Source organism: Oncorhynchus mykiss, chromosome 5 (genome assembly GCF_057628025.1).
Source record: "Oncorhynchus mykiss isolate SJ-2025 chromosome 5, ASM5762802v1, whole genome shotgun sequence".
NCBI classification, from domain to species: domain Eukaryota; kingdom Metazoa; phylum Chordata; class Actinopteri; order Salmoniformes; family Salmonidae; genus Oncorhynchus; species Oncorhynchus mykiss.
In genome coordinates this window covers 59,192,217-59,336,395 of record NC_143026.1, presented here as the reverse complement: position 1 = coordinate 59,336,395, position 144,179 = coordinate 59,192,217, and the positions used below count along the sequence as shown (strand labels likewise).

Below are 144,179 nucleotides of genomic sequence, written 5' to 3'. Positions count from 1 at the left end.
TTTGTTAGCAATTCTCCTTTGCCAAGATAATCCATCTACCTGACAGGTGTAGCATATCAAGAAGCCGATTAAACGGCATGATCATTACACAGTTGCACCTTGTGCTGGGGACAATAAAAGGCCAGTAATGTGTTGTTTTGTCACACAACACAATGCCACAGATGTTTCAAGTTTTGAGGGAGTGTGTACTTGGCATTCTGACTCTAGGAATCTCCACCAGAGCTGTTGCCAGATAATTTAATGTTCATTTCTCTACCATAGGCCACCTCCAATGTTGTTTTAGAGAAATTGTCAGTATGTCCATCCAGCCTCACGACCACAGACCATGTGTAACCACGCCAGCCCAGGACCTCCACATTCGCCATTTTAACCTGCAGGATTGTCTGAGACCAGCCACCCGGACAGCTGATGAAACTGCGGGTTTGCACAACCAAATAGTTTTTTGCACAAATAGTCAGAAACCATCTCAGGGTAGCTCATCTGCGTGCTCGTCATCCTCACCAGGGTCTTGACCTGACTGCAGTTCGGTGTCATAACCGACTATAGTGGGCAAATGCTCACCTTCGATGGCCACTGGCACGCTGGAGAAGAGTGCTGTTCATGGATGAATCCCAGTTTCAACTGTACCAGGTAGATAGCAGACAGCGTGTAAGGCGTTGTGTGGGTGAGCGGTTTGCTGATGTCAACATTGTGAACAGAGTACCTCATGGTGGCGGTGGGGTTATGGTATGAGCAGGCATAAGCTACGGACAAGGAACACAATTCTATTTTATCGATGGAAATTTGAATGCACAGAGATAACGTGATGAGATCCTGAGACCAATTGTTGTGCCATTCATCCGCCACCATCAGCTCATGTTTCAGCATGATAATGCACGGTCCCATGTCGCAAGGATCTGTACACAATTCCTGGAAGCTGAAAATGTCCCAGTTCTTCCATGGCCTGCATACTCACCAGACATGTCACCCATTGAGCATGTTTGGAATGTTCTGGATCGACGTGTACAACAGCGTGTTCCAGTTCCCACCAATATCTAGCAACTTCGCACAGCCATTGAAGAGGAGTGGGACAACATTCCACAGGCCACAATCAACAGCCTGATAAATTCTATGCAAAGAAGATGTGTCCCGCTGCATAGGGGTCACATAAGATACCGACTGGTTTTCTGATCCACGCCGCTACTTTGTTTTAAAGGTATCTGTGACCAACAGATGCTTATCTGTATTCCTATTCATCCATAGATTAGGGCCTAATGAATTTATTTCAATTGACTGATTTCCTCATATGAACTGTAACTCAGTAACATCTTTGAAATTGTTGCGTTTATATTTTGCCAAACGTACTAGATATTACGAATATGCTAAACATTTGTTACAAATTCTAGCTAGGTGGCTAGCTAACGTTAGCTTTAGGAGTTAGTTTAAGGTTAGGGGAAGGGTTAGCTAAAAGGCTTAAGGTTAGGCTTAAGGCTTCCACATGCTTCCCTGCCGAAACAATTCGTAAGAGTTTGTGCATATATTATGACAACATTTTGAGATGTTTTTGTTTGTTCTGGACTTCGGTGAAGGTTTTTTTACAGCTGTTCTGGCACACAACAGTTTTTCTAGAGGCAAACTGAAGTTCGGAGCCAAAGTCTCCGCCTCTGTCAGTGATTGGTCAGCAGTAGAGATTCTTCAATAAAGTCTTTGTTGTCAATTTTGCTCATTTTCATGAATTTAATTTTTTTGAGAAATACTGCACCAAACAGCTTTATTAAGATGTAAAATTGAGCGACTAAGATCTCCTCGGCAAAACGGCAAAATGAATGACAGATTTTTTTCAGATATCTTAGATAAAATCATACTTTTAGTAAGTGTATACTGGCTATGGCGTCTCAAAATGGACAACCAGTACCGTTTCTGCTTTTGTCTCATTTTTCACGCCAATGTCTTTTAAGGAAGTATTTGAGCACACTCGTTCGTTTCGCCTAGCCGACTTCGGCTAGCCGCCAGCCGAACTGAAGCATGCTGATGCCTTTAGGGGAAGGGTTAGCTGACATGTTAAGCAGTTGCAAAGTAGCTAAAAAGTAGTAAGTAGTTGAAAAATGATTGATTTGACCTATCTGAGCCTTCTTGGTGACATGGAATGAGCTACAGCTAATCAGTATATTATTGAAACACAAGAGGCATCATCCTGAGTTCATACTATTTGTGCCTGTCAGTTGTCATGTTCTTTACATTATTACCTATGACAATGACTGCTTTACACACACACACACACACACACACACACACACACACACACACACACACACACATACACTTCCATCTGTATATTAGATAACGTCAGTGACTTTAGAGCAATGTGAAGCAACGTGACTTTCATGGTAAAATAGCTCTGCAATGATTTCCCTCAAAATTATGCAGATCGGTAACTTCCATAGGGACCATGACATTGCTCATTCACCTTGTTGGTAAGGGACAAGGCCATGTACTTGAGAGCATTTCACCATCTTTCATTCAAAATGTCTCTCAAAAGACGTATGATTTCACAGTGTCATTGGATTTGGTATTGCTATTTCCCTTGGCATGCAAGGGAGGCGACGTGAACATCTTAAAAATCATAGCCAGCTGGAAGATTCCTTTGAGCACTGCAAGCTCGGTACACTTGGGGAGAGCTGTGCCTAAAATCAGAGAGAGCGAGTGAGAGAGAGAGGTGGGAAGTGCAGTCACAGTATCCGTACGCCGATTGAAAACTTGTACTCTTGTCTCATTTTGTATTCCACGGCCCCTTTCCATTTTGCCATCAAAACCAAGATCACAACTCTGGCTAATGGTGCATCCTACAGTATACAACCTCCATCCCTGTCATGGCTTTCAGAGAGAGGCCTGCAGTTTGATCAGCACTACATGAGACGACAGGTGTTTGCCTGGGCACTGGCCGTTTCTTTCTGACCTTTCAGGTCAGCTATTACCCTGCCTGTCATGCTATGCTGGCTCTAATGCACCTGTCCCAGGTTTAAGAGACTGGATGAGTCATAGTCACAGTTTCACAGCACCAGCTGAGCCACCCCAGTCAAGCAGCCTGCCGTAGTATGATGTGTCAGAGTGCTCACTTTGGCAGTTTCAGCTGGAGTCTCTAGCTGTGGTTCTCCTGTGGTTGTTCTCTCACTCTGTCTGTCTCTCTCTCTCTCTCATTTGTCTCGGGGCGCATCCCTTTACTTACTGGCAGTAATCTGAAAGAGCTGGACAGCTGTGTACGCATATGGGCAGTAGGTGTCCTCCATATTGCTTTCACCTATCCTGTGTCTTCATATCCATGCAGATAAAGGAGAGGTGGGAAAGCCGCTTTAGGTTCTCGAAAAACACCTTTAGCTGTATGTCTCCGTGACTTGTCCGTTTGTGTTTGTCTGTTAGTCTTTCTAAGATGTGCAATGTGTTTTAAGTCTTTTGTTGATGTGGTTGTAGGCCACGTGACTGTGTGCACTTGTCTTTCAGCTGTTGATGCGCCTGTCCTGACATGTGCATAGTTACTACGTCAGTGTGTCTGTGAACTATTGAACTTGGCAGACCTGCCCAGTTTCAGACGGCTTACAACACAAGGTACTTTAACAAATTAAAAGGGAGAAAAAAAAATCACACACTGTAAATCTTAGGGTGGGCAGGGAAAAGTGCACACATTTGTCTTGTTTAATGTCTGCCCATTAAAATTGCTTTGGAGGGTTCCTTAACTGACTGTGAAATTATCACTGGGCTGAATGGGGAAAGAGATGGGAGGCAAACACATACACACAGTCCACCCACCTGGACTGTTTTGTACCAAGCCACTTGACTTCCTCAGTTGCACCTTATTATGCCATGATCAGCAGCAGATGAAACCTGTCAGAATTATTCATGACAACAATTTCACGATGCCATGACACACAGCAGTGGACAATCATGGTTAGCCAACGAGCCAACCTCCCAGTAAATCACTGCATGTTCAGGAATTTGCCAGGACTTTGCCATGAACTTCCATTAATATTATCACTGGAGTCATGTTCTGTTAATGAAAGTCCTACGTAGGGGTTATATGAGGTCCTGATGAGTCCCCTTGCTTCACTGGGATCTGAAAGGAAAGGAATAAGTCATGTCATGTCGGGTTTATGACATGGCCTTTTGATGTCTTACTCTGCTTCCAAACCGACTTTGAGAAAAGGAACGATCCCTGTGGAAGGATGTAATGTATTCAATGTCTACACGTCATAGTTTTATGTAGGTCATATACTGCGTTCAGTGTTTTATACAATGTGGTGTTTCACACAATATAAAGGCGACACAAATAGTATTTTAATCCTGTGAAAAGTGGGATTGTGGCATATGGGAATGGCATCACATGCATGGGGCAGAGCTGAGATGGAAATCTCACAGACACAATGAAGTCCCTTTCCCTCGCCTTCTTCAGTCTGCCAATCAGTCTAAAAGCTCTCATTGGTCTGCACTATGGCGCATGTTGTGTAACCCCCCGAAAATTAATGAACATGAGTAACAGAGAAGAACACAATGCCTTAGAAATGGGGGATTGGCCTTCTTCAAGCTCCTTTGAGATGCATATTAGTGCCTAGAGCCGAGTCTACTTTAGATCAGACACTGAGATAGAACTACGGGCTCTGGGAGGGGAATGAGCTGAAAGATGGTCCCTGCTGTTCTGGTGAAGTGTTTGCTTTAACAAGCATGGTGAGGTCTTGCAAACTGAGGTTGTCATACTTTGCTTTCCCGGGCGAGTTCGCCGACTGCACTTGTAATGCAATTGTGTGTATAAAAGAACAGATCATCACTTAAGATGTGAGAGGCAGCCTATTTTGAAGCTTTGACAGTTGAATCAATATCAAACCCCTGTAATCTGTTTTGAAAATTTGCTGTTGTTTGAGTGTGTTTATTAGTAGTGGTATTTCTTATGGCAAGCATATATGATTGTGGATGCTCTTGACTAGAGCTAAACCCCTAATTATTTGCTCAATGAAAATGGTCGCAGTGAGTGTGACAGGCAATTAACGTTGCCAGTTTTATATGTTGGTAATAAATGATTTGGTAATACTGCACAGTGATTACGCTAATACACCCACACAGTAGGTACCAAGTCCTTCTTTTAAGATTAAAATACCAAGCTGTGATGTACCGCTAATGCAAACAGCCTTAAAAGTAATCAAACCATGTTCTCATTTGAGAACTCTCTAGATAGTAACTTTCATGGTGCCTTTTTGCTGCTTCATTCGGTGGATTGATTCTCAGAAATATTCTGCAACTTTCTTGATAATGCTAGAATCTCATTGAATGTTATTTCTCAGTGGTACAGCACTGGGCTTTTTTCACAGTAGGTCATTACATTTAATGAATCATCTGTCCCAGAGAAATGTTTACAGATACGTTTGCGGAAACATGCATATTGGAGAGAAATGGATTTGGCTTGAGGGTTAAAATAGATCTCTTGCTCCAACCCAACATTAGAGGGCAAAGGCACAACTTTCAGAGAGGTTAACTTTCCTCCTTATGCAACTTACTTGAGTATAACATTTAATTAGGATTATCTTGAGTGAGATTCTCGACTGCTTTGTTAAATAGGGGGAAAAGTATGGGTGTGAAAGCTATTTTTTGTCAATGTGTTTCTTTACTACCCAATCCGAGCTTTGCTGTCAACAGCAGAAGCTCGGCTTGCAGTGGTCGAAGTTAAGGCAGGCCCAGTGCATTAGCGGAAAAAGGTCTGAGTCAGTAGACTCCTGAGCACCAAAGATAGAGGCCTGCCTTTCATACTGCAGGTCCAGTTTACTGCTCAAGGGACAAAAGGCAGGGAGCGCAACGATTAAAACTCCCCCTCCCCAAGACTATTCCGCTTGCAGAACTAGACATGAGTCATCATACGCGATTTGATGCTCTAATGCCTAGCAAAGGTTATTAAAGAGAAGGGACCTGGTTTGACACCCCAGATTCTTCTATTCATCTTCAGAGGCGCATTGCTATTTCAGGCAGAATCTGAACTTTGACCTATTTCTGTTTGATTTTTGCCTCACCAATAAGATAAGTTGCTGATAGTACTAAGAGGCTGAACAGACCCTTGATGGGTGTTGGCAAACATGAGAAATGGGATTCAGAATATGCTGACATATACAGTAGCTTCATCTCCCTTTCCTTCAGGAGTAAGCACATAAATACACATACGGTTCCTCATAGAAATCTTTATATTTTTCACTTATATCTCTCTTTTATCTCTCTTCGTCATGCAAACATAGATTCACCTTAATTGCAGACTGTTACTCCACTCAGAGGTGACCATTGCAGCCCTGTCCAAACAGCTCCAGTCTGCTTCACCTAGCTGTGCAGGGAGAGGTGTGAAATACCTGGGGGAGATAACTGGTAATTGCTCACAGGTGGGGGAGAGTGATAGGCAGTGTTAGGATCTGGGTCCAAGGTTACAGACCCAGGGGAGACTGGCTGGGAAAATCAGTTTGCTGCTGGAAGAGGTGTTTGAGGGGCCAAGAAGGGCACTCATCCTTTGCTTCAAATGGAGACCCCCATTACCCCAGGGCAGTAATGGGGACATTGCCCAGCAAAGGGTCCTATACATTAGATGAGATGTCAAACTGAGAAGCGTGATCTCTGATAATCTCATGACATGTGTTGGCATCATGGTGAACTTGCTATCTACAGAAGTTGGAAGTTTACATACACTTAGGTTGGAGTCATTATGACTCATTTTTCAACCACTCCACAAATTTCTTGTTAACAAACTATAGTTTTGGCAAGTCGGTTAGGACATCTACTTGGTGCATGACACAAGTAATTTTTCCAACAATTGTTTACAGACAGATTATTTCACTTATAACTCAATGTATCACAATTCCAGTGGGTCAGAAGTTTACATACACTAAGTTGACTGTGCCTTTAAACAGCTTGGAAAGTTCCAGAAAATGATGTCATGGCTTTAAAAGCTTCTGATAGGCTAATTTACATAATTTGAGTCAATTGGAGGTGTACCTGTGGATGTATTTCAAGGCCTACCTTCAAAGTCAGTGCCTCTTTGATTGACATCATGGGAAAATCAAAATAATTCAGCCAAGACCTCAGAATAAAAATTGTAGACCTCCACGAGTCTGGTTCATCCTTAGGAGCAATTTCCAAACGCCTGAAGGTACCACGTTCATCTGTACAAACAATAGTACGCAAGTTTAAACACCATGGGACCACGCAGCCGTCATAACGCTCAGGAAGGAGACGCGTTCTGTCTACTAGAGAAGAATGTACTTTGGTGTGAAAGTGAGAATCGAACAACAGCAAAGGACCTTGTGAAGATGCTGGAGGAAACGGGTAGAAAAGTATCTATATCCACAATAAAACAAGTCGTATATCGACATAACCTGAAAGGCCGCTCAGCAAGGAAGAAGCCACCGCTCCAAAACCGCCATAAAAAAGCCAGACTACGTTTTGCAACTGCACATGGGGACAAAGATCGTACTTTTTGGAGAAATGTCCTGATGAAACAAAAATTTAACTGTTTGGCCATAATGACCATCGTTATGTTTGGAGGAAAAAGGGGGAGGCTTGCAAGCCGAAGAACACCATCCAACCGTGAAGCACGGGGGTGGCAGCATCATGTTGTGGGGGTGCTTTGCTGCAGGAGGGGCAGGTGTACTTCACAAAATAGATGGCATCACGAGAAAGAACAATTATGTAGATATATTGAAGCAACATCTCAAGACATCAGTCAGGAAGTTAAAGCTTGGTCGCAAATGGGTCTTCCAAATAGACAATGACCCCAAGCATACTTCCAAAGTTGTGGCAAAATGGCTTAAGGACAACAAAGTCAAGGTATTGGAGTGGCCATCACAAAGCCCTTACCTCAGTCCCATAGAACATTTGTGGGCAGAACTGAAAAAGTGCGTGCAAGCAAGGAGGCCTACAAACCTAACTCAGTTACACCAGCTCTGTCAGGAGGAATCGGCCAAAATTCACCCAACTTATTGTGGGAAGCTTGTGGAAGGCTACTCGAAGCGTTTGACCCAAGTTAAACAATTTAAAGGCAATGCTACCAAATACTTATTGAGTGTATGTAAACTTCTGACACACTCGGAATGTGATGAAAGAAATAAAAGCTTAAATAAATCATTCTCTCTATAAAGTGGTGATCCTACCTAAGAGGGAATTTTGACTAGGATTAAAAATTGAGTTTACGTACACCTTAGCCAAATACATTTAAACTTCCGACTCCAACTGTTCGCGTCGTTTCTTGTGTGTTCTAATGGAACTGTGTCCAAATATATTTTATATTTGTCATCCTGATCTCCGGACCTTTTTTGGATTATCATTATATTCATCATTATATCCCAGGTCTGACAGAACCTGTGCAGATGATCTAGGTCCTGCTGTAACTCCTCCTTAGTGGGAGACAGCAGCACCAGGTCATCTGCGTACAGCAGATGCTTAATTTCAGTATTGTGTAGGGTGAGACCAGGTGCTGCAGATTATTCTGTTGTTGCCAATTCATTAATGTAGATGTTAAAAAATGTTGGACTTGTTGAGCAGCCCTGTTTCACTCCACGTCCCTGAGAGAAGTCTGTTTGCTTGTTGCCAATTTTAACCCCACATTTGTTTTTATTGTACATTGATTTAATAACATCATCTATTAGTTTATAATAAAAAAAAGACCTTCATGCCAAATTGAATCAAATGCATTTCACATTCTTAAAATAAAGTGGTGATCCTAACTGACCTCAAACAGGGAATTTTTCTAGGATTAAATGTCAGGAATTGTGAAAAACTGAGTTTAAATGTACTTGGCTAAAGTGTATGTAAACTTCCGACTTCAACTGTATATTCCCCCACAAATTTGCTGCGTGCTGGTGGGTGCTACATATTGGTGACGAATGGATTGAGTTACCTCCACATCAATCAGTTTATGAAAAGCCCTGTGTGAAATGCAATAATACATTGTAATCTTTAAGGAAGGCACTACTTACATTGGATTCGCTAAGTCTATTAGAAGATCCTTTGAAAAAATGTGTAGAAATGACAGTTAGTAACTCAAAAATGCTGCACGCACAAAACAAATATTAGACAGCAAGGCTCTTGATCCAGGATTGGATTCTCTGCTGTTACCAAGCAAAGCTTGATTTTGGAAGAAGCTAACCACTTCGCTAGCTACATATTGAATTTGAATTTCATTTATTTGGGGTAAAAGACATATACAACAAGATGTACAATGTTGACCTAGAGGATATCACTTAAAAGTATTCATTAAAAAGCTTGTTTCCAAAGTGGTCCTCGATATTATTGATTAAAAGGCAAGACAAAATTACAAACAACCATATATACATTCATTTATATTGACGTCCTAAAAAGTGTCTCTCTTCACTGCACTTTACCCTAACCTTAAAAATCAACCATATTAATTCCGACCTTTAAAAAACAATCTATTCATTGCATCATACCTATCATTCAAATATATACACCTGACCAGCGGTAGGGGGCACAAGGGGCAGTGGACGGGTTTCTATTACTTAGACATCCTTGTTTGAATGAAAACCTTTGCCTGCTTTTTAAAGCTATTTCATAGACAAATGTCTGTATAGAGAAACGTGCTCCCTCGCAATACTGTTTACTCTTGGGATTTTACAAGACATAACACTAGCTCTAGACCATATCAATGTGGTTTTTCATATAACCTGGGGCACAATCATTTAAGATGTCAAACATATGATTAAGTTTAAATTGGTCAACTCTGGACTCCAAAGGAAACAAGCCCACCTCCCAGAACTCCTGTACCCCTATGTGGGTCCTAAGGGGCCATAAAGCATATACCTGATAACATTATTTTGCATGACCTGCATTCTAATTTTCTGCTTTTTTGATAGCCCACTATACCAAGCAGAGCAGGCATAATCAAAATTACACAGATTCAAGGTTGAGACAAGCAGTTTTCTTCACTTTGATGTTAAAATATCAATTTGTTCGCCATTTTATAAAGAATTTTAGCAGCAATCAGGTCTCCAGAAAGGGATTGATCTAGGGACACACCAAGATCAGTTACACTTGTTTTAGATTCAATCTCCTTGCCTGCACAGTTTACTCAAGCAATCTATGTTTTGTTCCAAACAAAATCGGTTACATTTTTCCCAAATGTAGCGACAATTTGTTGTCAGTCAACCAATCTCCAACTAAATGTAATTCCTTACTCAGGGTCTCCTTGATGTAAACTGTATCCTTCCCTGATACCAGTATGGCTGAGTCATCAGCATAAAGCAGGAGTTTGCATCTGCCATGTCATAAACGTATATAACAAATAAGAGAGGCCCTAAAATTGATCCCTGCAGTACTCCACAGGACATTTCTTTGGCCTCTGACAGAACATCACAAACCTTACATTCTTGTGTTCTGTTGGTCAGATAAGACCTTAACCAATTCACTGCTACACCATTTAGACCCATGCATTTCAGTTTCATCAGGAGAATATCATGTTCCACAATGTCAAAAGCTTTCTGCAAGTATAACATACCTGAATAGTTCCCCATCTCACTTTCCTGCTTGATGTGGGCAAAAAGGTGGATAATGTCATGTACTGTCATGTTGTCTTGTCTCTGTCCTTTCCCTTCACCCTGTCTCCCTCTGCTGGTCGTGTTAGGTTACCTTTTCTCCCCCGCTTTCCCCCAGCTGTCCCTTGTCTCCTCTAACTACCCATTCACCCCGTTCCCCACCTGTTCCCTTTTTCCCTCTGATTAGGTCCCTATATCTCTCTCTGTTTCTGCTCCTGTCCTTGTCGGATTCTTGTTTGTTTGTGTCATTCATGCCTGAACCAGACTGTCATCATGTTTGCTGTAACCTTGTCCTGTCCTGTCAGAATCTGCCGGTCCATCTGAGCCTACCTATGTTTGGTAATTAAAGAAGCTCTGTTTAAGTTGATTCGCTTTTGGGTCCTCATTCACGCACCGTAACAGAAGAATCCGACCAAGAATGGACCCAGCGACTTCGGATCCTCTCCACTCAGCCGTCGGGATCCAGGGAGCGATGCTAGGCAGACACGAGCAGGAAGTGTCTGCTGCTCGACATGCCGTTGAGACCCTGGCCACCCAAGTCTCCAACCTCACAGAACAGGTTCACCATCTCCGCCTCGATCCACCGGCCACTTCCAGGGCTTTCGAATCTTCGGAGCCCAGAATCAATAACCCGCCGTGTTACTCTGGGGAGCCCACTGAATGCCGCTCGTTCCTCACCCAGTGTGATATTGTGTTTTCTCTCCAGCCCAACACTTACTCCAGGAGCACTGCTCGTGTCGCCTACGTCATATCTCTCCTTATTGGACGGGCTCGTGAGTGGGGCACGGCAATCTGGGAGGCAAGGGCTGAGTGTATTAACCAGTATCAAGACTTTAAGGAGGAGATGATACGGGTTTTTGATCGATCTGTTTTTGGGGAGGAGGCTTCCAGGGCCCTGTCTTCCCTATGTCAAGGCAATCGATCCATAACAGACTACTCTATTGAGTTTCGCACTCTTGCTGTCTCCAGTGGCTGGAACGAGCCGGCCTTGCTCGCTCGTCTTCTGGAGGGTTTCCGCGCAGAGGTAAAGGATGAGATTCTCTCCCGGGAGGTTCCTTCCAGCGTGGATTCCTTGATTGAACTCGCTATTCGCATTGAGCGACGGGTTGATCTTCGTCACCGAGCTCGTGGAAAGGAGCTCGCGCTCTCCGTCGCCTCCCTCTCCGCATCACTACCATCTTCCTCTGCCGGCTCGGGTGCTGAGCCCATGCAGCTGGGAGGTATCCGCATCTCGACTAAGGAGAGGGAACGGAGAATCACCAACCGCCTCTGTCTCTATTGCGGTTCCGCTGGTCATTTTGTCACTTCATGTCCAGTAAAAGGCCAGAGCTCGTCAGTAAGCGGAGGGCTACTGGTGAGCGCTACTACTCCTGTCTCTCCTTCAAGATCCTGCACTACCTTGTCGGTCCATCTACGCTGGACCGGTTCGTCAGCTTCCTGCAGTGCCTTAATAGACTCTGGGGCGGAGGGCTGTTTTATGGACGAGACCTGGGCTCGGGAACATGACATTCCTCTCAGACAGTTAAAGGAGCCCACGGCCTTGTTCGCCCTGGATGGTAGTCCTCTCCCCAGGATTCAGCGTGAGACGCTACCTTTAACCCTCACTGTTTCTGGTAATCATAGTGAAACCATTTCTTTTTTAATTTTTCGTTCACCTTTTACACCTGTTGTTTTGGGCCATCCCTGGCTAGTTTGTCATAATCCTTCCATTAATTGGTCTAGTAATTCTATCCTCTCCTGGAACGTCTCTTGTCATGTGAAATGTTTAATGTCTGCTATCCCTCCTGTTTCCTCTGTCTCTTCTTCACAGGAGGAGCCTGGTGATTTGACAGGGGTGCCGGAGGAATATCACGATCTGCGCACGGTGTTCAGTCGGTCCAGGGCCACCTCTCTTCCTCCACACCGGTCGTATGATTGTAGTATTGATCTCCTTCCGGGAACCACCCCCCCCCGGGGTAGACTATACTCTCTGTCGGCTCCCGAACGTAAGGCTCTCGAAGATTATTTGTCTGTAGCTCTTGACGCCGGTACCATAGTCCCCTCCTCCTCTTCCGCCGGAGCGGGGTTTTTTTTTGTCAAGAAGAAGGACGGGTCTCTGCGCCCCTGCATAGATTATCGAGGGCTGAATGACATAACAGTGAAGAATCGTTATCCGCTTCCTCTTATGTCTTCAGCCTTCGAGATCCTGCAGGGAGCCAGGTTTTTCACTAAGTTGGACCTTCGTAACGCTTACCATCTCGTGCGCATCAGGGAGGGGGACGAGTGGAAGACGGCGTTTAACACTCCGTTAGGGCACTTTGAATACCGGGTTCTTCCTTTCGGCCTCGCTAACGCTCCAGCTGTCTTTCAGGCATTAGTCAATGATGTCCTGAGAGACATGCTGAACATCTTTGTTTTCGTTTACCTTGACGATATCCTGATTTTTTCACCGTCACTCCAGATTCATGTTCAGCACGTTCGACGTGTCCTCCAGCGCCTTTTAGAGAATTGTCTTTTTGTGAAGGCTGAGAAGTGCACGTTTCATGCCTCCTCCGTCACATTTCTCGGTTCTGTTATTTCCGCTGAAGGCATTAAGATGGATCCCGCTAAGGTCCAAGCTGTCATTGATTGGCCCGTCCCTAAGTCACGCGTCGAGCTGCAGCGCTTTCTCGGCTTCGCGAACTTCTATCGTCGTTTCATCCGTAATTTCGGTCAGGTGGCAGCTCCTCTCACAGCCCTTACTTCTGTCAAGACGTGCTTTAAGTGGTCCGTTTCCGCCCAGGGAGCTTTTGATCTCCTCAAGAATCGTTTTACATCCGCTCCTATCCTTGTTACACCTGACGTCTCTAGACAGTTCGTTGTCGAGGTTGACGCGTCAGAGGTGGGAGTGGGAGCCATCCTTTCTCAGCGCTCCCTCTCTGACGACAAGGTCCACCCATGCGCGTATTTTTCTCATCGCCTGTCGCCGTCGGAACGTAACTATGATGTGGGTAACCGCGAACTGCTCGCCATCCGGTTAGCCCTAGGCGAATGGCGACAGTGGTTGGAGGGGGCGACCGTTCCTTTTGTCGTTTGGACTGACCATAGGAACCTTGAGTACATTCGTTCTGCCAAACGACTTAATGCGCGTCAGGCGCGTTGGGCGCTGTTTTTCGCTCGTTTCGAGTTCGTGATTTCTTATCGTCCGGGCTCTAAGAACACCAAGCCTGATGCTTTGTCTCGTCTCTTCAGTTCTTCAGTAGCCTCCACTGACCCCGAGGGGATTCTCCCTGAGGGGCGTGTTGTCGGGTTGACTGTCTGGGGAATTGAGAGGCAGGTAAAGCAAGCACTCTCTCAAACTCCGTCGCCGCGCGCTTGTCCTAGGAACCTTCTTTTCGTTCCCGTTCCTACTCGTCTGGCCGTTCTTCAGTGGGCTCACTCTGCCAAGTTAGCCGGCCACCCTGGCGTTCGGGGTACGCTTGCTTCCATTCGCCAGCGTTTCTGGTGGCCCACCCGGGAGCATGACACGCGTCGTTTCGTGGCTGCTTGTTCGGTCTGCGCGCAGACTAAGTCCGGTAACTCTCCTCCTGCCGGCCGTCTCAGGCCGCTTCCTATTCCCTCTCGACCGTGGTCTCACATCGCCTTAGATTTTGTCACCGGACTGCCTTCGTCAGCGGGGAAGACTGTTATTCTTACGGTTGTCGATAGGTTCTCTAAGGCGGCTCATTTCATTCCCCTTGCTAAGCTTCCTTCTGCTAAAGAGACGGCACAAATCATCATCGAGAATGTTTTCAGAATTCATGGCCTTCCGTCAGACGTCGTTTCGGACAGAGGTCCGCAATTCACGTCTCAATTTTGGAGGGAGTTTTGCCGTTTGATTGGGGCTTCCGTCAGTCTCTCTTCCGGCTTTCACCCCCAGTCTAACGGTCAAGCAGAACGGGCCAATCAGACTATTGGTCGCATCTTACGCAGTCTTTCTTTTCGCAACCCTGCGTCTTGGTCAGAACAGCTCCCCTGGGCAGAATACGCCCACAACTCGCTTCCTTCGTCTGCGACCGGGCTATCTCCTTTTCAGAGTAGCCTCGGGTACCAGCCTCCGTTGTTCTCATCTCAGTTCGCCGAGTCCAGCGTCCCCTCCGCTCAGGCTTTTGTCCAACGTTGCGAGCGCACCTGGAAGAGGGTCAGGTCTGCACTTTGCCGTTATAGGGCGCAGACTGTGAGAGCTGCTAATAAGCGTAGAACGAAGAGCCCTAGATATTGTCGCGGTCAGAGAGTTTGGCTCTCCACTCAGAACCTTCCCCTTAAGACGGCTTCTCGCAAGTTGACCCCGCGGTTCATTGGTCCATTCCGTATCTCTCAGGTCATTAATCCTGTCGCAGTGCGACTTCTTCTTCCGCGATATCTTCGTCGCGTCCACCCGGTCTTCCATGTCTCCTGTGTTAAGCCCGTTCTTCGCGCCCCCGCTCGTCTTCCCCCCCCCCCCCCATCCTTGTCGAGGGCGCACCTATCTACAGGGTCCGTAAAATCTTGGACATGCGTCCTCGGGGCCGTGGTCATCAGTACCTAGTTGACTGGGAGGGGTACGGTCCTGAGGAGAGGAGTTGGGTTCCCTCTCGGGACGTGCTGGACCGTGCGCTGATTGATGATTTCCTCCGTTGCCGCCAGGTTTCCTCCTCGAGTGCGCCAGGAGGCGCTCGGTGAGTGGGGGGGTACTGTCATGTACTGTCATGTTGTCTTGTCTCTGTCCTTTCCCTTCACCCTGTCTCCCTCTGCTGGTCGTGTTAGGTTACCTTTTCTCCCCCGCTTTCCCCCAGCTGTCCCTTGTCTCCTCTAACTACCCATTCACCCCGTTCCCCACCTGTTCCCTTTTTCCCTCTGATTAGGTCCCTATATCTCTCTCTGTTTCTGCTCCTGTCCTTGTCGGATTCTTGTTTGTTTGTGTCATTCATGCCTGAACCAGACTGTCATCATGTTTGCTGTAACCTTGTCCTGTCCTGTCAGAATCTGCCGGTCCATCTGAGCCTACCTATGTTTGGTAATTAAAGAAGCTCTGTTTAAGTTGATTCGCTTTTGGGTCCTCATTCACGCACCGTAACAGATAAGGCAAGTATCAGTGGAATGAGATGTTCTAAAGACAGATTTGAGTTCATGAATACATTTGTGCTCAGTATCCCTCAAGTTGATTAAAAACGAATCTCTCAACAATTTTGGATAAGCTGCTGAGGATCGACACAGGCCTGTAGTTTCAGGAACCACCCTGGCTGTTTTGAGATAATTGGGAAATGTACCACTACTAACAGAAAGGTTAACAATATGCAATATCATTTTAGCAGTGACACAAGCACTATCCTTTATGAATCTTGCAGGAAGGTTATCCAGCCCAGTTGCTTTGTTTGTGCTCGTTAAGCATAGTAGATTGGAGACTTTGTTCTCTGTTCCCATGCACAGCCCAAACAAATAATTTCTGATACCTTTGCTATGGTAAAAGTTGTTAATGAAAGACTGGCCATGGTGTCCAGAGAAGGTTGGTAACTTCTTAACCAGAGATGAGGCTACAGGAGGTAAAAAAAAAAAATAATAATAATATGCAACCTTTGCCTGGTCATAACATAAAACATAATCAATATCCAGGCCAGTACTACAGGATTTTACCTTATAGGGAGTTTTTGAGCCACTGTCCTTTAAAATATTTCACAGTTTACAAGGCTGATGTAAGTTGACATTAACAGTGTCTATGTAATGTTGGGATTTGGCCTTATCCATTTTGTATCTTGCCTGGTTTCTACAGTTAATAAAACCATAATCTTGTTGTAGATGTATCCTTTTAAATTTGGCCAGGTTGCGATCCCTTTTCCTAAGATCTCGGAAGGGATCCATTTTCCTGTTTGATTCAAATTTGTTTCATCGCCAGAAAGTCGAGTGCAGACAGAAACATTTATTTATTAAAGATACCAAAGATACCTGTCCACCCACGACTGCGTGGCCAAACACGACTCCAACACCATCATTAAGTTTACTGACGACACAACAGTGGTAGGCCTGATCACCGTCAATGATGAGTCGGCCTATAGGGAGGAGGTCAGAGAACTGGCAGTGTGGTGCCAGGACAACAAACTCTCCCTCAATGTGGGCAAGACAAAGGAACTGATCGTGGACTACAGGAAAAGGTGGGCGAACAGGCCCCCATTAATATCGATGAGGCTGTAGTGGAGCGGGTTGAGAGTTTCAAGTTCCTTGGTGTCCACATCACCAACGAACTATCATGGTCCAAACCTACCAAGACAGTCGTGAAGAGGGCTCAACAAAACATTTTTCCCCTCAGGAGACTAAAAAGATTTGGCATGGGTCCCCAGATGCTCAAAAGGTTCTACATCTGCACCATCGAGAGCATCCTGACAGGTTGCATCACCACCTGGTATGGCAACTGCTCGGCATCTGACCGTAAGGCGCTGCAGAGAGTAGTGCGAAAGACCCAGTATATCACTGGGGCCAAGCTTCCTGCCATCCAGGACCTAATAGGCGGTGTCAGAGGAAAGCCCATAAAAATGTCAAAGACTCCAGTCACCCAAGTTATAGACTGTTTTCTACCGCATGGCAAGCGGTGCCAGAGAGCCAAGTCTAGAACCAAAAGGCTCCTCAACAGCTTCTACCCCCAAGCCATAAGACTGCTAAACAATTAATAAAATCGCCACCGGATAATTTACATTGACCCCCCCCTCCCTTTTGTACACTGCTGCTCCTCGCAGTTTGTTTGTTATCTATGCATAGTCACTTCGCCCCCACCTACATGTACAGATTTTCTCAACTAGCCTCTACCTCCGCACACTGACTCTGTACCGGTGCCCCCTCTATATAGCCTCGTTATTCTTATTGTGATACTTTTTATTTTAGTCTACTTGGTAAATATCTTCTTAACTCTTCCTGAACTGCACTGTTGATTAAGGGCTTGTAAGTAAGCATTTCACGGTAAATTTCACTTGTTGTATTTGGCGCATGTGACAAATAAAGCTTGATTTGATTTATTCTAAAATATGTTATTTTTTTATCCTCAGAAATCTACACATAACACCCCATGATGACAAAGTTAAAACAGGTTTTTAGACATTTTTGCCAATTTATTAAATATTGAAAAACAAAAATACCTTATTTATATAAGTATTCAGACCCTTTGCTATGAGACACGAAGTTGAGCTCATTGATCCTCCTTAAGATGTTTCTACAACTTGATTGGAAATTCAATTAATTGGACATGGTTTGGAAAGGCACACACCTGTCTATATAAGGTCCCACAATTGACGTGAGGTCGAAGGAATGGTCCGTAGAGCATCAAGACAGGATTGTGTCGAGGCACAGATCTGGGGAAGGGTACCAAAACATTTCTGCAGCATTGAAGGTCCCAAAGGACACAGTAGCCTCCATCATTCTTAAATGGAAGAAGTTAGGAACCAAAAATAATTTTTCTAGTGCTGGCTGCACAAACAAACTGAGCAATCGGGGGAGAAGGTCATTGGTCAGGGAGGTGACCAAGAACACGATGGTCACTCTGACAGAGCTCTAGAGTTCCTCTGTGGAGATGGGAGAACCTTCCAGAAAGACACACATTAAGACACCATTTATGGTAGAGTTGCCAGACGGAAGCCACTCCTCAGTAAAAGGCTCATCTCTGGTCTGATGAAACCAAGATTGAATTATTTGGCCTGAAAGCCAAGTGTCATGTCTGGAAGAAACCTAGCACCATCCCTACGGTTAAGCATGTTGGTGGTAGAATCATGCCGTGGAGATGTTTTTCAGTAGCAGGGACTGGGAGACTAGTCAGGATCGAGGCAAAGATAAATGGAGCAAAGTACATGGAGATCCTTGATGAAACTCTGCTCCAGAGCTCTCAGGACCTCAGACTGGGGCGAAGGTTCAACTTCCAATAGGACCACGACCTTCAGCACATACTCAAGACAGCGCAGGAGTGGCTTTGGGACAAGTCTCTGAATGTCCTTCAGGGGCCCAGCAAGAGCCCGGACTTAAACCTGATAAACCGAACATCTCTGGAGAGACCTGACATTAGCATTTCAGCAATGCTCCCCATCCAACCTGACAGAGCTTGAGAGGATCTGCAGAGAATAATGGGAGAAACTCCCCAAATACAGGTGTGCCAAGCTTGTAGTGTCACACCAAAGAAGACTCAAGACTGTAATTGCTGCCAAAATGTGCTTCAACAAAGTAAAGGGTAAAGGGTCTGAATACTTATATAAATTTAATATTTCCGTTTTTTACGTTTTATAAATTAGCAAACATTTTTAAAAACCTGTTTTTACTTTGTCATTATGGGGTATTGTGTGGAGAATTGAACCCTGTGGCAGAGGTCCGGAGGCCCTCCGATTTGACACACTGAACTCTATCTGAGAAGTAGTTGGTGAACCAGGCGAGGCAGTCATTTGAGAAGCCAAGGCAATTGAGTCTACCGATAAGAATGCGGTGATTGACAGAGTCGAAAGCCTTGGCCAGGTCGATGAAGACGGCTGCACAGTACTGTCTTTTATTGATGGCGGTTATGATATAGTTTAGGACCTTGAGGTGCACCCATGATCAGCTCGGACACCAGATTGCATGTTGAAGAAGGTACGGTGGGATTCGAAATGGTCGTGATCTGTTTGTTAACTTGGCTTTCAAAGATTGTAGAAAGGCAGGGCAGGATGGATATAGGTCTATAACAGTCTGTGTCTAGAGTGTCTCCCCCTTTGAAGAGGGGGATAACCGCGGAAGCTTTCCAATCTTTGGGGATCTCAGATGATACGAAAGAGAGGTTGAATAGGCTAGTAATAGGGTTTATTTAACCAGGTAGGCTAGTTGAGAACAAGTTCTCATTTATAACTGCGACCTGGCCAAGATAAAGCAAAGCAGTGTGACACAAACAACAACACAGAGTTACACATGGAATAAACAAGCATAGAGTCAATAACACAATAAAAAATATTAAATCTACAGTCGTGGCCAAAAGGTTTGAGAATGACACAAATATTAATTTTCACAGAGTCTGCTGCCTCAGTTTGTATGATGGCAATTTGCATATACTCCAGAATGTTATGAAGAGTGATCAGATGAATTGCAATTCATTGCAAAGTCCCTCTTTGCCATGCAAATGAACTGAATCCACAAAAAACATTTCCCCTGCATTTCAGCCCTGCCACAAAAGGACTAGCTGACATCATTTCAGTCATTCTTTCATTAACACAGGTGGGAGTGTTGACAAGGACAAGGCTGGAGATCACTCTGTCATACTGATTGAGTTCGAATAACAGACTGGAAGCTCCAAAAGGAGGGCGGTGCTTGGAATCATTGTTCTTCCTCTGTCAATCATGGTTACCTGCAAGAAACACGTGCCGTCATCATTGCTTTGCACAAAAAGAGCTTCACTGGCAAGAATATTGCTGCCAGTAAGATTGCACCTAAATCAACCATTTATCGGGTCATCAAGAACTTCAAGGAGAGCGGTTCAATTGTTGTGAAGAAGGCTTATAGAATAGAAGTCTCCAGCTTCAGTGATTTTTGCAATTAATTCCAGTCATTGGCAGCAGAGAACTGGAAGGAAAGGCGGTCAAAGGAGGTGTTGGCTTTGGGGATGACCAGTGAGATATACCTGCTGGAGCGCGTGCTACGGGTGGGTGTTGTTATCGTGACCAGTGAGCTGAGATAAGGCGGAGCTTTACCTAGCATAAACTTATAGATGACCTGGAACCAGTGGATCTGGCGACGAATATGTAGCGAGGGCCAGCCGACTAGAGCATACAGGTCGCAGTGGTGGGTGGTATATGGGGCTTTGGTGACAAAACGGATGGCACTGTGATAGACTCCATCCAGTTTGCTGAGTAGAGTATTGGAAGCTATTTTGTAAATGACATCCCCGAAGTCGAGGATCGGTAGGCTACTCAGTTTTACGAGGGTACGTTTGGTGGCGTGAGTGAAGGAGGTTGTGTTGCGAAACAGGAGGCCGATTCTAGATTTAATTTTGGATTGAAGATGTTTAATATGAGTCTGGAAGGAGAGTTTACAGTCTAACCAGACACCTAGGTATTTGTAGTTGTCCACATATTCTAACTCAGAACCGTCCAGAGTAGTGATGCTGGTCAGGCTGGCGGTTGCGGGCAGCAAACGGTTGAAAAGCTGTGTTAACACCGTGTCCAAAGAATGGCCAGAAGTGTACAGAATGGTGTCGTCTGCGTAGAGGTGGATCAGGGAATCACCCGCAGCAAGAGCGACATCGTTGATATATACAGAGAAAAGAGTCGGCCCGAGAATTGAACCCTTTGGTACCCCCATAGAGACTGCCAGAGGTATGGACAATAGGCCCTCCGATTTGACACACTGACCTCTGTCTGAGAAGTAATTGATGAACCAGGCGAGGCAGTCATTTGAGAAACCAAGGCTGTTGAGTCTTCCGATAAGAATGCGGTGATTGACCGAGTCGAAAGCCTTGACCAGGTCAATGAAGACATGCTGTACAATACTGTCTTTTATCGATGGCGGTTATGATATCGTTTAGTACCTTGAGCGTGGCTGAGGGGCACCCGTGACCAGCTCGGAAACCGGATTGCACAGCGGAGAAGGTACGGTGGGATTCAAAATGGTCAGTGATCTGTTTACTAACTTGTCTTTTGAAGACTTTAGAAAGGCAGGGCAGGATGGATATAGGTCTGTAACAGTTTGGGTCTAGAGTTTTCCCCCCTTTGAAGAGGGGGATGACCGCGGCAGCTTTCCAATCTTTGGGGATCTCGGACGATATGAAAGAGAGGTTGAACAGACTGGTAATAGGGGTTGCAACAATGGCAGCGGATAATTTTAGAAAGAGAGCGTCCAGATTGTCTATCCCAGCTGATTTGTACGGGTCCAGGTTTTGCAGCTCTTTCAGAACATCTGCTGTCTGGATTTGGATGAAGGAGAAGCTGGGGAGGCTTGGGAAAGTTGCTGCGGGGGTGCTGTTGGCCGGGGTTGGGGTAGCCAGCAGGATAGCATGGCCAGCCGTAGAGAAATGCTTATTGAAATTCTCGATTAACGTGGATTTATCGGTGTTGACAGTGTTACCTAGCCTCAGTGCAGTGGGCTGCTGGGAGGAGGTGCTCTTATTCTCCATAGACTTTACAGTGTCCCAAAACTTTTTGGAGTTAGAGCTACAGGATGCAAATTTCTGTTTGAAAAAACTAGCCTTTGCTTTCCTGACTGACTGTGTGTGTTGGTTCCTGACTTCCCTGAAAAGTTGCATATCGCAGGGACTATTCAATGCTAGTGTAGTTTCCGTGCTGGTCGAGGGCAGTCAGGTCTGGAGTGAACCAAGGGCTATATCTGTTCTTAGTTCTACGTTTTTTGAAAGGGGCATGCTTATTTAAGGTGGTGAGGAAATTACTTTTAAAGACCAACCAGGCATCCTCGACTGACGGGATGAGGCCAATATCCTTCCAGGATACCCGGACCAGGTTGATTAGAAAGGCCTGCTCGCAGAAGTGTTTTAGGGAGCATTTGACAGTGATGAGGGCTGGTTGTTTGATCGCGGACCCATTACGCACGCAGGCAATGGGGCAGTGATCGCTGAGATCCTGATTGAAGACAGCAGAGGTGTATTTAGAGGGCAAGGTGTGAAGTGCCAGTTTTCAACCCCCCTGTCCTGCTAGGCTCCAGTGGGGGAAGGGAGCCTCCTACAGAAGTTAGAAAGTTACATAGTTTGTGTCTCTGAGGGCTGTGAGATGGTGTGCTAAAGATGTCCACATGCTTCCCAGCCGAAACAGTTTTGAACAGTTTGTGCATATATTATGTAAACATTTGGTGACGTTTTTGTTCATTTTGGACTTCGGGAAGGGTTTTTTCAGAACAAATTAAAATTACATTTTTTATCGAGGCAAGTCGGTAAGCGAGTTGGTAACCGAAGTCTACGCCCCCTTGTCGGTGATTGGTCAACAGTAGGGATTCTTTAATGAAGTGCCTGTGGTCATTCAACGAGAGACGACTCGTCCTAATGCACATTTTGTCACTAAAGAAATGCTGTACCAAACATCCTAGTCAGATGCAAAATTGCGCAACTAAGCAAAATGTACAAAATTAATGACAGATTTCTTGAGTTATTGTTTGATTAATTCTGACTATTTTGAGGAAGTGTATACTGGCTACAATGTCTCAAAATGGACAAACAGTACTATTGCCATTTTTCAAGTATGGGAGTATGTGAGCACAGTTGTTTGGTTCAACCGAACTTAAACATGCGGACACCTTAAGAGTCTCTGGCAGGTAATTTGTAACACTTAAAGACATTCTATTTTTGGTGATTACATTTTATGCACTGCAGTAAGAATATGAATATAGGGCCCATAAAAGTTGTTTGGCTTGTAATAAATCATTAAAACAAAAAAGAGGCAAAACTTGAACTAATTTTAATTAACATGTCAGAGTAAGGGTTATGAGAATGGTACTGAAAGTTCCTTTTTTACTGGGATCAGGGCTTTGAAATCAAGCCTAGTTGTTGTAGATGTGATACTGATCTGAATGCGATCCGGTGTTTGGCAAAAACTCTATACTCCCATTTGTTGTTCTTAGGGCTGTATTATCTCAGATCTAACTAAACAGAGATTCATGGGAGCGGCTTATGCAAATATTCATATAATTTCCCAGGGACGTTCTGGAATAACTAGGGTTGGTTTTGGTTGTTGCTCAAAAATGCAGAGCTTGCTTTTGTTTAGTGAAAGTAGAGGCACTAGAGGCAGACCGTACCCAATCTCTGTATTGTTTGGGCAAGACTGTTGTTGGTCTTTTCCTTGATAACATTTTTTTGTATGGGTTGATACATTTTTCGTAAGTGAAAATTAAGTCAGAAATGTCAAAGTGATTACAAACTTCAGAAGCCTTTTAAACCTCAAATGCACTACAAGTTTTACATTTCCTGCAATTCCCTGAAAGTTATTCTGCAACAGGGTGATCAAATTAAGTTCCGGCACCTGTATAACGCAGTCCAAAACAAGCCTATTTGATTTTCCCATATTCCAATGTTCCCTTTTTAAAATTATTATTATCACAGAGTAAGTTATCACTGTATCGTCTATTAATTTCACAACTTCGCTGAGACAACGCCTCGGTACCATTTCCAAGACAGCATAGATCACAGAGACGCTATTCGATTACAACCACATGAACAAATGCAAGGAAAAAAATGACAGGTCAGACTGTAGAATGACCCCCAATATGGCCTAGTGAGTGAGCATAAACAGTACATTTCCGCTGTGTCGGCTGTCAGGCCCCTCTGTGTTATTTCTGATTCACGGAGCATGGTTATTGACCTATCATTACTCTTAGAAGCCCTCCAGTCTGCTTCAATGCAGAGGAATTCAGATGACTGTTTTTTTAGTTGTTGGATGAAGCAGCACATTGACCGAGAGACCAGACCAGCACTGGGGCTGGATGGAGTGTGCTGGCATCTCACTTCAGAGCTAATCCATTGTCTTCCCCTCTGACTGCAAACAGCGTTTTGGCAGGCACCGCCGCTCCCTGAATTCTGCATTCGGCTCGTTCGCCTGCCAAAGACTCCCCTTCAGCTTTGCCGCTGCACCCATGTTATTATCCAACCTCTAGTTGTGTTGAGCTCTTCCTTGTTCATTTTTTTTTTTGCGACCGCCGTTTTCTAGACACAGCCTCGTTTGCCCTCCCCTTGATTCTAAACAATCCCACTTTTGGTGATTTTATTGCAGAATTTGCTCTGCAACAACCATCCCTGCCAACCCTTGAATTGAATGTCGTCCAGACATTACGAGGTCCAGTGTATTAGCCATATTTGTAATTTGCCATCAATGCTAAAGTGGGGGTCTTCGTAAATGTGACACTTAAGCTTGTACCACTGTATGCTCTCTCAAATAGACGAGGCACTTCAGCCCGGATCTGATTGAGCAAACAAAGAGTGAACTTAACCTGTGTAAACATCTTCGGCAAACAAATCTAGGTTTGGAATGGTCAGTGTACTACCACGACCTGTGGCAGTCATCAGCTCGCTCATGCTACAGCTTAGCAACGAAGGGAACTATATTCTCATGCAATACTTTGATTTCATCAATCCAATTAATTAATTGCTAATCCTGACAGTTCATCCAGCTATTTTGTGCTGGACAGTTCCCAATCTTAAGTGCCAATATCATGTCATGATATTTGACTGTCAATTTGGATACTCCTCGATTAGATTTCAGAAACATTTAATTTAGCAGATAAGGTATGATATTTATATATTCCTGTTGTAAACCTAGTGGTTTTGTAAGAATTCATTACATTGAGTAATTAACAGTATGCGGACTAATTAAAGGACAAAACGCAGCATCATATGATGTAAAATCCATCATACCGGCTGTATTTATGAATTTTGAATCACCTCCTTGATTATCTTCCCTATATCTGTCACTTCCCTTGGTTCTCTCCTTAGGTGTTATTGACTCTGTTTTCATGTCGGTGCGTTGTTTGTGTTACGTGTTTATGGTTTCATTTATTTATTAAAACAGTCTCAGCGCACTCGTTACAACAGCTCAAATAAGCAAAGAGAAACAACAGTCCATCATTACTTTAAGACATGAAGGTCAGACAATACGGAACATTTCAGGAACTTTGAAAGTTTCTTCAAGTGCAGTCGCAAAACCGGTCAAGCGCTATGATGAAACTGGCTCTCATGAAGACCGCCACATGAATGGAAGACCCAGAGTTACCTCTGCTGCAGGGGATAAGTTCATTAGAATTACCAGCCTCAGAAATTGCAACCCAAATAAAGACTTCCTAGAGTTCAAGTAACAAGGGCGGCAGGGTAGCCTAGTGGTTAGAGCATTGGACTAGTGTCCGGAAGATTGCAAGTTCAAATCCCCAAGCTGACAAGGTACAAATCTGTCGTTCTGCCCCTGAACAGGCAGTTAACCCATTGTTCCTAGGCCATCATTGAAAATAAGAATTTGTTCTTAACTGACTTGCCTAGTTAAATAAAGGTGTAAAAAATAAACAGACACATCTCAATATCAGAGGAGACTGTATGAATCAGGCCTTCATGGTTGAATTGATGCAAAGAAACCACTACTAAAGGACAAGAAACATGCGCGATGGACATCCGACCAGTGTAAATTTGTCCTTTAGAGATTTTTGGTTCCAACCGCAGTCTTTGTGAGACGCGGTCTGGGTGAATGAATTATCTCTGCGTGTGTATTTCCCACCGTAAAGCATGGATGAGGTGTTATGGTGTGGGGTGCTTTGCTGGTGACACTGTCTGAGATTTATTTAGAATTCAAGGCACACCTAACCAGCATGGCTATCTGGTTTGGGCTTAGTGAGACTATCATTTATTTTTCAACAGGACAATGACCCAACACACCTCCAGGCTGTGTAAGGGCTATTTAACTAAGAAGGAGAGTGATAGAGTGCTGCATCAGATAACCTGGCCTCCACAATCACCCAACCTCAACCACTTTTAGATGGTTTGGGATGAGTCAGACCGCAGAGTGAAGAAAAAGCAGCCAACAAGTGCTCAGCATATGTAGGAACTCCTTCAAAACTGTTGGAAAAGCATTCCAGGTGAAGCTGGTTGAGAGAATGCCAAGAGTGTGCAAAGCTGTCATCATGGCAAAAGGTGGCTATTTGAAGTATAACATATAAAATTATATCAAATATATTTAGATTTGTTTAAGACTTTTTTTGGTTACTACATGATTCCATATGTGTTATTTCATAGTGTTGATGTCTTCACTATTATTCTACAATGTAGAAAATAGTAAAAAAAAAAAAAAAAAACTTGAATTTGCATTGCACACTCTTGGCATTCTCTCAACCAGCTTCACCTGGAATGCTTTTCCAACAGTCTTGAAGGAGTTCCTACATATGCTGAGCACTTGTTGGCTGCTTTTTCTTCACTCTGCGGTCTGACTCATCCCAAACCATCTAAACGTGGTTGAGGTTGGGTGATTGTGGAGGCCAGGTTATCTGATGCAGCACTCTATCACTAGGTAGGTGTTTTAAAACATTTGACCGGTAGTGTATATATCTTTTCTTAATTATTATTATTTTGTGTACTTTTACCCCTTTTTCGTGATACACAATTATTTACAATGACGACCTACCCCAGCCAAACCATCCCCTAACACGACACGGACAACACTGGGCCAATTGTGCACCTCCCTATGGGACTCCTGATCACAGCTGGGTTATGATACAGCCAGGGATCGAACCCCAGTCTGTAGTGACGCTTCTAGCACTGTGATGCAGTGCCTCAGACCACTGCGCCACTCAGGATCCCAAAATGTGCCATGCAAATGCCAAGCTCTACCAACTGAGCCACAGAAATCAGACATCGAATATCTCTTTAAGAATGGTCAAGTTAATTATGCAGTGGATTATGTATTAAACCACCCAGACACATCAAAGATACAGTCGTACATCTGATTTGAGCCGCAGGACAGAAATGAAACTGCTCAGGGATGTTGCCATGAGGCCATTGGTGATTTTAAAACAGCTACAGAGTTCAATGGCTGTGATGGGAGAAAACTGAGGATGGATCAACAATATTGTAGTGACTCCACAATAATGATCTAAATGACAGAGTGAAAAGAATAATAAAATATAATCCAAATATGCCAAAACATTGTATGCATGGCACTTGTATGCAACAAGGCACTAAAGCAGCAGTTTCCAAACTGGGGTTCGCAACCCCATGTGGGGTCGCCTGATATGAAAATAGGTCGCGGTAGAATTTCCAGAAATCCTGAAAAAAGATATATACAAAAACAAATATAATATTGTCTTTGTATCTCAAAATCCTTGTAATGTGGTTTATCTTAAAAATGTAAATGAAAAATATTATAATCTAAAATATTAAATTAAATCATTCCCACTGAATGGCTTGGCCCACTACGCTATGAAACCACACACTATTGCAGAGACTTTGATATTACCAACCACAATTGATATGGTGAAAACAATGAGTAGGGAAGCAGAGGCACAAACTCACATCAATACCTTTGCTTGATCAGTCCCCTTCTGTACTCCCTGTTCACTCTTGACTGCATGGCCAGGCACGACTCCAAAACCATCATTAAGTTTGCCGATGACACAACATTGGTAGGCCTGATCATCAACAATGACGAGACGGCATATAGGGAGGTCAGAGACCTGGCCGTGTGGTGCCAGCACAACAACCTCTCCCTCAAACGTGATCAAGACAAAGGAGATGATTGTGGATTACAGGAAAAGGAATCCACAATCATTCTCATCGATGGGCTGTAGTGGAGCAGGTTGAGAGCTTCAAATTCCTTGGTGTCCACATCACCAACAAACTAGCATGGTCCATGCACACCAAGACAGTTGTGAAGAGGCCACGACAAAACCTAATCCCCCTAAGGAGACTGAAAATATTTGGCATGGGTCCTCAGATCCTCAAAACTTTCTATAGCTGCACCATCGAGAGCATCCTGACTTGTTGCATCACTGCCTTGTATGGCAACTGCTCGGCCTCCGACCGCAAGGCACTACAGAGGGAAGGGCCTACGGCCCAGTACATCACTGTACTGGACCGTACCAGGCGGTGTCAGAGGAAGGCCCTAACAATTGTCAAAGGCTCTAGCCACCCTAGTCATACATAGACTGTTCTCTCTGCTACAACAATTGAATCAATCTCTTTGAAAGACTTTCTAATTCTCACCTAATCTTCTCTTGAACCCTTTATCATTGAAATCCATCTTACTCCAGCATGGCCATCTGCATTTTACTTGCTCTTTAAAAAAAAAAAAAAAAAGAATGTACTTGAGAATAACAGGAACGTCTAAATTGCGAACAATCCAGCTCCTGACGTCCAACTTTGGCAATCATGTTGTTCTTTTGATTTACTTCTAGAGAACAAGGTAAGTCGTCAGTCACTTCCCCTATTAGTATGAACTGACCCTGTATATAGCTTACTTACATTCTCATGTTCTTTGTATTTCTATTTCTCGTGTTTCTTGCTGTTGTTCTACTTTACTTTATACTACTACTGATATTGAGTACTGCGTTGTTGGGAAAGAGCTTGCAAGAAAGGCATTTCACTGTACTTGTGCAGGTTACATAGGCAATCTCGAAACAAATCAAATGCCATCAGGATGTTCAATCAATCTAACCCGCTGTATGCAATACATAGGTGATTGCAGCTGCGACAGTTCTGATAGCAACACACACAAGTGTTCATGTTAGGTCCCTGGGTACATCATTAACATGGCTTTGATCATGCCTAATTAAGAAATATAACGAGCATGTCACTCCAGTTCAGTCGTATCACTCCAACCATTGCATGAGCACAATTAAAAGTGAACATAAACATAGTTCCCTCATCCAGAGGGAATTCCAAGATTTTGGTAAATGAACATAAATGAGAACCATTTAAAACTCACACTGTACGAAATAAGATAATGATCATACCTTCTTTCTGCTTGTAGCAGAAAAGGTCATGGACAGCAGTTGGGGTATGAACTTGGATTTTGTCTTGGTGTTTCATATTTCTCCCAGGTGAGATCTATGAGACTGGTTGTGAATGACAGCCCTTTGTAGCTCCCCTCAGTGCTTCAGGCCATTCTTCTTTGGTTCCCATCGCCCCTCAGGCCTCTCCATAGAGATAGACCTGTTAAAACCTCTCAGTGAATAAGCTGTCAATCATCGAAGACTTGAATACCTGCAGCCTATGAATGATGTAATAATTATATTCGGTTATCTTTTGCATTTGGGGCTATCCCTAGATGACAGATTTGATGTCCATGCAAATGTGTAATTTAAAACCATTGTCTGTGTTGGCACCATTATTTTTGCCCGGGTACAACAGGTGCAATGTCACTATAATTAATGACTAGCATTTGCATTCGTATTGTTCAGTGCAGACCGTAATGGACACTGGAGTCACAAACGTTCATGAAATAAAGATCTCAACATTTTGTTTCACTATTTGGAGTGGAATTCAAAAAGGCACTCGCACATCTGAGCTCATCTATTTTGGAGCAGACATACAGATGTTGATAGAACCTTAAAACAGACCTGATCATTCCGTCAGCAGTGATTTATATTGGATTTTTTTCATTTGAACTATCCTAAGAGAGTGGGCGACAAAGGACTCACCGTAGTATGGGTAAAGGGACCTACCATGATGATTCTGGTGCTGGGGTTTCAGTGTGGCAGGCCAGGCTGGGGGTTGGAAAAGGGATTGAATACCTGCTCATAAATATCTCGAGGCCATACGTTTCTTTGGTGCGACAGTGTACATTCTGCATCACCGGAGGTACAAACTGATTTGTTTTGACTCCAGCAGTGCTATGCTGTTCTGCACTCTCAATGCTGCCAGCTACAGAAACCCACTGTACTGTTGAACAATGCAGGATGAGGACACTTCAAGCAGACTTGCTGAGTCAGGCCCATGTATAAAGAAGTTGATACTTTCTCTCGATACGCTAACGCAACTATAATTGGTTTTCATTTCCTAAGCCTTGTATTTGTTTCGGCTTACAATGACTATAGCGAAGTGTTTTCTCAGCTACTACAGCAGATAGCTAAATGTTTTTCGTGTTCACATTAAAAGGGTTGTCTACAGGGCTGGGGAGTAACAGTTTGCCAATATGCGTTTGATTGAAGGTTAATGAGTTTCATTCCCCACCACTTACTCATCTCAGCCTCTATCATGCCTTCATACAGTAACAGTTGGCCATGGTGTTATTCAAGGTAAACAGTCAGTTGGCCATGGTGTTATTCAAGGTAAACAGTCAGTTGGCCATGGTGTTATTCAAGGTAAACAGTCAGTTGGCCATGGTGTTATTCAAGGTAAACAGTCAGTTGGCCATGGTGTTATTCAAGGTAAACAGTCAGTTGGCCATGGTGTTATTCAAGGTAAACAGTCAGTTGGCCGTGGTGTTATTCAAGGTAAACAGTCAGTTGGCCGTGGTGTTATTCAAGGTAAACAGTCAGTTGGCCGTGGTGTTATTCAAGGTAAACAGTCAGTTGGCCGTGGTGTTATTCAAGGTAAACAGTCAGTTGGCCATGGTGTTATTCAAGGTAAACAGTCAGTTGGCCGTGGTGTTATTCAAGGTAAACAGTCAGTTGGCCATGGTGTTATTCAAGGTAAACAGTCAGTTGGCCTTGGTGTTATTCAAGGTAAACAGTCAGTTGGCTGTGGTGTTATTCAAGGTAAACAGTCAGTTGGCCATGGTGTTAATTAAGGTAAACAGTCAGTTGGCCATGGTGTTATTCAAGGTAAACAGTCAGTTGGCCGTGGTGTTATTCAAGGTAAACAGTCAGTTGGCCATGGTGTTATTCAAGGTAAACAGTCAGGGGTTTCCTGAGAAGGTGAAGTTAGTGCCGGGGGTTTTCCCCTTCTTCAATTAAGTAGAGGAATACTGGTAAAAAATACAGGGACCAGGTTATTACTCCTTCCAGGCAAATTAGAATGTTGTAGCTTTGATTATGAAGTCAGATATTTCCCTAACATCCTTTTATCTGTCTCATGTTGAGTTTCCTGTTCCCGGTGTTTCCTGTGTTCTAAGAGTTCTATGTTTTATCATGTTTTATTTTCTGTGCCCTATGTGTATTTTCACATTGCATTTTATCTTGTGTTTCAGTAATAGACTTGTCTGCCATGTGGGATAAATAAAGTAGTATGTAGAATTTACTGAGGTTATACTTCTTTGCTTTTGGGTTTGTTTGTTTTGGTTTTGCCGGCACTAAAGTGATGTGGGGATCTGTGGCAGTGGAGTGATTTAGACAGGCGTCTTGAGGTCTGCTAACGAGGCTCTTCAGACGCAGGACCTTTGGTGCCTGGAATTGAGGATTGGTTGTTGGGTTGATGAAGCATGGCAGTTAATTATTCCTCCCTCACTCAGAGCAACCACTTGTGGACATGGAGGAAATGTGCATAATCAAGTTTGACTGATAAGGCTCAGGAGTGATTTGGAAGGAACAGATTGAGAGAAAAGGGAACATCATCTAGTTAAAGTTTGAGCTATTCAAAATGGATCAAACTTGACTTGTCCGTATTTCCTATACAAACCCAACCCTGCCTTTTTTACCTTTTCATCTCCCTCACATAATACTTGAAATATGTTAATCTTTTTTTCACCAGCCCTTTTTTCTTCCGGGGTGTTTTCATTTTCATTATTATGTTTTGGATGAATCTGCTGTAATTTAAAATGTATGTTTTTATTTTTATTTTTTGTAAATGGTATAGTATTTTGTCTTTTTCGTTATGCGTTGGACCCCAGTAAGACTAGCTGTTCGCCATTGGGGTCGGCTAATGGGGATCCTAATAAATCAAATCAAAGGAAACTGATACAGTTGTGTCGGAATCTGAAACATATTGCAGATGATATGGGTTGCAGCCTTGGTTCTATCAAATTTAACAAAAGCATCAGCAAAGTGAGTCATGGCATTAATACATGGCCTAGGTCCTAATTAAATATTTGTGGATTTGCCTTATGCTGCGGTAAAGGCAATCTACAGAGAACTGGAAACGTTGGCCCTCTGGATTTAGTTAACCTTGATTAGCTAAGCCAAATGGAAGTTGTTCATTTATCTTGAATGGATATTATCTGTTTTACAGCCTGCATTGATTTGTTCCAGATTAATCATCCATCTTATACTGTAAAAGGTCATTTGGATGTCATTGGGTCTTGGAGAACCAATTTGCATGCAGCAAAGAGGCAGGAAAGAACTAGTCCAAGTCAACTCAATGATGGCAATCATTATTTTCTCCATATAACATGTTCTCGGGCATCTAGGTGATGTCTTCTGTGGTTTTAGATCAGAGGTCTTAGTTCTGAATAGAGCCACAGTTGATAGCCCCATATGTCATACTTACTTATCAACCTCCTGAAGGCCTCCCACCTGTTTATTAACCTTGCATTTGGACTGAAAGCGATTGCAGTAATTTTGGACCATAAATCAAATCAAATTTGATCTAAAGTGCATTTAAACATCTCAATTCACGTTACAGTGAACCCAACAATAAAAACATGGTCCACTCTTTTCCAACCTATTTGTTTACTCCTTCCAGGGCCGACCCACTGATTAGGCGGCCGCCTATGGCAGCAGATTGACGAGGGCGGGATTTTCTGAGCTAGACTGACCTAAACGCAACTCCAACAACACATAAAACCTCACATAATTCTGCCCCAAAACAATTTCTATCAACCAGTGGCGTATGGGCTTTTTTTAGGTGAGTGCTGATGCCACCTATGATAAGCAGTGCCCACTTTGTCAAAGGCAGAGACCCAAATATTGATATTTTCTCATTCCCAGCGCGCCTCTCCAGGGTGCTGTTGGAGAGACGCATCGCTGCGGCGCGCCACCAACATTCTGTCCCCAAAAATGATCTAGAATAAATCATGTAACAGATGGTAGAAAGAGTATGTGGCTTTTTCTATAGTCTACAGGCTGGAGATAAGATGTATGACAATGTAAAGAGACGGAAATCATGCCGGTTTCTCTGATCAAATAGTCGAACCTAAATGGCGCCCAATCAAATAAAAAATGCTCTTACATGTTAACAACATGTCCTAAAAAGAGGACGGGTTAAAGTCAAATGGACAATATATAATGGATAATCAGGCTACTCACAACTGCTGTCCAGGAGTTTCATCCCGTGGCCTATATTGTCACGATCAAGTGGTTTCGCGTTTGTACCCATACATTTTTTTACAAGCTGAGCATAGGGGAAAGCTATATACACTTCTGCATTTCCCATTGTGTAAAACAATTGCAAATGGTCTCAGGATAACTGGTACCGATAAAGTTGGGTGGCCAAATTGATTAATCACAGGAATCAGGACGAATAAAGCCAATGCAACTGCCTTTTCTTTCCTACCAAACAGTGAGCCTGCCACATGGAGGCCAACATGGTAGGCTACCCCAGTAAGGACGGGCCGACGTATTTTGGCTGTCTTTTTATTCTACGTATAAAAAGATACACATAGGCTATACCTCATTAAGCAGGACCGACACTGACGCCATTCGGACGTCTTTGTTTGGTTCAGATTGTGTCCGGTCTGGACCAACCTTAATTTGGCCCAAACATAGACATCTATAAATGTTGTCTTTTCAACATTCATTCAGAACCCGAAAATGAACCCGATTTCAAGGTCTGAAAAATATTTCCTTTTTCAACTTTCGCTCAGAACTGAAAATGAATTTGATTTCAACAAGACTTCTCTTCACTTTTCATTCAGAACCTAAAGTGTGAATTTTCGACGTCTTTTCAACGTCATTGTACCTACTATGATTATTCTAGTCGGGACCTCAAATTTCGTTGCATGCTGACTCCTTCAGTATGCAAACAGTATCTTCACTGCAGATTGAAACGTTTTGATGAAGACAAGCGTCAAAAGCGCTATTGATCTGTACTCGTTTCTCCCCAAAGTAATGACCAGAGATACTGGATATAATGACGAGACCCTTGTGTCTTCGCCTTTAACAATGGCATTCGTTATCCACAGAGCGGAACAGTGGGCTTGTCAAACTCCTGCCTAGTCCTCTCTTTGGATTGGGGCATACATCTTGTTATTTCAGTACTTTTTTGAATATTCAATGAGTGACGTGCCTGTGTTCAATGGAGAGTGAGATGCTATGCTAGCCTCATGAATATGTATAGACCATCTTGAATTTCAATATGGACAACTCCGATATAAGATGTTTTTTCACAAAGTTTTCGGGATGTCACATGCCTCACACATATCAGTAGTCTCGTAACAACCTAAGCATTACTAAACTTGTATTAGATCAAATAAGCCTCACGTATCAAAATAGCAATTCATTTTTCTCTTGAATAAATTCGACATGCTCTCATTGCCCTCCATACAAAAACTCCTCACTTGCTTAATAATTAATGATCTGCTTAACGTGGGCATATTTTGGGCGGCCAAACCCTCTCGCTTCGCCTCTTGCTCCCTGGTAACGCATGGCATGATTTATGAGGGCTATAGGAGAATCTCAATTTCATACTCCTCATGTCCACTCTCCTTGCCTCTTTCTCAAAGCCCTTTGGAGGAGAAGGTCAGAGGGGAGGAACCTCTGGCTTTTTCATCCAATGGGCTTTGAGAAGGAGGCAAGGAGAAAGAAAAGAGGACATTGTGTAATCACCATATATTTGACCTAGTTCATTATTAGAGAAATCTCAGGCTCTTTGGTGAGCAGAGTATGACAGGGACAGGCTAATCAGAGAGAGGCCCAGAAAGTGTAATTTATTTTGATTGTAGTGTCCCTTGAGAGCAACGACCCTCATTAAGTCTCAGAATTTGGACTCCATTAAGGGCTTATGGGCCTTTTTAGCATTTTTTTTTTAACATTAAAGCTACGAATAACTGAGATTAAATAAACACTGATATCACACAGAGCATTTTAGTATTATCCAGATTGGGCAACATACTACCATCTTTAGTGCCCAGTATTCACCGCCTGTATGCAATGCTCCTTTGGAATGAAGAATACATATGGGGAATTGTTAGCTTAATACTGAAATAGTTTCCCAATATGATTCTAGCCCAAATTACAATGCATTGGGAGGTAATGGAAATGCAAACATAGTGTATTCCAGCTTTTAAAAAAAGCTTCTAACGTTTGTAATTTTCACTTTAAAATGTCAGACTTGATTTCCTAACAAAATATGCATCAACCCCTACAAAAAATGTCCATTATTTATAATCCACACAATAATTCACATTTCCTGTTGCTGCAGGATTATTTTCCTGCTATGAGAAACTGGTCAGATTAAGAGCCTACACCTGTACTAATTCAAAGAGAGAGAATGCCTGATGCTGATGAAGTCGATGTGTTAGACCAGTATACATGCTTGTTTAGCATCCTGTAGGACTACTGTACATTAGGCAAGTCCATTACCCAGCAAGATCAGGATATGTAAACCTAAGGATGTCGAATGGCACTCGAAACATGATCTAAATTGGGGTTTAGGCCTCCTGAGTGGCGCAATGCTTGAGGCATCACTACAGTCCCGGGTTCGATCCCAGACTGTGTCGCAGCCGGCTTCAACCGGGAGACCCATGAGGTGGCACACAATTGACCAAGCGTTGTCCGGGTAGGGGAGGGTTTGGCTAGCCGGGATGTCCTTGTCGCTCTAGCGACTCCTTGTGGTGGGCCGGGCGCATGCACACTGATTTTGGTCGCCAGTTGTATGGTGTTTTCTCCGACACATTGGTGCGGTGGGCTTACGGGTTAAGCAAGCAGTGTGTCAAGAAGCAGTGCGGCTTGGCAGGGTCGTATTTCGGAGGATGCATGCCTCTCAACCTTCACCTCTCCCGAGTCCGTACGGGAGTTGCAGCGATGGGACCAGACTGGAACTACCAATTGGATATCACAAAATTGGGAAGAATATGCCCAAAAACAAAAAAAGGATGTTTAATGGATTTAAAAATAAATCTACATATATGATAATTCGAAACCATCATATACATGACAAGTTTTATGGGACACTCTTACTTAATTCAAATTACAAGCCACATATGCTATAGTATTGTTGAATTATATTTCCATGATCCGTCCATCACAGTGCAGATTAACATAGTACTTCCTTGTCTGTGGGGTACATATGGTGCATACAATCAATGTATCAATATGGCTAATCAATATGCCAGAAATAAGCTAATTTAGTGCAGTGAATCATTACCCATTAGGAATCATAGACAGAGCATAAAAATACTACACTATACTATCGTATAAATACTTTTCTACCCTACTGTAGTATTTACTGTAGTGTTGCAGACATGACTGGAGTATACGGTAGTATTTACAGTGTACTATAGTAAACACTGACTGTAAATATTGTCATAAATAACTGTAGGATATACTATAGTAATTCTTGTGTTTTTGCGGTCTGTAGAATATTGTAGTATTTGCTGTAGTGTTTTTGCAAACATTTCTGTATATTTACTATAGTGTTTTTGTTTTATTATCTTATAAATATCAGTGGTGGCTTTCTCCTTGAGGAAACCTGCTGGACAAAATACTCAAAAGTGCACATTTTCCACAATCTGTAGGTAGATAGGACTGAGGTTCAGAGCTTCTGCATTTTTCTATAAGCTATCGGGAACACAATATATTGTCTATACTTGGCATGTAGGTTTCTCACTTATGGGTGGCACAAATTAGGATATGGGTGGAATGGGAAGGGTATATGCAAATGAAATACTGTAGTATATAATTGAGTATTTACTGTAGTGTTTTTGCGGACATCACTGTAGTATTTACTGTAGTATTTTGCGGTCTGTAGTATACTGTAGTATTTACTGTAGTATTTTAGAGTATACTACAAAATTCTATATTAAGTACTACACATGATCAATGGATTCTGAAGTGTATAGTGTTGTACAGTATACTACAGATTTTCATAGTAAGTACTGTATTATTCTATAGTAAACTGTAGCATTTTTCCATGTGGGTATTGTCTTTTCTTTTCTAGGGGAGTGTAGAATTTACAGACTGGTAGCCACGTGCACTGGAAGCTAAGATAACATGACAGAGGCCTGCCTCTGATACCTTATCTGACCGATTTCAGACTGCCCGGCAGCTCAGATGTGCTTATCATACTTTCCTCCACATAATCCTAACAAATAATTGAGCTCTAGTAGTTCCATGGACACCCAGGCTTGACTAATGAACATGGTGTACCCCCGCTCAGTTAGTAGTGAGGTAATGCTGGCAACCTTATTGTCAGTGTCCTTCTTACCCCACTCCCTCAATCAAACGACGTCTCTGTGTGCACTTATTAATGCCACTTGAAACAGATTGAACGTGAAGTGGCCCACTCAGAGTTTTGGGATGTAATTGGTTGCAGAACTGAGATGGACATGGGAGCTTATGTGCATTTTGAGATGGGTGTGAAATACAAGGCTATCTGAGTTTAAACTGACTCACCTTGATGCGTTTTGGCACACCGACTCCACACCGAAATGACAAAAATGTCAAATGTCAGTTCAATCATTTTTCTTGATTGGAACTCCAAACGATCAATACTTTTGTGGAATTGCTTGACTGTAAAAATAACTCACCAACAGGTAACACCTCTGATATCCTCTGCAGAGGATAATAAGACAGCACAGAGACTCATAGGAAACAGGTTTTGGGGGATGTGTCAACACCTCCAATCCAGTATTTACAACCTGAGAGACAAAAGCCCTGCAATGAGTGTGAGAAGTTCCCTATCATAAAGAGGGACGTTTTGGAAGCCTGTGACTGAACTTTTAAGGTTATGTTGTAAAGCTGTTTAATACCTTTTTCAAATAGCCTCAGAGCAGTGCAGACACCAATTGCAGCAGAGAGTCAACATTGACAAATGAATTGGCCATGCTAGTTGAATGGTACATCGGGTTAACGTAATGGCTGACTGGTGGCTGCCCCCCCCCTCACTTCTGTGTTGCCAGAAGTTCCCCCTCTGCTTCGTGACGGTCAGCCCCACCAAGACTGGCAGAGGGATAGTGTCCTTCTCACTGTCCATCCACCTCCCTCACTCAAATCAAACAGGAAGGAAACTTCAGGGCCAGTCAGTGGCTTCCTGAGAACACAGGGTGAACCAATGAGTGACTGAGTGAGGACCAGATGAGATCTGTCAGGAGTGTCTGTAGCACGCCTGATAAGACTGCCCTGGGTATCTCGCCTTTCACATCACACTCGAAGATGCCTCCGCTCCCAGTGATTCACTCATACCGTCCTGAGTGAATATATAGAAGGAACAGATAGACAATCAATACATCAGCTCTTTTTTCTGTTTACTCTATGTTAAGGCAGGGATTGGTAACACCAAACTTGGATATTCCATCTGTGGATGCTCTACAGACTTTCAGTAACCAGTCAACTATCTACTACCCCTACCCCTAACCCTAACCTAACCCTCAACTTAACTTTTACCCTAACCCTTATTCTTAACCTAACCTTCAACTTAACTTTTACCCTAACCCTTATTCTTAACCTAACCCTAACTGTAACCTTAGATGTGTTGATAGTATGACCATCTGTAGAGCATCTCGGACTATCCAAATAAAGTGGGACCCATTGATTTACTCAACTTAACCTTTATTTCACCTTGAGTTTGACCTTTGATGTACAGTTTGTAGTTATGTTGATGTAGTACAAGGGGCCAAGTGAGATGAAAATGGCTCTTCACAGGATGAGACAAAACAACCTTCTTACCATGCTGCAATTGTTTGATTGAATAGTCATTCTTTTTTTGCTCGGGGTGGCGTGCTGAATTTCTTCAGCCGCCTTAAGAAGAAGAGATGCTGTTGCACTCTCTTGACAACAGTGGTGACGTTGTCAAGTCCTCGGTGATGTGGACACAGAGGAACTTAAAACTGCTGACTCTCTTTACTGCAGTCCCGTTGATGTGGATTGGGGCATGTTCCCTCCTCTGCTTTTTGACGTCAACTATCAACTCCTTTGTTTTGCTGACTTTGAAGGAGACGTTGTTGTCCTGGCAACACAATGCCACTTCCCTTACCTCATCCCTATAGGCTGACTCGCCGTTGTTGGTTATCACAGGCCTACAACCCTGGTGTCGTCAGCAAACTTGATGAGGGAGTTGGTGTCGTGCAAAGCCACGCAGTCGTGAGTGAACAGGGAGTACAGCAGAGGGCTGAGGACACACCCCTGGGGGGGGGGTCACATATGTTAAGAGAGTGTGGAGGAGGTGTTGTTGCCAATTCTCAGAGCCTGTGGTCTGCCCGTCAGGAAGTCCAGGATCCAGTTGCAGACGGTGGTGTCCAAGCCCTGGGCTCTGAGCTTGGTGAAGAGCTTGGAGGAACAATAGTTGTTGAGTGCTGAACTGTAGTCAATGAACAGCATTCTCACATAGGTGCTCCTCTTGTTCAGATGTGTTATGGCTGTGTGAATAGCAATGGAAATAGCATATTGCGAGGATCTATTGGAGAGGTTGGCAAATTGGATTGTGTGCCTGGCCTTGAGTGTGTTCCTGGCCTTGATGTGGGCCATGGCCATCCTCTCGAAGCACTTCAAGATTAAGCAGCACTCAGGTTTTGCTCATTTTATAACATGTCAGGAGGGCCCCTACAAAGCCTTTCATAATCTGGCAACCTGTTTGAGGATAGACTACTTATTTCAGAACTTGAGGTCGACTTGTCCCTTCATTTATTCTGCTTGACATGAAAGGGAGCATTAAACATTTTGGCAAATACGTCAAAATGTATCACCCACAGCTGTCTTAATCCACTTAGATACCCAAATACACCTAGTTTAAAATTACAGTGATACAGATTTGATTTGTTGCTTGACGGATGGCTGTTTGAATCCATACAGACCTCGTCAACGGCTGTCGTCGACATTAACAGCTTTTCTTTACTCGGGAGAAGCTACAGTATTGTAAGCCGCAGATTTTTTCCCTTCATATTTCCCAAGCTGGTACATGGGTCTTACTCTCTGTCTGTGTCAGTGGAGAGAAGGAAAGTGGTTCATTAGCCTGTCATTTAGAATGTATCCTTCAAGGCGTCTCTTCCTTAGTAAAGGCCTATATCTCCGCACCGCGCCGCACGTATAGGGTGCTTAAGCACGGCAGCTCCTTTTTGAGGGATTGAATGTGATCTCCCATCGGGGTGCCTGGAGATGCACAAGGGATGTAAACGCTGTCACCCAGCTAATGCTTTTCAAATGTGCCCAGACTTGACACATGATTAGCCGCCACATCAGCAGTGGCCTACCTACGGTAAACAAAGAATTGTGGGTGTCGTTCAAAAAGGCTGCTAGGGATATAATCCGCCTTGACAAAGGAGTCCTATCAGAGACCGAGGTTAAGTGTAGCAATTAAAGACTGCCGATTGTGATGAAAACCCATGGCTTCTTTCGCCTATGCTGGAGGGGTGATGGGAAACACACCATGGAGGGAGAGAGAGATACGGAGGCCTCTATTCTACCTTTCTTTCACCCAATGGTAATAATGACTGTAAGATCAACCGTGTTTAGGAATCTCCCTCTCTTTTACATTCAGCAGTGATGGGCCATCTTGATTCGTCAGCTTTTGAAGTGTAAGCAGTATCTAATAGTCACAGGGGAATGATCTGCATTGCACTGAGACTGATGTTTGCCCCATGTTTGAGCTTTGCACACTGTTGGCATTCTCTCAACCGGCTTCACGAGGTAGTCACCTGGAATGCATTTCAATTAGAAGGTGTCCCTTGTTAAAACTTAATTTGTGAAATTTCTTTCCTTCTAAATGCGATCTAACCGTGTATATTTATAGACAAAGCTCTAATTCTGAGTAGGCATCCGTCTGCATCCTTAAACTGGGGCGGCAGGTAGCCAAGTGGTTAGGCCAGTAACCAAAACGTTGCTGGATCGAATCCCTGAGCTGACAAGGTAAAAATGTGTCGTTCTGTCCCTGGACAACTGTCAGGTGTTAGTTGTGCAGAGATTCGTGACATATGTTTCCATAGCCGCCGTCTCCTTCTGTGACAGAGGATACATGTGACTCCTGGGAAGTGCTGCTTCTACCAGGAGATATATCGCACAATCCCGCCATCGATGGGGTGGTAGTTGAGTCGACTTCTTTTTACAGAAAGCGAGAGCCAAATCGGCATATTCAGGGGGGATGTGCATAGTGGAGACCTGGTTTGGACTCTCCACCGTAGTTGCCCCTATGGAAACACCTATACACCTCCCTGAACACTGACGTGACCATCCCTTGAGAGCCTTCTGTTGCCACGAAATAGTGGGGTCATGATAAGCCAACCAGGGAAGCCCCAACACCACAGGAAACGCAGGAGAATCGATCAGGAAGAGACTAATTCTCTCCTTATGACCCTGCTGCGTTATCAGACATAATGGAGCTGTGACCTCCCTAATCAGGCCCGACCCTAAAGGACGACTATCTAAGGAATGTACAGTAAAGGGAACATCTACAGGGACAATAGGGATCCCTAAACTAAGAGCAAACGAACGGTCAATAAAATTCCCAGCTGCGCCTGAATCTACTAGCGCCTTATGCTGGGAATGCGGGGCAAACTCAGGGAATTCCATAGATGTGTATAGAAATTCTATACACATGTGCGCAACAGGAAGCTCTGGGTGAGATGGGTGCATACTCACCTGGGATGATCCACCAGTGCCCTGCCTGCTGCCTCGACTTCCTGGGGGACCTCTCCAGCACCGACCAGCAGTGTGTCCTCTGCGGCCACAGGTAGTGCAAGAAACAGCCCCCCCCTCCAGTCACCCTTAGAGCAGCACCTCCGAGCACCACCTCCTATAGGTGTAGGATCGGAGTGCTGGGAGATGGAATGGACGGACCCTGATCCGGACATCCAATGGTGGCCAACAGGTTATCCAGCCGGATAGATAAATCCACCAGCTGGTCGAGGGTAAGGGTGGTGTCCCTGCAGGCCAGCTCCTGACGAACGTCCTCACGTAGACTACAACGGTAATGGTCGATCAGGGCCCTCTCATTCCATCCCGCGCTGGCAGCCAGGGTCCTGAAGTCCAGTGTGAATTCCTGTGCGCTCCTCTTCCCCTGTCTGAGATGGAACAAGCCTCCCCTCAGGTGGATGATCGAAGACCGGCCGAAAGCGACAGGCGACAGGTGAAATCCTCATAGCAGTCTCTTACTTTTTTAGGGATTTTCTTAAAACTGCATTGTTGGTTAAGGGCTTGTAAGTAAGCATTTCACTGTTGTATTCGGCGCATGTGACAAATCAAATTTGATTTGATTGGGTGCAGGTCAGCCACAGCAACCCACGACAACCTGGAGTTTCCTCCAAGATGAATCCATCCCCAGCTCATTTGAAGCTAGTTAATTATTAATTGGTCATTTATCCCGCCGAGGCAATAAATCCTCAGTGAAACGACATGTCATGTGTTATTAATGACAAATGACAGATATTTTTGCCTGGCCCTAGAATTTCAGTACAGGCAAATAAACAGTGGTGCCTGTCGTTGCAATCAACCAATCAGTCAAGTAAATGATAAATCAACTCATGTTTACTTTTTTACTTTTCAACTCATGTTTACTCATCAAGATGTTAATAGTATATGAGATGCTGGGGATGCTTAAGGTTTTTAGAAGTGGTTTGAGCTACCTGGTCTTGATCTGGCAGCTCTGGCCCAAAGGATCCCTTTCTGTAATGGAGTCAAATATGACATATCTTCAATTCCTCCCATTGCCATTCCTGTGGATAGTTAAATAGATCAAATGACCCGATCCCTATAAACCTAATGGTCCTTTTATATGTATGTTTTTACTTTTACAGACTATGTCTGGACAGTGTGCATTTTGCTGGTGGGGAGAATACATTTCCCTCAAAAATGGCTTTTTCACAGCAACTGCCTTTAATTGAAGTGAACGGGGCCCCCTGGCAGAGTCTTCAAAGACTTGTTTAAAGACATCTGCACAAGTGTCATTTTTACTGTCTTCCCTCTTCAGCTTCATGAAGGGAAATGAAGGGAAAGGGGGGCTGATGAAGGGATACAGCCTGGCTGCAATTGTCTTGGCGAGCCAAGGAGGAGCAGACTAATCAGGGGCCCAATTCCCTGAGTGTCAGGAGGAGTTTCCACTCTCAGTCTGTAACGCAGATAGGATTCACAGCTTATCCTCTTTGGTGACTGGAAAACTGACACTGTCTGCTGTGCTAATGACGCTAGCTACCTCGATTATGATGCCAACACACTCCTCTCTCCCTCTGTCTGTCCGACTACTCCCTCTGTCTGTCCGACTACTCCCTCTGTCTGTCCGACTACTCCCTCTGTCTGTCTGACTACAATGAGGAATAACAGATCATTGCTTTAGTAAATACACAGGATTCTGTCGGTGTATTAATACCCCTGAATTTATTCAGAATTAGCCATTCCTACTCATACCAGTGTTTTGTGTTATGTCTTCCAGTAATACAGTCAATACTGTTGTTAAAGGTTAACACTTCTGGAGGTGTCTTGTCATAAAGGCCTCTCCGAGTTGCACACATGTCTGCTTAGACCTACAGTGTATGATGGAAGAATATGTCGAGCCATTCAGAGAGAGACAGGCTATAATTGCCTATGTTAGGATCTTGAGAGGCCATAAGTACCTCACCTGCCAGCAAGAAATCAGCCCCCCCCCCCATTCCTAGGTCTCCTCCTTTGAGCTCCCTGTCTTCCCAGATAAATTCTCTCACTGATGTTTCATCTTGGCAGCCCCTACCCTCCGTTTTCCAATCCCAGTAATCCATGTGTACTGGGATTTGGGCTTTGTGCAAAGTCTGCCTCTGCTTGATCCCATGTGTGAAGTGTCACCATGGAATGGAGAGAGGGATATCCTCTTTTCCCAAGAAAGCTACCTCCATTTTCCACCGTTAAGGCTGTGGGCTTTGTAGCGTAGTGTTCAGAGCGAGTGAAGGCAGGTGTTCATCTCCCGGCTCCGTCAAGGGTTGTTCTTTATTTTTACTATTTTCTACATTGTAGAGTAATAGTGAAGATATCAAAACTATAAAATAACACATATGAAATCATGTAGTAACCAAAAAAGTGTTAAACAAATAAAAATATATTTCAGATTTTAGATTCTTCAAAGTCGCCACCCTTTGCCTTCATGACAGCTTTGCACACTGTTGGCATTCTCTCAACCAGCTTCATGAAGTAGTCACCTGGAATGCATTTCAAGTAACAGGTGTGCCTTGTTAAAAGTTAATTTGTGGAATGTCTTTCCTTCTTAAGGCATTTGAGCCAATCACTTGTGTTGTGACAAGCTACTGGTGGTATACAGAAGATAGCCCTATTTGGTAAAAGACCGTCCATATTATTGGCAAGAACAGCTCAAATAAGCAAAGAGAAATGACAGTCCATCATAACTTTAAGACATGAAGGTCAGTCAATCCGGAAAATGTCAAGAACTTTGAAAGTTTCTTCAAGTGCAGTCGCAAAAACCATCAAGCGCTAGGACCTGCACAGGAAAGGAAGACCCAGAGTTACCTCTGTTGCAGAGGATAAGTTCATTAGAGTTAACTGCACCTCAGATTGCAGCCCAAATAAATGCTTCACAGAGTTCAAGTAACAGACACATCTCAACATCAACTGTTCAGAGGGGACTGCGTGAATCAGGCCTTCATGGTCAAATTGCTGCAAAGAAACCACTACTAAAGGACACCAATAATAAGAAGAGACTGGCTTGGGCCAAGAAACACAAGCAATGGACATTAGACCGGTGGAAATCTGTCCTTTGGTCTGATTTGAAATGTTTGGTTCCAACCGCCATGTCTTTGTGAGACACAGAGTAGGTGAACAGATGATCCCACTGTGAAGCGTGGGGGTGCTTTGCTGGTGACACTGTCTGTGATTTATTTAGAATTCAGGGCACACTTAACCAGCATGGCTACCACAGCATTCTGCAGCGATACGCCGTCCGACCTAGTTTGCTCTTAGCGGGACTATCATTTATTGTCAACAGGACAATGACCCAACACACCTCCAGGCTGTGTTAGGGCTATTTGACCAAGGAGGAGAGTGATGGAGTGCTGCATCAGATGACCTGGCCTCCACAATCACCCGACCTCAACCCAATTGAGATGGTTTAGGATGAGTTGGACCGCAGAGTGAAGGAAAAGCAGCCAACAAGTGCTGAGCATATGTGGGAACTCCTTCAAGACTGTCAGAAAAGCATTCCAGGTGAAGTTGGTTGAGAGAATGCCAAGTGTGCAAAGCTGTCATCAAGGTGGCTACTTTGAAGAATCTCAAATATAAAATATATTTTCATTTGTTTTACACTTTTTTGATTACTACATGACTCCAAATGTTATTTCATAGTTTTGATGTCTTCACTATTATTCTACAATGTAGAAACCCTGCAATGAGTAGGTGTGTCCAAACATTTGACTGGTACTATTCACAAACGTATTGCACTGGGCCTTTACTAGTCCTGTATTACCGGACCGATATAGCCCTATGTAGAGCAGGCATTAAAAAAGAAAATCTGCTTTTCAGCACCCTTCTCCCCAAACTACTTCCCGGGGCTATGCATACTCGTATTTGTAATCCTCTCTGTATATTGACAGTTGATAGTCGGATTGGATGATACTTGTGATCAGAAATATTTGTAACGTTTTAATATGGCTAAGTAGATGTTGGCAAAATAAGTTACCCGGTCTTCCTGCAGGTTTATAGACCAAACAAATTGCAGATTAGGAGCCATGGAGGGTTGTGTGTGAGTGTGTGTCTGTGTCTGTGTCTGAGTGTCCTCAATTTGCAGCAGGTAGACAGGTTCTGCGTTTCATTTTTTCCCCTACCCTCACCCCGCTTGTTAGATATCAGGGTTGGGTAGGTTACTTTCTAAATGTAATCCGTTACTGTTACTAGATACCTGTCCAAAATTGTAATCAGTAACGTGACCTTTGGATTACCCAAACTCTGATTACATTCTGTTACTTTTAGATTACTTTCCCCTTAAGAGGCATTAGAAGAAGACAAAAATGTATGTTACCAATTGAACAACATCTATTGCAGGACAAATCAATGTTAAGGTTTACATAGCTGGCCATATATGGATGTTACATTTTACTTTATGGGTTGGTTATGTAGGCTTCTTCGCTTTCTACACATACAGTGCCTTGCGAAAGTATTCGGCCCCCTTGAACTTTGCGACCTTTTGCCACATTTCAGGCTTCCAACATAAAGATATAAAACTGTATTTTTTTGTGAAGAATCAACAACAAGTGGGACACAATCATGAAGTGGAACGACATTTATTGGATATTTCAAACTTTTTTAACAAATCAAAAACTGAAAAATTGGGCGTGCAAAATTTTTCAGCCCCTTTACTTTCAGTGCAGCAAACTCTCTCCAGAAGTTCAGTGAGGATCTCTGAATGATCCAATGTTGACCTAAATGACTAATGATGATAAATACAATCCACCTGTGTGTAATCAAGTCTCCGTATAAATGCACCTGCACTGTGATAGTCTCAGAGGTCCGTTAAAAGCGCAGAGAGCATCATGAAGAACAAGGAACACACCAGGCAGGTCCGACATACTGTTGTGAAGAAGTTTAAAGCCGGATTTGGATACAACAAGATTTCCCAAGCTTTAAACATCCCAAGGAGCACTGTGCAAGCGATAATATTGAAATGGAAGGAGTATCAGACCACTGCAAATCTACCAAGACCTGGCCGTCCCTCTAAACTTTCAGCTCATACAAGGAGAAGACTGATCAGAGATGCAGCCAAGTGGCCCATGATCACTCTGGATGAACTGCAGAGATCTACAGCTGAGGTGGGAGACTCTGTCCATAGGACAACAATCAGTCTCGTATATTGCACAAATCTGGCCTTTATGGAAGAGTGGCAAGAAGAAAGCCATTTCTTAAAGATATCCATCAAAAGTGTTGTTTAAAGTTTGCCACAAGCCACCTGGGAGACACACCAAACATGTGGAAGAAGGTGCTCTGGTCAGATGAAACCAAAATTGAACTTTTTGGCAACAATGCAAAACGTTATGTTTGGCGTAAAAGCAACACAGCTGAACACACCATCCCCACTGTCAAACATGGTGGTGGCAGCATCATGGTTTGGGCCTGCTTTTCTTCAGCAGGGACAGGGAAGATGGTTAAAATTGATGGGAAGATGGATGGAGCCAAATACAGGACCATTCTGGAAGAAAACCTGATGGAGTCTGCAAAAGACCTGAGACTGGGACGGAGATTTGTCTTCCAACAAGACAATGATCCAAAACATAAAGCAAAATCTACAATGGAATGGTTCAAAAATAAACATATCCAGGTGTTAGAATGGCCAAGTCAAAGTCCAGACCTGAATCCAATCGAGAATCTGTGGAAAGAACTGAAAACTGCTGTTCACAAATGCTCTCTATCCAACCTCACTGAGCTCGAGCTGTTTTGCAAGGAGGAATGGGAAAAAATGTCAGTCTCTCGATGTGCAAAACTGATAGAGACATACCCCAAGCGACTTACAGCTGTAATCGCAGCAAAAGGTGGCGCTACAAAGTATTAACTTAAGGGGGCTGAATAATTTTGCACGCCCAATTTTTCAGTTTTTGATTTGTTAAAAAAGTTTGAAATATCCAATAAATGTCGTTCCACTTCATGATTGTGTCCCACTTGTTGTTGATTCTTCACAAAAAAATACAGTTTTATATCTTTATGTTTGAAGCCTGAAATGTGGCAAAAGGTTGCAAAGTTCAAGGGTTCCGAATACTTTCGCAAGGCACTGTATAATAACACGATTAAATTATATCTTTACATTAAAAACCAAAGTCTATCAATATTCCAGTCATTCCAATAAATGTTATACTCCTTGATCTTCAAGAATAGGACTTGGAAATATGGAAGTATAGTTTAGCCAAATAGTTTTACCTGGGCATAACCACAAAACGAGGACTTTTTAGTCAGCCCTACTCTGTTTTTTATGATTTTGTTGTCATGGAGGACTGATTGGCTCATTGATTTGAGTAGAAATGCTGCACTCATGGAATGTCATACTTTGAGCACTACTGAAAAGTGCTATTTACATGTGAAAAATGAATGCCATATGCTGCATTTGCTATAGGCCTATTGTTTACGCTTTTGTTGGTGACACTTTGATATCTTAATAATATGCAGCTGTATAAAGGGCAAATCCACTGATGAAACAATAACAAAACTGTTTTGGTAAAAAGCTGAGGGATTGGCCTGGAGAAATATAACCACTCTCAGATTATTAGACATACTGTAGCTATGGATGCAAGGACTGACCATCCATGACATCAAAATTATGGTTTTAACCATGTTATGAGGCTATACACTGTTTGTTTACATTTACACTGTTTACAAACATGGAGAAAAACAATCTTATATTTTGGGTTCTCATGGAGTGTGACAGTTGAACTAAGCTCATGGGGCATTTTTAAGTTATATTCTTCAAGAATCAATGGATATAAACTCAGCAAAAAAACAAACAACCTTTTTTCAGGACCCTTTCTTTCAAAGATAACTTCACAGATCTTCATTGTAAAGGGTTTTAACACTGTTTCCCATGCTTGTTCAATGAACCATAAACAATTAATGAACATGCACCTGTGCAACAGTCGTTAAGACACTAACAGCTTAGAGACGGTAGGCAATTAAGGACACTAAAGAAGCCTTTCTACTGACTCTGAAAAATACCAAATGAAAGATGCCCATGATCCCTGCTCATCTGCATGAACGTGCCTTAGGCATGCTGCAAGGAGGCATGAGGACTGCAGTTGTGGCCAAGGCAATAAATTGCAATGTCCGTACTGAGACGACTAAGACAGCGCTACAGGGAGACAGGGCGGACAGCTGATTGTCCTCGCAGTGGCAGACCACGTGTAACAACATCGGTACATCCGAACATCACACCTGCGGGACAGTACAGGATGGCAACAACAACTGCCAGAGTTACACCAGGAACGCACAATCCCTCCATCAATGCTCAGACTGTCCGCAATAGCCTGAGAGAGGCTGAACTGAGGGCTTGTGGGCCTGTTGTAAGGCAGGTCCTCCCCAGACATCACCGGCAACAACATTGCCTATGGGCACAAACCCACCTTCGCTGGACCAGACAGGACTGGCAAAAAGTGCTCTTCACTGATGAGTCGCGGTTTTGTCTCACCAGGGGTGATGGTTGGATTCGCGTTTGTCGTTGAAGGGATGAGCGTTACACAGAGGCCTGTACTCTGGAGCGGGATCAATTTGGAGGTGGAGGGTCTGTCATGGTCTGGGGCGGTGTGTCACAGTATCATCGGACTGAGCTTGTTGTCATTGTAGGCAATCTATGCGTTACAGGGAAGACATCCTTCTCCCTCATGTGGTACCCTTCCTGCAGGCCCATTCTGACATGACCCTCCAGCATGACAATGCCACCAGTCATACTGCTCGTTCTGTGCCTGATTTCCTGCAGGACAGAAATGTCAGTGTTCTGCCATGGCTAGCGAAGAGCCCGGATCTCAATCCCTTTGAGCCTTTCTGGGAGGGCTAGGGCCATTCCTCACAGAAATGTCCGGGAACTTGCACAGGCCTTGGTGGAAGAGTGGGGAAACCACTCACAGCAAGAACTGGCAAATCTAGTGCAGTCCATGAGGAGGAAATGCACTGCAGTACTTAATGCAGCTGGTCGGTCACACCAGATACTGACTGTTGCTTTTGATTTTGACCCCCCTCTTTGCTCAGGGACACATTATTCAATTTATGTTAGTCACATATCTGTGGAACTTGTTCAGTTTATGTCTCAGTTGTTGAATCTTGTTATGTTCATACAAATATTTACACATGTTAAGTTTGCTGAAAATAAACGCAGTTGACAGTGAGGACGTTTCTTTTTTTGCTGAGTTTATATATGTAGTTTATAAATCCAAAAAATGGATGTAGCAACTACAGATTGCCCCTTTAAGTCTATCAAAAGTGTGCAAATTTTAGCATGTGACCATTCGGATTATGATTATTTTTTTTGCAAACATCCTTTCTGAATTTAAAAGTAATCCTTGAAGTAATCATCTATCTTTTCAAAAGTATCTGTAATCTGATTACAATATTTTTGTTGGTAGCGTAACAGATTACAGTTTTTTTGTAATCCCGGATTACATGTAATTACATGTAATCCTTTACTCCCCAACCCTGTTAGATATTATGCACATTGATAGCTTGATAGAAAATGTTCTTGCCATTTGATTTATCATAGTAACAAGCTAACAAGAAGCAGCAGTAGTCTGAATGATTAGACCAAAATAGAGTGGAAGTGATCGGGCGAGTGGACAGAGAAATAATTTACAGCCTGCCTTTCTCTTTACAGACAGGCAAACTAGCCAGTTGAGTTGCACCTCACTTGACTGACTGACTTGAGAAAAATGCGTGCTGGCTCACGAAAATGTATTTTCTTCCGTTCATGGATAATTAAAAAAAATACCTGACCCTAAATTTAACCCTAACCACACTGCTAATCCTAACCTTAAATTAAGATCACATATTTTTGTTTTCATGAATTTTTACGATACAGACAATTTGGATTTTGCCCATTTAGCGAAAATCAGATCTGCATTCAAGGCAACATTTATGACAATAAATGTCAACCTGCGTTATAAACATGTTTAAGAAGAAGGAGGTTACCTTGAGTGCGGGCCTTATTGAGCTGGGCATTCTCACCTTTTATGTATGACATGCTTTGTTTCTTCTCTTCAAGTGAAAGAATGTCACATTTAAATGTTATTTTATTCTGGGAAGGAAATAGGAAACAGCTGTAATATCACTTAGAGTTGACGTATTGGAAGAGTCTACTGTTACGGGAGAAATAAATAAAGGCTTTATTGTGTCTTCTCTGAGCACTTTAAATACATTTGTTTCTCTCTCCGTGAGAGTGCTTTGTACAAAACGAGGTTAGCCAAAAGGTATTCTCTGTGTAATGGTAGGTGATAAACATAATGTTGACAAATGTGTTGTTTTATAATGGTGAAATACGCCACAGCATTAATGTCAGCCTGTAATTGATTTGTTTAATGGTTTGACATCAATATACTCTGTTCAATTGTTCCCCCTCTTACCTCATTCCTGGAACATGCTCTCTTGACAGGATGATTAAATGTTAGATTGAAAACCCCATAAATTCCCATGAATATCACGTTTCAGGTAAGACCCAGATGCAGACAGTGTTGAAGTAACAAAAGTTTATTACTAATACAGGGGCAGGCAAAATGACAGGTCAAGGGCAGGCACAGGTCAGTAATCCAGATAGAGTTCAACAGGTCCAGAACGGCAGGCATGCTCAGGGTCAGAGCAGGCATGGGTCAATAATCCAGTGTGGTTGGCAAGGTACAGAATGGCAGGCAGGCTCAGGCAGAAAGGTCAAAACCGGAAAAAACTAGAAAACAAGAACTAGAATAGACAGGCGCAAAGGGAAACCCGCTGGTAGGTTTCGAGAAAACAAAACAAACTGGCAACAGACAAACAGAGTACTGTATAATGGGGAAGATTGTCGACACCTGGTTTGGGGGGGGGGGGGGGGGGGGGTGGAGACAAGCACAAAGACAGGTGAAACAGATCAAGGTGTGACAATGAATCCATTTGTTTTAATTGTTGTTTCAATAAATACACAAAGGAATGAACAATAGATTACACTGAAACAATGAACAGACACATTTTGCCCTCCCTACAGGCTTGCTGTAGTATACTATAGTTTAAATACTGTACTATTACTATTTATATACTATAGTATTCATTGTCGTATTTTTGCAGACATTACTGTAGTATACTGTAATATTTATTGTAGTGTTTTTGTGGACATTACTGTAGTATATTGTAGTATTTACTGTAGTGTTTTTGCAGAGATTACTGTAGTGTAGTGTTTTTGTTTTATTATCTTTGACATAGAAGCAGAGGCTTTCTCCTTGAGGAAACCCACCGGACAAATGCTTAAAGAGCTATTTTTCAATAACCTCTCAAAGACCGCAGTGTATAAAGTCAGAACATATGCTGTCTCAGCCACTGCCTCTCACCAATGGAGTACCCCAAGGCTCGATCTTAGGCCTCACGCCCTACTCAATTTACATCAACAACATAGCTCAGGCAGTAGGAAGCGCTCTCATCCATTTGTATGCAGATGATACTCAGCTGGCCCCTCCCCGTTTTTTGTGTTAAACGCTCTACAACAAAGCTGTCTTAGTGTCCAACAAGCTTTCTCTGCCCTTAACCTTGTTCTGAACAACTCCAAACAAAGGTCATGTGGTCCGGTAAGAAGAATGCCCCTCTCCCCACCGTTGTGATTACTACCTCTGAGGGTTTAGAGCTTGAAGTAGTCACCTCATACAAATACTTGGGAGTATGGCTAGACGGTACACTGTCCTTCTCTCAGCACATATCCAAGCTGAAAACTAAGGTTAAATCTAGACTTGGTTTCCTCCATCGTAATCGTTCCTCTTTCACCCCAGCTACCAAACGCACCCTGATTCAGATGACCATCCTACCCATGCTAGATTACGCAGACATAATTTACAGATCGGCAGGTAAGGGTGCACACGAGCAGCTAGATGTTCTTTATCATTCGGCCATCAGATTTGCCACCTATGCTCCTTATAGGACACATCACTGCACTCTATACTTCTCTGTAAACTTGTCATCTCTGTATACCAGACGCAAGACCTACTGGTTGATCCCTATTTTTAAAACCCTCTTAGGCCTCACTCCTCACTATCTGAGATACCTACTGCAGCCCTCATCCTCCAAATTCAACACCCGCTTTGCAGTGCTTAATTTGTAAATCAGGGATGTCCCACAACATATAGTGAGCGCGAGGGGGGTGTATCCGGGGGGCTCTGCGGTACCGGAACATATTGAGAAGAAATTTGCTGATTAATTCAAAGCATTTTAGACGTCACTGCAGTATGTATGCCTACATACTTGAGTATAGCTGCAGGACGTACACAAGTCTGAATTTCTTATAGCTTAATTTTCTAGACCTCAATGTACAGCAACATTTTTGGACGACACTGCAGAACACCCGCCATATGCATATGCACACACACTCAGCTGTGGGGCTTACATTTAATATAATTTTCACCACATCAATGTAGCAGTAAAACAACTATCACAATATCGGAATATGACTCCAAATAAAATACATCTATGTAGGCTACAGCAGTACACACATATGAGAATATATAGGCCTACTGCCTATGTGATAATATGAAGAACATATTCAGATTAACTTCACAGTACAGAACAGATTAAAGTTTTTTTTTTTGAAATCCTACCTTAGTTTTCAAAACCTCCAACAATTTCAAGTCCATTTAACTCATGAGAGTCAGTTTCTTGCTCAAAGCCATGAGCAGGCCTTTGGCTGTGACGTTTAGCCTCCTTCTAAGGCTGTTCTGAAGACTCTGGCTGTAGTGTCTATTTTTTTTTCATTTTGAGAGTTAACTCTTTAGCCTTGTTTACAAAGCTTGCTGCCGCCAAATGTGCCCCCTCCCCTCCAGCTCCCCATCTCCCTCCCCTCCAGCTCCCCATCTCCCTCTCCCGCTGAGTTTGACTCGCTTGTAGACCTTCTAGCCTCGTGGAGGTGACGGTGTTGATGCTGAACTGGAGGGATTAGCAGCGCTGTTAGGTAAGGCATCGCCATCAGGAACATTTTGCCCCTCACTCCTCTCCTCCAGCACTGAAAGTTCTCTGGCTCATTCTGCGATTGATTCACCATCTTTCTCTGGGTTTTTGGACTTGAAACATTTTATCAAACTCGATTGCCTTATTTTATCAATTTTTTATTTGGCTTACCCACGATTCAAATTCAGTAGCGAGACGACTAGCCTAGGCTACATGACGTGATTAGGTAGGGACCTCTTCACAAGCTGACCACCACTATCAAGACATGTGTCAAGATCAGTTACTTACGCCACCGGCACTCCTCTTAACCTCTATGTACAGCAGATCTGGAATCAGTGTGGCAGGATAGTATGATTACACAGTAGAATCACTACGCTTTTACATGATGGTCTTTCTGGGGGGCGGGAGAAATAACAATTTGATTTAATGCTGATCGCTTTTACAATAATTTCTACAGTGCGAACAGTGAAACAATTAGGTAAATAGGTACCGGAACAAACAAAGTCAAATCTGAGAGGTGCCGGATCCTGTTCCGCGCTGTTAGGTAAGGCTAACATGGTCCAAGCACACCAAGACAGTCGTGAATAGGGCACAACAAATCCTCAGGAGACTGAAAATAATTGTCATGGGTCTTCAGATCCTCAAAAGGTTCTACAGCTGCACCATCGAGAGCATCCTGACGAGTTGCATCACCGCCTGTATGACAACTGCTCAGCATCTGACCGTAAGTCGCTACAGAGGGTAGTGCGAAAGGCCCATTAAATCACCTGCGCCAAGCTTCCAGAACCTGTATACCAGGCGGTGTCAGAGGAAGGCCCTAAAAATTGTCAAAGAATCCAGCCACCCTAGTCATAGACTGTTCTCTCTGCTACCGCACGGCAAGCGGTACCTGAGCGCCAAGTCTAGGTCCAAGAGGCTTCTAAACCCCCAAGCCATAAGACTCCTGGATATCTAATCAAATGGCTATTCCAGACTATTTGCATACTATTTGCCTCACCCCTCTTTTATGCTGCTGCTATTCTCTGTTATTATCTATGCATAGTCACTTTAATAACTCTACCTACATGTACATATTACCTCAATTACCTCGACTAACCGGTGCCCCCGCATATTTACTCTGTACCGCTACCCCTTATATATAGCCTCGCTATTGTTATTTTACTGCTGCTCTTTAATTACTTGTTACTTTTATTTCTTACTTTTTCTAGACATTTTTCTTAAAACAGCATTGTTGGTTAAGGGCTTGTATGTTAGCATTTCACTGTAAGGTGTATTTGGTGCGTGTGACAAATAAAATTTGATTTGATTTGTGGCTGCTTCACGTGATGTGTTGTTGTCTGTACCTTTTGCCCATTGTGCTGTTGTCTGTGCCCAACAATGTTTGTACCATGTTTGTGCTGCTGCAATATTGTGTTGCTGCTGTGTTGTTGTCATGTTGTGTTGCTACCATGCTGTGTTGTTGCCTTAGGTCTCTCTTTATGTAGTGTTGTAGTGTCTCTCTTGTCATGATGTGTGTTTTGCTCTCTATATATATTTTTTTAATCCTAGCCCCTGTAGGAGGCATTTTGCTTCTTGCTGGGCCGTCATTGTAAATAATAATTTGTTGTTAACTGACTTGCCTAGTTAAATGAAGGTTACTGTAAATAAAATACAATTTAGTTGTCTGAACAGATAGCTCAGGGCTTTTGCTCTTTACTATAACCTGTAGGGAACACAATATATGGTCTATACTTGGCATGTAGGTTTCTTACTCATAGGTGGCACAACTTGTGGCTATGGGGGAGGGGAATGGGTGGGGTATATTGAAATGAAATACTGTCGGATTTAATATAGATAATAAAACCGTAGTGTTTTTCTGGACACTCTAGTGTTTTTGCGGATATTACTATATTACTATCTACTACAGTGTTATTTTGCGGTATATATTGTAGTATTTACTATAGTACTTTACAGTATACAACAAAACTATATTGTAAGTAATACAGATGATCGAGGGATAGTACAGTGTGTAGTATATTATTCTAGTGTACTACAAAATTCTATAGTAATCACTATATAATCGAGGGATACTACAGTGTGTAATATAGTATTCTATAGTATAATACAAAATGATAAAATAAGTACCACACGTGATCGAGGGTTACTACAGTGTGGAGTATAGTATTCTACAATAAACTACAGTTTACTACAAAATGATATAGTAAGCACTACACAATTGAGGGATACTGCCATGTGTAGTATAGTATTCTACAGTATACTACACAATTATATAATAAGTACTACACATGATCGAGGGATACTACAGTGTGGAGTATAGTATTCTACAATAAACTACCAAATTATATAATAAGCACTACACAATTGAGGGATACTACAGTGTATAGTATAGTATTCTACAGTATACTTTTCTGCTCTTTTGCACACCAATATCTCTACCTGTACATGACCATCTGATCATTTATCACTCCAGTGTTAATCTGTAAAATTGTAATTATTCGCCTACCTCCTCATGCCTTTTGCACACAATGTATATAGACTATCCTTTTTTTCTACTGTGTTATTGACTTGTTAATTGTTTACTCCATGTGTAACTCTGTGTTGTCTGTTCACACTGCTATGCTTTATCTTGGCCAGGTCGCAGTTGCAAATGGGAACTTGTTCTCAACTAGCCTACCTGGTTAAATAAAGGTGAAATAAAAAATAAATAAATAAAATGAATATACTACAAAATGATATACTACAAAATGATATACTAAGTACTACACATGATCTAGGGATGCTACAGTGGGAAGTATAGTATTTACAGTATACTACACTATTCTATAATAAACAGTAGTACTTTTTCATGTTTGATATTAGCTATTTTGCCCTCTTAAGTAGCTGAATGAGGTATAGACTTAAGTGTCTTTCGTCCACATTATCAATAACATTTGGAATTCATCCCACAGTATCAGTTGCTTTTTGTTAGACAATTTTCCTGACAAGAGAGCTTTTTCCCTCCTACAGCTATTAAGGTAATGTATGAGGCAAATATCCTTAACTACAGTTAAACATATTATTGCCTTTGTTTTCCAGCTTGAACATTTCCAACATACACTACGTGCTTCTACAAAAGTCTTGACTCAGGGGTGTGAATACTTATGTAAAGGAGATACTGTAATATTTTACCGTCAGAATTGTAATGGCTATAGTGTTCATACATTGACTGTAGTTGAGAGCAGGTCACTTACCAAAATGGATCATCTGTAATTGTGTGTCCCTAAATAGCCTTTATTTTCAAGTTGGATCTAATGAGTCATTTGGGTCCACAGGAGTCTTTAATATTTATATAGCAGCCATATGTGAAGGATCATTTTCCATATGCGTATTAGAGCAAATCCTTTACTCTCCCGAAGCTTCAGACGGTCATAATGGCTGTGTTATTGTTTCGGATTGGAGTAATGGATGCTGCTGCAGCTCTTTGCTAACCGTTTTAGACTCGGCTGCCTCGACACTGCTGCCTGTGTTGCCTTGGGCCTTTTCCTGACTCATTCCCCACAGAACTCACAGCATTAAACAACTGGGGTCTCATTGTCCCGCGCACTGAACATCAAGAGCCGCAAGCCAACACATTCCTTTAATTTTGATGGATCATCGGCAAATCTGATTGCGACAGGTTTTTTTTCTCCACCACAACAGTTTAATGAGATGAATTTCAGAGTTGGGGAGATTGGTTGGGCATACTCAATGCTTCACACATTTGACACACACCTCTGTTACCTGAATACTCTCATTTGTCTGTATTTGGTTGTGATTTGTAAATATGAGGTTTGTAAATATGAGGTGACGCTAGAACAAGTGGTGACTCCAGAAGTATGGCCTCCCTGTCTGAACCTTTAGACTGGGTATTGTCTTATTAATGTGTTGGACTAGAGTAGAGTCTGGTCATGCTTCAGTGGTTCCAATACTGGCCTAAACCAGCTAGCAAGCTTACGTTGGCCCATGAGCAGCCCGTCGAACTGCCAAGGCAGGTGCCCGCACATGGCAAAAGGTGTCTGCATTCAAGTCTTGCTCAATTGAAAATGAAATCCTCTCTTAAACAAGCCGTACAAAGCTGGTTACAATTTACATTGTATCCTCCAGAAAAGACAGAACAAATGTTACAACAAATATTATGGTTAAACTCAAATATACTGATTGATTTTAAAAAAATCTTTATGGATAAAAAAAAAAAAAATATATATATATATATATATATATATATATATATATATATATATATATATATATATATATATATATATATATAATATTTATATTACATTATATACAAAAGTATGTGGACACCCCGTCAAATTAGTGGATTTGGCCATTTCAGCCACACCTGTGTATAAAATTGAGCACACGGCAATACAATATCCAAAGACAAACATTGGCAGTAGAATGGCCTTACTGAAGAGCTCAGTGACTTTCAACGTGGCACTGTCATAGGATGCCACCATTCCAACAAGTCAGTTTGTCATATTTTTGCCCTGCTAGCGCTGCCCCGATCAACTGTAAAGTGCTGTTATTGGGAAGTGGAAACGTCTAGGAGTACCAAGGGTTCAGCCGCGAAGTGGTAGGCCACACAAGTTCACAGAAAGGGGCCGCCGAGTGCTGAAGCACGTAGCGAGTAAAAATGGTCTGTCCTCGGTTGCAACACTTGCTACCGAGTTCCAAACTGCTTCTGTAAGCAACATCAGCACAATAACTGTTCGTTGGGAGGTTTATGAAATGGGTTTCCATGGCCGAGCAGCCACGGGGGGGGTGTAAAGCTCGCCGCCATTGGACTCGGGAGCAGTGGAAACACGTTGTCTGGAGTGATGAATCACGCTTCACTATCCGGCAGTCCAATGGACGAGTCTGGGATTGGCGGATGCCAGAAGAATGCTATCTTCCAGAATGCATAGTGCCAACTGTAAAGTTTGGTGGAGGAGGAATAATGGTCTGGGGCGGTTTTTCATGGTTTGGGCCCCTTAGTTCCAGTGAAGGGAAATCTTAATGTTACAACATATAATGAACGACGTTCTAGACAATTCAGTGCTTTCAATTTTGTGGCAAAAGTTTAGGGAAGGCCCTTTCCTGTTTCAACATGACAATGTCCCCGTGCACAAAGCGAGGTCCATACAGAAATGGTTTGTCAAGATCGGTGTGGAAGAACTTGACTGGCCTTCAAAGAGCTCCGACCTCAACCCCATCAAACATCTTTGGGATGAATTGGACCGGCGACTGCGAGCCAGGTCTAATCTCCCAACATCAGTGCCCGACCTCACTAATGCTCTTGTGGCTGACTGGAAGCAAGTCCCAGCAGCAATGTTCCAACATCTAGTGGAAATCCTTTCCAGAAGAGGGGAGGCTGTTATAGCAGCAAAGGGTGGACCAACTCCATATTAATGTGAAATGTCAGAATAATAGTAGAGACAATGATTTATTTCAGATGTGATTTATTTCATCACATTCCCAGTGGGTCAGAATCAGTATTCAGTAGCATTGCCTTTAAATTGCTTAACTTGGGTCAAACATTCCAGGTGGCCTTCCACAACCTTCCCACAATACGTTGGGTGAATTTTGGCCCATTCCTCCTGACAGAGCTGGTGTAACTGAGTCAGGTTTGTAGGCTTCCTTGCTCGCACACGCTTTTTCAGTTCTGCCCACACATGTTCTATAGGATTGAGATCAAGGCTTTGTGATGGCCACTCCAATACTTTGACTTTGTTGTCCTTAAGCCATGTTGCCACAGCTTTGGAAGGATGCTTGGGGTCATTGTCTATTTAGAAGACCCATTTGCGAACAAGCTTTAACTTCCTGATTGATGTTTTGAGATGTTGCTTCAATATATCCACATAATTTTCCTCCCTCATGATGCCTTCTATTTTGTGAAGTGCACCAGTCCCTCCTGCAGCAAAGCACCCCCACAACATGATGCTGCCACCCCCATGCTTCACGGTTGGGATGGTGTTCTTCGGCTTGCAAGCCTCCCCCTTTTCCCTCCAAACATAACGATGGTCATTATGGCCAAACAGTTCTAGTTTTCCTCATTTCTCCAAGAAGTACGATCTTTGTCCCCATGTGCAGTTGCAAACCGTAGTCTGGCTTTTTTATGGCAGTTTTGGAGCAGTGGCTTCCTCCTAGCTGAGCGGCCTTTTAAGTTATGTCGATATAGGACTAATTTAACTGTGGATATAGATACTTTTGTACCTGTTTCCTCCAGTATCTTCACAAGGTTCTTTGCTGTTGTTCTGGGATTGATTTAAACTTTTCACACCAAAGTACATTCATCTCTAGGAGACAGAACGCATCTCCTTCCTGAGCGGTGTGACGGCTGCGTGGTCCCATGGTGTTTATACTTGCGTACTATTGTTTGTACAGATGAACGTGGTACCTTCAGGCATTTGGAAATTGCTCCCAAGGATGAACCAGACTTGTGGAGGTCAACAATTTTTTTTGTGCTGATTTCTTTAGATTTTCCCATGATGTCAAGCAGAGGCACTGAGTTTAGGTAAGCCTCGAAATACAGCCAAAGGTACACCTCCAATTGACTCAAATTATGTCTATTAGCCTATCAGAAGCTTCTAAAGCCATGACATAATTTTGTGGAATTTTCCAAGCTGTTTAAAGGCACAGTCAACTTCTGACCCACTGGAATTGTGATACAGTGAGTTATAAGTGAAATAATCTGTCTGTAAACAATTGTTGGAAAAATTTATTGCACAAAGTAGATGTCCTAACCAACTTGCCAAAACTTTAGTTTGTTAACAAGAAATTTGTGGAGTGGTTGTAAAACAAGTTTTAATGACTCCAACCTAAATGTATGTAAACTTCCGACTTCAACTGTAGATGGGTGAGAGAAAAAAATCAATGTAACACAAAAAAATGTGGAACAAGTCAAGGGGTATGAATACGGGGGAGCATAACTCATGAATCCAATAAGATTTGATGGCATTTAAATGGATATAAAATTCCATTTGCACATTGTGTCTCTTCATGCTTGATGGGGAACTGCCAGGGGCTGGCGTTGAGCTCCCGACTGTCGGTGCGCTCTGATGAGCGGCCTGCCCTTTAGACTGGTAGTGACTGAGAGGAGGATTCCCACTGCTTCTACTCATTCCACAGCATTAAATATGTACACAGACTAATGTCTATAACATCTGCCTTCATCTACTCATCTAGCCGGTGAAGTTGTGATTACTTTAAGTGACAAAATGTGGATAGATGATGGTTATAATGTTTTTTTATTTCTTATGATTGATGAATGTTATTAATGTATCCTCATTACATGTTTAGGGCCAGCAGGAAACTAGAAATCCAGATTGATCTCTTTGTCATTTTTAGAACGTCGCAAAGCAGGAGGTGGTAATCATTGTCTGGTGGAAGGAGCGTTAGGGTGCTATTACTAGGTTTCGAATTGGCTGTGAGCAAAACAAAACTTGTTTTTAGTTTGAAACTAAGCTGCTGTGTTTTATGGTGAAGAAGTCGGATTTGTGTGTGGTGCAAAGGTTTTTCAAAATGGGCTAACTCAGTGCTGTGTAGAGTTGTTTAGAATGGAAATGTCCCTTTAGCTATTACATGGTCAGACCTAATGAATTTAGGATTGTTCAAAGGCTTAAGCTCATTGCAATACCCCCCCCCCCCCCCCCATACAGTCCTAAAACCTCTAGAGAGAATAAAGCACCAACCATTCACTACGATTCATACATTACATGTCGTACTGTGGAGTACAATACAAAGAAAGACATTTGTTCCCTTTCTCTGAGGCACTCAGATAAGCAAACACTAATTTACCGTTTGTGTGGGTCCCCGTTACATGCGGAAACACATCGCTTGAAACCCGGCTGATGTCATTTGTCACAATAATTCCTCTTTTTGTTTGGGCTTTTTCCACTTTATGCCATATTTCATAACAAATGGTTCCACCTGTCACTCATACCCATTCTAAAATGGTTGACAAGAAAGCAGCAACTCGACTCACTTTCACGGAAATTCAAGAGCCGCCAAAGAGAGAATATACGAGCCCTGATCAATATTTAATTCCATGTGTCCTGAAAAAGAGCAGAATTACTATTTTCTGTGAGTTTGTGACCTCAGGAGGACACTAGCCTCGTACGAATCCTCTTGATCTCTGGAGCTCACATTCTGTTTTGTGAGCTTGCGAGTTCGTACGAGACTAGGAGGACACAGGCAGGGCTGGGAGATCAGAAGGATTGAATCAGAGTCTATGGCTGAAAAGGCCATAGCAGCCTCCCCTTCGGTCTCTCCCGGGAGAGGGTATCTCCCACCCCTGTCACCAACTATCACCATCACCCCTCCTTCCCCCTGTCAAACTCCTCTACCTCTTTCTCTCCTATTGGGCTCCCCTACCTCTATTCTTGGGCTGGAAGCTAAGGTTACAGGATTGGAACTTTAAACCAGAAGGCTTAAATAAGTAAAACATGCATTTTGAACTGAGATAAGTAAGTAAGCATAGACAGTTGTGCCTCTATTTGGGATGTATTATTTTCGAAAGCCAGGACATTTGTGCCACTTTGGGCTTCTATGCATGAGCTGTCTAATCAATGTCCCAGAGACAATAGCTGAATGGATTGATGGAATAGTCTGTTGTTATTATCATTCCTCTGCTATTTTTTAGACCTTATAGCTAGAACCTCCATCAGAGGCTAGCCATCAGATGCTAACCAGCTAATTAGCTACTAGCAATTTAGTCATTGTTAGCCACTGCTAGCGGCCTTTACCTCTAGCTCAGACACCAGCCGCTTTTACCCTGGATAAAACCCGCCAGTCTGCACAGCGCGATATCAACCCTGAGAATATCGGACTGCTTTTCTCCACCATTACTCCAGATTACTCCATTACTGGACCATTACTCCAGATCATCACAGCTAGCAAGCTGCTACCGAGTGGTCCAACCCCGAAGCTAACCTGTGAGCCAGGCCCATCTCCCATCTCCCGGCCTGCTCACTTATGATCACTTGGCTACACAGCTGATGCCTCCCGGACTCTTCACTAACACAACTAGAAGCCACTACATCGCCGAATTCCTGCCGTAAGCTTTGGACCTTTGCATCGGATCATCGCAACTAGCTGGAGCCTTGGTTTCATGCATGTTAACATCAGAAGCCTCCTCCCTGAGTTTTTTTTACTCACTGCTTTAGCACACTCCACCAATCCTGATGTCCTTGACCTGTCTGTATCCTGGCAAAGGAAGGCCACCAACAATTCTGAGATTTCCATCCCCAACTACAACATTTTCCGTCAAGATAGAACTGCCAAAGGGGGAGGAGTTGCAATATACTGCAGAGATAGCCTGCAAAGTTCTGTCATACTTTCCAGGTCTACGTCCAAACAGGTCGAGCTTCTAATTAAAAACATTAATCTCTACAGAAATAAATCTCTCACTGTTACCGCCTGTTATAGACCCCCTCCACTCCCAGCTGTGCCCTGGACACCATATGTGAATTGATTTCCACCGATCTATCTTCAGAGTTCGTTCTGTTAGGTGACCTAAACTGGGATATGCTTAACACCCCGGTCGTCCTACAATCTAGCTAGATAACCTCAATCTCACACAAATCATCAAGGAACTCACCAGGTACAACCCTAAATCCATAAACATGGTCACCCTCATAGATATTATCCTGACCAACTTGCCCTCCAAATACACCTCTGCTGTTTTCAAACAGGATCTCAGCGATCACTTCCTCATTGCCTGCATCCGTTATGGGCCCGCGGTCAAACGACCACCCCTCATCACTGTCAAACGCTCACTAAAAAACTTCTGAGAGCAGGCCTTTCTAATCGACCTGGCCAAGGACTCCTGGAAGGATATTGACCTCATCCCGTCAGTCAAGGATGCCTGGTTGTTCTTTAAAAATAATTTCCTCACCTTAAAGAAGCTTGCCCCTTTCAACAAATGTAGAACTAAGAACAGATATAGCCCTTGGTTCACCCCAGACTTGACTGCCCTTGACCTGCACAAAAACAGGGAAGTCAGGTACCAATACACACAGTCAGTTAGGAAAGCAAAGGCTAGCTTTTTCAAACAGAAATGTGCATCCTGTTGCTCTAACTCCAAAATGTTCTGGGACACTGTAAAGTCCATGGAGAATAAGAGCACCTCCTCCCAGCTGCCCACTGCACTGAAGCTAGGAAACACTGTCACCACCGATAAATCCACGATAATCAAGAATTTAAATAAGCATTTCTCTACGGCTGGCCATGCTTTCCTCCTGGCTACCCAACCTCGGCCAACAGCTCCGCACCCCCTGCAGCTACTTGCCTGCTACAAGCCTCCCCAGCTTCTCCTTCACCCAAATCCAGATAGCAGATGTTCTCAAAGAGCTGCAAAACCTGGACCCATACAAATCAGCTGGGATAGACAATCTGGACCCTCTTTTTCTAAAATTATCCACCGCCATTGTTGCCAACCCTATTACTAGTCTGTTCAACCTCTCTTTCGTTTTGTCCGAGATTCCTGAAGATTGGAAAGCTGCCGTAGTCATCCACCTCTTCAAAGGGGGTGACACTCTAGACCCAAACTATTACAGACCTATATCCATTCTGCCCTGTCTTTCTAAAGTCTTCGAAAGCTAAGGTAACAAACAGATCACTGACCATTTCGAATCCCACCGTACCTTCTCCGCTGTGCAATCCGGTTTCTGAGCTGGTCATGGGTGTACCTCAGCCACGCTCAAGGTATTAAACGATATCATAACCACCATCGATAAAAGACAGTACTGTGCAGCCGTCTTCATCAACCTGGCCAAGGTTTCTCAAATGACTGCCTTGCATGGTTCACCAACTACTTCTCAGACAGAGTTCATTGTGTCAAATTTGAGGGCCTGTTGTCTGGACCTCTGGCAGTCTCTATGGGGGTACCACAGGGTTAAATTCTCGGGCCAACTCTTTTCAAGGGTATATATCAATGATGTCGCTCTTGCTGCGGGTGATTCCTTGATCCACCTCTACGCAGACGACACCATTCTGTGTACATCTGGCCCTTCTATGGACACTGTGTTAACAAACCTCCAAACGAGCTTCAATGCCATACAACACTCCTTCTGTGGCCTCCAATTGCTCTTAAACGCTAGTAAAACTAAGTGCATGCTCTTCAACCGATCGCTGCCCGCACCCGCCCGACTAGCATCACTTATCTGGACGGTTCTGACCTAGAATATGTGGACAACTACAAATGCCTAGGTATCTGGCTGTAAACTCTCCTTCCAGACTCATATTAAGCATCTCCAATCCAAAATCAAATCTAGAACCGGCTTCCGATTTCGCAACAATGCCTCCTTCACTCACGTCGCCAAACACACCCTCGTAAAACTATCCTACCAATAAAATTATCCTCCTCGACTTCGGCGATTTCAGACCCACTGGCTCCGGTCATCTATAAGTCTTTGCTAGGTAAAGCTCCGCCTTATCTCAGCTCACTGGTCACCGTAACAACACCCACCCGTAGCACGTGCTCCAGCAGGTATATCTCACTGGTCATCCAAAGCCAACACCTACTTTGGCCGCCTTTCCTTCCAGTTCTCTGCTGCCAATGACTGGAACGAAGTGCAAAAAGTTGGAGACTTATATCCCCCTCACTAACTTTAAGCATCAGCTATCTGAGCAGCTAACCGATCGCTGCAGCTGTACATAGCCCATCTGTAAATATCCCATACAACTACCTACCTCATCCCCATATTGTTTTGATTTACTTTTTTGCTCTTTTGCACACCATCATCTGCACATCTATTACTCCAGTGTTAATTTGCTAAATTGTAATTACTCCACTACGATGGCCTATTGATTGCCTTACCTCCTTACTCCATTTGCACACACTGTATATAGATTTTTCTATTGTGTTATTTACTGTACTTTTGTGTATCCTATGTGTAACTCTGTGTTGTTGTTTTATGTTGCACTGCTTTGCTTTATTTTGGCCAGGTTGCAGTTGTAAATGAGAACTTGTTCTCAACTGGCCTACCTGGTTAAATAAAGGTGAAATATATATATTTTTTTCAATGTTCTGTTTTCAATGTTTCTATTTACAGAGGCACCCCATTCCAAAAGCATAATAACTACGAGCCTCCGTGGGCAGATTGGGCTTGTTTATGATTCACGACCTGAATTCATTTCCCCATAAAGGTGTTCTATTGGCCCTTATCACAGAGATGTATGCCGAGTGACAAATTGTAATTTGGCATAAGTAAGTTCATCCATCGATCTTCTGGCTGCCAAGGAAGCAAAACAACACAAATCAGACTGCCAAAGGCCTTCACTTCGGCTGGATGTCGTGGCTGCAGACTCGATGCCATGCAGACGCCATAGCAGCATTACATAATTAATTCTAGTACAGTAGAGAGTGATATTGGACCATCCATCATGTGTTTGGCTTTAGTGCCTGTCCATTTTGGTGATGACAGGCAGAACTTGTCACCTGCAAATGTCAGGCCTTGAATGACATTCCAAAACGAATGATTTAAGGACGTTGGGCAGGATTTGGCCTTAGAATAAATGTATATTTGGTGTAGTTGTAGCTAGCTAGCGGTTGTTTACGATGAGTTAGCAACCGCTTTGACACCCGTTTCTATTACCGTAGAGCTCTCGTGTCAAACACCTGTCTCCAAAAAATGCTCCGGTGCCTTCCGTTGTGGTTACATTCAGCGACTGTGACACACCTTCTGTGCATATTCACTTCCCATGCATGCAGTATCCTGTTCGATGTGTCATCATGTCCAACGTGAATGTCAACATTCTGAATGGCTTTCCCCAATATTTCTATTATCTACTATGCAAAGAGCCTTAACCCCATCCTATTCCAGCCGTACTCCTATGCTAGTAGCTAATTTATTAGTAGCATTCTGGGGCCAAGTGAAAAGCTTGTTTGAATTCTGTGTTTGCCCAGGCTATACTAATAGGTTTGCTTAGCCATTGTAAATCTCCTCAGCAAGCTGTGTAATTGGACAAACGTTGAGTATTGACTATTTCTCCCAATATGACCTCAACCCAGCTTAACATAATGAGAGGGCCATGACATGTAAACATCAGGATGACTGTGTTTGTGGTTTGGCCATAAAGAACAAAGTCTTTAATGAATAAATAAAAATGGCCTGCACTCTCTCAGAGCAATTGCATACAGAATAGCTTGCTGTTTTTTGGGGGTGCCTAGGTGTAATGGAGGTGATTTGGAACATTGTCGCCCTCAGATCTTGAGATTGTCCTCTTAGTTTAATGGTTAAGATGTTGGGTTGGCCAGAGACCTAGGTTGTACCCCTTTCGGCAACATTGGCAAGATGTTAATAGCAAACAGATGTGGATGTTTGGGCTTTGTGTCCCTCTCACACAACAAGGGCGCACCTCCTCGTTGTGTGTGAGTGTGGGAAACACCTGCTGAATATTATTTTACCTCTGTCCCACCCAATACCCCGGGTATATGACTTGGCTCCACTAGCTGACACGATCTCCTCTTTTTATTATCCTATTACCATGGAATACCAACATCTCTTTAAATCTCAGAGACAGTTTGTTTCCGATCCCGGATTCATTTCATAAAGTGATTACTGTAAGCCATTTTCAACACCAGCATCAAGTATACATGAGGTTATTGCAAAAGACACCATGGTTGGAATTTCAAATTGAACTTGAAGAATATTTTTTCGAGGGGTGCACTAGAAGGGCTGACGGCCCCTCCCCCTGCTCAAACTAGAATCGAGACGATACTTCCGTGATCAACAAAAATGGAGGGGTGAGTCCCTTGTTTTACCCACAAGTGCCAATAGTGGAAAGTATTGCAGAGTGCATATAGTGGAAAATATTGCAGAGTGCATATAGTGGAAAATATTGCAGAGTGCACCTTTAAGAATAATAATGTGAAGACTGCAATGCACATTTCGCAGCAGCTCAAATTCGTATACTTTTTTTATTTTCTTGCAAAGGCTCAATGCTCATGGTGTCAGGTGTTCAGAGCTTGTTGTATTTTGCAGTGTAATGATTTTATGGATTCAAGTGTGACCGCTCGGCATGGGCCTCCAAGACTTTTGTATAGTACCGCCAGAACCTCAGGATTACCTGTTCATTACCTCCTCTCTGAACAGAGCGTCTCGCTTAATATAGAGGCTGGATGGCCATCCCTCTCCTGTTAATGTCCCAGTCACCACTAATCCCTTATGGCAGCCAATTTAAAACACCCTGCCTTGATATTGCCTATGACTTTCTGCACCGGACAGATAAACACCGTCATTTACATGTACAATCGGGCTCGCAGCTCAGCGCAATACCAGTTACAGTGCCTTCAGAAAGTATTCACACCCCTTTACTTTTTCCACAGTTTGTTGTGTTACAACCTGAATTTAACATGTATTAAATTGAGATTTTGTGTCACTGATCTACATACAATACCGCATAATGTCAAAGTGGAATTTTGTTTGTGTACACTTTTTTTTAAATGAATAAAGAAATAAACGCTGCAATGTCTTGAGTCGAAAAGTATTCAACCCCTTTGTTATGGCAAGCCTAAATAACTTCAGGAGTAGAAATGTGCTTAACAAATCGCATACTATGTTGCATGGACTCATTCCGTGTTCAATAGTAGTGGTTAACATGATTTTTAAACGACTACCCCATCTCTACCACACACATACAATTATCTGTAAGGTCCCTCAATTAAATAGTACATTTCAAGCACAGATTAAACCACAAAGGCCAAGGAGGTTTTCAATGCCTCGCAAAGAAGAGCACCGTTTGGTAGATGTGTAAAAAAAAAAATGTTTTAAATCAGACGCTGAGTATCTCTTTGAGCATGGTAAAGTTATTAGGCTTTGGATGGTGTATCAACACACCCAGTCATTACAAGGATACGGGCGTTCTTCCTAATTCAGTTGCCGGAGAAGAAGAAAACTACTCAGGGATTTCACCATGAGGCCAATGGTGATTTTAGAACAGTTACAGAGTTTAATGGTTGTGATATGACAAAATTAAGGATGGATAAACAACATTGTAGCTTATTCCTCAATACTAACCTAAATGACAGAGTGTATGCAACAAGGGACTTAAGTAATACTGCAGAAAACGTGGCAAAGCAATCAACTTAATATCCTGATTACAAAGGTTTATGTTTGGGGCAAATCCAATCCAACACATCACTGAGTACCACTCTTCATATTTTTAAGCAAGGTGGTGGCTGCATCATGTTATGGGTATGCTTGTCATCGGCAAGAACTACGGAGGTTTTTTTTTAATAAAAAGAAACGGAATACATCTATAAGCACAGGCAAAATTCTAGAGGAAAACCTGCTTCAGTCTGCTTTCTAACAGATATTGGGAGATGAATGCACCTTCCAGCAGGAATATAACCTAAAACTCAAGGTCAAATCTACACTGGAGTTGCTTACCAAGAGAACATGGAATCTTTTGGAGTGGCCTAGTTACAGTTTTGACTTAAATCGGCTTGAAAAATCTATGGCAAGAATTGAAAATGGCTGTCTAGCAAGATCAATAATCAACTTGACAGAGCTTGAAGAATAAAAAAAAAAGAATGGGCAAATATTGTACTCTTCAGGTGTGCAAAGCTCTTAGAGATTTACGAAAATAGACTCAAGGATGTAATCACCGCCAAAGGTGTTTCTACAAGGTATTGACTCAGGGGTGTGAATACTTACAGTGCCTTGAGAAAGTATTCGGCCCCCTTGAACTTTGCGACCTTTTGCCACATTTCAGGCTTCAAACATAAAGATATAAAACTGTATTTGTGAGGAATCAACAACAAGTGGGACACAATCATGAAGTGGAACGACATTTATTGGATATTTCAAACTTTTTTAACAAATCAAAAACTGAAAAATTGGGCGTGCAAAATTATCAGTGCAGCAAACTCTCTCCAGAAGTTCAGTGAGGATCTCTGAATGATCCAATGTTGACCTAAATGACTAATGATGATAAATACAATCCACCTGTGTGTAATCAAGTCTCCGTATAAATGCACCTGCACTGTGATAGTCTCAGAGGTCCGTTAAAAGCGCAGAGAGCATCATGAAGAACAAGGAACACACCAGGCAGGTCCGAGATACTGTTGTGAAGAAGTTTAAAGCCGGATTTGGATACAAAAAGATTTCCCAAGCTTTAAACATCCCAAGGAGCACTGTGCAAGCGATAATATTGAAATGGAAGGAGTATCAGACCACTGCAAATCTACCAAGACCTGGCCGTCCCTCTAAACTTTCAGCTCATACAAGGAGAAGACTGATCAGAGATGCAGCCAAGAGGCCCATGATCACTCTGGATGAACTGCAGAGATCTACAGCTGAGGTGGGAGACTCTGTCCATAGGACAACAATCAGTCGTATATTGCACAAATCTGGCCTTTATGGAAGAGTGGCAAGAAGAAAGCCATTTCTTAAAGATATCCATAAAAAGTGTAGTTTAAAGTTTGCCACAAGCCACCTGGGAGACACACCAAACATGTGGAAGAAGGTGCTCTGGTCAGATGAAACCAAAATTGGCAACAATGCAAAACGTTATGTTTGGCGTAAAAGCAACACAGCTCATCACCATGAACACACCATCCCCACTGTCAAACATGGTGGTGGCAGCATCATGGTTTGGGCCTGCTTTTCTTCAGCAGGGACAGGGAAGATGGTTAAAATTGATGGGAAGATGGATGGAGCCAAATACAGGACCATTCTGGAAGAAAACCTGATGGAGTCTGCAAAAGACCTGAGACTGGGACGGAGATTTGTCTTCCAATAAGACAATGATCCAAAACATAAAGCAACATCTACAATGGAATGGTTCAAAAATAAACATATCCAGGTGTTAGAATGGCCAAGTCAAAGTCCAGACCTGAATCCAATCGAGAATCTGTGGAAAGAACTGAAAACTGCTGTTCACAAATGCTCTCCATCCAACCTCACTGAGCTCGAGCTGTTTTGCAAGGAGGAATGGGGAAAAAATGCAGTCTCTCGATGTGCAAAACTGATAGAGACATACCCCAAGTGACTTACAGCTGTAATCGCAGCAAAAGGTGGCGCTACAAAGTATTAACTTAAGGGGGCTGTAATGCTCCGGGTGTCGTGGGTGTGGAGTCAAATGCAGGAGACAGAGTGTTTAATGCTGCGCGTCTTTTAATCGCACCAACGCACCACAGGGTGCTCACAAAAAAGTTACGTTCCCAAAACACAGGGCTGAATAATTTTGCACGCCCAATTTTTCCGTTTTTGATTTGTTCAAAAAGTTTGAAATATCCAATAAATGTCGTTCCACTTCATGATTGTGTCCCACTTGTTGTTGATTCTTCACAAAAAAATACAGTTTTATATCTTTATGTTTGAAGCCTGAAATGTGGCAAAAGGTCGCAAAGTTCAAGGGGGCCGAATACTTTCGCAAGGCACTGTATGTAAAGGAGATACTGTATTTCTGTGTTTCATTTTCAATGCATTTGCTAAAATGTATAAAAACATGTTTTTACTGTGTCATTATGGGGTATTATGTGTAGATGGGTGACAAGGGGTATGAATTATTTTGGAAGGTAGTGTAAACAAGACTGCCTCTCTTAGAAAACCCACACGTCTCCTCAGTTCTCTGGAATGTATTATTTTCTGTCGAGAAACATGTGCATGTGCCCATAGCAGAATGCATTGTGGGGTTTTCATTGTCATGTTTGGGGAGAACAGCAGTGCAGCAAAAAAACTACTGAGTTTGTTTGCTCTTCCTCTGCTAGAAATGACTCCCTAACCAGTCAATCTCATATCAGATTCAGAAAAGATGCTGTAATTATTTTAATCAGAAGAACCCCCCCCCTAAAATATTTTCTCTCAGCAGAAAGAAAATACAGTTGCCATTTACAGTTACAGCATTCTTATCTTTTATTATTTCTTAAATGTTTTTTTTATTGTCGAGAACGAACCTGCGAGGTACCATTCTGTTGGACAGTGTATACTATGTGTATCCTGTACATATGGCTAATGAAACTATCTCAGACCATGTTTATTTCAGTATTTAGGTGGGCTTATTTCCAAACATATTGGATGTATATGTAAAAATGTAGTTGCACATCATGCATGTTTGGAAATGAGTTGCATAAGCAAACTAAGAAAGCCAAGAAAGAGATGGGAAAGACGTTTCTCTCATATTGCATTTCTAATATTTAATATTGTATGTGCATTTCTAGTCTTGCTATGGCCAGAAGGCTGAGCCAATACAAGTTTTTGAGTCTGGCTCAAGAGACTAGTGCAATCCTAAGATTTAACATGGTCTGCCAATACTAAATAGGTTTGTTCCAATTCTTTATAGTCTTTTATATGAATTCAGTTTTACCTCTGCTGTAAAAGGCTTACTGCAGTTCTCTTCCAATGTTCCACATGAGGTTTTCTTCTCTTATCATTATTGTCAATTTTTGTTTCCTGTCAAAGACGTCAAGGTCCATCAGTTCTGCCCGTCTTCTCTTTTGTCTTCGCTCCAGTCAGGTTTGAACCTTCCCAGTGTCTCTATGCTACTTCCCATTCACAGAAGACTAATGTAATGTACTGTTTCAGAAAATAGCAGTGCTGCTGGAGAAAGTACCATTGCTTTTTCTCACCACCTGCTGGTTCGTGAGGGTTGGCCTTAAAGTCACACTCCTCGATCTGTCTTCACCCACTTTGAGCAACTTTTGTTTGTAAACTAAGTGGTGGGTCTTGGTGAATGTAACTGCCAGTGTTTGTTGAACTCTGTGGCAACCAACTTATTTGTTTGTTGATTGATTGGTAACTGCCACCTCATCTGTGGCGTGGCTTTAACGAGGTGTTTCACAGATTTGATCATCTTTTCACAATAAGGATGTGCAAAGGCAGCTCAATAGTCTTTATGATTGAGGTGATTTGTAGATCAGATTTCTATGCAACCCCGGTCTCAGACCGACCAACACGAACTACCAGCACCTTTCAACAGTTTTACCATTTTCTTTTTTTTTTTAGCTAGGCTTGGTTAAGAGAAGCTAATCAAGCTGCTAGTCTGCATTTTGTACCGGAGAGACGGCTTAAGAGTTTTCAGCACATTACACATGACTGGTTTTAAATCCCTCTTGGTGGATTCCATCATTGATGAGAAAATCGTCAGATGAAGCCCCCTGGAATACAATTTGTTCTATGTTATTACTGCGATGTTACTACTCTAACATGATCTAATGCTACATTTGTCATGATGAGCAATCACTCTCGAAATGGCTTTTATGGTAGTCGTACAGATATCGGATCTTCGTTTGAGACAGCTTGCTACAGCAGGAAAAGTATCCTTCAGAAGCAGGAGATTTGAATTATTATGTGGATTATAAATAATGGACATTTTTGGTAGGGGGTTGGTACATTTTTCATAAGGGGAAAATCATGTCTGAAATTTAAAAGTGGGAAATTACAAACTTCAGAAGCCTTTTTAAACCTAAAATATTGTCCTGCAACAGGGTAATCAACTTAAGATCTTATATCCGTAGATAACAATGACTTGATTGGCCATAGTTTCAGAAAATGACTATATATGGAGCGGGTTGATATTCTTATGCTGTGGTAGCTGGCAAGATTCCACACTTGAAATTATAGGCCCACGTAGGCACATTCCAACTGAGATATTACTCCTGTCTGAACAGGATGAACATTCACAAAGAAACCAATTAAAAAAGCCTAAACTCAGATGAGAAGCATCTCCACAGTTGCATATTCCCTGTTGTTCATATTCAGGTCGCGCTCACTTGGGTTTGAGTGATCTGTAGAGTACTGTGGAAGTTCTTAGCTATAGGCCTGAACTTGACGATGCACTTGGCTAAACTATTATAAGGCAGATAAACACTTGAAATGTAGAATATACATTCAGGTTTGTGCTGAGTAGATGAGTCTGCATTAGACACAATGCCCACTGTCTATCAGAACCTCTTTCTTTTTTAGAAGTCAAATGTGTTTGAAGGCTCCAAAGTGAGGCCAGAGTTCCTGGACGGGTCATTTGCAGCTTGCTCTTTGGCTACGTACTGCAAATATCTATATTTGTGTGAGTGCAGAGAGATCGGTATGAGGGATATGACATTGGTCAGATAATCTCCAGTCAGCAAAACATAACACCCCTTTTCTTTGTGACAATCAGGTGACGTCCCTGGAGCAAGCCGGAAACTAGACATACAGTTGAAGTCGTAAGTTGACGTACACCTTAGCCAAATACATTTAAACTCAGTTTTTCACAATTCCTGACATTTAATCCTAGTAATAAATCCCTGTTTTAGGTCAGTTAGGATCACCACTATATTTTAAGAATATGAAATGTCAGAATAATAGTAGAGACAATGATTTATTTCACATTCCCAGTCGGATAGAAGTTTACATACACTTAATTAGTATTTGGTAGCATTGCCTTAAAATTGTTTAACTTGGGTCAAACATTTCGGATAGCCTTCCACAAGCTTCCACACAATAAGTTGGGTGAATTTTGGACCATTCCTCCTGACAGAGCTGGTGTAACTGAGTCAGGTTTTAGGCTTCCTTGCTCGCACACACTTTTTCAGTTCTGCCCACAAATGTTCTATGGGATTAAGTTCAGGGCTTTGTGATGGCCACTTCAATACCATGACTTTGTTGTCCTTAAGCCATTTTGCAACAACTTTGGAAGTATGCTTGGGGTCATTGTCCATTTGGAAGACCCATTTGTGACCAAGCTTTAACTTGACTGATGTCTTGAGATGTTGCTTCAATATATACACATTTTCCTACCTCATGATGCCATCTATTTTGTGAAGCACCCCCACAACATGATGCTGACACCCCCGTGCTTCACGGTTGGGATGGTGTTCTTCCTTTAAATACATCCACAGGTGACTTAATTGACTTAAATGATGTCAATTAGCCTATCAGACACTTCTAAAGCAATGACATCATTTTCTGGAATTTTCCAAGCTGTTTAAAGGCACAGTCAACTTAGTGTATGTAAACTTCTGACTTACTGGAACAGTGAATTATAAGTGAAATAATCCGTCTGTAAACAATTGTTGGAAAAAGTACTTGTGTCATGCACACAATAGATGTCCTTAACCGACTTGCCAAAACTATAGTTTGTTAACAAGAAATTTGTGGAGTGGTTGAAAAATGAGTTTTAATGACTCCAACCTAAGTGTATGTAAACTTCCAACTTCAACTGTACATCCAGGGCACCATGACACAACATCCCAAGAACGTCCGAAAAACGTCCTCTGGGATGTCCCTGGGACAAACTGAGAACTAGACAAAACCTCCCGGGCACTGTGACACAACATCCCTAGAATGTCCTAAAAACAACCTCTGGGACATCCCCGGGACAAACCGGGAACTAGACAAAATCTCCGGGGTACAATGACACAACATCCCAAAAACGTCCTAAAAACATCCTTGGGGATGTCCCTGGGACAAACCGAGAACTAGACAAAACCTCCAGGGGGACCATGACACAACATCGTAAGAATGTCCTAAAAACATCTTCGGGGAAATCCCCGGGACAATCCAAGAACTAGACAAAACCTCATGAACAATGGCACAACGTCCTGCCCACTTTAGACAACCATTTTTGTGATGTTCTGGGTAAGTCCTAATGACGTATTTTTGTTTGCAGGGATACTCCTTCTGACATGACGTTATGATTCCTGCCTCAACTCTGAATGACCTCCAACCTGTACGATTCTATCAAACATGAATAAATGAACAATAAAAATGGTTGCGGTATTAAAAAAATAATATCATAGGACAGAGAATAAATAGGAACCTTGAGTGCTCCACCTCACTCACCTCTATTCCATATCTATCTGAACTCTGTCCTTTCTCTAGTGCTGGATTTACTCAGCCTTCGCACCAGTGCACAGTTGCTGCCTTCTATATTCCTATTCCACAGGCTATAAAATATATCAGTTTGAACCAAGGGTAAAACAAGTGTTGGGAGACAGATAAGATCGGAAGGTAAAGTGTAAACAAAGGGAGGTTCATGGCTCTGTATATCCGGGGGGGAGCAAAACAGAAGCGTTTCAACTAAAGATAAAACAAGGATATTGGGGGAGGGATAAGATCTAAAAGGAAAGGGTAGATAAAGACAGTCTCATGTTTTAAAAAAAAATCTTTGTCATTTGTTTCCTTTTGAAAAAGACGGGAGCAAACTTTGCATAGGTGCAAACACTTACCAGTGTCCTCTAGTCTACTTCCCATTCACCATATTCTCCCCCTGTCATCATCAGTATTAGAATGAATTACACAGTGACTCCTGGGGGATGCTCTAGAAATAGTTGGCTGTACCAACATAAGAATGTGTAACTCTTATGGGGATGCACACCTTCATATACTTAATGTTTATGTCCGGATTTGTGATGGAGGTACCCAGAACCCCCTGGGTCACAATTATGACTGCCCGCTGTCTGTAAGTAAAATGTTAGAGAAAGATTTTTGGCTGCTGCTGTGTGGTAAAGGAATTGGGACTGAATCTTAAAATCTTAATTCCCTCAATTTCCCTTTTCCATTTATTTCCATTTCCAGGACTAAGAAAGATTGGATTCTAAATGGATCCTGTCATTCTGTGGTCACCCACTATTTCCTTCTCTCTTTTCTTCTCCCTTTGTAGTTCCAGGTTCCAATCAAACACTATGAGATGATGTCCTTGTCCTTTTGTCCTCTCTCAGGTTACTGGAGCCATTAGTTACCCTTGTTGACCTCTATGTTCTCTGAGAGTACCTGTATAATGCACCTCTCTATATTGTCATTTTCAAACGGCTTTGCAAGACAGGAAGAACTCACATGTGGGATACTCCTGTGGTCTCAGTGAGATGTTATTGAGGGTTTTCATTGAATTGGTGACGGACTGGGTTTAGTGCATCTGTGAAAAGGATAATGACATTGTAAATAATATATTCACATGGGGTGAGAAATAATGCCGGATATTTGATTGAATCAACCAACGTGCGGGATTTTTATAAATCACTAACCAGCTTTCCATCCAACCTTTTTATGCGAGTCAAGTACATGTTTCATGACAGGCCTGATGGAAAAAGGAAATGTTTTGGTACACTTTTCAAATGTCGACAAAACAAAATACGCTAGAAAAGGTGGGATCGTTTGTGTATGTAAAATGAATTATGCGAGGAATGTCGTGGAAACGCTTTTATGCGCAAACATTGATATAATAACTATCATATCGAAGTAAACTTGGGAGTCCCACGATGATATGTTGTGTGGTTCTCCCACTACGACTGGGAAGCATGTCGTTTATTTCGCTACAGATTAAATACAATTTGATGAACTTCACAGGGTGGTGAAAGTGCAAGGTGATGAGCTTGATGCTCCTTTTCAATAAATATCGAGGGTCTTATTTTAGTAACATGACCATCGATGCCTGGCTGCCGTTTGACAAATACAAATTATCTTGCTCTTTTGCCCGTAATAATCTCATTATATACGTGCACTCTAGCCAACAGCGCGCAGATACCAAAGTGGGCACACGCTATATAACGCTTTTTTTTTTGTGAGAACACCATCAGAGTTTAAAATGCAAGTGTGCCCTATTTAACTTGTATTTTTTATTAGGTACATTGGAAATCAATAGCTAAATATATTTGTATGTGCACTATGTCATCACGCACAGCCTTTTATCTGCAACAAGTCAATTTGATAGAAACCTCTGGTAGGAAAATGCGCATATTTAAAACTTGTCACCAATTGGATGGAAATCAATAATCAGTGGCTTTTTAAAACTGTACTACATCCAGCTTGGTGAAGATATGGTTGAGATGTGGCACAAATAACGATAATCCTTCTCTTTTATTTGGAGTTAACAGTCATTGTGTGGGTATACTTTTTTGACTTAGAGTATTGGTTTGGTAGTTATAATACATTATATAATAAACACCCCTCACATGGCTTTGGTGAAAACTGGCACAAAAGGTACTTATGAGTATTCATAAGAGGTATGATGCTTTGATGACAGGATTTTTTGGTTGTGTGCCGTTGTGTATGTCATCGTCAAGTCTGACGAACTAACACTAACTGACACATTAGTAAGCTGTGATTTTGAGCTTTAGCTCATCAAAAGGTGGACAATCTGCACACCATTCTTTCTAAGGGACAACACAACCCACAAAAAAAAAGAGAAGCAATGTCGAGATGATAGAAAGAAAGTCGTATTCTTTTAACAAGTATGTTTTTAAAAAAAAGAGGTGCAGAGTACACTTCAACGTGAACTACAGACACATTTATGACCTTTTTTTGGTTCACACTACTTGTATGTTTTCAGCAGCTCATGAAACAAAGGGAGTTGCCCATCTCTGGTCAAAGGGAGTTGCCCATCTCTGGTCAAAGGGAGTTGCCCATCTCTGGTCAAAGGGAGTTGCCCATCTCTGGTCAAAGGGAGTTGCCCATCTCTGGTCAAAGGGAGTTGCCCATCTCTGGTCAAAGGGAGTTGCCCATCTCTGGTCAAAGGGAGTTGCCCATCTCTGGTCAAAGGGAGTTGCCCATCTCTGGTCAAAGGGAGCTGCCCACCGCTGGTCAAAGGGAGCTGCCCACCTCTGGTCAAAGGGAGTTGCCCACCTCTGGTCAAAGGGAGTTGCCCACCTCTGGTCAAAGGGAGCTGCCCATCTCTGGTCAAAGGGAGCTGCCCACCTCTGGTCAAAGGGAGTTCCCAACCTTGGTCTAGCGAGTTTCCCACCCCTGGTCTAGAGGGCAACATCAGTCTATTCAAATCAAATCAAATGTTGTTGGTCAAATGTTGGTCACATACACATGGTTAGCAGATGTTATTGTGAGTGTAGCGAAATGCGTATGCTTCTAGATCCGACAGTGCAGCAGTATCTAACAATTCCACAACATAACCTAAGACACACAATCTAGTAAAGGAATGGGATGAGAATATATAAGTATAAAATATATGGATGAGCAGTGACAGAGCGGCTAAGATGCAATAGATAGTAAAGAATAGATTGTGAAGGATACAGTAGACATTATATACATATGATATTAATAATGTGAGACATGTAAACATTGTTAAAATGGCATTAATAAAGTGACTAGTGTTCCATTTCTTAAAGTGGCCAATGATAACAATCTGTAGGTAGGTAGCCGCCTCTCTGTGCTAGTGATGGCTGTTTAACAATCTGATGGCCTTGAGATAGAAGCTGTTTTTCAATCTCTCTGTCCCAGCTTTGATGCACCTGTACTGACCTCGCCTTCTGCAGGATAGTGGGGTGAACAGGCAGTGGCTCGGGTGGTTTGTCCTTGATTATCTGTTTTGCCTTCCAGTGACATCAGGTGTTGTAGGTGTCCTGGAGGGCAGGTAGTTTGCCCCCGGTGAGGCGTTGTGCAGACCGCACCACCCTCTGGAGAGCCTTGCGGTTGTGGGCGGTGCAGTTGCCATATCAGGCGGTGATACAGCCCGACAGGATGCTCTCATTTGTGCACCTGTAAAAGTTAGTGAGGGTTTTCGGTTACAAGCCACATTTTTTCAGCCTCCTGAGGTTGAAGAGGTGCTGTTGCTCCTTCTTCACCACACTTCCTGTGTGCGTGGACCATTTCAGTTTGTTGTGATATGTACACTTTACACCTTTCCACCTTTCCACCTTCTCCACTGCTGTCCCGTCGATGTGTATAGGGGGGTGCTCCCTTTGTTGTTTCCTGAAGTCCACGATCAGCTCTTTTTGTTTTCCTCTATGCCAAGGGGAGGGGCTGACTACAAAGCTACTTCTCCCTCAGTTCCAGGAGAAACAAAGCCTTGATCTCTCTATCTGGAGCAGAAGAATACTGAAACTTTTAATGCGCGTCATTGAAATGCTTTGTGGATGCTGCCTGCAAACATACGTGTGTCAAACATTTACCTTCCAACTTCTCCGCTGATGCACTGGTCCCAGTGACTGGGTCCCATGTGACTCCGTTGGTAGTGCGTGGAGCTTGCAACGCCAGGGTTGTGTGTTCGATTCCCATGGGGGGACAGCACGAAAAAAAGGATAACAATGTATTCACTCACAACTGTAAGTTGCTCTGGATAGGAGCGTCTGCTTAATGTAACGTTTGAGGTTGCGGGAGTCAGAGAGAGGGGAAGACATGAACGGAGACCCACAAACACAAGGGGGGAACCTGACGAGACAAAGCATGAATTGCAATTTGTGCGTTCCATCTCTCCTGTAGGGCTTGTTGCAGCAAAGCAAATGAGCAGCATGTCAGGGAGGGTTATGAAGACGGGTAGCCCAACTTTGTGGCGGTTATCAAAGGCTTTTGAAACGGATGGATTGAAATCGGCACTTTCATCTGTTGATATTGCTTTTTGAGTCAAAGTGTGACTAAAGAGAGCATAAGCTCAAAGTTTTGTTTAATGAAAAGGGGATTATAAAGATTTGAATTTGAGTCAGTGAGTCGAGTTGTAGTCTCTCCGAAAATATTTCACTGAATAATTTGTTTTGGTTCTTATATCCAGCTTGATCTATTTCCCTTTTTGAAAAGCCTTCATAATGCATTTTATAAGCCCTACATAGATGGTTCACAGCTCATTTATAAGCAAATGTCATACTGAAGAGAGTGTAAAGTCAATACAGTGTGTAGGTTGCTCTGCCAAATGTAACATAACCACGATGGCATACCCTCACAAAGCTGTGCTTCACAAAGGGTGAGCAATGCTATCTTTGATTATAGCAATTGCGTGACTCATGCTCCAGTCCTTTTCTTTAGATCTGACAATCTTTCTTATTCTCTCTCTCTCTCTCCTCCCAGAACCGCTTCCACTTGCAGATGGTTACGCGGATCCCCCCGTCAGGCCTGTCAGAGCTGCTGCTGACTATTCTCCAGCGGAGCGGCTGGCAGGAGGGCATGGCTGTGCTGTGCCAGGGCTGGGAGGAGGCTGGCCTGCTGGAACTACTGGAGCTCCAGAGCCGCCTTGGCTGGGGCGCCACCCGCTGGCACCTCCGAGCCCTCCTCAATCTCACCCGGGCCGGGCCCACAGAATCCGAAATCCAGGACTTCCTTTCGGAACACTTCCGGGGACAGGGGCCAAGTCAGATCCTGCCACCGGCCGCGGTACTGCTGTTCGGGGCCGACCCGGAGTGTGCAGCGGCGGTGCTGCGGAGTGCCCAGGACTTGGGGCTTACGCTGCCCACAGTGCACTGGGTGCTGGGCTACCCACTGAGCCCCGACACCCTGCACTCCATCGGCCTGCCCCTGGGGCTGCTGGCCTACGGTGAGGTGGAGCGCAAGCCGCTGGACTTCTACATCCGCGACGCGCTGCAGCTGGTGGGCCAAGCTGTGGCAGCAGCCACAGTGGTGCGTCCCGACCTGGCGCTCATCCAGAACATGGTCAACTGCTACGACAAGCCCAACAAGCACGAGGTGCCCTCGTCCGGACAGTACCTCGCCAGGTAAAGCTGGTTCACTTTTAACCTTTGACTCACAAAGTCTCTGGAGGTTTGAAGGATTATTTTACACACATACACACACTCACATTAAGTTTGAGATCACTTTATTGGTCAATTGCACACAGCCTCCAACTGAAATTTGACTTCCGCTTTTAACCCAACCCCTCCGAAAGACACACATAAATACACAGAATTTGGAGAGGAGCGGGGTGCTGCCGCACTGGGCACCCAGAGAGCTGTTGTTGTGGGGGGTTAAGTGCCTTGCTCAAGGGCACAACGGCAGACAATGGCATCTAGGATTTAATACCAGCAACCCTCCGGTTGCCAGCTCTCTTCCTACCAGATTTTTCCTGTCGGACCCGGGATTTGAACCAGTTGCTGGCTTGCCTCTCTAACCGCTCTACCTGCCGCATACATATATATTGTACATGCAGTGCTTTCGAAAAGTATTCAGACCCCTTTACCTTTTCCTCATTTTGTTACGTTACAGCCTTACTCTAAATTGGATTAAATCAAAAATGTTCCTCAGCAATCTACACACAATACCCCAAAGTGACAAAGTGAAAACTTTTTTTTATTACAAATAAAAAACAGAAAGACTTTATTTACATACGTATTCAGACCCTTTGCTATGAGACTTGAAATTGAGCTCAGGTACATCCTGTTTCCATTGATCATCCTAGAGATGTTTCTACAACTTGACTGGAGTCCACCTGTGCTAAATTCAATTGATTGGACATGATTTGGAAAGGCACACACCTGTCTATATAAGGTCCCACAGTTAGCAGTGCATGTCAGAGCAAAAACCAAGCCATGAGGTCGAAGGAATTGCCTGTAGAGCTCCGAGACAGGATTGTGTAGAGGCACAGATCTAGGGAAGCATACCAAAACATTTATGCAGCATTGAAAGTCCCCAAGAACACAGTGACTTCCATCATTCTTAAATGAAAGAAGTTTGGAAACACCAAGACTCTTCCTAGAGCTGGCCGCCCGACCAAACTGAACAATCGGGGGAGAAGGGCCTTGGTCAGGGAGGTGACCAAGAACCCAATGGTCACTCTGACAGAGCTCTAGAGTTCCTCTGTGGAGATGGGAGAACCTTCCAGAAGAGCAGCACTCCCCCAGTCAGGCCTTTATGGTACACTCTAAAAATAAAATGTTCCTGGAGTATCGTTTAGGGGAACCCCTATAAGTTATTCTAAGTATCCCTCTTAATGGATCCCCGAAGAACGTTTTGAAGAACGTTTTGAGGTTCATTTCTGAACTACCCCCCCTGTTATTATTAATGATAACAATATGCATAACAATAACACAATATTTTAGTTCTCAGTGTTAATTATAATTTTAGTGGCAAAAATCCAAATATGAGGTAAAGGCCCAGCAGAGCCCCAAGTCCAATGGCTATATCCTCTGCCGTGTTGCTTTGATGCACCTGTACTGACCTTGCCTTCTGGATGAAAGCAGGGTGAACAAGCCGTGGCTCGGGTGGTTATTGTCCTTGATGATCTTTTTGGCCTTCCTGTGACATCGGGTGGTGTAGGTGTCCTGGAGGGCAGGCAGTGTGCCCACGGTGATGCGTTGAGCAGATCGTACCACCCTATGGAGAGCCCTGCGGTACCAGGCGGGGCAGTTGCCGTACCAGGCGGTGATACAGCCCGACAGGATGCTGTCAATTGTGCATCTGTAAAAGTTTCTGAGAGTCTTAGGGGCCAAGACAAATTTCTTAATCCATAGCCAGTATGATTTTGCAGTGCATGGTGATCGAACAGGTTTCTTGTTATATTCATCCGCGGTGTAGGGAGGGTGGAGTCTGTCAATTCCCCAAAACGTAATTAACAAAACATGGTTTTCATACACATACCTTGTCCATAATGGTAAATGTGGATGAGGATGGTAAATGTGCATAACATACCAATACCAATTGACATACCTTTGTATGCCTCCTTGTCTGTATACCTGCAGACACAGACACCAAAGTGAGCAGTTCAGTCATCTGCACCCAATACAGCTAGCCTTCAACATATTCTCATAGCCTACATATGCGTAGCTCTTTGTTGATTAATATCCATTGAATTGTGTCCATTTTCTGTTTTAGAAAGATTTGCACAAATATGAAAAGATAGATGGTATCATCATAAAACAATATCAATTTAGATCATAGAAGGGACAAACCTTACATTAAATTGAGGAGATCTTTACAATTTTCAGTTAAGTGCCTGCACCTGCTGTTCTTTCAAATTAAAATCCAAATGTTTATGTTTGGCAGTTAGGTTCCTGCAAGAACCCACACCAACTAAGGAGCTTCCTCGATGAACCCCACCTCCTATGGGGTTCTTGGAAAAACCTTTTGGGGGCCATTTTCAGTGCCTAGAACCATAAGGTACTTAGAAGAACCCGTTTTGAACTCAAAGTGTAGATTGGCCATATGAAGCCACTCCTCAGTAAAAGGCAGGCCGCTTGGAGTTTGTCAAAAGGCACCTAAAGACTCTCAGACCATGAAAAACAAGATTCTCTGAAATGATGAAACCAAGATTGCACTCTTTGGTCTGAATGCCAAGCGTCACGTCTGGAGGAAACCTGGCACCATTCCTACGGTGAAGCATGGTGGTTACAGCATCATGCTGTGGGGATGTTTTTCAGCAGCAGGGACTGGGAGACCAGTCAGGACCGAGGGAAAGATGAACGGAGCAAAGTACAGAGAGATAATTTATGAAAACCTGCTCCAAAGCACTCAGGACCTCAGACTGGGGCGAAGGTGCACCTTCCAACAGGACAATGACACTAGGCACACAGCCAAGAAAACGCAGGAGTGGCTTCAGGATAAGTCCTTGAGTGGCCCAGCCAGAGCCCAGACTTGAACTCGATCGAACATCTTTGGAGAGACCTGAAATTAGCTGTGCAGCAACGCTCCCCATCCAACCTGACAGAGCTTGAGAGAATATACAGAGAAGAATGGGAGAGACTCCCCAAATACAGGTGTGCCAAGCTTGCAGCGTCATACCCAAGAAGACTCGAGGCTGTAATCGCTGCTAAAGGTGCTTCAACAAAGTACTGAGGAAAGGGTCTGAATACTTGTGATATGTGATATTTCAGTTAAACATTTTTTTATTTATAAATTAGCAAAAATGTATAAAACCTGTTTTTGCTTCATCATTATGGGGTATTGTGTGTAGATTGATGAAGAAAAAAAACATTTAATCAATCAATCACAAAATGTGGGTAATGTCAAGAGGTCTAAATACTTTCCAAATGCACCGTACATACGTACATAAATACGTAGTCTTACATCTCCTCCTTTTAGCCAAGTTGTGTCTGAATATAGTGTTTTTGGGTCCATATTATTATAATGGACTTGGTAAGTGCTATAGACAGTTGAGCAGTGGTTCTTTCCCAGTGTTTGCATGAGTCTGCAAATAGGCCTATCTCTTGCTGAGGTCAGACTGCTAGTCACCCCTAACCACAGAGCAGCTCCTCCAAACACAGCGATAGATGCAACCTCCTGTGTATGGAGCGTGGCTAGAGTGTGTTTGTACACGCACATGCATACGTATACACATACACACAGACAGATACTCACACGCACACGCACGCATGCACGCACACACACACTTAATACTCTCTCTCACACACATACACACAGACAGATACTCACACACGCACACACTCTCTCTCTTCCTGTCACACACACACACACACACACACACACACACACACACACACACACACACACACACACACACACACACACACACACACACACACACACACACACGTGCGCGTGCACGCACCCAGCTGGAATACAAACTTGAAGTGGAGGAGGGTAGAGCTTTAAGCTTTATTCATGAGTTCCAGTCAGTTGCCTCCCCAATAGGGTAGCCAGCCAGGCAGGCAGGCTTCCTTATCAAAAGAGCCCACAGCCCTTTCTGCCTCTCAGTGGCTCAGAGCAGAGCGACAGCAGCACACAGCTTTACACCCGCTGTATCTGCCATGGACCAGAGTAACAACAGCAGCGCAAGCTAGCCATGCAGACAGTGTCTCAGCACAAAAACACAATAGGATGAGCTACAATTGGGCCCAATTGTGCCCCGACTCAGCTAAACATGTTGGGAAAAAGAATATAGTGGAAATTATGAAGAAAGTAAGTGGTGGCGGCTGGACTGCTAGAGTACTGGTGTATCGCATTTATTCATTGACGTAAAAATGCAAGCCATTTTCCAGTGGTGAGCAGTAAGCTTCAAGAGTAGAGTTTGTTGCCTGGGGCTTCAACACAGAGGAGAATGATTACAACATTACGGCGTCTCCGCGTATGAGAAACATTTTGGAAATCACCCCATTATAACTATATTCAGTTCTACCAAGTCATTTAAGAGGGCCATCAAATTAATGGGATTGCACTGGGTGCCTAGTGCCTAGTAAAGATCGACGATGTCGAGCTTATGACGACGTTTTGCTCAGGAACAACTCCATGATGAAGTGTCATAATCATGATGGCACTTAGACACATAACAGCTACATAACAGAACAACTATTAGAGAGAAGAGGGCTTCGGGGGAGGAAGGAATGGAATATGAGAGAAATGCACGAGGGATGGTAGTGAGTAAAGAAAGGAGCTGTAGAGAAACCCAAAAGGTACAGGTTGGTGGGGGGGGCTTTTAAGTAATTACAACCTGTACCTACTGGTAAAGAGAAACGCATAGCCTTTCAATGTAATGATGTAATGGCATTCAGCTCCTTTTCCCTCTTGTGGGACTGAGGTGGGGGGCTATATAGGCTGAGATAGGGAGAAATTAATTACCTAAAGGTATGGAGCCAAATGACCTTTTTCTGATTCATCCATCCCTCTGCCTTTTTCTTTTCGATGGAAGGAGTTCAGCAGCGGTCACGCGGCGCCACCTCTATTATTAATGGCCGCACACATTTCTCATGACTCAACATGACTGTCACAACTGCCCTTAGCCAATGGGATTGGCTGGATCTGAATTGCCTGAAGTGACCCCTTCGCTAGGCTAAGCTAAACCCATATGCCGTAACTAATTGGGGGGCTAGTGGATTTGAAAAAGTCATCAACTGTTGTTTTGAGGGTGACATTTCAAACCAATGATTGTTATCATTGTAACCAATTTTCAACTTAGACAAACCATGTATAAAAAAAGTTGAATTTGTACCTTTGAAACAATTTCAGATGTTCAACGTTATACCAACTATAAAACACAAACAACAAACAATAGGTTTGGCAGTACCTCCTATTGGAGAATTGATCTACAGCTATTAATTTGGTCTGCCAACCAAGCCCAGCTTTTATATTTGTCGCTGACTACTACCAATGTGTTATCGTGAGAATGATTGTTGAGAGACCTCTTAATAACTAAATATGTTCACCGTTGCTAACGAAGTCATTCCTAAAGGTGGGCTTAACAGAGAACCAGACACATCTATCCAAGCAGAAGACGCATCTCCTTCAAATGTTGATATTTGGTTGCGCTGACAACCAAACACAATTCAATATCCAGTTTGTCTACAAATGAATGATTGATATGTTGGATTCACGTCTCCAGCTCAACCAAATATCAAAGTTAAAGAAACTAAAATAAAATCAAACTTTAAATGCACTTTAACAAATGACCTGGATCAAATAAAATCAAACTTTATTTAAACAATTTAAAGTTTGATTAGATTAGATTTAGTACTATCCTTAAACTTTTGGGGGGGGTTGAGATCGAGACGTGAATCCAACATGTCAGTGATTCAATTGTAGACAAACTGGTGATTACATTGTGTTTGGTTGTCAACGCAACCAAATATCAACACTTGAAGGATATGTATCTTCTGCTTGGATAGTTCCATCTGTGCCACTTAGTCTGGCTTTAATTTAAGTTAATTTAATTTAAGTTAATTTAAGTTCAAATGAATCATTGATATGTTGGATTCACATCTCCATCTCAACCAAAAATCTAAGTTAAAGAATAGGCCTAAATCACTATACCTTTAGACATGATTCTTACTTGGATTCTTATTTGAGATGAAGATGTCTTTTTATTTTCCTTCATTTAACTAGGCAAGTCAGTTAAGAACAAATTCCTATTTTCAATGACGGCCTAGGAACAGTGGGTTAACTGCCTGTTCAGGGGCAGAACGACAGATTTGTTCCTTGTCAGCTCGGGGATATGAACTTGCAGCCTTTTGGTTACTAGTCCAACACTCTAGCCACTAGGCTACCCTGCCACCCCTGATGTGAATCCAACATTGTTGACATCCAAACAATTCAAGATCACTTTGCAATCCAGTAAATAGCCTATTGACAAGTTATCAAATGGTATGTTGGATTCACGTCTCCAACTAAACCAAACATCTAAGTTAAAGAATAGGATTAAGCCAGTGGCTCAGATGAAACTATCCTCCATTGTCAACCAAACACAATTCAATCATCTTTTTCTAATACAGTAAATAGCCTCAAGTTAAGGCTATCTTACAAACTAATGTAACAGTATTTATTCAACATTTTGAGGCTAGACTAATGTAACTATAAATAAATGTCTTCTTATGTAATCATAGAAAGCGTGCATGTTCAATATAGCATGCAAATGTCGCAGATCTTGAAGGTCTTGAACAGCATTGATCACTTGCACGATGTACAGTCATGTAATCTCAACTGCAATCCAGGTCATATGGTTGTGCACAGTGATAACACATTAAGTTGTTGCATAAATACAAATATCAGACATTGTATTCCCATTTAAACTTTGTTGTGCTTTTAAAAAGGTTGAAAGCGCAGCTAACACGTTTAGAGGACATCTAAACCAAAAATCAGACATTGTTCTTCCATTGGAAATTGGCGTTGCTTTTAAATCGGTATAAAGCACAGCGATAACACGTTGGGAATTCAACAAACCTCTGGCTGTCTTTTTGAGTGGGCGAATAAAGTTGGAAATCTCATTGTTCAATGTCTCAACCAAATAGGACGCACATTCCCACATAGAAAGGATGTGGCGTTCCCCGCAGGACACGACAGTTTCCTTGACAAAGCTGAGCCTAGAGTTTACAGTCTGTGAGGAGGCCCAAAGTGTGACAGGCAGAAAACAGCTAATCCTAGCCACGGGGAAAACATCTAGCTGTCAGTCAGGGTTGTGATGATACACTGTTGGCCTTGCTGCAGGTGCAGGGTGGATTCGTTTGGCTTCAATTAGATGCCAATCCGGGTTTTGACATGTTGTACTACAGTACCGGTGTCTGTCTAGACTGTGCTGCAGGTCAGATGTGTCACTGTCTGCTATGCAGTTCACGGTCCATCCATTTTGTACAGTAAGTTTGAAACTGTACAGTCTGACTCACTATCCCTCTGGCAAGAAGCTATTGGAGTCCATACATGCCCCTCCCCCCACCACACCATAAGAAATCATCAATGGGAAACACTGGGGATTTATTATGCGCTGGCGTCGGACTCTCACAAGTGCATGCAATAAATAGTCTGAATCTAATGTGATTTCCTCTGGCCCATAGATTCCTGTCTAACACGTCGTTCTCGGGGCTGACCGGGCCGGTGTCGGTGCAGAGGAACCTGTCCCGGGTTCTCACCTCTCAGCGCTTCCACATCTGGAGCCTGCGGCGGGATGCGGTGGGCCAACCCACCTGGGTGACGGTGGGCAGCTGGGAGGGAGGCCGCCTGAAGGTGGAGGACCAGAGCCTTTGGCAGGGTCCCAATGGCAAGGGCCACGACCGGGGGGAGGGCCAAAGGAGTGGGGGCCGGTGGCAGGCAGGCATGCCTGTGGCAGACAGCCGGGTGCGGGTAGTTACCCTGGTGGAGCACCCCTTTGTATTCACGCGGGAAGTCGATGAGGACGGGAACTGCCCGGCGGGACAGTACTGCCTGGACGCAGGGACGAACAGCTCGGACATGCTGGAGAGCTACTTCAGCGAGCGTGCCTCGGGAAACTCTACCTTCCTGCCCACGGACTACAGCAAGTGTTGCTACGGATACTGCATTGACCTGCTGGAGAAACTGGCCGAGGACTTGCGCTTTGAGTACGACCTGTACATCGTGGGTGACGGGAAGTATGGAGCGTCGAAGAGCGGCCGCTGGACAGGGCTGGTGGGCGACCTGCTCAATGGCGTGGCCGACATGGCCGTCACCTCATTCAGCATTAACTCAGTGCGTAGCCGCGTCATCGACTTCACCTCGCCCTTCTTCTCCACCTCGCTAGGCATCCTAGTGCGCAGCAAGGACACAGCGGCACCCATTGGCGCCTTCATGTGGCCCCTTCACTGGTCCATGTGGGTGGGTATCTTCGTGGCTCTGCACATCACCGCCCTCTTCCTCACCCTCTACGAGTGGAAAAGCCCTTTTGGCATGACGCCACACGGACGCAACCGCCTGCGGGTCTTCTCCTACTCGTCGGCGCTCAACCTGTGCTACGCCATCCTGTTCGGCCGCACAGTCTCCAGCAAGACTCCTAAGTGCTGGACGGGTCGGTTTCTGATGAACCTGTGGGCCATCTTCTGCCTGCTGGTGCTGTCCAGCTATACAGCCAACCTGGCCGCCGTCATGGTCGGCGAGAAGACCTTCGAGGAGCTCTCAGGGATCCACGACGCCAAGGTGAGACCCACACTTAATAGTTATTTTAATGTTGTCTGTAATTATTTGTTTTGATTATTAACTCTTTCCCCTCTCTTTCCCCCATCCCAATCTCCGTCTCTTCCCCTCTCCCTTCCTCCTCCCTCTTTTCCTCCCTAGCTCCACCACCCATCCCATGGTTTCAGGTTTGGGACGGTGAGGGAGAGCAGTGCCGAGGAGTACATGAAGAAGAGTTTCCCAGAGATGCATGAGTACATGAGGCGCTACAATGAGCCCACCACACCTGATGGAGTGTCCACCCTCAAGTAAGAGATCAAAACATATACAACCCCACTCATGGAGAACTACAGATTGTGCAAGATTTGTTCCAGGCCTACGCTCACATAGCCGATTCAGCTAATCAAGGTCCTAATGAGCAGCTGCTTCTGAAGTAGGTTTCCAAGAGAAGCTCCACAGCACTCCTGCTCTATAGCCAAATAAATGCTATTTATTTAACTAGGCAAGTCATTTAAGAACAAATTCTGATTTACAATGACAGCCTACCGGGGAACATTGCCTTGTTCAGGGGCAGAACAACAGACAACCTTGTCAGCTTGGGGATTCAATCCAGCAACCGTTTGGTTACTGGCCCAACGCTCTAACCACTAGGCTACCTGCCACCCCAAATTCTTGTGAGTGCTTATAAGCATTGTTGAAGTTATTTGTCTAGAGGTGGATAAAGTAGAACACAGAGTAGATAGATACTTTCTCTTTCTACTCTGTCAAGAAAGAGTTTTGAATTCTCTGTCTTCCTCTCTCCCTCCTACGGGAGAAGTGTTTGTTGTGGTTCTCAGACTTAAGTCTGTCATCCAGGCAGACAGAAGAGAAAGGCAATGGAGAGGAGAGCCCAGTGGTATTGCTTCAAAAAAAAAGATGAAATGTGAAAGGGAGCAAACACAAACAAAATGGCTCTCTACACAGGGTTGAACTTCAGGTGGATGAAAGAGGTTATAGTTCAATTCAAACGAGGGGAGAGAAGACAGCTGGCATTTGAGCTTGTGTGTGTGACTGTGTGGAATGTGGATCCGCCTATCTTTGCTTTGTTAGATCTTTTGACTATGCTAGCCAGTAGCCATATACAGATATTTTTTTGTATTGTGTTGCAAATACTTACTTTTAAGGGCAAATCCCTTTTGAATACAATCACTTTTTGACAGCACCCCTTTTTATTTGAACAAAACCTTCTATACATATTTAGCCATTATACAAGTGGTCAGAAAGTGAGATTTTTGGGATCTGAATGCCAAAACATTTAAGAGATAAAGGTGCTCAAAGTTGACCTATTTTGCATACCCCACCATACCATGAGACATCCATCTCTTCATCACTGGAAAAGATAAACAGCTGAGATTGATATCAATTAAAAGCTTACAAATAAGGTTGTCAAACAACGTTGTAATTTATTGAGAAAAAAAACTATTTAATAATAAAAAAAAATAAAAATTGTTTAACCTTAAACGTCAATGATTTAAAACCGAATAAACTTTTTTTTCCTTCATATTTGCATATGTTGTTGCTTAGACCATATTATACATCATCTGAGGTTTTTGTGTTGTGGCTGCCATTGGCTGAGACACAACGTGCTCTTGAATTTAGGGTGAGTGTCATGTTTTGGCTAACAAATGAACTAAAATGGGAATAAAATTTAAATTGGTACCACAAAGATGTTTTGAGGCCCACACATCAGAGAATATTGACTTCAATGGGAATATCGGTTGGCTTAAGTTATACTGTCAATTCTCCATCAGAAACTTATTGAAATCAAGGAAATATAGATAGAATAGATATGACCATTTGTGTTAACATTCGACGGCGGATGGACCGGTGGCCATCTCCGGGATAGTAATTAGAAGTTACGATTTCAATTTGATTTCAATTTCAGTGGAGCACCAGCTGAATTTTGCAGTGTTCTGAAGGAATAGGTCCATTCTACGAAATATATTTATATAACTTAAATGACAACCACCCTCTCTATTTAAGAGCACATTGTGTCTCAACCAATGGTGGGCACGGCACAAAAACCTCAGATGATGTAAAAATAGGTTCTAATTTATGTTAAAGGTTTTTTTTTTTTAAAAGTCATCATTTATTTTCAAGAAATTGTGAAATAGTTTGACAACCCTGTTTGTAAACTTTCAAATGATGTCAAACTCAACCATTTATCTTTTCCAGTGATGAAGACATGGATGTCTCATGGTATGCTGGGGTGTGGAAAATAGGGCATCTTTGAGCACCTTTATCTCCTGAATGTTTTGGCATTCAGGTCCAAAAAGTCACTGTCTGACCACTTCTCCCATGGGCAAACATTAATGTGAAGTGTTTTTTAAATGGTGGCATCATTTTGTCGAGCACGGTGCTCAAGTTCAGGATGGCTGTCAGTCAAAACCCATACAGAGCTGTGAAGTGGAGACCATGAGCTCTGACATGATGTACAGCCACTGCGTTCCAAATTAGGCGCTTATCAGTGTTCAACTGTGCCATTTTCAACCATATACAGGTACAAGTGTAATGGGCTACTCCTATTCATCCCCGGAGGAACATAGGGCCTGTACTAAAGTTTCCCATTGTTGCCGGTCTTGGGCCGCATTCTTTGCCTCAGGCCATGACAAGTGGATCTTCTTGAGTTCCGCTTCTAGACACCTGCGCCAGGTCATTGTTGGACGTCCCCTTCTTCACTTGCCTTGAGGATTCCAAGGATTTGCAATGTTCTCCGGGCCTCTCTGGGCCTCTCTGGGCCGTGTGACCAACCCGTCTCCACTTCCACTCCGAAACAGGCTTCTGGTTGATTTTCTTTACAGGTCTATATTAGAGATCCGCTCAGGCAACCAATATGAGCAGGATTTGTTTGAGACAGGAGTTTACAAAGACCTATGGCTTGTGTTCCAGGCTCAGTTGCAAAATAACTCAATACAACTCCTCTAGGTGGATGGTTTGATGGATGGTTTGATTAAACAGCCAAAGTGCCAGAAAATTGCCAGTCATATTCACAGGCGATTTCTTACCCAAGAGGTCATCCACTCCTTACAATTGAAGGCAGATGACCCGAAAGCTGACACACATAACAATGCGCTGTTTTGACATCTTGAGCCTGCATTACGACAGTTCCCATGACCCATAATCCTCTCTGGTTCAGATAATGTGCCTAGTCAGGGGTCACGCCATAAAAGAAGTTGAGTGCCTGATTTGGGTGTTCTCCCATTTTGCCATTGCCTCAGTCAGTGTACTCTGCATTCATTCCAGTCTTGTTTGGTCAGACAGGCGATTAATGGCTTTGCTTTACTATTCTCCTTCTGCCCAATTTCCCTAGCGGTCCCCCATTTACACTGAGACATGAAGTATAATCATGATGGTAACGAGGCTCATGTGCTACATCTGGAATGAGGGAGGAAATGTCCCCAAGGCCGGATGAGGTACAGAGACGAGTGTTTGTGGGGACTGGTAAAAGGTGTGTTAGGGACATAGCCTGTTTGGTGTGTGGTGCGTAGGATTGGGACATGATCTATTTCAAACTTGGCCTTTTTGGTTTGTGGCGATTGGGACGTGGCCTATTTTGGTGTGTAGACCTAGCGTTTAGGACATGACTTTTGTTGTCATGCGTTTTGTGGTGCGTTCCATTGTCCCCTGTTCTCTGTCTATAACCCCTTCTCCCTGTGTGTTGAAGGGTAGATCCCCCTCAGCTTGATGCCTTCATCATGGACAAGGCCCTGCTGGACTACGAGGTGTCCATCGACGCAGACTGCAAGCTGCTCACCGTGGGCAAACCCTTCGCCATCGAAGGTAAGAAACCCCTGTGCACCCCAACACAGTATTGTTTTGACCTCACACTTGGTGGCTCTTATCTTCTGTTGTGTGTATATGCTGGCTGTATATCTGCTTGTGCACGTTTATGTGTATGTGCGTCACAATGTACATTTCTTTTTATGTGTGTGTGCGAGAGTGCCCCGGTGTATAGGTGGGCATGCACTTGTTTGTCTGTGTGTTTTGTATTCCCCGTCCTCTCCCTGTTTTTAAGTTCGCCCACATCTCAAATTCACATTCTTTTGATTTGAATATGGAATTATTCAAATATGTTTGCTGCTATTTTGTCTGAATCAACACCACACCCCTGTCTCTGAGAAGCCGGGGCAGGATTAGGAGAAATAAGTGGAAACAGATTCCTGCGCCTCGCCTTTCTGTTTTTGTCTTTCTGCATTGCTGCTCCCACATTGTCCACGCATTAAGGTTCTCTTTTCACCGTCAGCCTTTTCTATAGCAGTTAGTAATGGCTTCTGGAGACCCACAGAGTGTGCAGGCTTTTACTCCAACCCTGCATGAAACGGAAGGAAACAGCATGAAACAGCGTGAAATGGAGACATACTAGTACTTTTTTAAATGTTGAACTAAACGTAATTTGCGTGCCTTAAAAACACAACCCTAATTCAGTTCACCAAGGTCTTGATGAGTACTTGGTTATCTGTATCAGATGTATTTGTGCAGGGATAGGACAAAAGCCAGCATGCCCTGTGGGTCTCATCTTCAACCAGGATTGAAGAGCACTGTTTCAGAGAAGCATCCCTCCCTGACCCTGACCCAATATCGCATACCTACTGAGATATAGAATCTAGGAGCCGGGCTGTAAACTTGAGCTGTCATAAGATATTGATATGGCTTATTTAGTTTCCATGGGACACGTCACTTTCATTTGAGAGGTGGGGAGCGGAAATAGAAGGATGGGGAAGAGGTGGAACAGTAGTGGAAGAGGCTGTCATCTGGGCGCTGTTTTTATTAGACTGAAAGGGCAGGCCTGCGGTGTTGGCTATGTAGAACGTCAGCTCATGCTGTGTATTCAGATTCATCACTGGGCAGGATGCACACACACGCACAGATACACTCACACACACACAGATACACACACACAGATACACTCACAGATATACTCACACACACACAGATACACACGCAGATACACTCACACACACTCCTGATTGGCTTTTTACCTTTTCCTCCTGAAATGTTTCAACCTTGAGAGTGGTTCCATGTCATTTCAGCAAGCCATGACATACACCATCTCAGTTGTTCTGAAATGGTTTATTTAGTCAGAAACAGGCAAGATTGGAATTCCTTAAACATTATTCTGTTGAAATAACAGTTTATCTCTGAGAAATTCAGCTAATTGAATGCACCCAAATTGGCCATTTTAATTGATAAGATTCAGATAATGTCCAATAAATTTAGCACCCAACGTCTGATTTGGACCAAACCGTTTCCTATTAATGAGAAAGACATAAGAAATCCCCCCCAACAACAATAGCCATCCACGGACCCCCCCACACCCCATGCCAATCCCACCCCAGCAACCAGTATACAGTATCAGTTTTCTTTGTTTGACATGTAGTATGAAGCTGTGGCTTGGAGCATTGCTTCTCCATACTATGTAAATGTATTCCATGTGAATCTGATGATGCTTTTTTTCCAACCCTGTCCAGGGAAATTGCTAATTCAAGTCACTTGCATTATTTACCTTAAAGTAGTGTGAAAGTACCAGGTTCTGACCACTAGATGCTGCTGTTCCTACTATACCGCCACACTTTCCCAAATTTTGCAGGTCTCTTGTGTTTATTAAGTAGATCACAATGTTTTCTTTGCAACTTTGGGTAGAAAACCAATAGTTCCTTTTCAGTCAGTCACTCTGTATAACATAATATGGGAGTCAACGACCAGTCATATTCACCTGAAGAAATCACACCCAACGGGCCAGTGGATGCAGATATTTCGCCTGAAGGAAGAACGTGCCACGCAATTTACTAACTGTTCAATCACACAAAGACTACGAGATTCAGCTCCGACTTAGGTGTCTGTTAGTGGAGAGAGAGTACTCGTCCCCCTAGATGTTCGAGTTTTGGTCTTGGTATCGGTTTTGTGTTACTTTCTGCTTACTTTCTGCTCTGCTTCTGTAGCTAATTCGTCCTTGCTTGGGTAGAATTTGTGTTGGCTAAAACACCACGATTTCTGCTCTACTTGTGTAGCTAATTCGTCCTTGCTTGGATAGAATTTGTGTTGGCTAAAACCCCACTATTTCTGCTCTGCTTGTGTAGCTAATTCGTCCTTGCTTGGGTAGAATTTGTGTTGGCTAAAACCCCACTATTTCTGCTCTGCTTGTGTAGCTAATTCGTCCTTGCTTGGGTAGAATTTGTGTTGGCTAAAAACCCACTATTTCTGCTCTGCTTGTGTAGCCAGTGCTTCCTTCCTTCCGTAAGATGGACAGTGGTAAAAGTAAGTTCAAAAAGGCTAGCCAGCCGAGTTTGAACCTCTGACCGTGCCCTACGGGCATGTGGTTTCACAATGAAAATGAAAGATACTCACAGAGGCTGTCCTGTTTGCCTGGGATGGATAACACGCTCAGGAGGCTTTGGCTCGGACCAGTTTGTGTGACAACTGTCTCCGGCTGGGCTCAACGTCCGTTGGGCGTCGGGCTGACTTTGTGAGACAGATTGTGGCTGCTGGCGAACGGTCTTCCGGGGTTGTCTGAGGTGAGAGCGGCAGCGGTGGTCGTAGTTGATAAGGGTCCCATCCCAGCCGAGTGAGGATTATGCTAGCCCTTAACCTCTTGAAACTAGGGGGCACTATTTTTATTTTTAACATTCCCAAAATAAACCAACCTATTTTCAGGACCAGATACTAGAATATGCATATAATTGACAGCTTAGGATAGAAAACACTCTAAAGTTTCCAAAACTGTCCAAATATTGTCTGTGAGTATAACAGAACTGATATTGCAGGCAAAAATTATTTTGGTGTTGTCGGCGTTCTGAACATAACGTGACAAAAAAACTGAGGTATTTTGGGTATAAAAATAATCTTTATGGAACAAAAGGAACATTTGCTGTCTAACTGGGAGTCTCGTCAGTGAAAACATCCGAAGATCATCAAAGGTAAACGGTTAATTTGATTGCTTTTCTGATTTTCGTGACCAAGCTTCCTGCTGCTAGCTGGACATAATGCTATGCTAGGCTATCGATAAACTTACACAAATGCTTGTCTTGCTATCGCTGTAAAGCATAATTTCAAAATCTGAGACGACAGGGTGATTAACAAAAGACTAAGCTGTGTTTCGCTATATTTCACTTGGGATTTCATAAATATGAATATTTTCTAGTAAGATTATTTGACCATTGCGCTATGCTAATTAGTGTAGTTGCTGACAATTCTCCCGGATCCGGGATGGATAGTTCCAAGAGCAAGACAGGGATGCCTTGAGCTGTCCGATGGCAGTGGCGAGATGCGTCCAGACACGTAGCAACCACCCAGAGCTGAAACAGATGTCCCAGAGGGACCACAGCTATCATCGCACTGGCGCCAAAGCCTCGGCCGCCGCCATAGAAAAGGTGTGGGACCAGAAACTCGTAGGCCACACCCTCAAAATGAAACCTCCAAAACTTTCTGTGGGGAGGATGGTATAGCCACATGAAAATACGCATCATTCAGCTCTATAGACCAATCGCTGGCATGCACCGATGAGAATAGCCGGCAAAGTGTGAGCATTTTGAACTTGCAAACCTTGAGGTGCTTGCTTAAAATATGCAAGTCCATGATAGGACGCAGCGTTCCATCGCTTTTGGGACTAAGAAATACTGGCTGTACCAACCGCTCTGCATTTCTTACACGGGGACTACCGGAATAGCCTGCTTTTGAATAAGAGAGGAAATCTCCTCTCTCAAGACAAGCGTTAGGACCTCAGGGATCATTGGCGTAATGACGCGACAAAAAGGAGGAGGGTACACAGCGCACTGAAGACCGTACCCCCTCGTCACCGTCCTCATGGTGAAACTGCGCATACCCGCCTCTGGATGGAGCACGCTGCCAGTCTCCCATACATTATCTCCTGAAGGGGCAGAGCACCACCCTGAAGACTGGGATAAAACAAAAAATGCTCATGCACTCTTAGAAAAAATCTAGAACTATCTAGAACTTAAAAGGGTTCTTTGGCTGTCCCCGTAGGAGAACCCTTTGAAGAACCCTATTTAGTTCCATGTATAACCATTTCCACAGTGGCTTTTACAAAATCCAAAAAGGGTTTTACCTGGAACCAAAAAGGGTTCTACTTGGAGCCAAAAAGGGTTTTCCTATGGGGACAGCCGAAGAACCGTTTTGGAACTCTTTTTTTATAAGAGTGTGCTTGTTTTCATATCCGCCACCCTTGACAACCGTTTGTCTGAATGTGGGGAAGGAACTGTGCTTATTATGCCAACAACTGGACAATACCGCACTCTAGATACCCCTGAACACATATGAACCTTGCATTGGTTTTAATGGTAAATGTCACATCACAATAAATATAGTTTCCTGATAATTTTATTGAAAAACATAAGACTGCTGTAACGGCTCTCCTCTTCGTCTGATGATGAGTAATAGGAATCATCGGACCAACACGCAGCGTGGTAAGTGTTCATAGTAAATTTAATTAAATAAACTGAACACTGAATGACAAAAAAACAACAAAGCGAGTGCACGACACAAAACAGTCCTGTAAGGTGATAAAACAGGAAACAAAGGCAGAGAGCAGCCTTGGACTATGCAAGGAAAGTTGGGCTGAAGCATTAGGTTGCTATTAGCACAAACTGAATAGCTTTTATGGAGGACTGGTTTTAATTGTGAGGATGACCACACAGTTTATTTCCATAATGAGACAAATCTATTGGTTTTCTACATAAAGTTGCAAAGGAAATGTTGTGATCTATTTAATAAACACGAGACCAGAAAAATGGATAAAGAGCATTGCGGTATAGCAGTAGCAGCGGCATCTAGGGGTCAGAACCTGGGGCCTTTCACTTCTTCATGGAAAAGAATGCTAGCAACTTCAATTACTAATTACTAATTTCTCTGACCCCCCCCCCCCCCCCCCCCCCCACCAGATTCACAGCGAATACATTACATAGTATAGAGAAGCAATACTCTAAGCCACAGCTCCATACTACTTGTCAAACATAGAACTGATACTGTATACTGTTTGTTGGGGTGGGATTGGTGGGGGGGTCCATGGGTGGCTTTGACACACAAAAAAAAGTATTCCTCATATCTTACTCGTTGGTAGGAAGAAGTTTGGTCCTAATCTGATTTTGGGTACTATATATATATATTTTTAGGGGGTAGATCAGCTTTAATATTGCAGATAGATGGTGGTTTCTATCAATGTAATTGTCTGCATCGTTTGCAATCCTCCATATTTTGTTTTTGTAACCCTAACCCTCTGCTAATTGGAGTAAACTAAAGGACAACAACACTTAGGCCTCTACTTCCAGCTTATAAATACTATATAGATTTCAAGGACACAGTATATTTTACAATAGTTAGATTTTGTTTGTTAGTTCCATCCTTCATCTCTCATCTATCTCTGAACACCATCCAGTTTTGATTTCAATTTGCCATATATTTTTCAACTGTGCTGTGATGTTTCACAAAAGTTCTGAAACGTTCTATTCTCATAGTTTCAACAGATTGTAAATTAAAGATAAACATTTTTGCTAAGTGGATTATTATATATATATATATATAACATTATATTGGTTGCAAGAATTTTGTATAATACTTTCAATTGAAAACCTCTTTTAAGTTTTGAATCCAGCGTTGTTTTGTGTATCAGTTCATAAACCATGTGGGTACTATATTAATTGAATATTATCTAAGTCCAATCAATTAAAATGGCCAATTTGGGTGCAATCAATTACTGTAGCTTAATTTCTCAGAGATATATTTCCACAAAATAATGTTTAGTGAATGCTAATTGTTTCTGTTATTAACTACAGAAACGATTTGAGAACAATCTGAGATGGTGGGTGCCGAAATCCTCTTTCTGTGTTTTTTGAGGTGGAATGACCCGTGGGATAACTACGCACATATATAGTGCATTCAGAAAGTATTCAGACCCCTTCCCTTTTTACACATTTTGTTACGTTACAGCCTTATTCTATAATGGATTAAATTTAAAAAATCCTCATCAATCTACACACAATACCCCATAATGACAAAGTGAAAACAGGTTTTTAGAAATGTTTGCAAATGTATACAAAATAAAATAATAATACCTTATTTACGTAAGTATTCAGACCTTTAGCTATGAGACTCGATATTGAGTTCAGGTGCATCCTGTTTTTGATCATCCTTGAGATGCTTCTACAACTTGATTGGAGTCCACCTGGGGTAAATTCAATTGGTTGGAAATTATTTGGAAAGCACACACCTGTCTATATAAGGTCCCACAGTTGACAGTGCATGTCAGAGCAAAAACCAAGCCATGAGGTCGAAGGAATTGTCCGGATAGCTCCGAGACAGGAGTTTGTCGAGGCACCGATCTGGGGAAGGGTACCAAAAAATGTCTGCAGTTATTTAAGTTCCCCAAGAACACAGTATCCTCCATCATTCTTAAGTTGGAGACTTTTGGAACCACCAAGACTCTTCCTAGAGCTGGCCGCCCGACCAAACTGAGCAATTGGGTGAGAAGGGCCTCGGTCAGGGGAGGTGACCAATAACCCAATGGCCATTCTGACAGAGCTCCATAGTTCCTTTCAAAAGGACAACCATCTCTGCAGCACTCCACCAATCATGCCTTTATTGTTGAGTGGCCAGACGGAAGCCACTCCTCAGTAAAAAAGCACATTACAGCCCGCTTGGAGTTTGCCAAAATGCACCTGAAGGACTCTCAGGCCATGAGAAACAAGATTGAACTCTTTGGCCTGATTGTCAAGCATCATGTCTGGAGGAAACCTGGCACCATCCCTACGGTGAAGCATGGTAGTGGCAGCATCATGCTGTGAGGATGTTTTTCAGAAGCAGGGACTGAGAGACTAGTCAGGTTTGAAGGAATGATGAATGGAGCAAAGTACAGAGAGATCCTTGATGAAAACTTGTCCAGAGCACTCAGGACCTCAGACTGGGGCGAAAGTTCCCTCCTCTCATTTGCAGATTTTAAACTCATGAATTTTGTCTGCCAGATATCTTTCATGAGACTAAGTCAATCAAATTGCATTTGACTCAAGTTGTTTCACTGCTTTCCTGAAAAGAACCCCCCCTACTAAAAAAATGGTAGCACTTCCTTTACATCACAATATTTCATGAAACAGCCTTGTGAGTACTTGATTACTTGATCAACTGGTTTCTCTTGCGAGGTGATTTTTCCAGGTGAGTAATTTCACAAGTCAAGAGGGATTTTTGTGTGGAACCAGATTGACACCTTCTCTTTTCATGTACAGTAACTGCTCTTTTTCCCTGGGTTTTGAGGTGTGGAATATTCCTCCATTTTGGGCCCTGACCTCTAGACAGTCATCCACAATAAAACAGTAATTGGGGTTTTGCTCAATTAGACCTCTTCTAGCTCATCTCTCCCCTCTGCTAATTGTATTTTCTACCTTCCCTCGCTCCTCTATTGCACTTTATCTACATGGTTCCTCACGGTATTCATTACTCCATCCAGTATCATATCACGCACGCGCGCACACACACACACACACACGCACTCTCTCTCTCTTTGGTTTGCAGCTCGTCCTCTATTTATTCATTTCCAGATACTAAAACAATTTATCCGCAGAAATGCAGCAATGAACTATCGCTTCAAACAGAGTTCACTCGTTCAAAAGACTTTCTGAATCTCTGTCCTCTTCGGGGTTTTATTTGTCTCCGGTGTTTGGACTGAGTCGTAATGGGCTACAGACAGTGGACCTGGCAGGTGCCAGGACTCTTTCGATTTGGTGATTAAAGCCACCCAGTATTTAATGACTGCGATTCAAAGCACAACATCGTCATTAACACTGGGCTACAGGGACGTCTGTGCCAGCGCAGGGGGCCGACTCTGTTGGCTTTATGGGAAACAGAGGGATGTTTATTGGATCTCCGATGCATTCATTAAGAATATTAGACTGAAGCACATGCTTTACACAACGTAGTAGTTCATCTGTTTTTACCTGTTGGAGCTGGCAGGCAAACAGGCAGGCAAACAGGCAGGCAGGCAGACAGACCGAGACAGACAGGCTGTGAGAGAGATAGACATGCACGATCACATACGCATATGCGCATATCCTCATTCAAAAACGCCTTTGACGGTGTGTGTGTGTGTGCTTGACTGTGTGTGTGCGTGTTCGTGTGCGTGTGTGTGTGCGTGCTCGGGCCAGTCTCGCTCTGATGAAACGTGTTGATGTCAGAGCTTGTCTGGCATCTGTCATCTTGACTGGGAGGGGTAGGTGGAGTGAGGGAGAGTGAGTGGGGGGGGGGGGGGGGGGGGGGGTGGAAGGGGAGATGACTGACAGACATTAGCCATGAGGGATGAGGGGATGGATAGGCAGAGGTAAACCCCTCCATTGATTAAATACCATTTTTGAGATGGACGGAAGGGATGAAGGAGGGAAGAAGGGAGGAGGGAGAGGTGGAATGAGAGTTGTTGTGTCTCAATGATCCTTGGGCTCTCACTCTCTGTTATCCCCAGCCCACCAAAACTCATTATTAATTCTGCTGTCAAAGCCAACACACACACACACACACTCCTTGTCATTAGATAATGGATGTGCCGAACACTCCACTTTTTCTTTGTCCTGTTTCTGTCTTCCTCCATCAATCTTTCTTCAAACTCCCGTTGCTACCGACGACCACGAGATGGGGATTTTTTTTCTCCCTTCCATCCTTCCACGTAAAATCAAGAATCCGATATCGAAAATCTCATTCACAAAAAGTCATTAAGAAGTTCAAAGGAGTAAAGTACAGGAATAGCAGTACAGGTAGAGGAGGAATTGTCCCATTTTATGGAGCGTCATGGAGGCTGAACTCTGGTTTAGCTATAATAATAACCAAAGCCCTGTGTGTCCCTACTGAAAGGGTTGAAGGTAAGGTCATCCGATTTGGGTTGTTATGGATCAGAAGCGTACCGCAGTTTCGCAGGGCTCCCTCGCAAGGTCTGAGCAAGCCCCCCCCCCCCTTCCCCATATAGCTAATCTCATGCTATTCTACACATTTAACCATGAGGCTGAGAGAAAATGTTGCAGTGTTACAGCTAATTTCTTATAATTCCATGACTTGTTTTGCCATGGTTTATGACGTGTTCATATCCTTAGGCGGAGAGGAGGAGAGGATCCAGAATAGGCCTGCCAGTTAACTCACTCGGCATGAAGTTTGGAAGGATACGAGTGTAGGCCGCTGCTCAGTTCTCCACCTAAACAATTGAAAGAAATCTTTAAAGCAGTTAGGGCATTTGAAGTGGAATGGTGTAAAAATAGATACCTCCAAAATGAAGTCTGTTTATTTAGCAGATGTGAGACACTGTCCATGTCAGTGTTTCTACCCAGATGGCAAAACCATGGGACTTGTGGTATAGAAGGGAACGCACCACAACTTTAACACATTTACATGCTGACATTGGTAACATGTTGTTTCCCTCCATAACCACCCTTTTATAATTGTTCTTCATTTGTTTGCGTCTAACGATATCTTACCTATTGTATCTACTTTTATGTAACAAATGGTTGAATGCTTCCTTCACTGGACAGTTCTCCTTTGTAAAAGATACTTTTCATCTCAATGGGATCACCTGAACAAATAGAATTAAACCATAGAAGTAATCGAATAATCTCATCTATACTCTTAGAAAAGAAGCTGCTACCTAGAACCATAGTGGAGAACCCTCTGAAAATATATATTTTTTTATACAAAGTTCTACGTGGAACCCTTTTCACCACCAAAGTGTTCAACCCGGAACCAAAAATTGTTCTGCTATGGGGACAAACGAAGAACCCTTTTTTGCTAAGCTTGTGGTAGTTATTTTATTTCCATTAATTTCTATAAACCACAATACCCATTGTACTATTGTACTATGCTTTCTTTCTCCCCCCCCCCCAGGCTATGGAATAGGCCTCCCGCAGAACTCCCCTCTGACCAACAACGTGTCAGAGTTCATCAGTCGCTACAAGTCAGACGGCTACATGGACATGCTGCACGACAAGTGGTACAAGGTGGTGCCCTGTGGGAAGAGGGTGTTCGCCGTCACCGAGGTGAGTGTCTGTCTGTGGCCTGGTCCCAGATCTGTTTGGCCTATCTTGTCAACTTCTATGGCCATCAAAGTCAGCCTGGGCCCAGATCTGTTTGTGCAGACAGCACCAGCAGATCAGGCGCCAGGCTAGAGTGTGGCTGTGGCGGAGTGGCGCCCCCTGTAGGCACACCACATCGGTTGCGGACAGTTGATGGACATTGGGTTTGGCCATTCTCATACATCTGGACATGTCAAACTGAATGTTTGGCTCTGTTCTAATATCCACACTAGCATACCACTTGATTGAAGCAATGTATTGGGCATGCATTCTTAGAGCTATGCAAGTCTGGGTTGCAGACATTCTTCAGACGGTCTGGAATCCATCAGTGTCAGATGTTTATGGAAAAGATTGATTGCTAGATTCTGCCTCTGTGTGTGTCTATGATATCCTCTCAGGATTGTGTGCCATCCTAAAGTTATCCTTTAACCTCAAGCACTTAGCTAGTATAGTACTCCAACTCACGCCTTGTGGTTAGTGTCCGCACTGAGATTAGAAGGTTGGGAGTTTGATCCCCAGCCGAGTCATATCAAAGACTGTACAAATGGGTCCCAATACGTCTCTGCTTGGCACTTAGCATTAAGTAGATGTATGGGGGTAAGGCCCAGCGATAGACTAGAGTTCTGTTCAGCGGGTATGCCTGTACATCAAGCTGCCTCGCGCTACAGAAACAGGAGGCTATGAGCTGTTATGAGCTGTTATGACTTGCACAAGGCTACTTAGCTGATCCAGATTGCTTAGCAAGGCTACTAACTTACTGGGATGGCGTAACTGCCCTGACCCAATGGCTCTGTTAGTATAGACAAGTGTTTATATACATCATTGTCTGTTACTGACTCCATAACTTGTTGTTTGAATCGTTTTACGCTAGTGTTATTATTGTTGCTGCCCTGTTACTGGGACAACCGTCTGGTCCCATCAGCATGATGATGTGGGCTGTTTACCTGTTGGTTCTCGCTCCCCAGACAGACAGACAGCAGCTGAGGACTCTGGGATTGCTTTTCTAATGCCAACACCATATCAGCTTGCACTGATTTGTGGTCTGCACAGACCCATTGAAGAGAAAGTGTGTGGAGAGAGAGAGGCTCTGTGTGTGTGTGTGTGTGTGTGTGTGTGTGTGTGTGTGTGTGTGTGTGTGTGTGTGTGTGTGTGTGTGTGTGTGTGTGTGTGTGTGTGTGTGTGTGTGTGTGTGTGTGTGTGTGTGTGTGTGCGTGCGTGCGTGCGTGCGTGCGTGCGTGCGTGCGTGCGTGCGTGTGTGTAGGTGTGCGTGTTCAGGATGGGGAAAACGGTGCTAGAGCGAGACAAGCAGTGATCCTAGCCATCTGTGCAGAAACATCAAAGCCATTCCCAGTCTTGTCATTACCTAATTATCAAATTATCACCCGATTTAACTTTGGGGAGTGACTGAGGGATGGATGGTAGAACATGGATGTTTCCCACATGACAACATCTACCGTTTGTCTCGACTGAGCTGCACAAGACACGACTGACAATAACGTTTTTTTTTCCTGTTAGCACCGCTATTGATTTGCCCCAGGTGACGTTCCTTTGAACTGTGATGTCATAAACTTTGACAGTTTTTTTTTTTGTCATCGTGTACCTAGCCATGTCGGCCCCTTAAAGATGCTCAAATTTAGAATTGGGAATGTAAACATATACATTGGCAGACTGTCATTTTCAAGCTGCCAATGTGAGAAACTCCGAGGAGTGACTACAGCACAAGTTTAAAAAAACACCCTATAAACCACATATCTAGGGTATATCTTTCAGTTTCCTCTATATCTTTCACAGTTTCATCTATATCTTTCCCAGTTTAATTTATATCTTTCCCAGTTTCATCTTTCCCAGTTTCATTTATATCTTTCCCAGTTTCTTCTTTCATAGTTTCATCTATATCTTTCACAGTTTCCTCTTTATCTTTCACAGTTTCATCTTTCACAGTTTCAGTTATATATTTCACAGTTTCATCTTTTACAGTTTAATGTGTTTCACTATTTTACTATAATTAGGAGGTCGAGAATTGCTGTGGCCTGCATTGAACAGCTTATACCTCATTTCCATTCCAAATCCTTCCCCTCACACGGATTCTGAGGGGAAAGGCTGAGGGACAGCGGAGTGGGGAGGGTAACAGGGGGGAGATGAGCTACGGCTGCCCAGAAACAATATGACGGAGGATAGGCCCACTCTTAAACACATTCGACAATCTAACACCATCCATACTCTGGCCCCAAGTTCTAATGGGATGAGTTATCCCCCCTGCATACCAAACACGACTGGATCAAGGCGAGGAAAGGGAGGGAGAAGGAAGGGGGAGAAGATAGAGTGGAGATGAGAAGGGAGAGAGAAGGATGGGGGGGGTGACCGATGGATGGGGGGAGAGGGAGTGAATGAAGTGAATAAGAAGAAGGGGGGGAGATAGGGAGAGAGTTATAATGGTGAGGTGGAGGGAGAGAGCAAGGGGGAGCACAGTGGTAGACTGGAAGGGAGAGAGAAAGAAAGGGAGCACAGTGGTAGAGAGAGAAAATGAGAAAGAGGGAGCAGAGTGGCACGAGGCTGAGACAGGCAGCTCCCTTTCTTGGCCGAGTCCCAGAATGAAATGGGAGGAGGGATGGAGTGAAGGAAGTTGGGAGGGAGGGGTGGAGGGAGAGATGGGGTGGGCCTTGACTGGACCCCTGGGGTTCACTGTGTCAGCACTTCGGAAACAAGCCTGCCATCGTCTACCCCTTCCTTTCTCCCTCCCCTACACATACGTCCAAACCTCTACAGATAATATCAGAGAGAGAGGCAGGAGGTCTGCATTCGGTTTAGAAGATTTCCTCTGAAAAGTTCTCTCTCCTTTCGGAAAAGTATCAAACAGTGTTAGACAATGCGGCTGCATAGACACTGAGTATGCAAAACATTAAGAACACCTGCTCTTTCCATGACAGACTGACCAGGTGAAACCCATGTTGTTAAACCTTAACAGGCTAGACGTATTGTACAACTATGCATATGTACTATAAAACTATGGCGGTGCACTGTACTATACAACGGCTGTAATGTATTGCTGTGTGTGCTGGCAGGCAGGGCCACCGTAAGGTGGATACTCAGACAGGGTGCTCACTGCTCACACTGTGCGTCTCAAGCACACACTGTCCTGACTAAAAGGCACTGCATGGTCAATCCGGCGTCTGCATTGGCCGCGCAGCCTTTACAGTGAAACGGCCTGTGCGAAAGTCAGGGCATTCGTACTTCTTACACTTCGCGGGGCAGCGCAGAGCTGTTGAGTAGAGCTGTTGAGATGGAAGTTGTCAAGGAAGTGAGCTTGTGTTGATACAGGTCCTCCACATTGTTACAACATTTGGGAGGCGCACGGCAATGTGGTATGGCTCCGCAATTGCGTCACACGTAGCCTCCGACCACATTTACAGATGAAGCATTAATTGGCTTTTCGGCTAAATGCCCTCGAAGCACTGCTGCAATTCAAAAAGGGCCTCTGCAGCAGCCCACAGGGTAGAAACTAATCATACAGGGTAAAATCAAATCAAATCAAATCAAATGTTATTTGTCACATACACATGGTTAGCAGATGTTAATGCGAGTGTAGCGAAATGCTTGTGCTTCTAGTTCCGAGTAGAGTAGAAGTGTAGGCTTATAGAGATACAACGAGAAGACAGTAGAATAAACTATAACCAGATAGAATACCAGGAAATAGAATATTCCCGAAGGCAGCCCGTGGCATGGAGGTTGAAAACCTCCATGGGACAGAGATCAGGCATGTGTTACTCAGTGGGCTCACCGCTCGGGTTCCTAATGGTTACACAGTATCATCTATTTCAATTAGTGAAAGCTGAGATCCTCCTCTTTTTAATAGACGCCATCAAAACTCTGATTTCACACGCGATTGCATAGCCTATAGAAATGTTACACAATGACTGGGTTTATAGGAGCACTTTGTTCATTCCACACATCAAAAAGGCTGTTCGATTTGATTTTCCATTGCATTCGCATTGACGTCAGAGTGATTAGAGGGACAATAGAGCGCTGAGTACCAGGCCATTAGCGACTTGATGGCCGTTAGCAAGTTTTGTCGGCTACCGTCGACCATCAGCACCATTCATTTACAGAGCGCAGTTCTGGAGTGAGTGGCCTACCCACTGGGTCCAGACGTCAATTCAACGTCTATTCCACGTTGGTTCAATGTAATTGTATTGAAATGATGTCGAAACAATGTTGATTCAGCTAATGTGTGCCCAGTGGGTAGGTATCTTGACCCAACGGTCATGTGGAATTTAACTCCTGACCGCCGGTGTAGCGGTAATAGGGTCATCGTAATAGCCCTAGACGCCCTGCTTTTTACATTCTGATTAGTTCTCCTACGCAGGACCCCTCCAGGCCACTCTAGGGGAGGTTGACAATCAATTGACTATATTGTTGACCCCTTGCGTTACATGTGTTAACCCTGTCCAAGTAACCCAACTGTCCCCTCCCTCCCCCTATAGACTCTCCAGATGGGCATCCGTCACTTCTCAGGGCTGTTTGTGCTGCTGTGTGTGGGCGTGGCCACGTCGCTGCTCACCCTGGCTGGGGAGCACGCCTTCTATCACATGGTGCTGCCCCGCATCCGACGACGACAAAAGTACAAGTACTGGCTCCACACCAGCCAGGTGAGATGGAGGGAGGGGGTGTGTGTGAGTGAACCAATACAATATCCTTTCACAGTAAGCCACTGCCTTGAGAACCTTCCTCCTGTTCCTCCCTCAGTCTTGACTTTTTCATCGTTTCTTTCATTGGCCTTTTTAAAGTGCTCTTTTTTACTTGAACAAATGTGTGGCATGTTTTACAAACTCTACATCTAAAAGCACTTACACCTCACGTATCCACTGTGAATGCAATATTAACAAACCGTTATTGCTTGTAAAATGTTGTTTATGGTGTAGGTTTCTCATGCGCTTGGCTAGACTGTCATCGGGACTATATATATCACCTTGGCTGTCATTTGAAAACATTAAGGCAACACCGCCATCTGCTGTTGACTTAGATAACCACCATTTTGGAAGCCCAGTCCAAGTTGAGTATTAAAAGGACTGACATTTCAAATCTGCCTGGTTTAAGTACGCGGAGGTCTCCTAAGCTCCTTCCCCAATTGAGGATTATTAATGAGAGGGGAAAAGTAATTACAATTTCTAAGATGGTGTCGATTCTGCACGTTTTGAATGAAACAGTGTGGAGCTTTTCAACCCCCGTATCGCTTGGCTGTCAGTGTAACTATAGCCCCATTTATTCTGCAGAAAATCCACCGAGCCCTGAACCAGACCTATGAGGACGTGAAGAAGAAGCAAGACACCAACACAGAGAAAAGGTGACAAAATGGCTGCCTTTAAAAAAAAAAAGTATTTACTTGACCTTTCTTCCATGATCTGTGATCATGATCTGACAGGACATGGACAGGTAGAATCCATATGGCCCTTTTACCCATCAGCGGTAATGAAAGGAGGCAGTCATATTACTGAGATACAGATTCAAAGCGAGCTAACACACTAGTAGGGCTTGATTTGGCACCAGACCAGTGTCTTTCTTTCTTTACTGACACAAGCCTTTTATCTCCCAGTAGCTGCTGCATCCAGAAGAACCAGCACCCCCAGCCTCCCCCTGACCCCCTTCTCTCCAGGGCATCGGCCAAGTGGAACAGCGAGAACAGCAGGGACGCTGCAGCCGCTAAGGACAACAAGCGCGTCCACTTTAACCTGGAGACCCTCAACAGCCGCCGCCTGCTGGCCCGGGGCGTGACCAAGTCCGAAGGGGACAGAGGGGGGGAAGGTATCCCCGGGGCTAACCAGGCAACACGTGTCTGTGCAAATGGAGGCTTCGGGACTTCCTTTGCCAACCTGGTGCTCTCCCTCCCCTCCGCCTCTTCTTCATCCATCCCTTCTTCATCTTCCTCCTTGGGCGTTCCTCCAAGGCCAGGGGAGCTACAAGAGCTACAGGAGAAGATCGACCTGATCCGGGATCAGCTAAGGACGGCTCTGGCCAGGAGGGCTGAGCTGCAGACTTCTCTGGCCAAGGAGAAGGCCGCCTGCTCTGCACCCATAGTGTCAGGAATGCCCCCCGTGGTTTTAGCTGCAGCATCCCTCCCCACCTCCACCAAAACCACCTCGTCCCTCCCCTCCACCCGCTGTGCCACCACCATGACAGACCCTGTCCTCAAGGCCCTGCCTACAGTCCGCACAGCCCCCGCCAAACACACCAACGAGAAGAGGTGATGCCCCTCTGGTGTTTGGACACGGACCAATCAATGGTGTAGTAAGGGGTTAAAAGGGGAGGGGTTTGTTGAAAGCAGCTGGATTCCCTTGGTTTGGATGTATCCTTTTCCTGTGATCCTGATGCCGTAGCATGGCAGCTCTTTCCCTGGACACCAACCTTTCAACCTTTTGCTACTGGGTGAAAAATGAAAGAGCTTCTAGGGCAATTCCTTGTGCTCTACGCTGCCCAACTGCCTCATATGGCTGGTAAAATGTGCGCAACCTCAGGCCTACTTGAATACAGTATATCGTCCCATGCGGTGGGGCTGGAGGTACCAGCACACCCACCCATGGCGCTGCATCCGTTCTGTGAACTGAGCCATTAAACTTTCTAGCGCTCACTCCTCTGCCACAGGACCCGACTCCCGCGGAAAAATCAGGAGCGGTGCGTTGTGTTTTATTTCCTTTGAGATCCGAATCGATATTGTTCACTGGCCTTGATTTACATGTTTTTCAAGAATAAAAGTCTGATGAAAGTGTTGATTGTGATGAAGGTTGAAATGTGAATCCTTGTCATGTGTACTTTGTGTGGTCTGTATTTTTTACCTTTTGGGTACTGAGGGTTACATTTCAGTGACAGAATAACAGGTATTAGGCATGTTTGATGTCTGGCAGTGTATAGAGAGCAATAGTAATGGTGTTTTTTTGTAGGCACCATGGAAAAATTTAGTTGGATAAACGCCAAAAATAAGGTCTGTGGTACACGCAGGCTTAGGAGATCTTTTACGGTTTGTTCTATGAGAATCTTTATCAGCTAACGTCACTGAGAATTTAATAATTTATGCAATAAAAAAAATAACATTTAGCACACAAAAAGGTCACGTTTAACTGACTCTCAGAACAAAAGAGCTAAGCCTGCGTTAACCTTATGTTCGGCATTTATCCCAAAACCCTATTCTTTCCACATAGGAATGGCTGAATGAACCAGAACTCATTTCTGTTTTTTAGGACAACAAGCTGGCGAGCTCTATTACACATTAATTAACTCGAAACATGTATTCACATTTAAACAAGTAAACAGGGTGTCATTTCTCCTTTCTGATATAGGATCCTTTTGTCAAATCAGGGGTTTCCTCGTGAACATGATCCAAATACGGATGTGACAGGATTTGAAATATGTCAACATACAATACCCAGGAAGTTCCTATTTTGTGACCAATAAAATTGTATTTGATTTTACAAGGGAGGTTTCCTGACCTCAGTGGGACTTCCTGGATAAATAAAAAGGTTAAAAAAAAATATATATATTATATTGTGGTGGACAATATACTTTGTGTCTAGGATTTCCATGACCAATACTAGGACACACAAACAGAAATAACCACAACAACGGCATTTTGTGCAAAGAATGCTTCTACTGCACTTGGTTTACTGAACAGTTAAATACATTTGAATGAGAGGAATCTAGTCCATCACAGATCGAAGGGTTCATTTATCATTGTCTAAAATTAACTACAAATGGATAGCAACTGTTGCAAGGCTACAATCATCCCGTTTTCTCTCACAGAACGGAATATAGGCACAGATAAAGAAACTGATCAGAAAACCTCATTGACGGAACATTTTTTTTCTTCTCTTATCGGTAAAAGCTTCCCCTAGAATGAACTCAAAAGACTTCTCTTTAAACTGACTTGTCATATTGCACAATTTGGACAACCTTCTCATCCCATAACCACATCCTCTGTCCTGCCCGTTGCATAGCCTTGACTACATCTCCACACAACTCACTGAGCAGAAATTACGCTAACCCCTCGTGTCTCAATAGAACAATGATATTTTGCGAAATGTCCCTTGATTATCGCCATTCTGTTGAGAAACAACCCATTTTCCTCTGATATGAGGCCAACAAGGGCAATCTCAACTTGCACTAATCTCTCATTCGGAATCATATAAGGTATCATTCAAAATAAAAGCTCTCTGGTCAGATTGTTCTCAATTCAAACAGCTGAGGACGAAGACGCCGACCACACCGGTCAATGACTACTGATCCTTCCCTGACCGTTTATGTCTATAGAGTTACAATGTCAAAACCTCTCGACTTGTGTTATACCCTGTCCATGTTAGTACCTTGTTCAGCTAGTTCCAGAAAAGGGGAAGCATGATGCATGTCAGGTCCATCTGAGTACAGGAAAACAATGTTTGTCTTTAGACCCTAGCAAATACAACTAGCATCACAGTAGCATTTTACAAGCCAGTTATTTAGTCTCCCGTGAGCTATGGAATAGAGCAGTGGCCACAACAGCCGTGGAAGGTTTTTAACATTGTGCAGCTTTATCATAATCTCCTGAAGGTTTTGAAACAAGAACATTGATGAAAGATAAAATATTAATCCTAAATATATTTTTCTACAAAATTAAATGCCCCCTAGGGTCCAATATATGCCTTTTCTTCATAACTATCCAGTTGGGCAGCTGAATGGTAGATCGCAATGACAAATGTAATGGAGATGGGTTCGGCTGGGTACAATGGCTTTACCCTGAAGCTGTTCAACATCGCCTGGTATTGTCTTGTGCCAGTCTGGGGCAAAGATCTGTGTGTTTGAGCTTGAAATGGGCCTCAGTCAGCTGACGCCATGAACCAGAAAACTTCCTTGTGATGAAGCGCATTTCTTTTTTACAGTCACATGCTCCTCTTTTGGAATACAGTCTAAGGGGCCATGGGAACAAATATTGACTTAAATCATTTTGTTTGATGTGCACATGACTAGTGAAGCGATTCTAATGTGAAAGACAAATACAAAACATGGTGATGAGAGAATTGGTTGGCTAGCAGTACACAGAAAAGCTCCCAGGAGCGGACCAATGACGCAGTTTCACTCAAAAGGGGTTAAGATGAGAGAAACCGCAATGATGGCCGCTCTTCTTCAGCTCAAGAAGTACGGGGAGCAACTGCCAATCGTCATAAGAGAAGCGGACGGGGGGGGGGGGGGGGGGGGGAATCTGAACAAGAGCAAGCAGGTCTGCTTAACACTCCAAAGAATGGATGAAAACTCCATTTCCCATGATGCTCCACTCAGGGCTAATGCTAGCTTGTGGAGCCGGTTGCCAGTTACGACTACAACCTCCAAACTGGAGGAGTTGAGCGCCTGTGAAAAAGTGGTGCGTGAAGTATCTACACAAACCACAGCAACATTACTAGCCTACAGTTCTGAAAGAAAAATGACCAACTCGGATACTAGAGCAACTCAGAAACACAGGGTTGTATTCGTATTTTCTTTTTCTGGGTTCGAGGACCAGATGGAATGAATGACTAGGATACGAGTACGTGTTACAGCCTTGTTATGACTGGTATGGTAGTCAACTGTGCTCTCAAAAAGAAAACGCATAGAGTACACTGCCATTTCCAAAGCCCGTCGAGACACCTAACCAAAAGAAACATCCTTTAAGGAATTGTACATCAACGCAATAGGATTGCCGCCTCTCTATTTTACAAATCAACTTTCAATCATAAACACAAATATCACATGGCAAAATGTCATGGTAGCCTTTCACAAACGATTCCACACCTTTGAAGCAAAGTTGGTGTATCACACATAATTTGAGCAAAAACTCTGCGACGGATGGAAAAAGTCACTGTACCACTAAGGATGGGGAAACTAAAAGCAAAACAAAACATTATCGTAGCAGAGATTCTAGAGGAGAGTGGAGGGGGGCGCCTTTTCTTAGCTTTCCATCCCTCGCTTCTCCTTGGTGTCGTAAGAATGAGATTACAGTAATATAGCCACGGCGGCAATCTTGCGGTGTTGGAAGAGGAATTGAGGGGGGAGAAGACATGTTGCCTCTGCGTGTGGGAGCATACGTGAGTTGGAGTAGGGGGGCTCAGGACGGAGTGGGGCTGGGGGGTTCCTCTGTCTTGGGCTCCCAGTCTGTGGGGCTTTGCCCAGGGCTCTCTGGCTCCCCTGCCCTACTGCAGTCTGTGTGTGGAGGAGGAGAAGGAGGAAGGAGGAAGGGACTGACACTAGAGAGACTAGTCTCTGCTTCCTGAAGTCCTCCCATTGGAGGAGAGGGAGGAAGAGGCGGGCCTAAGCCAGCTGCACTGCTGCTGCAGGCCCCTACGGTTTTGATTTCCACTGGAACCAAGCTGGGATTGAGGCCATCTGTACCCTCTCCTCCTCCACCCCCACCCCCCATTCGAATCTCCGCCACCACGCTGAGGCCCGCCTCAGAAACCATGACCCCCCCCACCTCTTCAGCCTCCCCCAGCAAACCCCCTTCCGTGCTCTCCAGCTGGGGAGCCAAGGAGGAGGACAGGGCCTCCGTAATGATGGCCGCCGTCTCCGCCATCCAGTCCAGCTCCGTCGTCATCTCTTCCCGGGCCCCTTCTAACGTAGCGCTGCTGGCCATGCTGTTAGACTGGGAAGCCTGGGTCGCTGTACCTTGGGCCTGGGCCGCCGAAGCCGCCTGGGGCTCGTCTGGCAGTTGGACCTGGCCATTGGCTGCCCCCCCTCGGGCTGGAGCTGCTCCTCCAGCTGCAGCTGCTGCGGTGGTGTTGTTGTTAAGGTTGTCCTGCAAGGCCGTCTGGTTTCCCCCCTGGCCCGCCTGCTGGTTCTGCAGCAGCATCTCCTGGATGCGGATCTGCTGCAGGATGGCCGGTAGCTCGTAGTGGTGGAAGAAGTAGATCATGGAGTGCTAGGGATGGAGGGATGAAGAAGAGAGGTACAGGGGTTTAAATAAGTGTTTTTAAGTAATGGAGTTAGAAACTGTGCCTGGAAGGCTGCAAATTCCAACAAGAGCTGTGGCTGGCATGACTTCAGGGGTGTGATCAAATCACAGGCGAATCGCTACATTGGCTAAAATGTAGCCTAGGATGCTAATCTCTTTGGGACAGCCACTAGCATGAGGGCTGAAACCTTAGCATCATGCACAGTCACTACTACAGAGAAATTGATTTATTCAGGAAATTTCTTTACAATTGGGTTTAAAAACCCACTCTAACCCAATATGATTTTCATTGCTATTTACTAAAACAAACACAGTTCTGTGTTTTCTTAGATTACAGTAACATTTAATGAGTAATAAGCCGGTATAACAGCACAATAACATGATAAATCACTTTCCCGCTCAGCGTACTGAATAAATGAAGTGTGTAGGTCCCTTGAAACAAATGCAAAGCCTATAGTGTTTCCTACTCAAAACACTGGAGGAGTGTGTGGGCTAGTACACTAGTTTGGGAGCGTCTTTTCTCTAGTTTTTTTATTTTTTATTTAAATGTCCACAATTTATTTGTATTTAATTTCATCCAACTCCTCCTTTCCTTCCCTGCCGTGTCTCACCTGTATGAAGAGCCAGGAGGTGACCAGAGCCAGGCTGCTGTACTGGCCGTTGAAGCGGTAGTGGTAGGCGTAGAACGCAAAGTGATACAGATAGAAGAACCTGCGGGAGACACAGAGACAACCTCCTTAGAGAGTAGCTGAAAATACCATCATCACACTGGACTGACTTGACTGTGGAATGGAAGGACTGCCTGGAACTGGAGAGACAAAGTGATCAGTTGTTTGCTGAAGTCATAGAAATGCGCCAAATAGTTCCCTTTTCGTCAACCCATCCCCATTTTATGAGATATTGGAGGGTATGCACGGCTTACTCCAGCCAACGGCATTTCACACTCACCTCAGCCAATGACGTTTGCTGGTGTTGGTGTGGCAGCAGATGGCGTCGTACTGGTCGGCCAGCCACACGATGAGGATGATGTAGAAGGCGGTGGTAGTGTCGTTGAAGAACTCCGACATGATGGCCTCCATGCCTGGTAGAGAGGGAAAGCTTCTTCTTACCCACTGTTCATTCGTAAATAAAATCATTTTAAAAAACAAGACCCAGCTTGTTGCATGTTGGCTCAAACGGCGAGACGCTCTTACCCACGAGAGCCAGGATGACGGTGAGCAGAGGGGCTGCTGGGAAGGCGATGGTCATGTTCATTTCCAACATCTGCAGCAGATCCACTGGTGAGACGGAGAGGGTGAAAGGTGAGCGAGTTTGGCGTAAGGGCAAAGAGACGTGCGGCACGGAGTGTGTCTTTCAAGGCTACTAGCGGGGTCTGTGTGTGTGTGTTCTCACCGATGAAGACGAAGATCTGGTGGTGGGAGTAGCGCAGCAGCATAGACACCGACAGGGTCTGCAGATAGAGGAAAACAACAATTAAACTTTCAATGGAATGCCTCATTCTTACTTTTTTGGGTGAAACGTTCAATAAGGAACCCAAATAAAGGCTTCTAATGGGCTTAATAGAACTCATGGGACGTTTTTTTTTTTTTTTTAAGTACGATTTTGAACACTTGGGATTTTTAACAAATGGTGTGTGGAGACTGACACTTACGAATATTACCATGATGACAAAGGCAGCCAGGTAGGAGGTGCGGGCCATCCACATGCTGACAAATCGGTAGTGTTCCCCTGACACCACGTTCCTGAGGAAGCCTGTTCTCACACACACACACACACAGACATAGCACCGATCAGACACGCACTAACACACAGTTTTGCATACCACTAAGGAAAGGCACACGCAGGAGAAACAGACCTCCGCCCTTAACCACCGTGTACCTTTATTCTCCTCGTTCTCGGCCAGGGCCTTGACGCTGGACATCAGGATGTCATCGTAGCCCAGGAACTCATCCAGGAGGAAGCGGCTGAAGCCGTCCCCAAAGCACTGGTCCTTCATTGGGTCTGCATGCGCACACAGGCACAGGATTAGGTTCCGAAGCCTCACACAGACAGCACCTCCTGTCCTCAGAACACTGCACCTGTGCTACTTCAACCAGGCTTTTTAGTGTGCCTGAGTACGATGTTGAGTGAAGTGTTTTGCTGGCGATACTTGATTGCCTTTAAAGCTCTGGATAAGAGCGTCTGCTAAAATGCTAATGTGAAAGTTAGCCGAGGGCGCGCAACAAAGGGTGGTCAGAGCGCTTTCAGCTTTGAGTTTCGTGAAGATGACTGCTTAATAAAGCACCATTGTGTTGGCAAATATGACCTATGGCCCAAATACTAAAATATTTCAAAATAAAAGTCAGCAACGAGCTAGCTCCTGCCCATCTTAGCCACCAGAGGATGAGTACATCAGCATGCTCATCGGTAACTACTGATCTAACCAACTACTGCTGCTGCTCATCGGTAACTACTGATCTAACCAACTACTGCTGCTGCTCATCTGTAACTACTGATCTAACCAACTACTGCTGCTGCTCATCGGTAACTACTGATCTAACCAACTACTGCTGCTGCTCATCGGTAACTACTGATCTAACCAACTACTGCTGCTGCTCATCTGTAACTACTGATCTAACCAACTACTGCTGCTGCTCATCGGTAACTACTGATCTAACCAACTACTGCTGCTGCTCATCGGTAACTACTGATCTAACCAACTACTGCTGCTGCTCATCTGTAACTACTGATCTAACCAACTACTGCTGCTGCTCATCTGTAACTACTGATCTAACCAACTACTGCTGCTGCTCATCGGTAACTACTGATCTAACCAACTACTGCTGCTGCTCATCGGTAACTACTGATCTAACCAACTACTGCTGCTGCTCATCTGTAACTACTGATCTAACCAACTACTGCTGCTGCTCATCTGTAACTACTGATCTAACCAACTACTGCTGCTGCTCATCTGTAACTACTGATCTAACCAACTACTGCTGCTGCTCATCTGTAACTACTAATCTAACCAACTACTGCTGCTGCTCATCGGTAACTACTGATCTAACCAACTACTGCTGCTGCTCATCTGTAACTACTGATCTAACCAACTACTGCTGCTGCTCATCGGTAACTACTGATCTAACCAACTACTGCTGCTGCTCATCGGTAACTACTGATCTAACCAACTACTGCTGCTGCTCATCTGTAACTACTGATCTAACCAACTACTGCTGCTGCTCATCGGTAACTACTAATCTAACCAACTACTGCTGCTGCTCATCGGTAACTACTGATCTAACCAACTACTGCTGCTGCTCATCTGTAACTACTGATCTAACCAACTACTGCTGCTGCTCATCGGTAACTACTGATCTAACCAACTACTGCTGCTGCTCATCTGTAACTACTGATCTAACCAACTACTGCTGCTGCTCATCTGTAACTACTGATCTAACCAACTACTGCTGCTGCTCATCGGTAACTACTGATCTAACCAACTACTGCTGCTGCTCATCGGTAACTACTGATCTAACCAACTACTGCTGCTGCTCATCTGTAACTACTGATCTAACCAACTACTGCTGCTGCTCATCGGTAACTACTGATCTAACCAACTACTGCTGCTGCTCATCTGTAACTACTGATCTAACCAACTACTGCTGCTGCTCATCGGTAACTACTGATCTAACCAACTACTGCTGCTGCTCATCGGTAACTACTGATCTAACCAACTACTGCTGCTGCTCATCGGTAACTACTGATCTAACCAACTACTGCTGCTGCTCATCTGTAACTACTGATCTAACCAACTACTGCTGCTGCTCATCTGTAACTACTGATCTAACCAACTACTGCTGCTGCTCATCGGTAACTACTGATCTAACCAACTACTGCTGCTGCTCATCTGTAACTACTGATCTAACCAACTACTGCTGCTGCTCATCTGTAACTACTGATCTAACCAACTACTGCTGCTGCTCATCGGTAACTACTGATCTAACCAACTACTGCTGCTGCTCATCGGTAACTACTGATCTAACCAACTACTGCTGCTGCTCATCTGTAACTACTGATCTAACCAACTACTGCTGCTGCTCATCTGTAACTACTGATCTAACCAACTACTGCTGCTGCTCATCTGTAACTACTGATCTAACCAACTACTGCTGCTGCTCATCTGTAACTACTGATCTAACCAACTACTGCTGCTGCTCATCGGTAACTACTGATCTAACCAACTACTGCTGCTGCTCATCGGTAACTACTGATCTAACCAACTACTGCTGCTGCTCATTGGTAACTACTGATCTAACCAACTACTGCTCATTGGCAAGCTAACTTGCAAGTCAGTGGTCAAAGTTCCTATCACTTTAGCAACATCACTGTTTGTGACACATGCTATGGCATGCTTTTGAGTGTTCATAGTAGGCTTTATGACAGAGCTTACCCAGATATGAATATGTATGACACCTGCTATGTCATGCTTATGAGTTTAGACAGGCTTAATAACAACACTCATCTAGCTAAGACCATTCATGACATCTGTGATCATGTGTTATGTCATGCTTATGACAATGTTAAGTAGGCTTTATAACCACTTACCCAGCGTGACAACCATGACGGGGATGTTGAGGCGTTGCCGGGTGGTCTGGGACAAGCGGAGGAAGCCGTACTCCAGAGAGTACTCAACTATGTACTCCTCCTGAGGCCACACTGACGACACACACAGAGAGAAACACACTTACAGGTAAGCAGTGCAGCTTACCACACCAACAAAGCACACATACAGCAACCCACCAACCCCACAGCACACACACTCTTGCATTGCATTAGAACAACTCATATTTAAACTAGTTAGAGCCCACCTAAAATGGCAAAACATTGACAGAAACACATTGCCAAGACTTATTTAAAAGCAAATTAGGGAAAGGAGGAGTCAGACTTACAGCAATAAAACGCAAAACATGCATACATAGCACATAAGAAATGTTATGCAAAGACCATTTAGAATTGTTAAAGCCAATGTCAGGGCACACAGACACGACACAAACAGGGCCTAAACTAAAGTCTGGAGCCTGACTCTTGACTGCTTCTGCTGGAGCGAGCTGCAAAAGGTCAGATCAACACAGTCTTCGTCTTGGCACAGCCAGGGCCCACTGCAGGAAATGCGATGGCATCATGGCCACACAGTCGGATTCAAACAGTCTGATCCATCACAACAACAGCTACAGGAAGTCGTTGAGGTGGCAGAAGACAAGGGAACACATTTTTTGGAAAGGAATCATGCCAGAAGGGGGTGACCAAGGACAAGAAGATGGCCGGAAGGGAGCTAGCTTGCAGGAAGAGGGAAGGAGGAAGAAAGGAGCGGTGAGAAGAGAGGATTCTCACTCACTAGGGGTGTAGACAGGTAGGTAGGGTTGGGGGGGGGGATTGAGTTTACCTGCTCGTGTTAGCATCTCAATCTCGGAGACTGTCTCCCTCAGCGGCTGCATACCTTTAGTGGGCGACTGGCTGAAGGAGAGATCCTGGCTGTCGTTGAGGCCCCCTCCCCCAAGGCCGATGCCGCTCAGCGAGGGCTTCAGCCGCGGCTCGATGTCTAGCTCAAACTGACAGCGAGAGAGGAGAAAAAGACTTGAGTAGTCACACCCCTTGACTTTTTGCTAATTGTTGTCGTTTTATAGCCTGAATTTAAAATGGATTAAATTGAGATGTGTCACTGGCTTACACACAATACCCCATAATGTCAAAGTAGAAATATGTTTAAAATTTCTACAAATTAATAAAAAATGCATCATGTCATGGGTATGTTTGTCATCAGCAAGGACGAGGTCGTTTCTTTAGGATAAATAGCAACGGAATAAAGCTAAGCACAGGAAAAATCCTAGAGGAAAACCTGGTTCAGTCTGCTTTCCAACAGAAACTGGGAGACAAATTCACCTTTCAGCAGGACAATAACCTAAAACACATGGCTAAACACACTAGAGTTGCCTACCAAGATGACATTGAGTGGCCTAGTTTTAGTTGACTTAAAATAGTCTTGAAAATCTATGGCCAAACTTGAAAATGGCTGTCTAGCAATGATCAATAACCAACTTGACAAAGTTTGAAGAATTTAAAAAATAATAAATGTGCAAATATTGTACAATCCAGGTGTGCAAAGCGCTTAGAGACTTACCAAAGACTCATAGCTGTAATCACTGCCGAAGGTGATTCAAACATGTATTGACTCGTGTGAATACTTAAGTAAATTAGATATTTCTATATTTTATTTTCAATACATTTGATATAGTGTGTGTAGATGGGTGAGAAAAACAAATGTAATCCATTTTGAATTCAGACTAACACAAAATGTGGAATAATACTTTCTGAAGGCACTGTGTGAACAATGCAAAGTCATTGTATGGTCATTATTGTGGACAGGGGCACGCGGTGGCAGGATCATTGGTGTCACTGCCTTTAGCCTTCCTCTCAAGCCCCCATCCCTGCTTCCCTCCCTCTCTCTCTCTCTCTCACCCTCACCTGCACAGAGCTGTTGTCAAACATTTCCAGGGTCATCTCCTCCTCCTCGTCCTCCTCCTCGTGGTGCAGCGCGGCCAGGCCCAGCCCTCCTCCTCCCTCTCCCTCTGGTTCCTTGACCAGGCCCTGGAAGCCATCCGTGTCGTAGAACTGCAGGAAGATGGGCGCACGCGACGAGTTGCGCTGGATCTCCACGCGCAGGATGCCGTCACGCGGCCACTTCTCCCGCACGTGCTCCAGGCAGTTGATGGGCGAGCGGGAGAAGGCTATGTGGATGTAGGCCAGGATGAAGAGCACAAACAGGGCCTGGTAGAGGTAGAGAGAGGTAGAGCAAGAGAGAGGTAGAGAGCATTAAACTATGGCAGATTGTCTAGGGCAATATTGGTATTTACAGATGTTTAATTGGGGGGGGTGTCAATAGTTACATATCGCAATATTACCTGCACCAAAGGTCTGGTATTTTTCATTTTATAGCTTGTTCTCCATCTTTCTTTCTTTTTTAAGTGAGCAAACATGTTTTCAACTCATTTTCTCTTGCTCTGTCATCTCTGCAGAGTAACATGTTTGGAATATCAAATCGTAATACATATAGGATCATGGGAATCGCTATACATATCGTATCGGCACCTAAGTATCATGATAATATCGTATTGTGAGGTCACTGGCAATGCCCTAGTTTAAGGGACACATTTTTGTATGTTTCCCCTCCGGCAACACTGATAATGTTAATGACAATCACATTGCCAATCACAGTAGCAGAAAGAGATCCTGTCAGGATCGGGGTCAATTGCTTTTCAACATTTTCCCCCAACCCTAAATCCTATACATCAAATGGTGGAGAAATAGCCTAACTTGGTCCTGGGGCTCCCCCTGGGTGCACATTTTGGTTTTTGTAAATGCACTACACAGCTGATTCAAATAACCAACACATCACAAAGCTTTGATTATTTGAATCAGCTGTGTACCCAGGGGGGGCCCAAGGACCAAGTTTGGGAAACCCTAGCCTAAATGACCGTCACAGAGGCTGCTTAGTGAAGGTGCCCACTACAAAAGGTGCAGTAGGATAGATTCCTACAGACAGCAGTCAGCTGAGGAGAAACGTGAGGTGCTAGAGAGCCTGGTCTATTTAGAATGATCCTCTTCATCAGGAAGACAACACTCAGAACATCAAAAAGATGCTTGTGTCCAAAGCTAAAGTGTCAGTGAAACCAGAGACAGATAGGGGACGTGCCATTTTGTTTCCCATCCATCGCATCCCAACAAGTAGTGGCAGGCAGGTGCCTCTGAAAATGGCTGTCCATCTCTCTTCTCCTGTCCTTCCCTCTCTCTCTCTCTCTCTTCCCCCTTCTCTCTGCTTCAGAGCGTCGCTCTTCTCTCTTGTCTGGTAACAGACTCAGGCAGGCGGATTCCCACTGTCAGTTAGCTTGTGTGGAGGCCTGGTACATAATGTACACACACACACGGAGCGCCAAGTCTAGGTCCAAAAGGCTTCTTAACAGCTTCTACCTGCAAGCCATAAGACTCTTGAACAATTCATCAAATGGCTACCCGGACTATTTGATTGTCCCCACCCCCCATTTTTACACTGCTGCTACTCTCTGTTTATTATCCATGCCGAGTCACTTTGCCTCTACCTACATGTACATATTACCTGGTTCCCCTTCACATTGACTCTGTACCGGAACCCCCTGTATATAGCCTCGCTACTGTTATTTTATTGTTGATCCTTAAATATGTGTGTGTTTTTTATATATACACATCTTAAAACTGCATTGTTGGTTAAGGGCTTGTATGTGACAAATACAATTTGATTCAACTTTTGATTTGATACAAACATGAACAATACCTTCCTAATATTGAGTTGCACCACCACCCCCATACAGCAGCGTTGTAGTTCTTGACACATTCAAACCAGTGGGCCTGGCTCCTACCATACCCGTTCAAAGGCACTTCAATCTTTTGTCTTGCCCATTCACCCTCTAAATGGCACACACACACACACACGCACACACGCACAATCCATGTCTCAATTGTCTCAAGGCTTAAAAATCATTCTTTATCCTGTCTCCTCACCTTCATCTAAAGTGATTGAAGTGGATTTAAAATGGTGACATCAATAAGGGATCATATCTTTCACCTGGTCAGCCTGTCATGTAAAGAGCAGGTGTTCTTAATGTTTTGTACACTCAGTGTATGTATGCACACACACCTTGACCACATAAAAACATAATCAACAACCTCTGAGTTTTTATCCACACAGATAAGGAAAAAAGCTAGGACAGGAGAGCTCTAATGTAATGCCTGTTAAGATGACTCACTAGTGACTAGACTGAGTTGAGGGTCACTGCACTTATAACCCCCTGAAAATGCCTGTCTTTGGTGTTATGCTGCCTGCAACCTTCATGCAGAGCTGATGAGGATGAGTGTGCATTTTGGTCAATGTGTTCCTGTATGCCCGGAGTTGCACAAGCAAAGGCTTTCCCGGGTTTAAGCCTAATCACAGTTCGGAAAGGCCGGCCCTACTGCAATGTTGAAACTCGAGTTAATTACTGGCTATGATAATATATTGTGTAGAATAGATGTGTCAATCATTGACTCTGTTGATGACGAGGATGTGGCTAGAACTAATACATTTGACATGTACAACCTTCCCACCTAATGCTAAGGTTTTTCTTGGTTATTGTTGTGCTAAATCAACCCATTCCTATGCGCCAGTGTAATGTGCCAGAGATAAATACGTACATGATGTGTTTATTTGGTCAGAATCTGATGCAATCAAGCGGCAATTGTGGAGGTTGATTATTTATGTTCTACTCAACTGTAAGATCTAAGGCCCACACTATTCCACACATCAAAACAGAGGCAGCAGCAGTAGTAGCAGCAGAACCACTCCAAACAAATTCGGAATTTGGACTGTGGCATGATCACAGGATGCAAAGAACGGCGAGGGCACGCTGCACAGACCCATTCACGTCCCACTTTTGGCAGGTCAAGTTGAGGTTCAACAAACTATACTATTGTTGGGCGAGAAACGAACCAGCCATTTCTACCCCCTCTTGTTTGAATGTTACACAAAGATGGTTTCTCATTGTGGTATTGTTCATGAGAAACTGCTGTTTTGTTGAGGCACTGTTTGGAGATATGGTGGGGGGGGGGGGGATAAGTAGTCTACTTCCATTGACATGTGCATTCTGTACCACCTGTCAAGTTGACAGTGGCTAGGGTGTGCATTTTCTGAAGGGGAGGGGGGGTTGTACTCCATGCACACCTTTACTGTTTACCATTTTCTGTAGGTGCCCTTAGCAACATGGGTGTATTTACATACACTGTAGAGAGAAATACTGTCAGTGAGTAGCACACAAACAGTCTGGGGGTTCCACAGAAACAGTCCATGGGAAGTCCGAAACGAAATACAATTTCATTTCAACTTACCGTGCCAGTGGGCAGGACTGTTGGTCATTATGAATTTGAGACAAAATATCTAAAAGGATTGTATTATTAAACATACTTTCCAAACGTGGGTCTGTTGTAGACCTGCTTACCTAATGTCAAAATAAAAAAGTCCTGCACCTTGCACCATTATGTGGACAAAAAGGAATAACCTGTGGGGGACTTTGACATGAGGTAAGCAGAGATTAATTGGGTCTACAACAGACCCACGTTTGGAAACTGTTTAAGAAGATCCATGAAGCTCAAATTCCACACCCATTGGCACAGTAAATTTAAATGGAATTGGATTTAACTTCTGGCTTCCCACTGACTTTTTGTGCAACCCAATACAATTGAAAGCAATGCTAGTGTATGTACTAGAACCGCGTTGCTAAAAGCACCTACATTTTCTGTAATCATTGGAAGAAGTTACCCCCTGAGAAGCAGCAATCACACATGTACAAAACCAATTTGAAGCAAATTAACCTACCGTTCGTTCTTGTTAGCCGATTCTTGACATTGCAGCCTACATGAAGGTAAAATAGTGAGAGGAAAGTCTTACCTTCAATAGGACAAAGAACTCGAAGATTCTTCTGAAAGATGGTGGAAACAATCTGGCATAGGTAACTGCCATCTTGAAGAATAGGGCATGGAAAAGTCTGTCTCGAACATTGATGAGTGGGTTCTGGTTGATATTAGGGTTTCGCATTCTGTTCGCCCCGCCATTGTTATTTAGCGGGACGTTATTGTTCACGTTGCCCTGGTTTTCTGACATTGTATGTCTGGCAAGACGACTGATAGCAAGTCACTATCTCAATCCAGTTGAAACGTGGATCTATGTACGCAACTTAACCGCACTGGCACCAACAACTCCAACTGTAGGATGGTGCAAAACTGCATTAACTTAATGCAGCTGTCAGTTTACATCGAAAAGTCACAATTGCTAGAGGTGACCAATTTGATGTCTAGAAGGGCTGTGCGTTATATAAATTTTTCCGACATGGTCGTTGTGTATCTGGCATTCTGGCTTAACTCCCAAAGCGCCCCCACTAGCGTAGCTAACGTTAGCTAATGAGTTCCAATACAACTCAACCACTGTAGCAACCTAAAAAAATGGCGCATACAGTAATGTTAAAATATTCTTTACAATTTTCTACTGGCCGTTTTAGGGCCTGATAACTAAGCGTCAGTCACCATTCAAACCCCGGCTAATTAACTACCTGCAACATACCATTGCTAACATGCTAGTTAGCACTGGTGGTGAACAACATTCCGAGGCGAAAAAACATTGACGATTATGGTGATGTATATTCTTAGTATATTATTTTAACTTAGCTTGTATGCATTTGTCTCATTGTAATTCACCAGAAACGTCCAATAAAATAAAAATAAAACGTTTATCAAGTTAGCTAGCACTACCCTGCTCACGCTATAGTGGCTATCTAACGTTCAAGTTCTACGATGATAACCCGTATGTTACTTTTTAGTCGAGAGTTCGCCTCGAAAATGTCGATCTCAGTTTGACTTTTTAGATGGACATTGAGTATGATTCCCGATTTTTTTTTTATTCTACCGTTAGCAATACTCTCAACCAGTTTAACTATTCCTTAGCATCAACCATTAAGCCTTGAAAACAAACAAGGCAAGTCAAGAGTTTGACAATAGTCGATTGGAGCGAGCGCCCTCTGTAGATGCAACGTCCATACACTTTATAAAAAAAGGATCCTACAAATATATATATTAAGTGTAAACAAAAATTGACAGATTAAACTGTGATTCGTTTTCGATGAAATTATAATCTACCAAGGAAACGCAATTTATTTTTAAAAAATGTTGCAGGCAACTCAAAATAGGTCTAAATTCGCTGTCAGGGGTCCTATCGTACCATCTTTGTTTTCATGGTTATAAGGTAGCAATATGGTATCCATATTTTGTCAAATTTACGTCAAAAGTTTAATTTTGTTGTATTTTAGCTAACCTTATCCTAATTATCATAATCTGCTGCGTATAGTTCTCGTAACCTGCTATGATTATGACAAAAGTTAATTTGACAAAAGCTGTATCTCTTCTAGCAATGACCCATATTTTTTTTGTAGTTGGATGGGGTGTATTCATTAGTCATATTCCGTTGTAAAAAGTTTTGTCAAATTAACATCAGATTTGCAAACCGTTTTGCAACGGAATACGACAACCGGGGAGGGACTTTTTGGACAATTTGTCCAATAGAAACTCTCGTTGCAAAACGTTTTACTTTTGGGAGTAAATGGTTTCCGTTGTAAAATGTTTTGCAACAGGATCTGACTAATTAATACACCCCTGATGGTAAGGAAATACATTTTAAATCTCACCTACTAGTTCTATGAATAAGATGTACATTTAGCTTTTATTAGAAGTTCGTCTAATGTAGTTGCTTCATGGTCAGGTTCTTCAAATTTTACCATTGTTGTATGCTATCTAGCTAATGCTAGCTTGATAATCAGGATAATTATTTATATAAACCAGCTAGTTTATGCAAGCAGCTAATGCATATTAGCTAGTAAGTTTTATTACAACATATATATTTACATTTGAGTTATTTAGCAGACGCTCTTATCCAGAGCAACCTACATGAGCATTTGACGGTTAGCTAACTAAGTAACCTAACGAACTAATAAGTGACGAAGTTAGACGAATACGATTGCAAAGAAGGTGATACAAGCAAATTTGACATGCAGCTAGCTAGAATTATGTCTCTTGCGTGTGTTATACCTGCAAAGTGTAGTCCAACGAAGCCACGCAAAGGGACTGATTAAATATCAATTTCTCTGATTGGACAAGGACTGAAAACGCATGCTCAATCAGTGGACAAGTGTATGGTTGAATGATGGAGGTGGCCTATGTTTGTGAGTGGGAGACGAAACCCAAGAGTGATCACTGTCCATCCATCCCACTGGCGTGTGCCTGGTCCTGCAGGAACCTAAGTTGCCTTTACCACAGACCTAAAAAATGAAGAAGATGAGAAAGGTAGACAGCTGTGCTTTTGGTACTGATCTTCTGACAGTTTTGATGTTGTGCAAAGCAAATCAAACAAATCCCATTGCTGTATCAGTTTTGATCCTATAAACGGATATAATTTTGCATATGTAATTCAACGCCTAGTGACTTGATTAGCAGAACATGCACTGCAGCAATTTGCTTTGTTTCAGAAGTCCGTCATGTGGTCCACATCATTGTCACAGAGCACCCATGGGATGTGTACTCCATTTACTCTGGACATGCCGAGGTCATATCCTGTCTGGAGTGGGACCAATCAGGTGGGTCAACATAGTAGTAACACCAAATCCACCCTTAAAAGAAAAAGAATAATCCACTCAAACTATATATATATATATATATATATATTTTTTTTTTAAAATTAGTCCACTGTTGATACAGTCCCAAAATGTTTGGATTCAGCAATCCATTTTTCAAGATATAGGTCTTTCAAAATGCAAATTGTAACTTGCCACATAATCATGACAATGTGGCAAGTTAATGAAAAGTAGTTTGAGTGGATTATTCCTTTAAAGGTGCAACTGCCCTATCAGTCCAGATAGACTCATGTGGAATGCCAGGAAGTGTCCCTGGTGTATTGAGTTTAAAGGTTGCGTCTGTGTGCGTGCGCGCATACGCACGATTGCATCCGTTCATGTGTCTTTGTGTTCCAGGTTGCTGTCTGCTGACGATTGCATCCGTTCATGTGTCTTTGTGTTCCAGGTTGCTGTCTGCTGATGGAGACGGGCAGATCAAGTGCTGGGCGATGACAGATCACCTGGTGAACAGCTGGGAGACTTCACTGGGGAGTGGAGTGGACGGAGACCCTATCGTAGCTCTGTCCTGGCTGCATAATGGAGTCAAGCTGGCTCTGCATGTGGAGATGGTAATGGACCAGCTTATTCTCATATTCACAGTGTCGACCAGCTCTTCTCAACTGTCTGTGTGGACCTTATGATTTATTACTTTGTCAGTATTTTATAGACACGTTTAAGAGCGTTGGGACAGTAACTGAAAGGTCAGCTCGGGGATTCAATCTAGCAACAAGGTAAACATCTGTCGTTCTGCCCCTGAACAAGGCAGTTAACCCACTGTTCCTAGGGCGTCATTGTAAATAAGAATTTGTTCTTAACTGACTTGCCTAGTTAAATAAAGGTTTAATAATTGTTTTTAAACCCTTTACACTCGTACCTGTATATGATTGAAAATGGCAGATTTGGACACTGATAAGCGGCTAAATTGGAACGCAGTGGCTGTACAGTAAAATGCTATACATGATGTCAGAGCTCAGGGTGTCTGCTTCACAGCTCTGTATGGGTTTTGACTGACAGCCTTTCTGAACATGAGCACTGCGCTTGGCAAAAAGTTGCCCCCATTCCTCACGCTAATTGGGCAACTTTTGCAAATGTTTTGTTGTCTGAGTGAGGGAAGCTGTAAATTATTATTTTGAAAGATGATACGTTGAGGATTATAATAAACATCATACAAGCAGGCCAAACACCCGTGAGTCCAAATGTCCACTTCACATTTCCATATCATAAAACCTATGTAATACACAGTGTCAACGTTTAGGAACACTATGTTTGATGTACAAGATGATATGGCTTTGCACCCTACATTGTCCTGAACAGAATGAGCCTATGTTTGTTGTATTTTGAATAAAATTTGCCGCGGACCACACATCAGAATGAACTCATGACTCCATTCTATGCGCACCAAAATTACCATCTGAATTGCCGTATGAAACCTAACACTGTAAAATCGTATTTTATAATTTAGCTTGTCATGTTGACAACAGAGCAAACGTTCAAATTATGCCCACCTGACCCAGATTGCGACTTATAATGGACCGTTTTTGGATTGCGTAAGCAGCAACAGTAATTGTGTAAAGGCGGGAACGCAGGGCTGGGTTCACATCAAAACAACTTAAAGTGTGCTTGCTCTAGTTCCCCAATGGCACAGCTAGGAGAGCTTAAAAATGCACCTTATAGTTGAAGACACTTCTTTGAGTCATAAAAGTGCATTAAAATGACTTAGGAACTGTGCACACTTTGGAAAGGTGTGTGGCCACTTGGAAACACCAGTTAGACCTTTCACTCAAACCCTTGTGATTTTTTTTTGGCCTTACTTTTTGGCACCTACTCCAAATTTTCCAAGAATATTCTTATTATGTTACTGAATGTATCCAGAGTATGTTCAGATTTCGTTATCAACAAATGCTGCAAAAAGTCCAGTAAATGTCAAATGCACATAAAATCAACAGTGTAATGTTTGGATTCAGTCTTGTCAGGTGAACTGTTGTGTCTTCACCTTTAGTCTAATACTTTTCCCATAATCTCCTAATTGTTCCCTTTTTAATTTCTACAATGGTTATGCATATGCTTTCCATATTTCTTCTGTAAGAAACATTTCAATGTCGTCTTGTATATGTAACGGATGTGAAACGGCTAATTCCCATGAGGGTAAGCTCTTGAGATCTGCCAATACTCTATATGTCACTATTTGGCAGGGGTGCTGTAAAATGGCTGTGTAGCGCTGCATATAACAAGCATATACAGACATATCTATAATTTTCCACTTAGTTTGTTGAAATGTGCTACTACCCACTCTCTCTCTACCTCTCCTCCAACCTTCCCCCACCCCAGTCAGGCTCCACCAACTTTGGGGAGAAGTTTTCACGGGTCAAGTTCTCGCCGTCTCTCACGCTGTTCGGGGGTAAGCCCATGGAAGGCTGGCTGGCAGTGACGGTGAGCGGCCTGGTCACGGTGTCCTTGCTGAAGCCCAACGGTCAGCTGGGCCTGAGGGGCCGAGTTGCCCTGGCCGACATCGCCTTCACCGGCGGGGGCAACATCGTGGTGGCGGCAACGGACGGCAGTAGCTCCTCACCTGTGCAGTTCTACAAGGTATTAGCTAGCAATGATATTGAATTTTTCATCATTACTGGCTAACATCAGAAGTGCTAGACAGTCATCGTGTCTCTGATAAGTCTGGCAAGCGACACTGTACAAATGCTAATGCATTTTCTTTTCTTGTAATGAGGGTTTACTGCACGATTATATTAAGTTTTCCTCCAATGTAATGTATCAAGTGGTACTATTATTGCAATGCCATTATTGTGATCCTTACTCAAGGTGTGCGTGAGCGTGGTCAACGAGAAGTGTCGCATCGACACGGAGTTGCTGCCCTCACTCTTTATGCGCTGCACCACAGACCCGGTCAGGAGGGACAAGTACCCGGCTGTCACACACCTCAAGTTCCTCACCAGGGAGAACTCCGAGCAGGTGAGAGGCACACACTGTGAACACACTGTCTTTCCAAGTGTCCTTTATTGGGAGTTATTTCCAGCTTTTTCACTTACCAGTACAACATAAACTCAGCAAAAAAAGAAACGGCCCTTTTTCAGGACCCTGTCTTTCAAAGATAATTCGTAAAATTCTAAATAACTTCACAGATCTTCATTGTAAAGAGTTTAAACACTGTTTCCCATGCTTGTTCAAGGAACCATAAACATTTAATGAACATGCACCTGTGGAACGGTCATTAAGACACTAACAGCTTATAGACAGTAGGCAATTAAGGTCACAGTTATGAAAACTTAGGACACTAAAGAGGCCTTTCTACTGACTCTGAAAAACACCAAAAGAAAGATGCCCAGGGTCCCTGCTCAGTTGCGTGAACGTGCCTTAGGCATGGTGCAAGAAGGCATGAGGACTGCAGATGTGGCCAGTGCAATAAATTGCAATTCCGTACTGTGAGACGCCTAAGACAGCGCTACAGAGAGACAGGACGGACAGCTGATCGTTCTCGCAGTGGAAGATCAGGTCTCAGATCAGATCAACACCCGCACAGGATCGGTACATTCGAACATCACACCTGCGGGACAGGTACAGGATGACAACAACAACTGCCAGAGTTACACCAGGAACGCTCAATCCCTCCATCAGTGCTCAGGCTGTCCGCAATAGGCTGGACTGAGGCCTTGTAGGCCTGTTGTAAGGCAGGTCGTAACCAGACATCACTGGCAACAACGTCGCCTATGGGCACAAACCCACCGTGGACCAGACAGGACTGGCAAAAAGTGCTCTTCACTGACGAGTCGCGGGTTTGTCTCACCAGGGGTGATGGTCGGATTCGTGTTTATCGTCGAAGGAATGAGCGTTACACCGAGGCCTGTACTCTGGAGCGGGATCGATTTGGAGGTGGAGGTTCCATCATGGTCTGGGGTGGTGTGTCACAGCATCATCAGACTGAGCTTGTTGTCATTGCAGGCAATCTCAATGCTGTGCGTTACAGGGAAGACATCCTCCTCCCTCATGTGGTAACCTTCCTGTAGGCTTCCTGACATGACCCTCCAGCATGACAATGCCACCAGCCAGTTCTGTGCCTGATTTCCTGCAAGACAGGAATGTCAATGTTCTGCCATGGCCAGTGAAGAGCCCGGATCTCAATCTCATTGAGCACGTCTGGGACCTGTTGGATCGGAGGGTGAGGGTTAGGGCCATTACTCCCAGAAATGTCCGGGAACTTGCAGGTGCCTTGGTGGAAGAGTGGGGTAACATCTCACAGCAAGAACTGGTACATCTGGTGCAGTCCATGAGGAGGAGATGCACTGCAATACTTAATGCAGCTGGTGGCCACTCCAGATACTGACTGTTAACTTTAGATTTGTACCCCCCCCCCCCCTTTGTTCAGGGACACATTTTTCCATTTCTGTTAGTCACATCTGTGGAACTTGTTCAGTTCATGTCTCAATTATTGACTCTTGTTATGTTCATAAGAATATTCACACATGTTAAGTTTGCTGAAAATAAACGCAGTTGATAGTGAGAGGACGTTTATTTCCCCCCCCCAAGTTTATGTATTCAAACAGTGTAGCGCATACATTTAATTAAGGCTGGCACAATTACCGTATAACCGCGTGATTGACGGTTATGGATGATGACCGTCATGAAAATAAAATAACAGTCATAACCGTAAAAAAAAAACGCCGCTGACGACAGGACAGCCGGACATTCGTGCGGTCCGTTTCTGCAGTGACTTGGACGCTACAGTAACTTGGACTCTACAACGTGATGAAACGTTGTTGCTCCTTGCTGAAACAAGCCAGGTGTTGTAGCTAACGAGTCTTTGGTTGCCTAGACAACGACCCCCTCCCTGCAGCAGCAGCACACGCAGTCAGGAGGAGGAAATGTGCATCTTTTAATGTATAATCATTTTTCTTGCTATTCGAACAGTTATTACGGTGACCGCAGTCATTTGGCTGACCAATAACCAACATCCAAAAATCCAATACTGCCACAGTCCTACTTTTTAATGAATGATACAAAGTCCTGTTAAATTGCAGGGAGTGTTAACCAGTTGACTGAGGTGTGTGTGTGTATATGACTATGATATTAATACTCCTTTAGGTGCTGTTGTGTGCCTCCAGTCAGATGGGCAGCATCGTCGAGTGCTGGTCACTGCGAAAAGAAGGCCTCCCTGTTAATAACATATTCCAGCATCGGTAGGTAAGGAGGAGAACAACAAAAACCAGGAAGAACTCTAATGGAAAATATAAGTATAGCTATAGTTTAGAGTTGTTTCCAATTGTCCACTTTCTTTAAAGAACTGAACAATTGACAGTAAATTCTCTTTAGGAACCCTCCATTGTGTTTTCAGATCAATACAGTTTAAGGAAAGGAGAGCAGTTAATGATTCCACAATTGAGGTGCCCCCATAAAGACACACAGACACAACCCTTACTCACCCTTTCTCCTCTCCACCCCCACAAGTGGGTGAGAAACAGCCAATCTTGAAATGGCGCATCCTCTCAGCCACCAATGACCTGGACCGCGTGTCGGCCGTTGCTCTGCCCAAGCTGCCCATCTCCAACCCTGACTTAAAGGTGGCGTCGGACACAAAGTTCTGCCCAGGCCTCGGTAATAATAACCCAATAATCCATCATCGAACCCTCCATATCTACTCTTGATTACTTCAGGTGGCAGCATACACCTTTCCAGAATGTTGATTTGCAGTACTATTAAATCCACCAAAGAAGAAGTCATTCTATGCTCAAGAAACATGGTCGGGAAGTGGGAGCTACATTGAATGTGTCCCACACAACACAGTTGTGTCAAGACAGATTGATGTATAACGGCAGAGAAAGTGTGTAGTGTTATACACTCACTGTGTTGCCCCTGTTTGTGTGTACTGCTGGTGTCAATGTCCACCTGATGAGATGAGATTCTGTATGGTGGTCCCTCCCAGGCCTGGCTCTAGCCTTCCACGATGGCAGCATCCAGATCCTCCACCGGCTGTCCCTCCACACTATGGGCGTGTTCTACGGCTCCTCCTCGGGCCCCTCCCAGCGGCCCGGGGACGAGCCGGCCATCAAGCGGCAGCGTGCCGGCGGCCACACCGTCCACTTCAAGGCCCTGCAGTTCTCCTGGACCTCGCTGGCCCTGGCCGGAGTGGACAACCGCGGCAAGGTGAGAGACGGTAGCACAAGTCAGCTAGTTGGAGCACATCAATCGCGCGTCAATGCGTTCAGATCCGTTGACTATGCAGTGACCTTAAAATGTCCCCACACAGTACTCGTATCACCCTTTTATCTCGGTAGATGATAGTATAGCTTAGATGGCTGACGTTTTTGAAAAAAGGCAAAATATTGTATTTTGACCTTCAATGTCCCTTGAACCAGCCGTTGGTGTTAAAGCTTACAGCAGTGTGTGGTCTAAAGGCAAAATAAAAACTCATACCTTTATCCTCTCTTGCAACAATAAGCTATCCATATCCCTGTCCTTAATTCTGGTAATCAGCCCCCGAATATGAACAGCAACAAAATTTTAGATCTCCGCTTTGGCTCTTTTCCCCCCTCCTCAGCTGCACATGATCCGCGTGTATCCCTCCATGGGCCAGATGTTGGACATGAACACACTGCTGCGCCACCTGCTGTTCTTGCTGGAGTACTGCATGGTGACTACGACTACGACTGGTGGGATGTGCTGCTCCGCGTGCAGCAGGGCATGGTCCATAACCTGGTGGAGAAGCTTCATGAAGAGTACATGAGACAGAACCAAGCCCTGCAGCAGGTAGGTGGACCAGGGTCGTGTTCAGTAGGGCACACCATAGTGAATTGTTATGCAACGGGAAATTGAAAATATACACTATATATACAAAAGTATGTGGACAACCTTTCAAATTAGTGGATTCGGCTATTTCAGCCACACCCGTTGCTGACAGGTGTATAAAATCGAGCACACAGCCATGCAATCTCCAGAGACCAACATTGACAGTAGAATGGGCTTACTGAATGTTACGCACGCCTTTATGAAGAGGGAACGCAACACTCTGCTACAACTAAACTCTGTGAAGTGAAAGAGGTATGGACTGTAGGTGCGAGTAAGGATGACAGACAGAATGTGGTACCGTTTACAAGGACTTTATTCCTTTACGAGGTAATATGGGGAAAAGGGGCTGGACGGAACCAAAGCAAAGAAAGTAAATCTCAAAGCCCCCCCCCCCCCCCCTCTCTTACCTGCCTACCCACTACTTACCTAATTTAGCACCACCTGGTGCCCTAACCAAAATACAGGGGGTGGTCCGCCCAGGTCTTACCTAGTGTGCCTAGACAGTGAATATACTACGGGTATATGTATGCCCGCGGGCCTCTTGCCTAAGCACTCCCAAGGTGCCTTCCCCTTTCCCCCTGGGAACAAATGAAACAGGACATTAAACAATTTCAAACTAACAAAGGACATCAAATAAGCTCTACCTGAGCAACAAACTCACATATCATACCAACTTCCCAGCAATGAACTACCATCAAAATCAACCTCTAGCAAAATCTCTCTGCAATGACCTCCAAGCAAATCTCTCTATCACAAACAATCGCTCTGCAATCCTCCCAGAAAAACTCTCTAGCAAAATGTCTCTCAGCAATCCCTACCTCCAAAATCTCTCTCTCCTGAACAGAACACTGGCTTTTATATAGCTTCAGAAGGAATGGGTAATTGGAGACAGCTGTGTCTTGACTAGGGGGCGGGGTCAGCTCTCCAATTAGCCCTGGAGTCGACCAATCAGCTGCTTGAGGGATTTCAGGAAGCCATTTCCTGAAATAAACACATGCAAGTACACAAACTACAACACATAAACTGGGGAACGTAACACTGAAGAGCTCAGTGACTTTCAACGTGGCACTGTCATAGGATGCCACCGTAACAACAAGTCAGTTCGCAAATTTCTGCCCTGCTAGAGCTGCCCCGGTCAACTTTAACTGCTGTTGTGAAGTGGAAATATCTAGGAGCAACAGCAGCTCAGCCGCGAAGTGGTAGGCCACACAAGCTCACAGAACGGGACCGCTGAGTGATGTAAATCATAGCGAGTAAAAATACCCTGTCCTCAGTTGCAACACTCACTACCGAGTTCCAAACTGCCTCTGGAAGCAACTTCAGCACGAGAACTGTTCATCGGGAGCTTCATGAAATTGGTTTCCATGGCCGAGCAACCACACACAAGTCTAAGAACACCATGCGCAATGCCCAGCGTTGGCTGGAGTGGTGTAAAGCTCATCGCCATTGGATTCTGGAGCAGTGGAAACGCGTTCTCTGGAGTTATGAATCACGCTTCACCATCTGGCAGTCTGACGGACAAATCTGGGTTTGGCGGATGCCAGAAGAACGCTACCTGCCCGAATGCATAGTACCACCTGTAAAATGTGGTGGAGAAGGAATAAAGATAATAATTTCAGGGGAAATCTTAACGCTACGGCATACAATGACATTATTTCTGTGCTTCCAACTTTGTTGCAACAGTTTGGGGAAGGCCCTTTCCTGTTTCAGCATGACAATACCCCCATGCACAAAGTGAGGGCCATACAGAAATGGTTTTTCGAGATCAGTGTGGGAAGAACTTGACTGGCCTGCACAGAGCCCTGACCTCTACCCTGAGACAGGCCTAATCGCCAATCATCAGTGCCTGACCTCACTAATGCCTTTGTGGCTGAACGGAAGCAACTCTCCGCAGCAATATTCCAACATCTAGTGGAAAGCCTTCCCAGAACAGTGGAGGCTGTTATAGCAGCAAAGGGGGGACCAATTCCATATTAATGCCAATGAGTTTGGAATTAAATGTTTGACGAGCACATGCTTTTGGTCATGTAGTGTATGTTCTTATCGGACAAATTTGGGTGTTAGTTGACATTTCAAAACACAACCCAGGGATCCCCACTGCAGGGCATTATGTTTGACAAACTGAAATGTGTGACAATGAAGGGATGGAATTGTTTGTTTGTTTTTATAATATACTGTGTGTGTGTGTGTGTGGTAGGTGCTCTCAACACGCATCGTCGCAGTGAAGGCCTCTCTCTGTAAGCTGTCGGCAGCTACGGCAGCGCGAGCCTGCGACTTTCACGCCAAGCTCCTCCTTATCGCCATTAGCGCCACCCTTAAGTCCCTGCTGAGGCCCCACGTCCTCCACACGCCAGGCAAGAGCCCCGGGGATAGGCTGGCAGAGATATGCGCCAAAAATACTGACACTGGTGGGAGGACTAGCATCACTATCATTATACCTGTATAATCAATGAATAGACGGATCCTACTTCAGACACCAATTTCACTTAAAGGTGCAATATGCAGGAATTTCCTGGTTGCTAAAATTTAAATATTTCCCCTAATTTCAACCAATGTGTAGAGAATCATTGTACCATCTAAACCGCTATGAAATATCTTTTCAATACCAAAAATATTGTATTTTCAGCTGTTTGAAGCTGGTGTACAAAAACTTAAGAATGGGAAGCATAGAAATAGCACACATAGAACATATCTACCTCGTCATTTCTATGTGAATTTGGTCTGGTCGCCCAAAAAGTTACATAATGCAGCTTTAATGTGAGGCTGGAACTTTTTTCAGTTTGTAACCGAGCTTGAGTTGTACATAGTGACCTGTTGTTATTGTTGACCAGACCGATTCTGTAGGCATAAGGCTGGCCCTCCTATCTGCTAGTTAGCACCTACAATTATGGGACATTTTATTTCAAGACGTCAGTGATTCTGTTTGAGATTGACCTTCCCCCTCTCCGTAGATATCAATAAGGTGATGATCAACCTGAAGACAGAGGAGTTTGTGCTGGACGGCCCCCGCTCCAGTCTCTGCAGCAGCTCATCCAATGGGTGGGATACTTTGTGCTCTACCTGATGGCTAACCTACCCAATCAGGTGGGTCTCCAGTGCACCACCATTTGTGTGTGTATTTACTCCTACATTTCCATTAAATCGTGCTATTTGTGTTGGCCTTTTCACAACGTGCTGAAAAATTGCGCAATGCTTCAGATCCCCATGCTTACCACATTTGATATTAATGATGTGATGTTGCATTGAAAGAATGTAGCGTTCTATCGAATGTAGAGTTGGTGCCAGTATAGAGTGTGTGTCTGTACTGTCTGTCTCTATCCAGTCTGTCTGTCTATTAACCCGTGTCCTCTCTCAGGGCTCCATCGTGCGTCCCGGCTTTGGGTTCCTGCGCGACGGCTCGTCCCTGGGCATGCTGCGTGACATGATGGTGATGATCCGGATCTGGGGCCTGCTGAAGCCTGGCTGCCTGCCCATCTACACGGCCACCTCGGACAACCAGGACAGCATGTCGCTCCTCTTCCGCCTGCTCACCAAGCTCTGGCTCGGCTGTAAGGATGGGGCGAACACGTGTAGCTGACTATGTGGGTGCATGGGTGTACACTACCTGTCCAACGTTTTACAAAACCTAGTCATTCAAGGGTTTTTTTCCCGCCACACGGCTTTTAGAAAACATATGGCCCTTCTCTTTCATCAGCCAGAAAGAATCCTTCAAATACAAAAAGATACACTTACTGTAGCAGTTTTGCACAGATCCATACAGACATGGGTGCCTGCAACCGGCAAAACTGGACTTCCCGAGTTATGCTTGCACACGTGTGTTTGGAGCAGCTAGGTGGCTAATTAGCCCAGGTGCTCGCCTCTTGTCTTCCGTAAAGCAAGCGCCATAACATGGAGATATGGCCGTGTGGGAACCCTAACCCTATCAAGGTGTGTATCAGTTGAACCTTTTTAGTTTTATTTTTTTTTAATAAAAATAATTGCTGATATGAAAGGTCCTTATGCTTCCAAAACCGTACCGCAAGCGACGCGTCAATGTTCAGATTGAGCGTCTGGGCTCTTAACAAAACTCCTCCCTACCGAAGACTCCTTCGTCCATGATCAAGGGCTACAATGAACATTGATTCTGGAAAATGAATGTTCAGGTTTCTGTTGTGCGCGGCATTGCGGTACCACATAGTACTAGTAGGATTTTAGCCACAGACTTGGAATACTAGCCATCTAGTCTGCGTTTTGTAAAAGTGCAATGAGCATAAAATACAATTATATAAGGAATTGGCAACTCGTTCTTATTCCGAGAAATAAGGTAGGCCACTTGATTTCAACATCTGAACAAAGTGGACAGGCCAACATGCTGTTCAAACAGTTGGAGACGGACAGGCGGGTGTGTTCATAACATTTAAACTCTTCTGCCTTGTTAGCTAGCAAATAGATCCAAGTTGGCTAGACTTTAAATATAAAGATTATCTGGCTACTCAGTAGCATGTGGGCTTGTGCTTGAGAGGTTGTTTATGAGGTCTGTGTTCATTTTCTATAATGCCTGCTTCAAGAAGTTGGTCATTATTAGTGAATGTGCATTATGCATGATTGTGGTTACATTTGTAAACAAAAGGGACAGACATGAAAACCAGATCAGTGATTATGGTAAAAAAATGATCAAATAATGTAATTATTAGTGGTTGTCGAAGGCTTATATTTAGGTGTCATTTCACAAGCCCTGAATTAATTTGATTATTGCTGACTGTTTAAAATGCAGTGTATTTTATTTCTAATTGGACAACTAGCTTATTTAGAGAACATAAAATTTGTTGGATGCATTTGCAGTTTCCGATTTATTTTGTGCCCAATAGATGGGTAAATAATGTCATTTTCTTGTAACTTTTATTGTGTGTATGTGTGTGTGTATATATATATATATATATGAATAAAAATCGGTTTCTAAACTACATTAATGTGGATTACAGATAATCATGAATGAATTGTGAATAATGATGAGTGAGAAAGTTATAAATATCATACCTACCTCCCAAAGAAATGCTAACCTCCCCTGTTATTGGTAATGGTGAGATGTTAGCATGTCTTGATATGATCTTTGTGCCTCTAACTTTCTCACTCATCATAATTTCTCACTCACTCGTCACAAGCTTGATGTAGTCATTGCGTGCTAGGAATATGGGACCAAATACTACTCACTACACATACACATACTGTAAGTAAATTAGACCCAATACTTGTGGTTCCCTAAAATGGGGGGACTATGTACAAAAGGTGCTGTGATTTCTAAAATGGTTAACACGATATAGATAACAATGCCCTCAAATGAAAGCTAACCTTCTGCACATTAACCTCATAGTCATTGTGTCATTTCAAATCCAAAGTGCTGGAGTACAGAGCCAAAACGAAACGTGTTGCTGTCCAAATACTTTTGGACCTCACTGTATGTGGGCCTGGCCTTCACCCATGTATGTCTCCAGCTCGGGACGAGGGCCACCCCCAGGAGCCTGATGAGCCGCTGATAGACGAGTGCTGCCTGCTGCCCAGCCAGCTGCTGGTGCCCAGCATGGACTGGCTGCCCGTCAATGACGGCATCATCTGCAAGCTGCAGGGCAAGCAACCTCTGCGGCTGCAGTTTGGCAAGCCCTACAGCCTTCCGGGTCTCAAGAGATCCCAGAAACCTGATCCGGAGATCTTCTCTAGGTGAGACCCACAGGAGCAGGCTAGCTGGCATTTAGAAAAGTTGTATTTTTAGGGTTTCAATTGGGGATAGTGCTCAAGTGACCAAGGCAGTAGCCCTGTACTATGTTGACGCAAAAATTCTAAACACGGTTGTCATTGGATCACCATTTGGGGTCAGATGAAGCTCAGCCTGCTGTAAAATTGAAAAAGTAACAGCCCATTTGCTAAAAATGTGCGTTTCCAGGAGCCCAGGGGCCCAGAGGATGGATAACCTACGTTGTCTCCACATGGGAGTCTGCCCCACAGAGGAGAGCAAAGCCTGCACCCGGTCAGACACCAACTTGCTCTTTCACCCACTCCCTAGCACTTGCATCTTTCCCTTATTTCTACCTTAACATTATATCATAACGTCAGCATATCCCTCTACATGTAACGTTACACTTTTAAGAACCTTTTTGTTGGTAAAAAAGCAAGCAACAATTTGAAGATTCTCTTTTCCCGACCCTGCTTTTTTTCTCTCTCTCTCCATCTCAGGTGTGGCTGTGTGACCATGCTCCGCTCGCCCAACAGGACCAACGCAATGAAGCAGTGGGAGCAACGCTGGATCAAGAACTGCCTGTGCGGAGGCCTCTGGAGAAGGATTCCCTCCACACTGTCCTGAGATCAGTCAACGGACAACTATTGACTCTGACAAGCCCATGGCCACCACAAACCCCGACTCTAGATCAGCCTTTGGAGTTTGGACAGTAGATTGCACAGCGCTGCTGCCTCCTAGCAGATGTCACGAAGGACAGATTCCATATCCAATATGATGAAGTATATCAATGCAGTTGTATTGCACATATGGCCATTTGGAAAGGCTGTGATCATGCCATCATTGTTTCCTACCTGTAAGTAGGAACCACGTTTTTCATGTCCCGTTTTATATGCAAACGCGTGTCAAGTAAATAAAGCTTCTTGAGGACCTTACGGGTGAGAGGTGTGACATTTTTACTTTCAATCCTATTTGGATGCTTTTGCACATATTTTCATGTACATTGTGCATTGATGTCAATGGGAGATTGCACAATAATTAGGATTTGGTCCTTGGTGGTTTGTGTGTCAGATGTAGTTGGACATTTGTGCCACATGGGGGCACTAGACATCTCGTGTGTGTATAGAACCTAATCTGGTTTTAGTCCTGTCATGTGCACCAGGGATTAGATGAAGGAACTAATAATGAGTGGAATTAACTGAAGATGGTTTTATATCAAAATGAAGGGTTTTACTTCCCACTCCCAGAAGAGATTCTGTTTAATAAAAAAGGACTAGAGATTTTTCAAACACAAATTATTTTCTTTGAAGTCATATCTCAGTCCCTGAAATAGCTGGAATGAAATTGACTGTCTAGTCTGACCAATTTTGAAAGATCTTGTCTAGCCAATTCAGGGTAAAGAGTGTCGGTTTTTATTTAAATTGACCAGAAGATTTAAACATTTCAAAGCATGATTTAAAATGTACTTTCATCTATATCATTTTCAAACACAATTTTGTCCAGGTCCAAGTGAAATAAGATTGATTTACACAGGGAATGTCTCTGAATCAATTTTACAAGAGAGAACTGCCTGTCTATTTCCCAATAGTATAAAGTCAAAGCAATTTGCACTCAAATTAATACTTCCTATGGACCACTGCTTTACATACTATCAGAAGAACCGCTTGGTTCACCCCATAAAACAAAATAATATATCAGACGAACTCCCCTCTATATTCAACCACCAAAATAGCGCCTCCTACCATTGGCACACTGCTCACCTCAACCAAACCCTTTCAGGTGAACTCTGTGCCCTCCTTCTGTCTTTCGCTCCGTTGTGGTTGGCTGCTTGCCCTCGCCTCATGAGGTCTCCACACAATCAGGTCACCTTGATGGGCGCACCTTTCTGAGATGAAGCCAAAGGCCAATTTATCCTCTCTATCTCCTGTTGGACAATAAAGTTGTATTCAGTTCTGTTAATATATCTCTTAGAGAAATGAATGACCTGAGTGACTTAGTGAAGCTAATTATGGGGATAACTGGGTGTGTGGTATTAGGTGGTATAAAGAGTGTATCTACAGTAGATAGTATCCATCCGATGTTCAGGGTTATATTAGTATCGTGGCCCTACAGCAGGGTACAACATTACAGAATGTTCAGTGAGATATCGTATGTATTCTGTAGAACATATACAGTGCCTTGCGAAAGTATTTGGCCCCCTTGAACTTTGCGACCTTTTGCCACATTTCAGGCTTCAAACATAAAGATATAAAACTGTTTTTTTGTGAAGAATCAACAACAAGTGGGACACAATCATGAAGTGGAACAACATTTATTGGATATTTCAAACTTTTTTAACAAATCAAAAAATGAAAAATTGGGCGTGCAAAATTATTCAGCCCCTTTACTTTCAGTGCAGCAAACTCTCTCCAGAAGTTCAGTGAGGATCTCTGAATGATCCAATGTTGACCTAAATGACTAATGATGATAAATACAATCCACCTGTGTGTAATCAAGTCTCTGTATAAATGCACCTGCACTGTGATAGTCTCAGAGGTCCGTTAAAAGCGCAGAGAGCATCATGAAGAACAAGGAACACACCAGGCAGGTCCGAGATACTGTTGTGAAGTTTAAAGCCGGATTTGGATACAAAAAGATTTCCCAAGCATTAAACATCCCAAGGAGCACTGTGCAAGCGATAATATTGAAATGGAAGGAGTATCAGACCACTGCAAATCTACCAAGACCTGGCCGTCCCTCTAAACTTTCAGCTCATACAAGGAGAAGACTGATCAGAGATGCAGCCAAGAGGCCCATGATCACTCTGGATGAACTGCAGAGAACTACAGCTGAGGTGGGAGACTCTATCCATAGGACAACAATCAGTCGTATATTGCACAAATCTGGCCTTTATGGAAGAGTGGCAAGAAGAAAGCCATTTCTTAAAGATATCCATAAAAAGTGTTGTTTAAAGTTTGCCACAAGCCACCTGGGAGACACACCAAACATGTGGAAGAAGGTGCTCTGGTCAGATGAAACCAAAATTGAACTTTTTGGCAACAATGCAAAACGTTATGTTTGGCGTAAAAGCAACACAGCTGAACACACCATCCCCACTGTCAAACATGGTGGTGGCAGCATCATGGTTTGGGCCTGCTTTTCTTCAGCAGGGACAGGGAAGATGGTTAAAATTGATGGGAAGATGGCTGGAGCCAAATACAGGACCATTCTGGAAGAAAACCTGATGGAGTCTGCAAAAGACCTGAGACTGGGACGGAGATTTGTCTTCCAACAAGACAATGATCCAAAACATAAAGCAAAATCTACAATGGAATGTTTCAAAAATAAACATATCCAGGTGTTAGAATGGCCAAGTCAAAGTCCAGACCTGAATCCAATCGAGAATCTGTGGAAAGAACTGAAAACTGCTGTTCACAAATGCTCTCCATCCAACCTCACTGAGCTCGAGCTGTTTTGCAAGGAGGAATGGGAAAAAATGTCAGTCTCTCGATGTGCAAAACTGATAGAGACATACCCCAAGCGACTTACAGCTGTAATCGCAGCAAAAGGTGGCACTACAAAGTATTAACTTAAGGGGGCTGAATAATTTTGCACGCCCAATTTTTCAGTTTTTGATTTGTTAAAAAAGTTTGAAATATCCAATAAACGTCGTTCCACTTCATGATTGTGTCCCACTTGTTGATTCTTCACAAAAAAATACAGTTTTATATCTTTATGTTTGAAGCCTGAAATGTGGCAAAAGGTCGCAAAGTTCAAGGGGGCCAAATACTTTCGCAAGGCACTGTATAATGCTTTCATGTCGTGAAGTAGGACATTGGCTCATCTCAATTCACAATATTTTCATCCGCAACATTCGGGAACATTTGAATACATCTCTTGCACAGGGCAGATTTTTCAGGGTTAAATGGACGTCTGTATTCAAAGAGGT

General features: G+C 43.6%; 2 protein-coding genes and 1 pseudogene across 4 annotated transcripts; 2 read left to right on the top strand and 1 right to left on the bottom strand.

The window, feature by feature from the left end:
• Positions 1 to 80,270: 80,270 nt before the first annotated feature.
• Positions 80,271 to 110,316, top strand: grin3bb (glutamate ionotropic receptor NMDA type subunit 3B b). Its single transcript, XM_036977945.2, has 8 exons — positions 80,271 to 80,907; positions 88,402 to 89,494; positions 89,633 to 89,778; positions 93,174 to 93,289; positions 103,367 to 103,518; positions 108,036 to 108,200; positions 108,825 to 108,895; positions 109,148 to 110,316. Exons 1-8 carry the CDS (start codon positions 80,285 to 80,287, stop codon positions 109,794 to 109,796), a joined length of 3,015 nt encoding a protein of 1,004 aa, XP_036833840.2. The 5' UTR covers positions 80,271 to 80,284; the 3' UTR covers positions 109,797 to 110,316.
• Positions 110,317 to 111,170: 854 nt separating this feature from the next.
• On the bottom strand, positions 111,171 to 127,285 carry LOC110524127 (membralin). Of its 2 annotated transcripts, none has more exons than XM_036977946.2 (11): positions 124,986 to 127,285; positions 120,998 to 121,300; positions 119,919 to 120,084; positions 119,081 to 119,191; positions 116,375 to 116,497; positions 116,148 to 116,248; positions 115,889 to 115,946; positions 115,690 to 115,773; positions 115,445 to 115,577; positions 115,108 to 115,207; positions 111,171 to 114,463 (listed from the first exon to the last, which is right to left on the bottom strand). In XM_036977946.2, exons 1-11 carry the CDS (start codon positions 125,196 to 125,198, stop codon positions 113,654 to 113,656), a joined length of 2,202 nt encoding a protein of 733 aa, XP_036833841.2. In that variant the 5' UTR covers positions 125,199 to 127,285; the 3' UTR covers positions 111,171 to 113,653. The 2 variants fall into 2 exon arrangements, with proteins under 2 accessions (XP_036833841.2, XP_036833842.2); XM_036977947.2 differs by having other exon boundaries at positions 119,973 to 120,084.
• Positions 127,178 to 141,186, top strand: LOC110524128 (mediator of RNA polymerase II transcription subunit 16-like; annotated as a pseudogene). The gene is made up of 15 exons (XR_016496180.1): positions 127,178 to 127,426; positions 127,609 to 127,716; positions 128,152 to 128,321; positions 130,081 to 130,338; positions 130,567 to 130,716; positions 132,844 to 132,940; positions 133,198 to 133,353; positions 133,682 to 133,902; positions 134,297 to 134,505; positions 136,742 to 136,952; positions 137,496 to 137,628; positions 137,900 to 138,092; positions 140,016 to 140,238; positions 140,462 to 140,545; positions 140,752 to 141,186. The product of XR_016496180.1 is annotated as a mediator of RNA polymerase II transcription subunit 16-like (transcript).
• The last annotated feature ends 2,993 nt before the right edge of the window (positions 141,187 to 144,179 follow it).

Bases quoted from the DNA above. Each gene is read 5' to 3' on its own strand.
- LOC110524127 (XM_036977946.2), bottom strand. From the start codon at position 125,198: ATGTCAGAAAACCAGGGCAACGTGAACAATAACGTCCCGCTAAATAAC. The intron at 120,085-120,997 runs GTGAGGGTGAGA...TCTCGCTGTCAG, and splicing joins TTGACAACAGCTCTGTGCAG to TTTGAGCTAGACATCGAGCC. The intron at 119,192-119,918 runs GTAAACTCAATC...GTGTGTCGTCAG, and splicing joins TGAGATGCTAACACGAGCAG to TGTGGCCTCAGGAGGAGTAC.
- grin3bb (XM_036977945.2), top strand. From the start codon at position 80,285: ATGGTTACGCGGATCCCCCCGTCAGGCCTGTCAGAGCTGCTGCTGACT. The intron at 89,495-89,632 runs GTGAGACCCACA...TTTCCTCCCTAG, and splicing joins CAGGGATCCACGACGCCAAG to CTCCACCACCCATCCCATGG. The intron at 93,290-103,366 runs GTAAGAAACCCC...CCCCCCCCCCAG, and splicing joins CAAACCCTTCGCCATCGAAG to GCTATGGAATAGGCCTCCCG.